This window comes from Rhododendron vialii, chromosome 11a (genome assembly GCF_030253575.1).
Source record: "Rhododendron vialii isolate Sample 1 chromosome 11a, ASM3025357v1".
Taxonomy (NCBI): Eukaryota; Viridiplantae; Streptophyta; class Magnoliopsida; order Ericales; family Ericaceae; genus Rhododendron; species Rhododendron vialii.
In genome coordinates this window covers 36003759-36109005 of record NC_080567.1, presented here as the reverse complement: position 1 = coordinate 36109005, position 105247 = coordinate 36003759, and the positions used below count along the sequence as shown (strand labels likewise).

The 105247-nt window shown below is 37.8% G+C and overlaps 9 protein-coding genes, 2 long non-coding RNA genes, 1 other non-coding gene and 1 pseudogene across 18 annotated transcripts; 8 read left to right on the top strand and 5 right to left on the bottom strand.

The window, feature by feature from the left end:
- Positions 1-4337: 4337 nt before the first annotated feature.
- LOC131308373 (probable carboxylesterase 12) lies at positions 4338-5655 on the top strand. Its single transcript, XM_058335286.1, has one exon. The coding sequence runs from the start codon at positions 4421-4423 to the stop codon at positions 5369-5371; it is 951 nt and encodes a 316-aa protein (XP_058191269.1). The 5' UTR covers positions 4338-4420; the 3' UTR covers positions 5372-5655.
- A 4671-nt stretch (positions 5656-10326) lies between these two features.
- LOC131308372 (uncharacterized) lies at positions 10327-12870 on the top strand. The gene is made up of 3 exons (XR_009194417.1): positions 10327-10478; positions 10978-11015; positions 12496-12870. It is a non-coding gene; the product is annotated as an uncharacterized LOC131308372 (long non-coding RNA).
- Positions 12871-13486: 616 nt separating this feature from the next.
- On the bottom strand, positions 13487-17478 carry LOC131308371 (uncharacterized). Of its 2 annotated transcripts, none has more exons than XR_009194416.1 (3): positions 16306-17478; positions 15842-15886; positions 13487-13944 (listed from the first exon to the last, which is right to left on the bottom strand). It is a non-coding gene; the product is annotated as an uncharacterized LOC131308371 (long non-coding RNA). The 2 variants fall into 2 exon arrangements; XR_009194415.1 differs by having other exon boundaries at positions 13487-13942; positions 15846-15886.
- Positions 17479-22673: 5195 nt separating this feature from the next.
- On the top strand, positions 22674-24037 carry LOC131308369 (probable carboxylesterase 13; annotated as a pseudogene).
- A 2346-nt stretch (positions 24038-26383) lies between these two features.
- LOC131308366 (probable carboxylesterase 2) lies at positions 26384-27821 on the bottom strand. Its single transcript, XM_058335283.1, has one exon. It carries the CDS (start codon positions 27595-27597, stop codon positions 26641-26643), a length of 957 nt encoding a protein of 318 aa, XP_058191266.1. The 5' UTR covers positions 27598-27821; the 3' UTR covers positions 26384-26640.
- A 918-nt stretch (positions 27822-28739) lies between these two features.
- Positions 28740-30995, bottom strand: LOC131308367 (probable carboxylesterase 5). The gene is made up of 2 exons (XM_058335284.1): positions 30370-30995; positions 28740-29368 (listed from the first exon to the last, which is right to left on the bottom strand). Exons 1-2 carry the CDS (start codon positions 30814-30816, stop codon positions 28880-28882), a joined length of 936 nt encoding a protein of 311 aa, XP_058191267.1. The 5' UTR covers positions 30817-30995; the 3' UTR covers positions 28740-28879.
- A 2460-nt stretch (positions 30996-33455) lies between these two features.
- LOC131308364 (presequence protease 1, chloroplastic/mitochondrial-like) lies at positions 33456-45429 on the top strand. Its single transcript, XM_058335280.1, has 19 exons — positions 33456-33974; positions 34152-34335; positions 34984-35158; positions 35263-35395; positions 35519-35589; positions 36697-36780; positions 37209-37299; positions 38271-38791; positions 38899-39063; positions 39155-39373; positions 39476-39603; positions 40814-41003; positions 42114-42197; positions 42284-42381; positions 42769-43033; positions 43130-43292; positions 43373-43553; positions 44197-44268; positions 44954-45429. Exons 1-19 carry the CDS (start codon positions 33692-33694, stop codon positions 45096-45098), a joined length of 3252 nt encoding a protein of 1083 aa, XP_058191263.1. The 5' UTR covers positions 33456-33691; the 3' UTR covers positions 45099-45429.
- Positions 45430-49499: 4070 nt separating this feature from the next.
- On the top strand, positions 49500-51519 carry LOC131308368 (cyclin-dependent kinase inhibitor 7-like). The gene is made up of 4 exons (XM_058335285.1): positions 49500-49997; positions 50314-50375; positions 50639-50809; positions 50981-51519. Exons 1-4 carry the CDS (start codon positions 49686-49688, stop codon positions 51048-51050), a joined length of 615 nt encoding a protein of 204 aa, XP_058191268.1. The 5' UTR covers positions 49500-49685; the 3' UTR covers positions 51051-51519.
- Positions 51520-66650: 15131 nt separating this feature from the next.
- LOC131308365 (B3 domain-containing protein Os03g0184500-like) lies at positions 66651-71627 on the top strand. 2 transcript variants are annotated; one of them, XM_058335281.1, is made up of 7 exons: positions 66651-66774; positions 68374-68405; positions 68506-68659; positions 68740-68949; positions 69676-69769; positions 70470-70583; positions 71024-71627. In XM_058335281.1, the coding sequence occupies exons 1-7, from the start codon at positions 66706-66708 to the stop codon at positions 71401-71403; spliced, it is 1053 nt and encodes a 350-aa protein (XP_058191264.1). In that variant the 5' UTR covers positions 66651-66705; the 3' UTR covers positions 71404-71627. The 2 variants fall into 2 exon arrangements, with proteins under 2 accessions (XP_058191264.1, XP_058191265.1); XM_058335282.1 differs by having other exon boundaries at positions 70975-71110.
- A 4485-nt stretch (positions 71628-76112) lies between these two features.
- On the top strand, positions 76113-79969 carry LOC131308494 (B3 domain-containing protein Os01g0234100-like). 4 transcript variants are annotated; one of them, XM_058335435.1, is made up of 6 exons: positions 76113-76433; positions 77651-77682; positions 77800-77965; positions 78046-78258; positions 78811-78898; positions 79015-79969. In XM_058335435.1, exons 1-6 carry the CDS (start codon positions 76281-76283, stop codon positions 79662-79664), a joined length of 1302 nt encoding a protein of 433 aa, XP_058191418.1. In that variant the 5' UTR covers positions 76113-76280; the 3' UTR covers positions 79665-79969. The 4 variants fall into 4 exon arrangements, with proteins under 4 accessions (XP_058191418.1, XP_058191417.1, XP_058191420.1 ...); XM_058335434.1 differs by having other exon boundaries at positions 76164-76433; positions 79003-79969; XM_058335437.1 differs by lacking the exon at positions 76113-76433 and adding an exon at positions 76595-76881 and having other exon boundaries at positions 79003-79969.
- A 2888-nt stretch (positions 79970-82857) lies between these two features.
- Positions 82858-86696, top strand: LOC131308497 (B3 domain-containing protein Os01g0234100-like). Of its 2 annotated transcripts, none has more exons than XM_058335440.1 (6): positions 82858-83193; positions 84434-84465; positions 84580-84754; positions 84839-85054; positions 85590-85677; positions 85783-86696. In XM_058335440.1, exons 1-6 carry the CDS (start codon positions 83032-83034, stop codon positions 86448-86450), a joined length of 1341 nt encoding a protein of 446 aa, XP_058191423.1. In that variant the 5' UTR covers positions 82858-83031; the 3' UTR covers positions 86451-86696. The 2 variants fall into 2 exon arrangements, with proteins under 2 accessions (XP_058191423.1, XP_058191424.1); XM_058335441.1 differs by having other exon boundaries at positions 82872-83193; positions 85786-86696.
- Positions 86697-87504: 808 nt separating this feature from the next.
- LOC131307651 (uncharacterized) lies at positions 87505-104920 on the bottom strand. The gene is made up of 18 exons (XM_058334275.1): positions 104757-104920; positions 103734-103907; positions 102845-103026; positions 100810-100915; positions 100557-100633; positions 99922-100009; positions 98654-98843; positions 98191-98317; positions 97941-98021; positions 96057-96158; positions 95068-95163; positions 94800-94874; positions 93774-93893; positions 91887-92015; positions 90385-90462; positions 88409-88495; positions 87897-87983; positions 87505-87787 (listed from the first exon to the last, which is right to left on the bottom strand). The coding sequence occupies exons 1-18, from the start codon at positions 104809-104811 to the stop codon at positions 87737-87739; spliced, it is 1905 nt and encodes a 634-aa protein (XP_058190258.1). The 5' UTR covers positions 104812-104920; the 3' UTR covers positions 87505-87736.
- LOC131309067 (small nucleolar RNA snoR100) lies at positions 95844-95950 on the bottom strand. Its single transcript, XR_009194740.1, has one exon. It is a non-coding gene; the product is annotated as a small nucleolar RNA snoR100 (small nucleolar RNA).
- Positions 104921-105247: the final 327 nt, after the last annotated feature.

The window sequence follows — 105247 nt, the reverse complement described above, 5'->3', positions numbered from 1 at the left end:
CCCTCTCGCCTTGTGGATCATCCAAACGGAGGAGAGATTGAGTTCTTCCTCCTTCCCCTTTCTTTTCTCCTGAAATCGCTCGATCCAAACAAACCGTTAGGGAATGGACCCAATAATTATGCCTTGCGAAACTCATCACACGTTCAATTTCAAGTAGACCACTGTGTTTCAATTGTTATTGTGTTCGGAAATCGTTGCCTCCCTAATTTAGATCCAGTAGCTATGTACATAATATGTGAGACAAGAAGATTATATATCTACATCTATCTACAAATTTCGTCGAGGCAAAACGTAGATGCCCTCGCCGCCAAAGAGGGAGATAGATAGTCACTCTATTGATTAGAGTTATTTATTTTGCAAACTGAAAACATCTACTGGATTCACAAACCATAAAAATGGTAGACTGGAATTTGAAGAAAAAAATAGCAAGTCCGTGATAGTTAATCCTTAGAACAAGAGATACTGGTAAAGATAGTCTCTCGTTTTGGATCTGATTTTGGAGAAGGGGATGGGTACGTGTTTTGGGAGAAGGGGGAAAACGTGGAACCATAGGGGGTGCTGTGGGAAACAAAAATGATTTACAGCAAAAAATAGATGAAAACATTTCACTTCTTTGGTGCAAAATATTTTATCTTAAAAATATTTTCCTTCTCCATTTTTTAGCTAAATGGCGGAAAATAGATAAAATATTTTATCGGTCATGAGTGATCGCAAGACTTTTTGAACGAGGCAAGGCAAGCACAATGAAAGCATACATTGGTAAACGAAACCAACACGGAAAGATGGGGCCAGAAAGATAATAACCTATATTGGCTTTTCCAAGTCTGTCAATTGCTTTATGGAGTCCAAGGAATACGGCCATGAGTGATCGCAAGACTTTTTGAACAAGGCAAGGCAAGCACAATGAAAGCACACATTGGTAAACGGAACCAACACAGAAAGATGGGGCCAGAAAGATAATGACCTATATTGGCTTTTCCAAGTCTTCGTCAATTGCTTTATGGAGTCCAAGGAATACGGCCATGAGTGATCGTGATCGCAAGACTTTTTGAACGAGGCAAGGCAAGCACACATTGGTAAATGGAACCAACACGGAAAGATAGGGTCAGAAAGATAATGACCTATATTGGCTTTTCCAAGTCTTTGTCAATTGCTTTATGGAGTCCAAAGAATACGGTCATGAGTGATCGCAAGACTTTTTGAACGAGGCAAGGCAAGCACAAATTGGTAAACGGAACCAACACGAAAAGATGGGGCCAGAAAGATAATGACCTATATTGGCGTTTCCAAGTCTTCGTTTAAGAGTTTTGGATTTTAGATTCTAATCATTAGCTTATTTCTTTCCAATCATTACTCTTATTTTTCGCTTTATTTTTCTCCAATCATTAATCCTATTTTTAATTAATACTATATTTCTCTCTACACTTATTATCTATAAATCTAAATCTAAAATCCTAAAACGAACGGGCTCAGATTTTTCACTTAGCTCATCAAATTAGTTGGGAAAAGGTACGTTTTGACCATCAATCATGGAAAAATTCAACCTAGTACAGCACTAACAGCACCATATGCAACGGGAAATTGCTTCCCCTACCACCCTCTACTGAAAATACCCCACGCAGTCTGTGCCCCATAAATACTTCAACCCCATTTTCTCATATTTCTCATTTATTTACTAAATAATTTTTATATATTTTTTCTCTTTTATTTATTTAATATTATTTAAGTGTTCCGATTTTCAATCCGGTTGAATCGGTGCAAATATCTTCTTTTTTTTATCATTTTATCTTCAATGGTCATAGTGAATTTTTGGCTCTAAGGCCTTTCAACGAGCACCCTAAGGCTCCTTATTTAGTTCCAGATTTCTCTTAGAGTGCTCATTGAAAGGCCTTAGAGCAAAAAATTCATTACAACCATTTATGATGAAATGATAAGAAAAATAAGATTTTCGCACCGGCTCAAATGAATTGAAAATTGGAACACTTATTTTTTTACATAGTTTATATATTAAAAAATATAGTTAAGAAATTATTAAGTGTTTCAATTTTCAATCCGTTTGAACCGGTGCAAAATTTTTATTTTTTTGGTCATTTTATCTTAAATGGTCATAATGGATTTTTCGCTCTAAGGCCTTTTAATAGGGCACCCTTAGAGAGCCCTGAAACTAAATAAGGAACTTTAGCATGCTCGTTGAAAGATCTTAGAGCAAAAAATTCATTACGACCATTTAAGATTAAATGATAAAAAAAAAAAAGTAAGATCTTCGCACCGATTCAACTGAATTGAAAATTGGAGCCATACATAAAAAATGTATTTATTCCATTTTCATATATAAATGGTGTATATTTTTTTATTTATTATTCATTGTTAAGGCAAATTAAAATAATATAAAGTTCCTAGGCCCCATTCTCTTAAACTTAACTTAAATATGAAAATTATATTGATTTAATTTTTTTTTATTTGTTAGTTTTGCGCCAAACTTTTGTGGGTTATTGATTCGTCTTGACGAGAAGAATCGGAAAAATTATTTTTTTTTTTACTTTTATCCAAGTATTTTGCTAAAAAATGATTATTTCTCAAAATACTTGGGTGGTAAAAAAAATTATTTCTTCAATTCTTCTCGTCAAGACGAATCAATAATGTAAAACTAACAAATTCAAATAAGAACAAAGTTTTCAGATTTAAGTTAAGTTCAAGAGAACGAAGCCTTAAATATTAAGTCAAATTTAAATATAAAAAATATATTTTAGTTGAAAATATTATTTGAGTTAACCAAATTAAAATTAAATAAATAAATAAGATAATAGAATTAAAGAATTAAAAAAATTAGTTAAAAGGGTGGGAGTTGGGGGCATTTTGGTCTTCTTGGCAAGAGAGAGAGATGGGAGCGGTGTCAGGGATGAGAAAAGCAGTTTTATATTAAAAGTTATAGTTTTTTTTTTGAACAGATATTAAAAAATTTTGAGTCTTCTTTTTTTTTATATTAAAAATTATATTTAAAGAAATTAAGTAAACGTGTACGGCAGCTCTATATTAAAAAATATAGTTAAGAAATTAAGAAAACATGTACTAATCATACCAGGTGGCCCCAAAAGTCCTCCCATACATTTTCTTGGCGAGTTGAAGTTAGGTCAGTCCGGTGACTCTGTAGGCTTGTTAAATTCTTGTAAATTTGTATCATTGGATTTTTATTAGGTGATCCACAGTTCATAAGTATGATAGCGTTAATTTGTAGGAGTAATTTTTTTGACAATCAATATCATTCCATTTATATTAAAACAAAAAGATTACAACTACAATCACCGAAGAAAAGACAACAAAACAAAATAAAGAAAAGCCACAAGAAATCAATACCAAGATCGGACCCATAAGACACACTCGTGAAGGATGGAGTGACCAGATCTGAACCGAATTGAAGCTCGTTCCCACCACAGGTTGAAGGATCACCACCAGGTCCGTTGCCAACACTGTCATGTTGTAATTGACAAAAGGAAACTTACACATTCTTTCTTAGTTTTTTAGGTGTTTTATTTTCATTGTAAAAAAATTTGCATTTGTTATTTTTATGTCAAAATTTTTGTGAATTACGAAAAAGTAATTTTTTTTATTTTTATCCAAATGTTTTTTAAAATATTCAATGAAAACACAAAAAAGGCACAAGCCTTTTGGGAGTGTCTCAACTAGTTTGGGGAGGCTCACTCTCTTCTAGAGACCAATTTCATGGTTGAACGCAGCCTCGGTTTCATGGTTGAAAATTATACCGTCAAGTCGTCTACGCACGGGGCACGGGGAAATTCCGAATATAGCCCTACCCATTGCAGTCCGGTGCAAGTAACAAGGATGGGGCAGCAGCCGCAGCACTGCGTCAAGTGAGGCCCACTTTGGTGTCAATCTCAAAATTGATAAAAAAAACATTTACTTTGTAGAACTTGTCATGTAAAGAAAGTACGCAAAAAAATAGCTCGATCGGATGCCATGAAATACTTGATAGAAACTCTTTTATCTTGAAAAGACTGGATCCGAAATACTAGATTAAAGTCATTGGGTACCATTATTTCCATCTTACATGTATTCAGATCAGGCTGTAATAATATGTGATCGAGCCAATTTTTTGCATACTTCTCCTGCAAAACAAGCTCTATGAAGTGAATATTTTTGATCAAATGGAGTAGAGAAAATGACGGTCCAGGACATATTTTGATAATTAATATCCTCCAAGAACATGTTAAGAACAATGGTTAAGACTAGAGCGGGCCCGACTCGGCGGGGGCCACGCGGTCCATTCATGGGGTCCACTATCTAGAACAGTCTCATCTTTCCAGATGGCCTAAACTCATCCACCCCATTGAGAATACCAAATAAAACCAACTCCCACTTCCTCATTGGCTCATTCTCTCTTCAGTTTTCTCCCCCCACAACAATGGCTTCACCCACACCCGAATTACTCTTCGATGTCCCCAACTTCATGCGGGTCTACAAAGACGGCACCGTGGAGAGATTTATCGGCACCGAAACCGTCCCCGCTTCCACCGATCCAACCACCGGCGTCCGATCGAAAGACGCCGTGATCGATCAAGAAACAGGGGTCTCTGCTCGAATCTACATCCCCAAAACAACCGCAAACCCGAATAACAAGAAGCTTCCCCTTTTCGTGTACTTCCACGGAGGCGGTTTCTGCATGGAAACCGCCGTCTCTCCCACGTACCACCACTATCTCAATTCACTTGCCGCGGAAGCTAATGTCGTTGTTGTCTCCGTCGACTACAGGAGGGCCCCCGAGCACCCTCTTCCCGCTGCCTACGACGATTCGTGGGCCTCGATCAAGTGGGCCGCTTCTCACTCCAAAGGAGGTGGTCCCGAGGGATGGCTAAATGAATGCGTTGATTTCGATCGTGTGTTTTTTGCAGGGGACAGCGCGGGGGCTAATATAGCTCATCACATGGGCATCCGGGTCGGGTCGGAAAACCCGGATGGTTTCAAGCTTGCTGGGATTGCTTTAATCCATCCGTATTTCGGAGGGGAGGAACCGATTGGTGGCGAACGCGATAACGCCGCTGGCAAAGCGATGGGTGACAAACTATGGCTCTTTGCTTGCCCGACATCAAGCGGGCTGGATGACCCGTTGTTCAACCCGGGAAAGGATCCGAATATTTCGAAGATGGGCTGTGGCAAGGTGTTGGTTTGTGTTGGTGAGAAAGATATGCTGAGGGATAGGGGATGGTATTACAAGGAGGAATTGGTGAAGAGTGGGTGGGGTGGGGTGGTGGAGGTTATGGAGGCTGAAGGGGAGAACCATGTGTTCCATTTGATTAATCCAACTTGTGACAACGCTGTGGCTATGCTCAAGAGATTGGCTGCTTTCTTGAACTGAGAGTACCAACTTAAGCCAAGTTCACGCGGCGATAATAACGGTAGGTGTTTGGGTAGTGTACCTCGACCAATCTCTGGAGACTAATCTTACCGTCTGGTAGCGGGAGACCTCCGGATCAGTCTGGAGGGTGTTTGTTTGTGTGTTTTAAGTATTTGGCCAATAATCCTTTGTCTAGGGTACCTTCGTTGCTGCTTTATCACCTGGTTTATGCAATATCTTGTTTACGTATTCAAATTAAGTTATTTACATGACATAGCAATTCAAAGCGAACGTGAGGTTTTATATGTTGGCACTTTGTCCGGTTGCAAAAGCTCATGGTATGGTTTGGTGATGCACAAATTTTTTATTTCATTTGTATATTTGGTTTTATGTTTGTTGGGAAAACAAAAATGTATGTTTCACCTACCCGTGGGTTGCCCCAGTGCTAAGTGCGAATCTGCGCCTGCAACATGGCAGCAAGAATGGAGCCAATATAGACACGGGGTCACATGCCCCCTGAATTTTGATCCATTTGAAAGGAGAGTATTATTATTATAACAAAAACAAAACAAACTCAGGGATCCCAGTTGATCAGATTACAAAGAGGGGGATGTAAGTACAAACTCAGGCCCCGTTTCAGGAAGATCCTTTAAAAAATAAGTACTTATTTGTAATTTTCAAGTTTAAAAATAATAGATTTACTAAAATAAAAAAAATATGCAATATAGATCTTGTTTGATATACTAATCGAGATCTATCAAACCCTGCAAAAAAAATTTTAAAATTATTTTCGTAAGCCCATTATTTTTAAGTTTGAAAATAGATATTTATTTTTTAAGTACTTATTTGAGTTTCTGGAACAGGGCTTGTAGGGGGAAAGAATGGGGAGACAACATTGAAGTACTAACCAAAATGGGCAAAGCCATTTAGCGCATTCAACTAGGTGAGGGGCGCGTGCTAGCATTCGAAGTCTCGTACCTGTGAATTTTGTGAGGATGATGTATTGATGTGGTAGTACGTTTCATGAAAGAAGTTTTAGGTGCATTGGCTCGTGCTAGTACGAGATTTTTGCGCCTGTTTTGCATTTTTCAGTAAACGAATTCGTAGAGATAATCAGTTTATAGTTTAATATGGTTTGGTAGTATTTACCTTTTTCCAGAACTGACCAAATATGATTGGAAACAAATGGTTCCTTAGAACAGCAATCTTGTGCGAGGAATTTTTCCAATGCCAGTATGCCACTACTCACTGGTACATACATATGAGTATTTCACAACCAGTTGAATAATCAAGTGAGAATAAATTCAGAAATCCCAGAAGAGCTACCACGCAGAAGGATTCTCTATATCTGTCAACTGGCACAATTAACAACAGATGAGTATAGCTGAAAACTATAGGTAATTTAGAACAGACACAAATCACTCTAAACAACAATATACTAATTTGAAAGCTCGCTTTCTAGCCATGTGCTATCTTGTTCACCTGGGATGCAACCCGAAGCGTTGACACCAAACACAATCAATAACTAATAAATTAGTGATTCCAAGTCTAGGCCTCATGAGTTTGCAGCTACAAGAAAATAAACATTCAAGTCAAGCAATTGGTCATCAATTTCTCAACTTATAGGTTAACAACGTCAATGCTACCAACAAATAACAAGTTCAAAGGTTCAAGTCAACCAACACATATATGGAAAAAAAATTGCTAAGACAGTACAGATTACGCGACAAAAATATCGAGAGCGGATTGAGATAGCTCATGAATTTAAAAGTGGACACCATACATGCTAGTATGCTACTGAGTGCTAAGGTTAACAACGTCAATGCTACGATAGATCAGGAAAACTAATAAGCACAATGACACAATCTGTTTAGCACAATCACGGATACAATATATATTTACATCATCTGAGTTATACAGCAACCAAAATCAAGACGGCATGAGTCCACAAAGACACAAACAAAAGAGATGTCATAATACTTTCATTGGATAGTAATTACTAGCTACTTAGTACTTGTTATCACAACATGAACCAAGACATAAACAGAAACTCATCATTTGTTGCACCTCCTACCCATCTTCTTTTCCCCACTACAAGAAATTACACAATTGCCGACTAAATTTCCCGACTAAATAAAATTTAGTTGCCAATTGTCAAACCATTACCGACTAAATAAATTTTAGTCGGGAAATGTAAATTCTAACTCCGACTAAAAAATTTTAGTCGGTAAATATTAATCAATTCCGACAAAAACTATATTTAGTCGGGGAATATCGATTTTTTTCAAAATTAAAAAATCAATAAATGAACTAAATACGCCGACTAAAAAATTTAGTCGGTAAATATGAATAAATTCCGACTAAAACTATATTTAGTCGGGGAATATTGATTTTTTTTGAAATTAAAAATCCAATAAATGAACTAAATACGCCAACTAAAAAGTTTAGTCGGTAAATATGAATAAATTCCGACTAAAACTATATTTAGTCGGGGAATATTGATTTTTTCTGAAATTAAAAATCCAATAAATGAACTAAATACGCCGACTAAAAAGTTTAGTCGGTAAATATGAATAAATTCCGACTAAAACTATATTTAGTCGGGGAATATCGATTTTTTCTGAAATTAAAAATCCAATAAATTAAATAAATACGCCGACTTAATATTTTAGTCGGTGATGCTATTAAATGCCGACTAAAATTATATTTAGTCGGGGAATAACTATTCTTTCCCTAAATTAAAAAATCAATAACTGAAATATCCCAACTAAATCATAATTTAGTCGGGGAATGTATATATTTTTCCTTTTTTAAAAATTTCAAGAAAGAAGTATTTGTTCGACTACATTGATCACAATGCAACCTTCCCGATCGAAACCATTCATTTTTTTTTCCTTCTTAATCATAACATTCTCGTAAAATTTTGGCTCGATCGGGAAAACAAGTTCCCCCTTTATCGAAGACAAATTCTTACATAAAAAGAATTTTACTGTCCAATCAAGTGTCTATCCATATGTGGGTAACTTCATTCTTAATACGAATGATCTAATTTGTATTACGTCCAATGTAGATGATTTCGATTGCCAAAATAGACCTCAAGCGAGGCTCGGTTAGTTCACTATAACACTTAAACGTCTCTAAATGCATTAAATGTCGTTCAATCATGTGGTCGCCGATATCGAATGAGCTTTGATTTTTGTGTGACAATGCTATAATCGGTAAGATGTGAAATCCTAACGGTTCAGATTGAGCATTATAGAAAGTGACTAAGCAGTTACCTTTACAATATCTACTTTTGATCTACTTAGTAGTCAACTAAGTCTTATGTTGCACTTGTTGTTGCAGTAGCCACACGATCACAAGACCATCATGACAATCGAGATCATTGATTTTGTTGCACTTGTTGATTTATTCACTCTCGTAAATTTGTGGTTCGATCAGGTTTAGAAACCCCTTTTATCGAGACATTTTCTAATTAGAAAAATAGTATTTTTCATTCAATCAATTGTCTAACGAAAAGCAATCAATTATAATCTCGGTAAGAATGATCTAATCCTTAGGCCTCGTTTGATTCGTGGACTGAAAATGATGGGATTAACAGTACTGGGATTAATAGTCCCTGGATTATTTGTCCTGGATTAATTTCATCCCTTATTTCACCCAATCCCATGTTTGATTCGTGTGGGATTAAATATGGGATAAGGAATAGGATTTTTTCTTAAAAACATTTCAAAAACATTTTTCGAAAAAATAAATTTTTGAAAAAGAAACGTTTTAAAACAAATTTTTTTGTGAAACATTTTTATTACAAAACAATTTGGGAAAAGTTTTTTCTTTTTTGAACTAATTTTTGAAAAAAAAAATTTCTTTAAAAAGTTGAAAATCAATTTTCTGAAAGAAAAAAAAAACTAGTTTTTGAAACTTTTTTTTGAAGAAAAAGGTTTTTTGAAAACATTTTTCAAACAAAATAGTTTTTGAAATCATTTTTTGAGAAAAGAAAGTTTTAAAAAACATTTTTCGTATTTTTTTAACAAATATAATTTCTGAAAACATTCTTGAAAAACATGAAAGTTTTGAAAAAAAAAATTTTAAATTCTTTTGTAAAACATTTTTGAAAAATAAGAAAGTTTTGAAAATATACATTTTAAAAAAAAAGTTTTTTCAAAACAATTTCTGAAATTAATATTTTTTTTAAAAAAAATTTAAAAACATTTTCTGAAATTAAAATTAAAGAAAATAATTCTGAAAATACTTTTTGAAATCAATCTCAATATCATCGAAATATTTTTGAAAACAAATCCTCATTTGTTAATCCTACGTAATCCCACCTCCCCCCCTAGGATTATTTAGTACCCCCCATATAGGGATAAAATTAATCCTGGGATTAATAATCCCGACAGTCATTTCGGGAACCAAACGTGGGATAACTCAGGATTAAGTACATTTAGTCCTATCCCAGGCAATTAATCCGCGAATCAAACGAGGCCTTAATAAATTAAAGATAGATAGTTCTGATCGCACAAAAAGACCTCAAGTGAGGCTCGGATAGTATGCTATAAGACTTTAATGCTTCCAAACGCAATAAAAGTCTTTCGATCACGTGGTCTCTGATATTGAATGATCTTCGATTTTGGCGACACCACTTTGTAATCGTTAAGACGTACAATTCTAACGGTTCAGATTGAACATTATAAAATATCCATGTCGATAAAGTTTAGAATTTGTATGCAATAGTGGCGCAATTAGTGCCCACTAAATATTTTTCCCTAAATCCTAAATGGAACAGTTGCCGACTAACTATATTTTGGTTGGGGAAGATCAAATTTTAAGCGCCAATTCAATATTTCACGAAATGTTGGCGGCTTTTGTGGTATTATTTCCGACTATTGGGTTAGTCGGCAATATGTATATTTCATTAAACGACATCGTGTGTGCTGTAACACCTGATATAAACCCAGCCCCAAATCAGGGTCTACATCGATATCTTTTCTGTCTTCGTTCATCCATACCTCTCTCTCTGTCTCTCTTCGTTCGTCCCTCTCCCTCTCTCTCTCTCTCTCTCTCGAGTACCCCTCTCTCTCTCCTGCCATTGTTGATCTCTCCTACAACGCGAAAAGCTCTGTCTACGGTATTCCACTCTCTCTCTCTCTCTTCGATTGGTTTTTTTCCCCCAAAAAATCACGTGCCTACCTCTGTAAACCCCCAAATGTCTGTAATCGTTTTCATATTTGTTGGTCGTTTTGCGTGTATTTATGTGTCTATAATTGTTTTCATCTCTGTTGATCGTTTTAATCGGTGATATTGATTCTGCAATTTTTACTGTTGTAATATGTTGTGTATTTTAGGTTTTCGTCTTTTTCTTTTGATTTTCTATTTATGAATCCCCAATGTGCAGATTCATAAATTGTTGAGGTTTTGAACTATAAGTGTCCCTGTTGATTTTTTTGTTGTTGTTGCTGAATCTCTTTCTTTGGGGGTTTACCTCTTAATTTCTACTTATTCCTCTTTATTTGATCACATTCATAAGCTAGGTTCTTCTTTGTTTTTGTGTAGATAGATCTTTCTGCAACTTCAATGCACAGCCCTAGATTCTGTTAAGATTCTGATATTTTTATTTTTTCTTGCAGCTATGTCATCATTTTTTGGGTGCTTGGTATAACTGAAGGTATCCATTTTTCCTTTCATTGTGTACACGATTGAGCATGTCTGTATGAATGTGTATAAACAGGAATAGACATATCGGTTTTTGCTTCTTTGTATACCTATACATTACATAATTCTTTGTACATAGGTAGGTATACATTACCTGATCACCACATGAGTGTGGGTGCTCTTTTTTGCATAGCTATTGGGTTTCACCTCTTCTAGCTAGGTATTGAAGATTCATAATATGAGTAGCTTGCGGGGATCTTCAATATACCATTATTTGCCATCTTTTTAACTTATATACAATTGAAACTCTTGGACTCCTGGGGCATAAATTTTTACTTTCAAAGGAAAATAAGAACAGAGAAGAGAGTTCTCTACTTGTTTTTCCTTCCGAAGGTTTTAATAATAGTGAATTAGTTTACATATTTTTAGTTTGTTGAACCATTTTCTGTGTTTGTTCACCACCCCCACCCTAGCCGATAACACATATATGCCCAACCTGATAGTTTCTTCCATCTGTGCACAACCCGTGCTTTTGGTTTTTATGCATAGAAAATGGGTGATAGACTGATGAACTGGTGAACATGTGTTATTGCCTATATGCTTCATTACTTTTCCTTTTTTAATCTATAGCTTTGATCTGGTTGATCAACTAGATGTTGTGGTCTAACTTGTAACTTTAAGATCTTCACAGTGGTTACCGAATAATTATATGATAGGGAAGAAAGAATGGGCATGGCCCATGCCATTAGGCGCTGGTTGCACTAAATAATATGTTTTGCAGTTAGTAAACCACTCCCTCCCTCCCACCTTTATTCCCACCTTTATTCCTTTTACTTATTAAGTACTATATTCTTTTAATAATCTGTTAGGATAAAGTATTGCATGCTTCTATTTTTTTTCTCCGTGTCATCTGAACATAAGAGAAAGGACCTAAACTGGTCTGGGTCACCGACAATGTTTACTTTTTAGAATGGGAAATTTAATCGTGAAAAATTTGGTATGTGTCATCAATTGAAGTTGCCATAAAACTATGTTTTGATAAGTGCATTTTGGCGGACCGTCATCAGTGAAAGTGGTAGTCAAAATTTCCAAAAGATTGAACTGTTGGCTTTTCTTCCGTTATCAGCCAAAACAGATAAAGTCAATCTCACCACTCGTATAAGAACTATTGGCTTTGCTTCCTCCCTTCCTCCTTACCCACCCAAAAGGTCAAGCCCTATCTCGATTTTCTAGGTTTGTGTGTAGTGGTTCATCATTGGTTGTTTTTTTGGTGTCTTGGTGCTTAAAGGGTGGTTCCTTTGGTATTTTAGTCCTATTTTGTTTCCTGCAATTTCTGGGGTGGTGTCTTGGAATCTATATTACTGTTTTTTTTTTGGGATTTGCTAATGTGTGAATCTATGTTATCTCTATGGATACCTCAGTTAATTGTGATGATGCCAATCTTTACTGTGCTTGATGTTGGTTTTGGATTGCTGTTGTTTTGTGCTTTTCAGATGCTTATGGAGCTTTTATTCAAGCCTTTGGATGCTATTTTGAAAGGCCTAACTTTGCCTCTATGGTTACACTTTGGAGTTTTTTTGCTGCAACTGAGTTGCTAATGTGAAGTACCTTCAATTTCTACTTCAACAGGGAGCAACACTCTAGTGCTAAGTTTTAAATCATTCTGTTTCTTGCTATTTGTAAAGAACTTGATGCTTATTTGTCTTGTTCTCTCTCTCTCTCTCTTTTTAGATGCTTGGATTTTTTATTTCATACTTTTTGTGGTACGATTTTTCTTTATTTGTACTTTACGAATTCGAATAAAGTTTGTCAAGTATTTGGTGAACACTTTTATTTATGGAAGTTATGAATGGATTATTATTGAATTTATGGTCTTAATTACAATAAGTTGGTGAATAGTTGGAAAGAACAATTGGTTGCTTGATTTAATTTACCAAGAATTAGGGGGAAAAAAAAAATTAGAAGCAGGTTTTGAAATCATTGTAATATTACATTTGCCAATCAAACATTTAGTTGGAAAAATTAATAAAATGCCGACTAAATCATTAATCGGGAAATAAGACATTTGCCGACTAAAAACTATTAGTCGGGAAAATAAGCCTTTTACCGACTAAATAATTAGTCGGTAATTAATTAATCATTTACCGACTAAATTTTTGGTCGACAATAATTTAAATATGCCGACTAAATCATTAATCGGGAAATAAGACATTTGCCGACTAAAAACTGTTCGTCGGGAAAATAAGCTTTTTACCGACTAAATTTTTGGTCGACAATAATTTAAATATGACGACTAAATAATTAGTCGGGAAAAGTGAACATTTGCCGACTAATTGTATTTTAGTCGGCGGTAACATTTGCCGACTGCATTTCATCGACTAATTTGCCGACTAAAATTTTTAGTCGGGAAAACCTTTTGCCGACTAAAATGCCTACTTTTCCCGACTAAACCGTTAGTCGGGAATGGTGTTTTTTCTTGTAGTGCCCCTATCGCTGTAATAGTACAATGTCCCACCCAATTGTGTTCTTTGATAATTATGGAGATCACGAAGTACAACAAAAACCAATAAAATTTGGTTGCATATATGTATATAGCTTAAACACAAAAACCAATCAAACTTCCCTGCATATATCTAGATAGCTTTGACCGTCTACATTCTATACAACTTTGGGACCCTCACATTGATTAAGTATAAAGAGAGGCCCAAATTGTGTAGGTGATTAGTGACACATGGACCTGCATTATACCAAAATAAATCTAGTGCTGTCTCAAACTATAAATACAACATATCCAAAAGTGAAATTTAACTGTACGTCATCCCAATTTTATGGCTAAGGAAGGATAGTAGGCAAAATAAAGTATAATTGCTCTTACCCATCAATTTACCTTGTATGTGCAAACAACTTGTCCCCAAGTTCTTATTTTATTTGTCTTGTCCTCTCTCATTGTAGACACCCCAATTTGGGCTTCCAAATTAGCTTACTTACGGTATTTGATTCCCCGACGATGAAACAGATCAAGAACACCCAGGGAATGTCAAGTGTTTGAGCTTTGAATGTTTGCAAAACCCTTAAACCTAACCTAATCCTAAGCCACTTCAAAAAGCCAAAAAACCTACTGGCACGCGTTGGTTAAGAACCAGCGTGCGCGGATCAAATTGAAAATTGTTGGTCAACAGTCAAAACTTGGCCTTCGACCAACACGTGTGTTGGTTTAACTCGCGCGCGCGAATTTAGGACATGCGCGCGCAGGTCAAACTGACAGATGTGGTCGACAATCAAAGCTTGACTGTTGACCCACGCGCGGGTTGGTTTGCCTAGCGCGCACCTGTCCGAGAGCTGCGCGTGCCTATCCCCATCACCTTTATGGGTTGGTAAGCTTAACCACCAAGCACCCTCAGCCAGACCTCGTGGACTGGCTGAGCTCCTCTTTTTGTAGCTTCATACTTACTACATCTCTCCCTATAAATACCCCCATGGTTCTTCTTCCAAAAGGGTTACAAAAATTCATACTCAAAAGGTTACCATTTTGTACTCTTTTAAGCTAAAAGAGATACAAAGACATCCAAGAACATAGCTTGTTCTTCCTGCAATCATCAAACACCTCAAATAATCTCAAACCTTAAAGCTTAAATTCGTTTCAAACTCAAACCAAAGGTATAGCATACTTACTGTTTTCCTGTTCTGATCCCTGAGGGGGACTGGTAGGGTCAAGGCTGGTAATAAATACCAGTTCTGACCCTAAAGCTGCAAGGTTTCAAAAATCGTAGTGGTAAGAACCAGCGCGCGTTGGTCCATAGCACGCGCGCACCACTCTATAGCTACGCAAGCAGGTCCGCGTGAGGATTGGTGTCCTACTGTTTTATGTTTCACTTTGTATAGATCACTGTTAAAGCATGCTAATAACTAGTTTACTACTTTCTTTAGTTAAAACTGCTAGTTTTAGTTCAATATGTGTTCCTGCTGTTATGGAGTACACTTGGAATCATTCTGGATATGTCTCAGAACCCAGAAACATGTAAACCAAGCACTGGTTAAGTGGATCAAAACTGTGCGCCGGTCTGACCAGTGGCTGGCCTTGCATGGGTAACTTGGCATTAGGCCACTGTTTTGTCCTCACACGGTTTATGGGGTATTTTGTTAATTAGTAGGGTTTTTTCAGCCGTTAAACTGCTTAGAACTGTATATTATTCTGTCTGAAAACTGTTTGGTTTGTCCTGGGTGTGCACTGATCCTTTCCAGAGCTCAGAGGGTTTGAGAATAAGAGCTATGGGTTTGAGCTCACTGGCGCGCGCATGTCTTGTAGTGGCGCGCGCAGGTGTGAACAGCATGCAGTGACTTTATCAGTGCATACTGGTTTCTTCCTGCGCACGTCACTCCAAAATAGGGGCCAACTCCCACAGGAGTCTGTTCTCATCCTATACTAACTGCTTTTGCATCCATGCTATCAATTACATTCTGCAAATATGTTACAGTTTTAATCCCCGATTAAACTGTTCCCCCGTCCTAATTGGCTAAAGAATTGATTAATTAAACGGAATCGCAAATGTTTTCGCAAATGCCTAAGTAAAGACCGATCTCCGGATTGGGTGAGAAAGGTGCCTTAAAATCTTCCCCTTTCGTAACCTGGCTCTCGAACCCAGATATGGTTATGGCGGACTGGTGCCCTCACCTTTTTCAAATCAAACAACGCAATGAGCGTTTCGAATTCGGTTCCTTGGGTGTCAAACCTTCAAAACTCAAGTGGCGACTCTCTGAATTATGAGCGCTCGTCCCACTTAGCGCTCCCTCGATCCGGCATTTAGAAAGGATCAGAATCCTTTTTGAAGGGCACGCTACCCACACTCATTCAATCTTTTCCAAGCTTTGCTCTTCATTTATTTTCTGTTGATTCTCACAACAAAAGGCACAAAAAATAATAGTAGCATAGCAACAAAGGAATAAGAGCAAACAGAGAGAAATGAGGTGATATCTCTATCAAAATGCACCTGTCAGATGCTAATGGAGTAATAAGAGCTATAACACAACGGCTAAGTAGAACAAAAGAGACATTTACAAAAAGAGGTACTGGATTTGCCGGAAAAATAGCTGCCCTTGAGACCTCAAGAACTTAATTATCTTATTAACAAACATGGGAATGATTTGGATGTCCAGTGTGCCCATTTAGCTGTAGTTCCTAGATTTTATTAGACTTAGTTGATCATATTAAGTCCAGTACCAACAACGTATTATTGCAAAATGCTACTATCAAGATCTAATGCGGTGTGTCCCCATAATTAGTAGCCATAGTCATTTTCCCATACCTAACAAAGGTGTTAGCTTTTCGCGATCCACATCCATTCAATGGCTCAATCTGTCTCCTTGAATGATTCTCAATTTCTCGTCTGTATCTTCATGATCATGATGATAATCCTGCCCCTAATCATGATCAAGCAAAGATAACAAATGACAAAATTCCACTTGAGAGGTCCAAAAGAAGGAAAAAGTAAAACAAACAAATATGGAAGAAAACCATTGGGAAACTGCACTAATAAATTTGCAAATGTTAAGAAAGAAATAAGTCGGTGAAGATAATGTGGCCTGTTAATTTTTCTTTTCAGTTGTTGTAGGGACTACTACCAATTATTTAACCAAATCTTGACTCTGTCAATGGCATCTTTCGTGTACTATATATATGAATGAAAAATTGAATTTGCTAGTCTAGAAATATAATGATGGCAAAAGCTAAACGATTTCTAAACTCTTTCATCATTGTTGTAGCTGTGTCTTCCAAGATCATGTTGAATGTATTTTATTTTTAGTGTTCAATACTACTACAGAGAAACATCAGAAGAAACTACATTTTCCATTTAGTAGTTCAAATCAATCTAAAGTAGTTAAGAACGAGGGTAGCACTTTGCAGAATTAAAAGTGTTTCACCTGTCTAAAGTGGTTTTTATCAAAGTTGTTCTTATATGCAATCATTATAAAATTAGCTAATTTAATAACACGATAAATAGTGGCGTGAAGAAGGAATTGGCCAAGACTTCGGTTTCCATTTCCGGTAACCATAGCTCAGGTTTGTCCCTTAGAAGATTTATTGAGGGTGCAAACTAATGCATACCCAAAAAAGAAACGAAGAACATTCCTTCAACATATAAACAGACCAGACAAAATAAAACTTCCTTTCTGTTCTTCCGTGATTTAAAGTTGAAAGTGAGAGAGAACCTGAAAACTTTAAAAGAAGAGTCAAACAGAAGCCAAATTGTTAGCAAGAGGATTTGTAGTATTTTTTTAGTTTAAAGCCCTAATAGAACAACATTGCATAACAGAGATTATTGTGTTCTTTAGGGTCTACTTCAACACAATTGTACAAAGAATCAACAATCTAAAGATGATTCTCGAACCATAGAACTCGATTCAACTTATCGTATGCCCAGTTAGGGGTTTTGACGAAAATCTGAGACCAACTCTCACAACCCCACCTACACCTACAGGAAAAATTAGACAGATGTATCACTGCTCTGTTTCCAGAAACAGAAAGACACGAAGAGAGAGAGAGAGAGAGCAAAATTGAAAAATCGCAGTTGTTTCGCTAATCAATCTCATATTCGAATTGGGGTAGTCCTATGGTACACACCCCTTATTAGGGGGTGTACCGTACGCATCATGATTTTAAACCATTGGATTTCAAAGTAAATAATCCGGACCACCCATTTATTAAATCAATTTATAAAATAAAAAAATAGCTTAGCAGGTAACAGGTTGTTTTCTCCTCCTTGACTTTCTCTCCCTCTCCCTCATGTGTAAAATACAACAAATTATATAACATAACCACAATTGTTATGAAAACACAAAAAATTAACACTTTCTTACCACAATGTGTCGTACCAAAAGAAATCGATCAAAAGATACTAGATACAAGACCAAAATATATCGTAGCACAATCAATATAATTATTATACCCAAGCAAGATACATGTCTAAAATATCACAAATTAAATATTGTATAACTTAACATCCTAACAGTCCTGATCAATCATTTTAAAAATATACTCACTAACGACATTTAGACTGTACAGTCAATTTATAGTATTTGGTATGAAACCTAGTCCTCTGTTGTAGTTGAATGTAACGTAGCCATGCGACTGTGACACAATAATGACGATCAAATCCGTTGAATTTTTTATGTTTGTTGATTAAGTCACCTACGTAAATTTTTGTCTCAATCAGGTTTAGAAAGCTCTATTATCGGCACGCAAATTGAATAATAGAATGATATTTTTCATCCAATTAAGTGTTTAGTTATAAGCCATCAACTTCATTCTTGGTACGAATGACCTAATATTATAATTAATCTCCGTCCCTAAATAAGTGTCCGGCACGCAAAACTATTCTTTACAAAACATACATATTTTTTATTACAAAATTTAATTTTTTTTCACAATCTAATAGAACTCATTGCTATCTATTGATTTGTGAAAAAAAATTAATTTTTTCAACCAAACAAATGCATCTTTTTGAAGGCCTAGTTTTGCGCGCCGGACACTTATTTAGGGACGGAGGGAGTATGTAAAAGATAGACGATTTTGATAAAATAAAAAAAAACACCTTACGTAGGGCTCAGATGGTGCATTATTATATTTTAATGTTGTATTGAAATTGAACGATGAGATTTGTTGAAGTATGAGACTTTAAGGACTAACTATGTAATTTATCCTAAAAAATAACAACATTCTTTTAAAAAAAATAGGAACGAATGGTGTAAGACATGAACCCCAGATCTTTTAGATAAATGTCCAAACTCCAACACTTTATCACTATGGTACACAATTAAGAATTTGTAGTTCTAAAGGCTATTAATTATATAATATTTTCTTGTACGTAGGGGCTTTATTTTCAGGCTAAAAATTTGAGAAGACAGAGACCTCAAATGCCTCCATCCTAGTGCTGGGCCTACACTTGTAGATCATATTATAGCCTATGTCATTGGTGTAAATCAATATGTCGACTATAATAATTTTTTTTGAAAGACAGTACAATGAAAATAAATTTACAAAATTATTTAGATTTTACTTCCACGACCTAGTTCCAAGGACCACCATTAAATTTTGATTGGTATGCATAGGGTGAAGGTTTGACACCGATCCATGTGTCAAATATATAGTGCCAATTGTTAAGTGCATCGCCCTGAATATTAATAAGATTGGGTATTAATATAATTAATTTCACCAATTACAAAAAGGGGAGTAATTTTCACACTCTATTTTTTAATATTCACACTTATTTTTTTGTACTCCATTTTAGTGTCGAAAGTGTATGCATTTGAGATAGTATGATAATTATTTTTTTAGTGACCTCTCATTTTTCCACGAAGGAATTTTTATTTTTTGAATTAAATTTCGTAGAGAAAGAATTTGATTTAGACAATATTTTGAGAGAAAATTGTGGTTGTATTCAAAAATTTGGGTATAGTACTTACTTTTTGGTGAATTTCTTGGATGAAAATTTTGTGCGAGAACTTTATTTTTAGTTTAAATTATTGAGGTATTGTGTAGGGACAAATAAGAATTTGAAAAAATAGTATGGAGGGAATCGAAAATTAAGATAATATGGTGAAAATTTTAAAATTTTAAAAAATAATGTGGCGGGAATTGAAAATAATTAGTGGTATTGTATTTTGCCAATTATAACTATCGTTTACTGAATATTCCGATTGAATTTTTTTATACGACACGTTGTGGATATGAAAACGCCAATTTATGGTGTTGTCATAATAAATTTGGTTATATTTTTGAATTTGCAGTATGGTATTTTGCTAATAATAACTATGGTTAACTGAGCATTTCAATTGAATTTTTTTTATACGACACGTTGTGGGTATGAAAACGCCAATTTATGGTGTTGTCATAACAAATTTGGTTATATTACTGAATTTGTGGTATGATATTTTGTTGATTATAACTATCGTTAATTGAATATTCTGATTGAATTTTTTTATACGACACGTTGTGGGTATAAAAACGTCAATTTATGGTGTTGTCATAACAAATTTGGTAAATTATTACTGAATTTGTGGTAGTTTAGACATGTGTTATTATGAAATATTTTAATTAATTTCCTTTGGTACGACACATTGTGGTAAGAAAACGTCAATTTGTGGTATTTAAATATGTTTTCTTTTGATATGACACCTTGTGTTAAGAAAATGACAATTTTAGGTGTTGTAATAATAATTGTGGTTATTTTATAAAATTTGTGGCATTTTACAAATATTTTTGGCTTGAGTATAACAATTGTTGATTCTGGTACGACATATTTTGATTTTGTAAGGGAATATCATACAAGTAAAAAAAAATTGTACGATTCATTGTGGTAAGATAATGCCAATTTATGATATTGTTATAACATTTGTGGATAACATTATTTAATTTTTGATATTGTACACATATATTTGGTTAGGGTACAAGTATTATGAATTTCGGTATGAATAATTATGGTTACATAATAACAATATTTTTTAATTATGGGTAACCTGCTAATGACCTGTTCAACAGGTAAATTTTAATGTACAAGTCGTAACTAGAATCATAAATATGCATTATAAAACCAAAAATCGGCATAATGAAAATCACAAATTGTCATAATTTAAACATACGGTATACCCTGTGTACCATAGCTTCCTCCTCCGAATTGGTTTAATGCTTTATATACATCCGTCAATTGTAGTTGGGCCAACAAAAAATCGTTAAGACACGCACAGGGAAAAAAAACCCCAAAATGATTGTTTTGAAAAGAAACCTTGTCACTTCGGAGATCAGTAAAAATTTGGAGAAGTCAACTAAAAACTAACCCAAAAAGAGAAAAATCAAAACCCATTATATATCATCAAACTATCCCTAGATTAGAAGAAAAAAACTACACAAAATATCTTGAAAAACCTAACGTCTTTCCTCTGCTGAGTAGAGGATGTGCGTGTGCGATAAAGAGAAAAAGAGAGAGAGACATGAACAATTTTGGGGGAATTATCGAACAATGGAAGGTGGCGCAAACATTTTCGCAACTCAAGGACAAGTTTTTATAAAATTGCTCTAGAAATGAAAGGGAGAAAAGTAATTGAGAATACATGGAAAGGGCCAAGCAAAATGTCTAATATACCCCCGCATGTCCCAAACCCTAACCCAAATCAATTCCTCCTATTTTCTCCTTGTTCCCTCCCTGCCGCTAGGGCTAAGGCTGTAAACGAACCGAATCGAGCCGAACTGGTTCGTTAAGGTATGAGTTCGGCTCAGGTTCGGCTCGAGTTCGATTCGAGCCTGAACAACTTGGCTCGAATTCGGCTCGTTAAAATTTTTCAAGGCTCGGGTTCGGCTCGGTTGGGTTCGTTAAGATACTAGTCTGGCTCGAGTTCGATTCGACCTTGAACATCTTGGCTCGAGTTTGGCTTGTTAAACTCAAATGAATCGAGCCGAGCCGAATCTAAGCTCGAATTGAGCTTGTCAAGACTCAAGTTTGATTCGGCTCAGCTCATTAAACTCAAGCGAACCCAAACTCTCTCATTGATCGTATAGAATTTGGAAGAAAAATAAGTATTGAATTATATATACAACCTTAAAATTTTTTACATTTACAAATATACCCCTATTGAATTATTAATTAAATTTAAGTATAGGTTCGCGAACCGAACCGAGCCGAATACCGTTAGGCTCAGGTTCGGCTCATTTACGGAACGAGCCTAGAATTGAGGTTCAGGTTTAGTTCGTTTAGCAGACGAATCGAACTCGAACGAGCTCTTACCGAACCGAACCTCGAACAGTTCGCGAATGGCTCGGTTCATTTACAGCCCTACCTGCCGCCAAACCAGAGAGAGCAGTGGCTGCTTTGGCTAGGCCGTGAGAGCAGCCGGAACGGTGATGGAGAAGATGACGGGGACAGCGGCGTTGACGGAGTGTTTGAGGCCAAACCCAAATCTTTTCTCCCCTTGAACGCCACCGAGTGGACTAGCGACTCAGGGCCAAAGGCTAAGCGAATCATCTCTTTCTCCCCGTGGTCTTGGATTAGGAGGAGGCCCATGATTTTCGAGGCATTTTCTAGGTCTAGGTTCTAGATCCTCGAGAGCACAATTCTTGTTGCTTCATATGTATCCATGTCTTTGGTTTTTGGGCGCTAGAGAAGCGGAAGAAAGCCCCCGGTTTCTTCACCACAGACCATACCTAACAGCTAGAGAGGGAGTTTGAGTGAGTATTTTCTCTCTCTTGTTCCTGCAAAATAAAAAAATACACGAAAAAGAAAGTAAGGGAGAAGGGGGAAAAGGGAGTTGGAAAAAGAAGCAGACCCCTTTCTTTTTTCTAGTTGGGTTTCTCTGTAAAGGGAAGCCATGAGAAGTAGAAAGCTGAGGTAGAGGTAGCGACTTTTGTTTGTTTGGTAGTTTTCAAAAATGTTACACTTATAATATTTTTTTAATATGTTTACAACACAGTGATTCGGGGATTCACTATGTAAAGTGAGTGGGTCCCGTAGGTGATGTTCCCTGGCCACGTGGCCAGGGGATCTGGTTGCAAGGCTCTTAGTTTGGCTGCAAGGCTCTAAGTTTTAATGGTTTAGAGATACACTTCCGAGAGCAGAGCACCAAGAAAACTTGACCCACATTACATGCTCCAACCTTATCAACTATACCTTGTAACTAATCCCTCTCTCTCTCTCTATGTGTGTGTGTTAAATGTAAACAGACCACAGCACTCTCTTTTTTCTTTGTTCTTCTCTCTTTACAATGCATTCAAGCAATCTCGAAATCCAACATGATTTATCTCCCTGGTGTCGGGTATACAAGGATGGCAAAGTCAAGAGATTAATCGGCACCGAAACCGTACCCCCTTCGCCTGCAGATCCGGAAACCGGCGTCACCTCAAAAGATGTTGTGATTGAACCCGAGGCCGGACTCTCTGCCCGACTCTACATGCCCAAACCCACAAACCCGAATCAAAAACTTCCTCTCCTTGTTTACTTCCACGGTGGGGCATTTTTCGTCCAAACGGCTTTCTCTCCACTCTACCAGAAATTTCTCAACTCAATTGCATCCCAAGCTAGTGCCATTATAGTGTCTGTTGACTACAGAAGAGCTCCGGAGCACCCGCTCCCAATTGGATACGATGATTCGTGGGCCGCAGTGAAATGGGTCGTATCTCACTCGGGTGGAAATGGTGAGAGGAATGGCTGAGAGATTTTATTGATTTTGGGCGGGTTTTTTGCGGTGGAGATAGTGCTGGTGCTAATATAGCTCATAACATGGCTATCCGGGTCGGGTTGTTTGGTTTGGATGGCAGTCAGCTTAAGGGGATTTTTTTGATTCAGCCGGCTTTCTCGGGAAAAGAGCCAATTGGCACTGAGGTCGCTAAAGTGGATGGAAGAGCACGTGTCGAGAAGTTATGGCGTTTTGCGTGTCCGAATAGCGCCGGGTTGGATGACCCGTTGATGAACCCGGCGATGGATCCGAATTTTTCTAGCCTAGGGTGTGAGAAGGTCTTGGTTTTCGTAGCGGAGAGAGATTTCTTCAAAGATAGAGGTTGGTTGTATTATGAGGAATTGGGAAACAATAGATGGGGAGGAGAGGCGGAGATCATAGAGACTCAAGGGGAAGATCATATTTTTCATTTGAAAAAGCCCGATTCCGAAAAGGCCAAGAATATAGTAACGAGAGTCGTATCTTTCATGAACCCGTGCCAAAGCACATTGAACGGATTAATGCTGCAAAAGTGAGAAGGTATCGTTCGATTCTTCGTTCTTAAAGTATTTTTCATCCCTCAATCAATGAACACGAAGCACGCGATTCGACTATCGACACGGAGATCGAACGGTTGGAAGGTGTTGGTGTGTTGTTAATGCAACAACAGTAGTACTATTTTGATACTATTAAAAATTAGATTTTCCTAGACATTTATTAGAGGCAGCGCATGTAGTTGGCATTTGGGAAAAATGATCAATTGGGTGTATACGTACATCAGAACATGTGGCTATTATATTTGCAACGTATGTATGGATACGAGTCCTTTTTACTGCATGTCTTTTGTAATACCACATTAATGAGTGAGCAGGTGTTGGGTTACGAAATGGCTCAAAGACTAAGAACGGGCGTATTAAGACTTGTCGCGTCCAACGTAAAGGACTGGATGCCCTTTTTCTGACTTCTTGACCGTAAGCGAGAGTGTTGCGACCCTAAGGGCTGGATCACAGTGATGGTTCATGGTTTTATCTCAACGAGCGAGGATTTAGCAATTTCCTAACCTTGTAGGAAAAAAAGTAACAACGTAAAATAACTTTATTATGTCGGAATAATAAAATTGAGTACAATGAAAAGTAAAAAACTCAAACTACTTAATGAAGTAATTGAGTTTAATGCAGGAAAAGTATAAAGATAGGTGTTTTGCTGAAAAGACTTTGGTTTAAGCGTTGTGCTTGATTGGTGTGTGAATTTTTTTTCCGTTTTGAGTTCTACTATTTATAGGCCAAGGGATCTCACAGTTCTGCATGCACGGGTATTTGTTATCTTTATCTTGTGGCGCCATGTGTCCATAGAACCTCCACTTCATGGGATCATGGGCGGTTGAGAAGAGTTATACATATTGCTAGAGGTGGCAAATAGGCATATTTGGTCGGGTTGAAACGGGTTATGGATCAAATACGAGTGGGTCAAATAGTAAACGGATTGAAACGGGTCAGGTTGAATATGAGTCAAGTCAAACTCAAACTCGTCTGACCCGACCTGTTTCCCTCCCTCTTTTTCTTCTTCTTCTTCTTTTTTTTAAAAATTATTTCCTTCTCTTCTCCCCCGTCCCCGTTTCCCCCTTCCTTATTTTCCTTCTCTGCTGTCTTCCCCCGATATGGGTTGAAACACGTTCACAAATGGACAAAACCCGCCCCACCTGAAGTCTTCTTCTCTATCCTTTAACAGAAAATCTTATTTGCAGATTGTTTTGTAAAGAAGATTTTACAGAAGCCAATCGCACACGTTCAAAGTATTTTTGGACGGTCCATATTGAAAATCAATTATGACCGATAACAATTAATTGTGATCGATTATAATTGAAAACGAATCTCAGCAAATCTAAGAGAAGCTACCGTGTAAATAACGATGTGGAAATCCCCGAAAAGTTTCTTTTGACAACTGTTCTTTAGAAAAGAGCAACAAATATTCTACAATCACATCCAAAATCACACACTCAAATACACACCATCTCACAAAACACAAGGGTCCCACACACACTGTGTGTGCAGTATGTGTGGGACCCTTGTATTTTGTGAGATAGGGTGTATTTAGATGTGTAATTTTGAGTGTGGTTGTAGCATCTCTCAGAGAGCAATTCATGAACCGGAACTCTCTCTCTCTCTCTCCCTCCCTCCCTCCCTCTTATCCCACTCTCTCTCTCTCTCTCTCGTCCCTCTCACTCTCTCTCTTCCACCCCTTTTTCCTCTTCCAGTTCCCCTTGGGTTTGGTTGTTAGGGTTTTGCGAGAGGAGAGAGAGGACAAGAACAAGGTTGTGAGCCGGGAGGGATGGGATGACTGCTGGAGCCTTCATAAGCGCGTTTAATTTACGGTAGTTGCCATTGCTCGCTTGTCTATGTTTTGTTGAATTGTAGGGGCAGAATTTCCAATTACGTAGGCTAGGATTTATAATTTGTCTGTCTAGGTAAGACTAAGCTTTCTAGGGGAAATCCACCATTGTAAATATGGGTTGAGATTGATTCAACCCATATCAATCCATAATATAATATGGACGGATTGAATTGAATTATAAGTGGGCGAATTTAAACGGGTTGAAAAATATGAATTAAGATTGTCATCTCTACATATTGCCCATTTGCTCTTCTGGATCGTAGGAGGTTATCAGCAGTTAACAAAGGTAATGGGCCACGTTGTCTTTCTTTTTTCATGGGCACGAGGGAATTAAGGACCATTTGACGTCAAAATGGCCAGTAAACCTATCAACTTCATGGGCCCACCTCCCATTTGTTTTTCCCATAACATCTCAAATAATCATTTCCAACCATGGGCCTTTATATTTTACTTAAACAATTATGCCCAAAACACTCTTAGCACGTGATCAGATTAAGTTAAAACTAATTGGGCCTAATTTAATTAAGCTAAGCCCATTGTCTTTAACCCAATATAACTTCATTTTGCAGCCCAATTTAATTAAATAATAATTAAATAGCCCTCCAATATTTGTCCATGGGATCAAATTTTGACTCATTTCTAAATATATGCACTATACACAAAACGTGCAGTTATAAAAGGTGTTGGAGCATACAGCCATTGATATATAATTTCTCCAACAAAAACACGGTTCAAAAGACGTTTGGAAACAAAATGATTGAAATAGTATAGGAAACGACAGGGAACAAATGAAAAAAGAAAAAAAAAGAGTTCAATTCATCTCTCCACTATTGATAATAGCCACGTTAGGTCAACTTGGCATTCTATTATTCAATCAAAAGAAGCAAGAAAAAACATCATGCTGACATGAGCAATAGAGAAATCTATGAAAAACACAATCGCCTGTCGGTGGAAGGGTTATTAGGAACCACAATTGAAGTGAAACCGATGAGAGATTACTCAGTGCCGTTGGGACAAAACGAAAGGCTAGCTAATTTTATGCTTTGTCCTCAATTCATGAAAGCAGCCACCCTTTTGAGCATGGCCGCGGCATTTTCACAAGTAGGATTAAACAAATGGAACACATGGTCTTCCCCTTCAGCCTCCATAACCTCCACCGCTCCTCCCCACCACCCACTCTTCTCCAATTCCTCTTTGTAATACCACCCCCTGTCCCTCAACATATCTTTCTCGGCCACACAAACCAGCACCTTTTCGCAACCCAGCTTCGAGAAATTCGGATCCTTCACCGGGTTCAACAACGGGTCGTCTGACCCGCTGGACGAAGGGCAGACGAAAAGCCACAGATTCTCAGCAAAGGCCTTTCTCATGATGTTGTCACCTTCTTTTCCAATTGGTTCCTTCCCCCAAAAATAAGCATGCACCAAAGCAATCCCAACAAGCCTTGCCCCGTCCAGTCCTTCCAACCCGACCCGAACCGCCATGTTGTGAGCTATATTAGCACCTGCGCTGTCTCCTGCAAAGAATACCTCATCCCAATCGACGTAGTCGTTTAGCCATACCTCATCCCCGCCTCGTTGACTGTGAGAAGCCGCCCACTTGATCGCGGTCCAGGAATCATCGTAGGCGATCGGGAGAGGGTATTCAGGGGCTCTTCTGTAATCAACAGAGATAATCACGGCGTTGGCTTCGGCGGCGAGTGAATTGAGGTAGTTGTGGTACATCGGCGAGAAGGCGGTTTCGATGCAGAAACCGCCGCCGTGGAAGTATATGAGGAGGGGAAGCTTTTTGTGAGTTGGGTTTGCGGTTTTGGGGCTGTAGATTCGAGCAGATAGCCCCGTTTGCGGGTCGATGACGACGTCTTTTGATCGGACGCCGGTGATTGGGTCGGTCGAAGGGGGGACGATTTCGGCGCCTTTGAGTCTCTCTACGGTGCCGTCTTTGAATGTCCGGATTCCGAGGGGTGGGAAATCATGGGTTACTTCGTTGTTTGTGGTTGAAGACATTGTGGAGGAAGGAAATTACAGTGGCCGGCTTTTGGAGAGAGAGAGAGAGAGATGCATTTGATGGATGGTTTTCATGCGATTTTAATAGAGTCATCGGCAAAGTGGTGTATTGGTTAGGTGAGTCATGACGTAAGAGCTCGTTCTTCTTCACGATGACAATTCCAAATCGAGGTTTGGGAGAATCAATTTTTAAATGGTGAAGTACTGAAGTTGTACAGGAGTACCGTAAAAAACCTATTCAGAGCTTTGCAAAATCTCAGCCATCCAATTAAAAGTATTTTGGACGATTCGAATTATTTATTATCGTAATTAGATTGTTTTTAATCAGAATTATCCAAAAAAAATTTGAACTGACGGAGATTGAGCACCGTAAATCTTATTCACGAATCTTCCGTGAATAAATTTTCCTCTACCTTAAATAAAGGAAACATTATTGTGGTTAAAGAAAGAGAAACATTAAAATAAAGAAATCTGATACATCCAAAAGTATCACATTATTATCGCCTTATAGAGACGAATGCAACTACTACATTCATGCACCACCGAAACATGAATCAAGACATCATCAACAGTCACAATTGAACTTTCACATTCCTCTTTGGTTTTAATCCCTTCGGCATCATCCTCTAGACAAAATAGGAGTAGTAGTTACTTCTACAGACATTGTTTTGATGAAAAGTTGGATTTCACTTGTGCATCATGGTTGCATTTAGAACATTTTCATGGAATCTTTTTTCAGTCATTTCTCTTAAATGGCTGCTAACTTGCTTTATATATACTACTAAAAAATAGCACAACTCCAAGTTCTATTTTTAATAGAAATTATGAGAGTATATGGTATTCTATACACAAGTGGTGAAAGAGATTTAACGTTATCTCACTGTAGATAAAGGTTCACACTTTGTAAAAAATAGTAGAGAGGAAGATGTCATTAGCAGGACTGAGAGGAGATTTTGGTCGGGTTCTCTATTTTATTTTTTTCTGCCCTTCTTATTTGTGTAATTCAAACTATATGTCAATTTGGATTTTGTGCGCGCAAATATTCATATAGGTAATATCGTGTTGAATTTGTTTAGAGAAATCTATTTAAATGACGGTTTCACGCAAAACGATAAAGACTATGAAAATGCAAAGGACCCTAGTAATGAAAACTCAATCAGTGGTGAGGAAAAGCATTTGGTACAAATTTTGGAAGGCTCACACAAAAACCATAAGAGTAGTAACATAAATGACAACATACCAATCTACACACAACACATTATTCATATCATCATCTAAACCTTTACTCTTGATTGATGAAATATGCCAACCTCTTCACCAAATTCACAGCATTCTCGCAATTCAGGTTAAACAAGTGAAACACATGCCCTTCTCCTTCCGTCTCCACGATCTCTGCCGTTCCGGTCCACTCGCTCTTTCTCAGCGCCTCGTAGTAAAACAATCCCCTCTCTTTTGCCCAATCCTTCTCCGCAACGCAAACCAAGACCCTCTTGCACCTCATTTTGCCCAATCTCGAATCCACAGCCGGGTTAATCCTCGGGTCACTCGATCCGGATGTACCAGGACAAGCAAAAAACCACGCCTTCGGCACATCCCCTTCTTTACTGGCAAAATCCGGGTGGACCAAACAAGCCCCAATCAATTCCAGCCCCGCCAATTCTTCCTCCCCTGCTTTCATCGCTGTGTTATGAGCGATGTTTGCTCCCGCGCTGTCTCCGGCGACAAAAACTCTTTGTAAATCCGCATTGTCGTTGATCCAATTTTCAGGGCCCTTATAACCAAAAGAGACGCATGATATATTGAGGGACAACACAAAGTTCTAAGAGGCAAACAAAATGATTGTAGAGAAGAGCACCAAAATAAAAACTATGTCATCAGGAATCGAGTCAGGGCGTCGTGACTAGAAGATCGTTATTGTATCACAAAATTTGCTAAAATCCATGATGGCCAAAACTCAAAAACTTTCAAATTTGGGATGCAACATCTTATAATTAGGGGCCTAGAGCTTTGTAATTTCTCGAATATATTAAAACCCCTTTGGAAGGTGAGAAATTACGAGAAAAGGGGCGAAAATTGCGAATCCTATTAGAGCATCTCCATCAGGGTCGCCTCACCTTCGGCGAGGCCAAACTAGCGACTGAAAGTGGTATGGCAGAGTTTCGAGCAGCATCGCTTGGAACTCGCCTTTTTCCCCCCTTGCTTCCTCCCCTCGCCCCGCCCAGCGAGGTATGGCTGCCTCGCTTGGCTTCTCTCTGCTGCTCCTTTCTCTCTCCCACAAAACAAATCACCGACAGGATTTCCGACTCCGACGAGTATAGATAGGCGAACGGATTTCAGATCGATTTTCACCGGCGAGTTCGTCTTCGACTTTCTCCCGATGGGTTTTTGATTTTTCCAGCAAGTTTGATCGGTTGGTTTTTTTTATGTATATATGCGTACGTATGTGGCCGGATTTGTTTTGGCCGGCGACTTTCTCCGGACCTGGTTTGGTCGTTCCCATTCTTGTAATAAATTATACATGTGTGTGTGTATGTGTTTTCTTTCTTTTTTTTGGTTGAGGCAAATGGCAAGATTGTTGGGTATTGCTTTGGTTTGGTGGCTAGCCAAGACAAAAATCCTAAGCAAACTGGCTAAATTTTTAGGTAAGCTGATGGAGATGCTCTTATAGAAATATTATGCAAGAAATGGTGGGAAAATAATAAAATTCATTATTTCCAACCAATTTTCTTATCAGTTCTTACTATGTCTCGCCAATAGAAAAGAAAAGATTACCTGTCCATTACAATGCGACGCGACCCATTTGAGAGCAGCCCACGAATCTTCATATGCAATCGGAATTGGGTATTCTGGGGCCAATCTATAATCCACAGAAATCGCGATAACATTAGCTTCGGCCACGAGAGAGGTGAGGTGGTTGTGGTACTCGGCGCAGAAGGGTGATCCAAAGCAATAGGCTCCGCCGTGAAAATAGACCAAGACAGGGAGTCTTCGGTTTGGTCCGACGGTGGTGGGTTTGAAGAGGCGTGCCGATATAGCAGATTCCGGCGAGATGACCACGTCTTTGGAGGAAACAATGGAGTTGGGATTTGTAGATGTGGGAACTCTGTCGATGCCGAAGAATCTTTCCACTCGTCCATCTTTATAGGCTCTGAAGTAGGGGAGGAACTCGTATGCGATCTCGTTGTTGTTATCATTGTCGTTGTTGTTGTTTGATTCCATCGTTTGGAAGGAGGTGAGACAGGAAAGGGAAATGGAGAGACAGTGGTTTAAGAGTGAAACAGGTTAGTGGGTGTGATTAGAATTCTGAGGTTGGTTGGTTGGTTGTTTGTTTGTTGCTTGATTGATTCCCGTAGTTGGCTTTACTTTTGCTTTTTTCACGTTTGAAAGCATTACTAGGAAAAGCAATCATTGGCGTAGTTGAACCAAGTTTTCTCTCCATAAAAAAATGCTACGTACGTACGGGCATGCATGTAACGTATGTGCACAATGTTACGGATACCATCCAAATCGTCCGTTGTGTATGGAGTCTATATTTAATTATCGTGTGAGATTCGCATATATTAGATGATTTTGAGCACATATGTATTCGAATGTGTTCATCCTTTGGTTTGTTCTTTCTCCGTAGGTACTTGAAGTACTGAAAGTGTAAATTGTGAAGTTGAATGCACGTTGATTTTTGCGTATTTTTATCTCCATTCCTTCTACATTATCCAAGTCATTTGGGTTGCAATAAAAAAACGAAATAAGTTTAATCCAACTATCATGATTCGAAATTGTGTCATTTTTAGTTTTTTTGACACTGTAACAAGACAAAAACTAAAATTGATAAGACTATTTTGAGACCGACGAATGAACTTTTTCCTCCAAATAGACCAGTACAGATATCATAAAGTACTTTGTGAACTAAAATAATTGATACGAGTCTAAAAGCAATCATGTGTATAGTTGAAGCACTCCTGTTAATGAGTTGTTTTTATTAACAAAAAATATTAAAAACTTAACGTATTTTACCATCTCGTTTTCACTTTAAAAAAAATTTCAGCATTTTTACCATCTCTTTTTCACTAACCAAAAAGTTGTCAACAAAAACATTTTTTGCTACAGTAACTCTACTCACAAACACATCAGCAACTTATTCACTACCGGAAACAATTTAACATTTCTTAACAACTTATTCACTATCAGAAATACCTAACAACTTCTCAACCATAAATAAATATCTAAAAAAATTTCTCCCCTAAAAATCTGGACGAATTTCCATTATCTTAAAAGAAACAAAACCATCATAAAAAACAAGTGGTCTGCATTATGTTCTAGGAAGCTTACATATTATAGTTTTGTTTGTAACTCAGGTGTTCGGGTCAAGTTTACTTGCACATATAAAAAACTTTGGTGGTTCAATAGATGAATTCATGTGGTAAACACATGAATTTTTGCAGTTCAAAAAGTCAATAAAAAATTTAAAAGTCGACACGAGAATATAGACTTTTGTGGTCTAGCATTTAGTGGTTGATTATAATCGTCTTAGAAGGATGTGTACGATAACCAGGGGCGGAGCCACCTTGAGACAAGGGGTGGCATCCGACCCCTCCTGCCTTCCAAATTACAATGGAGATAATTATAGATTTTATCCCAAAATTGCTTACTTGACCCCATTTTTACATTACAATTTGCCCCAGTCCATTTAAAAGTTTAGAACTTGAGGAAAAAAAGAGGGCAAAGTAAAATATCCCCACTTCTCCTCCCTAAAAAAATCCCAAAAATATCTACTTAACTCCTTTTTGTTTACCATTTCAATGTTTTTTTTTACTATCAAGTAGTATGAAACAAATTTTTTTTGTGCTATAGGAAATTGACCTCATTGCCAATAATTTCTGGCTCCGTCCCTGACGATAACGGGTAACCGGTTTGAAAAATGCTATAATACACATTCTTATAAATTAAGTTTTGAAGATCACATAAAATACTATAATACACATTCTTATAAATTAAGTTTTGAACATCACTTAAAATACTATAAATTGAAAGATATAAGTAATTTAAAATAGGATGTGTACGAGAATATAAACTTTTGTGGTCTAGCATTTAGTGGTTGATTATAATCGTCTTAGAAGGATGTGTACGATAACGGGTAACCGGTTTGAAAAATGCTATAATACACATTCTTATAAATTAAGTTTTGAAGATCACATAAAATACTATAAATTGAAAGATATAAGTAATTTAAAATTGACACGTAATTCCATAAATATCTAACATTACGGGACAAAATGGAGTAATATTTATGTTCCATTTTGGTCAACGGAATACTGCCAAGCACGGTGGTGCCAAGAGGCCCATCTGGCCGTTCATCTCGATACGGACGACTTGAATCTAATCTAAGTACATAAAAATCTGGATTGTCTATTGCTCGAATTAAAATTTGAGCCGCCGATTGTTGTGATAAGAGCATCTCCAGCCTTCACCCATATTTTTTCTCAAATTTGAGTCAAATTTTGGGTAAAAACCCATTTTGGGTAGACACATCTCCAACCATCAAACTCAAATTTTACACATCTCCCTCTTTCTCTCTCTCTCTAACTAGCCGTTGGAGAAATTGGTCAAGGCAAAAGTTATCTCAGATTTGGGCAAAAAAATGGGTAAAACTCAAAATGGGGAAGGGTTTGGATCAAAGATTAGAGAGAGAATTTTGTGATTTTTGTCCCATTTTTAAATTTAAATCTTAAAATAAGTCAAGGCTGAAGATGTTCTAACTGGCCAGATGAGCCGCCTGGCACCGTTGCCGAGCGGAGTGCTTGGCAGCATGCGCGGGGTTCCCCATACAATTTTGTCTCTTGTTTTCCTTATTTTTCTGGACCAGAAATTGGCAGCACCCACAAACCTCTTCCCCAAGCCACTCCCCCTCCTTTGCGCCATTTTTAACCTCGTTAACTAGATTTTCCTCCTTGATATTTCCCTCCCAATCCAATCAAAAACCCAAAACCTAAACACACGTCTCTCTCTCTCTCTCTCATCATCTTCTTCCTCTGCCCACACCGCCACTCTCTCTCTCTCTCTCTCTCTCTCTTCCACTTCATCGTCGTCTCCCCATCGAATGAGCACACCGATGGAGAGAGCCGTCGTTCTCCGCTCCCTCTCATGCACTCCACTTGTCTGCACCAGATTCTTCTCTCGCTCCTCCCGCAACCTCCTCGCTCGCCTCTCTCCCCTCCCTAAACGACACCGCGCAATCGCAAACCTCCACACCCGCTCTCTCCTACGTCACCACCTCAGAGCAATCTCCACGTCATCAACGCGGCCTTCGATTCAACTCAGAAAGCACTTCTCCACTCTCTCCCCAAGAGCTATTGCCACTCCCCCGACTCAGCCTTCTCCAGGTAGTTGTACTCCACGTCTCAATTTCAAAACCCTAGCTTTATTGGATGGATAATTTCGTTTTTGTTGCTAAATTAGTTTTTTTGTGTGGATATTTTCGTTGTTTTGTTGCTAAATTAGGTTTTTTTTTGGATGTTTCGTTGTTGCTAAATTAGGTTTTTCTTTTTTGGTGGTTGTAGAAGTAGTTGGTGCGGATGATGAGGTGGCAAAGAAGCTCGGGTTCGAGAAAGTATCGGAAGAGTTCATTGAAGAATGTAAATCGAGAGCCGTTCTCTATAAGCATAAGAAGACTGGTGCCGAAATCATGTCGGTGTCTAACAACGACGAGAATAAGGTCTTTGGCATTGTTTTTCGCACTCCTCCGTAAGTATGCAATCTATTTACTTGTCATTTGTGTGGACGATTTGGTGCGGTGTAAATTGGGCTGGTATATTGGTTTTATAATTGTGTTGAGGTTTAGCCTTAGCTTTTGAGGAATTCGGAGGATAGGATAGTAGAATTGCGAATTGGGTCATGGTGTTTAGAAACCTGAAAAGGTTGAGGCCATTCCTTGCATGGAGGAAGTGCAATGGAGTGAAAAGTGTTTAACTAGCATACCTATTTGGGTAATTTTGCCAATTGCTGAATGCTCAGCTGCTGTGGTGTTATTGTAAAAAGGGCCGCTTTAAGTTTTTAGTTCTTGAAAAAGAAGAAAAGTTTACTTTTTTAAACTTGTAGGACCCCTTTCGGCCTACCATCATTGGATACCCATGTTTGGTATAGATAATGGTCTGAGACCAATAAATCTACTTACGAATCCTATAAATGGCCAATGCAAAAATGACGTGTTGCTGATGCAGTGTACTGGGAATCCTTAAGTGAGTAGCAAAGTTGAGCAAAACGTGGTTTGTTAATTGAACCTTACTTGTTCAATATAGAAGATCTATATTCAGTTGGAGTGGGTTCTGTACATAACTGCCGTTGGTGTATTTCGTATCCCTTTATTACACTGTCTCTAAATTGTAAATGCAGGAAAGACTCCACAGGAATTCCTCACATATTGGAACACAGTGTATTGTGTGGTTCAAGAAAGTACCCCTTGAAAGAACCATTTGTTGAACTGTTGAAAGGGAGCTTGCACACGTTTCTGAATGCATTCACATACCCTGACAGGACTTGCTATCCAGTTGCTTCTACTAATACAAAGGTAGAACTATCCGTAAAGTTTTTTGTGTAATAATGTGGACGTTCTTGTCTTTGAAACTGGTTTCATGTTAATGTGTTGCCAACTTGCCATTTTTTTCTGAGCAGGATTTCTATAACTTGATAGATGTATATTTGGATGCCGTCTTCTTTCCAAAATGCGTTGAGGACTTCCAGACTTTTCAACAAGAGGGTTGGCATTATGAGCTTGACAACCCCGCAGAGGACATAACTTATAAAGGTTGTTTATTTCTATCTTCCACCCTTTCTTTGTGCTGCGTTCTTCTGAATTTTTTCTGGTCTTATTGTGCAATTACTTAACTAATATTTTTTTTCTCTATATGAAATTTGAGTTCTATTGCAGGTGTTGTTTTTAATGAGATGAAAGGTGTATACTCTCAACCTGATAACATAATGGGCCGGATAACTCAACAGGCAAGTATTTTGCTCGTGATATCATTCCATGATGAAGATGAATTATAAACAGTCTTATTTCTTTACGATATTTACTTCGAATATATCAGAATTGTTTTTCCTTTCAATGATTATTTGTTGGGTTGATATGTTATCTTTCTATAAATTTTGAGCCATGTTATGGGGACTCAGCTTCCCCTGTCCAAGTACACATAAATGGCAAAATATTCCTCTGTTAGGTTTTTTGGGAGTAATTTTCAGTGTTAAATCGTGCTTACGGGGAAAACGATTGTTTTGTTTTAATGCGTTGTCATAAGATATAGTGAATTACAAGACATGCGTTGTCATAAGATATAGTGAATTACAAGACATGCTTGCTGGCTAAATCTGAAGTCACATGTACAAATATCCCTTATCCTTATCCAAGCGTCAACTGTCTAGCTTCATAGACGGATACTCATCAGAGTTAGAAGAGTTCATGTTATACAACCCTTGTGTGTGACACGGCTCCAGGGGTATAGTAACCAGTGGCTTTCTGCTTGTGCACTAAAATTATTTATTATTCCATAGACACTTATGCTGGATTTAAAATTATTAAGCTATGGAGATTAGTTTTCCAGATGCAATATTTTTTGAGATTTCAATGCATAGGGTTGGAGTTTAGATCTCACTTAATATAAAAAAGGTGCATAGATGAAGATATTGCAGCCAATATGCGGGCTTTCCAGCTGTATTCTCTATTATACTTTGCATGCGTGAGTCTGAATGATACTCTTATGCTGTGTTTGGATGAGTTTTTGAGAATTTTTTTGTGAGAGTAATGATTGGAAGTAGGGGTAATGAGTGGAGAGAGAAATAAGAATAATGATTGGAGATACGGGTAATGAGCGGAGAGTAATGATTGGAAGTAGGGGTAATGAGTGTTTTTTGAGTTGGAATTTTTTTTCCAATCCAAACAAAGCATTAGTAATTCTAAAACAAGTTTTAAGTATCATCTAAGGCTTCGTAATCTACTTCAGTTATGTTTTAATGCTGTTATGTAAAAATTGGATTGTGTGGTTTTATTGATATCTTAGAAGATTGGATAGTAGGGTTTTATTAACAGGGATTGAATTCTATTCTTTTCAGGCTCTTTTTCCAGACAATACATATGGTGTAGATAGTGGGGGTGATCCACAAGTTATTCCCAACCTTTCCTTTGAGGAATTCAAGGTTTGTGGCTTTATGTTATGTTGATTTGACTTTCCCACAATTTTCTAGTTTTCTCTCAGTTTAGACGTCAAATCTTCATCTTGTTTCTTTCTGTTTGTTTACACATTTTGGTTTGGTGACGGTCAAATTTTTTGGGATAGATAGCAACTGTTGTTGCTAACATATGTAACGATCAATATTTCGAGATCAAGGTAATCCAAAGCAGGGTGGTTTGTGAATTTTTCTTTGGCTTGTGCTTTCATGATCAAGTTGTTATGATCAGTTGGAAGCGTACTCATGGATAATATGCAAATTTAAGTTGGAAGAGTTAATTTGTAAACACATTAGTCGTGTATGTTTAATCCAGCAATACTTGTCCACTGAGCTATCGATCTCGTATTGTTTTGTCATTTGGGCTTTATGCATTTTATTTCTGTAAAAATATGCAGGAGTTTCATCGTAACTATTATCATCCCAGCAACTCGAGGATATGGTTTTATGGTGATGACGACCCCACTGAACGCCTTCGCATTTTGAGTGGTATTTTTATTCTTGATCTAGTTATGATTGCGGCCTATCTCTTTTGATATAACTTGATACAAAATTTTACTATTTGTTTGGTTGCCTTGGGGGATAAGTGAAATGAATTAAGCTGTGCAAGTATTAGCAGCATTGAGGAAACTTGACTGGTCTTGCCAATTGAGACAGTAGACTATCACCTTAGTAGGATTAATGTAGGTTATTCAACTTATTCTGGGTTGCTTCATTAACACCCAACTAAAATTGATCTAGTCGTTGGTATGCCAAGGTACAATACGCGTTATCTATTCGAAATCTAAGTTACTGTACTTGTCTATGTATCTTGTTAATTTCTGTAGAATGTTATTTCTGGGGTTTTGTTTATTGTCTTCTTGTAATTCAGTTTGCTTTATTCTGTGCATTAGTTGCACTACAAACCACAGGTTAACCAATCGGACCATGAATCAAATGCTTTTCCTCTATTTCTGCTTTAAGTAGAAATTGCTATTTTTCAAATCCTTTGGGTCAATCCTTTGTCACACGGACTTGGTTTCAACTTGGGTGTCTGGTACGAGTTTTTGTGTGACCGTCAAATTTATTTAATTCCCATGTCTAAGGGGACATGCCGGTATGTTTCTTAAGATTCTATTATTTATCTGTTAGCTCTGGGGTGAAATCGTGTTAGAAGGTGACATGGTGCATTTCATGCATTGCATGGAAATTGCATGATGATAACCTTGAATTTTCAGACACGCTTCTTGGTGTTGAACCATACGTGTTGGACACGTAGACCGTACCCAACCAAAGTGTCTATTGCCTAACACAGATCAAATCATTAGTGTTTAATACTCATGATCATTTAATGGTGTATTGTAATCTAGTACTGTAATTCTATTCATGCAGCATCTGTCTTTTGCTTAAGAATAGTTAAGTCTATTTTATGTTTAAACTTCATTTCAAAATGCTACTCATGCTCCCCTTTCCTTGTACAGAGTATCTAGATATGTTTGATGCAAGTTCAGCTCCTAGTGAATCTATAATCCAACCTCAAAAACTATTTTCAAAGCCAGTCAGGATTGTTGAGAAATATCCTGCTCCTGAAGGTGGCAACTTGAAGAAAAAGCACATGGTTTGCCTTAATTGGTTGCTAGATGAAAAGCCCCTGGACTTGGAAACTGAGCTAGCACTGGAGTTTCTGGATCATCTAATGTTGGGTACTCCTGCTTCTCCTTTAAGAAAAACCCTGCTGGAAAGTGGTCTGGGAGATGCCATTGTTGGGGGTGGGATGGATTCTGACCTTCTTCAGCCCCAGTTCTGTTTAGGATTAAAGGGTGTGTCCGAAGATGACATTCAAAAGGTAGAAGAATTGATAATGAATTCGTTAAAAAACTTGGCAGAGGAAGGATTTGATTCCGATGCTGTGGAGGCATCCATGAATACTATCGAGTTTGCTCTTAGAGAAAATAATACCGGGTCATTCCCTCGTGGCTTGGCCTTGATGCTTCGCTCCGTTGTAAGTATGCTTTGTTTTTTGGTAATTGCTGTTTGCCGGAATGGACTTCCTTTGTTATTCCTCAAAGCACATTTAATTGTTTTCAATTTGTTCTTTTTGTTTTGTAGGGAAAATGGATATATGATAGGGATCCATTCGAACCATTAAAATATCAGAAACCCCTGGTGGACCTGAAAGCCAGAATTGCCAAGGAAGGCTCCAAAGCTGTTTTTGCTCCTTTAATAGAAAAGTACATCTTAAATAACTCTCACCTTGTAACAGTGGAAATGCAGGTGAGCATTTGTGCCAGAAACTTCAAGGTTATTGTAATGTACTATTTCGTTTGTGATGGTATTAGATGAAATCTGGTATTATTTTTGTCAGCCTGATCCAGAGAAGGCTTCTCAAGATGAAGCAGCTGAAAGAGAAGCTTTAAACAAAGTTAAAGCAAGTATGACTGAAGAGGATCTTGCTGAGCTTGCACGGGCTACGCATGAGCTACGATTAAAGCAGGAAACTCCTGACCCCCCAGAAGCTCTAAAAGCTGTACCAAGCCTCTCTTTGAGTGATATTCCAAGAAAGCCTATATTTGTTCCCACTGAGGTAATTATAGTGCTATTTCCTTGCAGTTGAAGTTCCAATGTGTTCTGTATAAGGGTTAGAAAAACATTACTGAGCTAATATGCTAGCACTCATTGATTGTAGGTTGGGGATATAAATGGGGTGAAGATTTTGCAGCATGACCTCTTCACCAACGATGTGCTGTACGCTGAAGTCGTCTTCAATATGAGTTCACTGAAGCAAGAGCTTCTTCCTCTTGTACCACTTTTTTGGTGAGATTCCTTCGAATCCATTTGGTCATTAAATTGTTGTTTCGTTTTCTTGTCAAGTGTGTTGTTCCATGCTACTGTTAGGATGTTGTAACCTAATGGTAATGTGAAAAAGATAAAAATAAAGAAAAACATACTGAGGTAGACTGATGCATGACACAGTATTGGTTGACACAAGTTGCCAGAATTCCTTTCTTTTCTTACAGCTGGGACTCAAAATAAAGAAACTTTTTGCCGTTCAGTTGATTTGAGGGCTCTATGATGTCTATTCAAGTATTCTTTCAGACATTGCGGTCATGATAACATCCCCTCCTGGGTCCCCGATCACAGTTTTCAGTGGGAGATCTTGATATCCCTGGGATAGCTTTTTGGGTCGTTCATGGGACTTGTAGGTTGTGGGCCAACATCAGAAGTTTTCATGGGGAATCTTGATTTCTTAAGTACGAGCAATGTACCAAATGACATCCCTTGGCTCGCTTTTGGGTGAATTCCCATTGTTGTTAGTTATTACTGCAACCATACTCCCTCTGCAGTCAGTGATTTTGACTTTCCAGTTGCTCTGGGGCCGGTCTCTTGTCCAATCTTTCCTTGTCATTATTGCTTTTATACTGGCTGTAGCTCCTTTTGTCTTTCTGGCCAGTGATCTCAAGTTCTCAGAAATCAGAATTGGTTCTACCATGTTCTCTTTGCACATTTAGAATTATCACTCAAGATTTCCTCCTATGTGGGTTAGAAATAATTACTATTATTCAAGGGCATTATTCTTTAAACCAGGCATCGTCATCATCCCCCGGTACTGGTTGACGTCAGAACCAAGAGAACAAGTTGTGTATGAGGGAACCTCTTTAGTTCAGTAGGAGGGTCCTTTTGTTTTGCGAGGATTTTATAAGTCACCCTAGAAACATAACGTTGATGCCAATAATCCTTGCATGAAAGTCAAACTGGTTCTCATAAGCTCTTGTTTCATGCCTTATTGTTGCTCAATACGTTTGTCATAGATGATAATAAGAGTTGCCTTCGGTAGAGTTAAGTTTAAAGCATTTAGTCAACCTTATGGAGACTGGAAACAAACATGCTAAAATGATACAAATGAAACAATTACCAAGAGTTGAGGAAAAGGTAGACCTTGACCTGTTCACGTATTTGGCTAACATAAGTACCTAAGATATTTTGCTTCAAAATTTAAGCAGCATCTACTCATATTCCTTGACAGTCAATCGTTGCTGGAGATGGGTACAAAAGACATGGATTTTGTGCAACTGAATCAGTTAATTGGAAGGAAAACGGGAGGAATATCCGTCTCTCCTCTTACATCATCAACACGGGGAAAGGAAGATCCCTGTAGCCATATAATTGTTCGTGGGAAAGCAATGTCAGGACGCACGGAAGATTTGTTTAACCTGGTATATCATCATTTTTGTGATTTGCAAGTGAATTTATAATTCCATATTACGCAGTTCATATTATCTGTACTAAAGGAGGATTGCTGCAAACTGATTCGCCACCAACTTTCTACGACTTTGGTCATTACTGTTCAGTTTTTCACTTCTTCCCACTATTTATTAGGAACAGAACTTTAACTTGCTCTAGCTCTCTGTGAGAGTGTCTGGAGCTCAGCCGGAGAGACGAGAGATAGTGGGATGATGGGATACTTCTCTATGTGATAGTGGGGTAAGTTCCTTTTTTCAGAGTGTGACAGAACTAGGGGAGCCAGATCAGCCATGGACATTTGGTCCATTTGCAATAGGTGGAACCATCTGTGCTTGGGTCAGACCTCGTGGGTCATATCACAAGGTTGCAAAAAGGGTAGGTACACTATCCTCGGGCTTTATTATGCGGGATGCAAAATGGATCCAGAGACAGGGATGATATGGAAGGTGTCAGCTCTGTTCAACTTTCCTCTTGTTGTCTTGTGTTTACCTTTCTCATTGAGGTGGTTCTCTCCTTGGTTGGGGGAGGCTCTGAGGCAAACCAAGCATCTTATAGTCGAGGAGATGGTGTTTCGATCAGCGAGGAGGTAAGCTGGAGTTCAATGAGGTGGGCCAATGACCTCGCTCGCTCAAGTAATGTTTTGTAATGCACCAGGTTGGTGTGGTTTCACATGGGTTGGCCTCTTCATAGCAGGAGGGCTGTACACAAAGCATTGTGCCATGGATTGGTCACCTTCTGTGTGATCACCTTCTTCATATCCATCTGATTCTCATGGATGTTAAAACCTTGATAAGGTATTGATGGAATAATCAATGCAACAAAATGCAGACTATGTATCCTATTTTGCATTGGATTTACCATGGGTGCATTCAATTATGTTGAGCCAATTTGTCAATACTGAGTGGCGTACTGCCTGTCTTCATATTTGTTCGCATTTGCTTGTATGCGAATGCTTCCCATGGTGTATAGTCAGGCTTACTAACTCTCACTAGTGATGGACTTTATTGGTTGTAATTCAGTTTACCATGATAAGAGACTTGTTATTAAGTTGACTGAGGAGCTCAAGCATTGATTGGTTGTAGGTCAATCGCATTCTTCAAGATGTTCAATTTACTGACCAGAAGCGGTTTAAACAGTTTGTTTCCCAAAGCAAGGCACGATTGGAGGTATCTATGCACTCCTTGATTAAATCGTCATCTAAGGTAACGTTATTCATGTTGATTATTTGATTAATCGGTTGTTTCATTTTCAGGCCCGAATAAGAGGCAGTGGTCATGGTATTGCGGCTGCGAGGATGGATGCGAAGTTAAATGTTGCAGGGTGGGTTGGTGAACAAATGGGTGGCGCCAGGTTGGTATATCTGGACTGTTTTCTCGATTGATTTGAATTCCATGCTTGAATAGTGTGTGGTGTCATTTATCCGCCTTTTGCCCTGCAAAGGTATATCTTGTGCTATATGTGACATTCATTACTTCCTGAGCAAGTGACTAGTTAATTCAGGTCCATGGAATCGTAGGTCTTTTGAAAATTTAGAGTTAATTCCTTGGACCCTCCTGTCGTTCCGTCGATGTTAAAATTGAAGACTCGAAGGAAATTTTTTCCCTGGGCTTCATTTTCACGATTCAGTTCTAGTGCCGATGACATCAGACTGGTTCTAGGTTTACGTGTTTTGAAACACATCAAGGTTCTAGCTTTCAAGCTGAACTCATTCCCTTTTTACTTTTGGTGCGTTGACAGTTTCTTGGAGTTTCTAAAGGATCTTGGAAAGAAAGTTGATGAGGACTGGGATGGAGTCTCTTCATCTCTTGAGGAGATCCGCAGGACCTTAATTTCAAGGAATGGTTGCTTAATAAATTTGACTGCTGATGGGAAAAACCTTACAAACTCGGTGAAATTTGTTAGCAAGTTTCTTGACTTGCTTCCAAGCACTTCTCCTGTTAAATCAGCTTCTTGGAATGCTCTGCTTCCTTTAACCAATGAAGCCATCATCATACCTACTCAGGTAATATATATATATCCACTGTTGACTGTCCAACTTGAATATATTTTTGCGTTTTTCTCCTCTTGGTGTTCCAGAAACCACTTCCTACGTTTGCAGGTCAATTATGTTGGAAAAGCGGCTAACATTTACGACACTGGTTATGAGCTTAATGGGAGTGCATATGTAATCTCAAAACACATCAGTAACACATGGCTGTGGGACCGTGTACGTGTTAGTGGTGGAGCTTACGGAGGCTTCTGTGATTTTGACACTCACTCAGGTACTTTTTTGGGTAGATGTGTTCAGCCGTTGTAACTGTTGAATCCAAGTTTCTCACTTATTTTGAACTTCTGTTTATAGGGGTCTTCTCCTTCTTATCTTATCGGGACCCCAACCTGTTGAAGACACTTGATGTATATAATGCAACCGGTGATTTTCTGCGAGATTTGGAAATGGACAATGATACTCTCACAAAAGCAATTATTGGGACCATTGGAGATGTGGATTCATACCAGCTACCAGATGCTAAAGGATATAGTAGGTAAGCCAGCAGACTGCTATTATTCGTTCTGGAAGTCATCACACCTTGCTGTTTGTGATAAATCGTTTGCGTCATACAAAATATTCTATACAAGAACATGTTATTCAGTGTGGCAATAGCATTTGGAGTGAAATGTAATCGGTTTCTGTTTTCTGTTGTTCTTTATATCACCTGTTTCTGGAAGAAAGATAAAATCTCAATGGTAGGAGGTTTGGGAGAATATTGATCTGACTGTATTATGACACATGGAGGTATGATTGAATTAAAGGTGAGAACGCTTTTCAAACATCTGAGAAGTTTTGGGTAGGGTGTAGATTATGTGTGATAAACTCTCAAGGTGCTGACCTCATGTGGTTCCTGAAATGTAAATGGCTTCCCTTCATTTTGTTAAGTATCATCCCTTACTTTTACCATGTGATGATGCTAATGTACTGTGAAGAACAAACTTTTGCTTTGTCATAATTTGATGCCGAAAAATGTCAAATGTAGGATGGTGAAAGTGAATTAGTAATTGACTTGGTAGTTTATCACTGATGGCAAGGGAGAGACATTCTTCCAAACTCAGTTTGTGATATTTATGTTTCCTTCTTTGGAAATTTTTTGGGTGTGATATGGAATTAACCATGTTTACTCTTCCTTTCAGTTTGTTGCGATACTTGCTTGGAATCACGGAAGAAGAGAGGCAAAAGAGGCGTGAAGAGATATTATCAACCAAGTAAATATTCTTTGATTCTCATAGATGCATCAATTCCGTCTGGGAGAAATCAAATACATAATGTATTGAATGACTTTTAGTCCTGAACTGCACCAGAGAACCTTGGACTGTCTAGTAGCCATCAATGCTGGCACAACTTGTCTTGTCACCGTTTATCTCGTTTGAGCTTGATGATATTCCTGTGGTGGGATCCACGCATTGCATGGCATTCTCATGAAATTATAATGGAAAATGTATTTTCTTGGGTTCTGATAGGGAAATATTTTCTTGGGGGGCTTTACATGGAGTAATTATTTAGGATATACCATATCATTTTTGTCATCATTGTGTGTTTTGTCTTCCGACTACTAAAATATTCATTAGCATTGGAGTTGTTTTGAGGTCCACATGAAGGTTTCTGCCAAGAGGATTATAACTATCAAAATTAGTGAGTTAAGAGTGAGATAGTGAGAGTGGTATCTGGATGTGTAAGAACGACTTACGTTTTAGGCACTTGAAATCATTTACATTTCTCTATATTCCAAAAATCAGAATCTTTGTCCACAAGTTTTCCTCATATTTCCCCATCATCTCTTTTTCATTTTGTCCTTACTCTTGTAGAACCAATTGCTCGTGATTTCATATGCTCAAAATTGTTTGGACCTGACTTGAGTTTTTTTGTTTTTGTTTTCCCCTCTCCAAAAAGCTTGAATGACTTCAAGGAATTTGCGGACGCAATTGATGCAGTAAAAAATAAAGGGGTTGTGGTTGCTGTGGCATCTCCAGAAGATGTTGAAGCTGCAAACAAGGAGCGCTCCAACTTCCTCGAAGTGAAAAATGTCCTTGATTAAGACCCCCCAAAGAAGACTATAAAGACAACCGATTCTCTTATTTCTATCCTCACAGCAGGAAAGCATTTTTGCAGCTTCAATCTATACTTTGAATCAGGTATTACTGAACTAAATTCATCTTCTTTTAAGGTATAGGGTACCCATTTCATTTACAACTAAATGGGAAATTGAGGAAATGTTTTAGCTTTCCTTTCCTCATGTACAATATTACCAATTGGTGCTGAACCTCACAATTTGCTAATGCAGTTCCTTTCCAGTTCTATTGCATTGTAACCTCAGCACTCTTTAGACCATTCACGTATTGTTTATTAATGGATGATATTCGTAGATATTTTGATTTGTTGCTTAAATTGCATGAATGATTGGGTTTCGTAGACAGGATAGTTTCGAAGTAGCAGAACTATGAAAGCAACTGAACGGGGCTCTAACTCTGAGTAATTTTGGAAGCATAGAATCACATTGATGGGTAGCCATCAGTGTTGGAATTTTGGATAGTTTTGGGTCCGACCGTTTTCCTACAGGCAAGAGCCGGCAGTGGCCTTGTCTTTAGGGGGATGCTGGATTGGTCACTATTGTGTCTCTGTTTTTTGCATGGGACTTATCATTCGGGGAGAGGGAATCCAATGTTTAAATCTCTCTCTCTCTCTCTCTCTCTCTCTCTCTCCACACACACATTTTTACATGTTAGCATACATGTATTGTGGGTTTCGATTGGGTCATGTTTGGACATCAAATGAAAGAAACAATGGGGATTTAACTATTTTATTGGTATAGTCGGACATATTTGGACATCGTTACCGATACAGTGGGTCATGACTTGAATTGAATGAATCCTATGTAAATAGTACTCCCTCCGTTTCTTTTTAAGTGTCCTGTTTCGTAATTCTAACTTATTAAAAAGATATCATCATTATACTTTTCACATCAATTTTTTCCACTACTTTCTCTACTTACCCATCATCATTACACTTTTACTTACTTTTTAAAATGGAATATACTATTAGGAATAAAATAGACAATTCACCAACTTTTAGCCACTAACTTTACAAAATGGATACTTATTAAGGGATAGTTCAAAATGTAATACCGGACTATAAATAAGGGACGGAGGGAGTACATAGTTTTGGAAAAATATACAATTTCGTAAATACTCTTACTCGTATCTTGGGGAAATGCTTCATAAGGAAACTGCCTCATTGGAAGAGGCTTTGAAACCAATTTTTTTATTTTTTCTGGTTATGTGAATTGTTTTTATGAGGACCTTAACGTGTGCAAAATTCAGTCATTAATGCTTGAATTTCGGGGCAAGGATCACCCAAATTCAGATGCTTTTAACTCTCGGGTTATTCTTCCTTCCGGAGTTTGCTCCCAGAAATAGTCATCTATGCCTCAGCCCGTCAAAGTATGGGTATTTTACTTGCCCAAAGTTTGTATTCATTTTTACTTAACGTGGTTCTTGAGTTGCCGACTCGTTCTTCAACTGACACGCAGTTACTTAGAATTGATAACCAAAAGCGCAAAATGTAAAAGAGTTGTATTGGTCTTGAAACAAAAACATGCCAGTTTTTGAGGGGACTATTTCATCACTATAGAAACTTTTCTTATCTTTTCTTTTTTTAGGACGGTGTCTTTAAGTTTCGTGATAACTACTCAATACACACGATTTCTTTTGTGGTAATATATTTTGTTCCCATTGAACATAATTCATTCATATGCCTCTGCGTATGACGAATCGGAGACGTAAACTGAGACCCACTTTGAGATCATGGAAATAACTCAAATGCCGCATCTAAAAATAGTGGGAAAATGGTTTTCAAAATTGGCTATTTCAAAGTTTGCGCATTCATTCACCCGTAATAACCCCAACTGTACGTTACTGTTGGTGGCTTGGCTTGCTGCATTACCGTCCCAAATTTAATGGCCATGATTCAATGGGATTGCCTAATTGCAATGCGACCATACAATCATAAAAGTGTTTAAAACACATCTGGTTTTGAGTGTAAATAGGGTTTGTTGTATGCATCTAAATTTCATCTACCTCTCATCCTCCCACACAGATTAATTCCTTAGTCCTAAAACCCACATATACCTAATTTAATCAAGCAGATGATCATGGCAGTACATCATTCATTTGATGTGTGTGTTTCCTTTCTAATTTTGTAACAAAGGAGATATTCGTTTCGTGGTATACGGCTATTAAAAAAAAAATTGCGTCTTCAAGAGAGGAATGAGTTATTCGTGCTTGAAAAGCAATGTCGGTCTGCTCAAAATACGTAATGACGTGACAATTATATTGTCGCCGGGCATTGAAATGGAGATCTCAATTTCGTAAGTAGCAAAATTGAAGGATCAAGATACCCGTTATGTATTAAAAACTCCATCTAATGATTTTAATGGATAGCAATGTTGTCCCTACCATCCTTGACCAGTGACTTCATAGCCTCATTGGTATTCCAGGCCAGCAGCAAGCTGCATATATAGTCAAGCACGTATACAAATTTATACTGATCAACCGTCCTTTATTCCCAACACAAAGAGGTCCAAATTAGAGTTTTAAATGCCAAATCAACTACCTCTCCGGCTTAGCCTCGTTGATTCGCTCAAAACCATTGTCTCCTTTCCTTTCTGTAGTAACTAGCGTTAATTCTGTTTGATACACGGGGAAAAGGGAGTAAACAACACAATTTGCAGGGAATCAAGATTAATACTCCTATTTATTAAAATTAATAAATCGAAACAAAGTAAATATAAAAAGTAATAAGAATTGCACACACACACACACATAGTACTAATCAATACAGTCAATTGAATATGGAGATGGTGAAACAAGATTGACATGCACGAAGGAAGAAATGAAGAAACCATATTCTCAAAATTCTCCCAGTTTTGTGCGAACAACTCCCAACTTACAGGGGAATTGAAATTCTTACTGCAGGAGGGGACATGAGACCTTTTTTTCATCCTTTTTCTAATGTAATTTTGTGAGTTAAATTATTAAATTTACATTTTCCACGTGGGATTTTGGAAAGGATAAATAATTGAAAATTCTAAAAAAATAAGGGATGGGTTTTTGGATGATTCTAAACTTGTTCAAAAGTTTTTTCTTGAATGATTTCTTACAATACTCTCAAAATATGTTTTAAACAAACCGAACAACCCCGATCATTTGTACGAATCTGAAGTAATCCTACTTATTCGGTGTGCATCAAATAGTGTACCCATAATTTTTTTTTCTTGCATTTGAATCCTCACCTTACATCAATCACCCTCATAAATTCTATCCACCGCCGGTGTAAAACTTCATTTTTCTACCACCACCTATTATGGGCCCCACTGAGTGTCTATTGTTGTGATATGAACCGTTCATATTTTAAGACCTTCAATATAGTATCGCCATGTAAAAAATCGGCTTGATCGAAAGTCAATAGATATATTAAAATTTGAATTTGAATTTATAAAATAAACGATCTGATTTCTGTCAATAATAATAAATATAAACTATCTATTTTACAAAGCAAAATTTAATTTTTGATACTCCTATTGATGTCAAATCAAGTTTATTTTTTGCATGGATATACTACTACATGAGGTGTACAAGATGAACGGTGAAATCAACAATAAACAAAAGATAGAACCGAAAAATGTGGTCGATGAAAAAGTGTGATTTTCCATTGCCGATGGGAAGAATTTAATCCTTATTTAAATGTCATCAACATCAAAATAAATAAAAGGTATATGGGCCCATTACATGGCCCAATCAAATGCACACACAAGAAGCACATGTAATGTCCCAGATTCACCCAATTTCGACTCATAGCTTTGTTAACGTGCAGGCGATGACGTGGCATCCATTCATTACTTACCCGATTAACCTGATCAGTAATTATTCTGTGATCCTCACCGGCCTGATATTCGCAACGGCACGCCCACGTGACTAGACGGAGCCTAACGGAGCACGCACTGCCAACTTCCTAGTACATTCTAGGGGCGATAAACGAGTTAAGCGGGTGATTGATTGGACTTTGTTTGAAAACTTTAAAAGAATTAAAAAATATATATTTATGAGATCGATCTTGAACGAACTTTATGAAACTAAATATTATTAGCCGAACGAACTAAATAATAATTTGTTCGAGAACCTTAGCAGGTTTCAAAAAAATTAATCAAGCTTGATTTATCTGTGTAACAACACAATTCTAAATAAGTTTTTGACGAACAAACACGAGATTAAACTCGAATATTGCTCGATGTTATTTAGCAGCTAGCCCAACTTCCAACGTGAAGACTGAAGAGTAACGGAGTCAGGACAACACACAGGATCCCAATCCAACAGAAACCGCTGAAAAACATCTCAGCCGTCCGATTTATCATATCTACAACTAATCCCCACTCTCCTGAATATCTTCACTCTTCTAACCAATTTTTACAGGAGAGAGAGAGAGAGAGAGAGAGAGAGAGCTGTAGCGAATGTCGTTAGAGAGGTTCAGATAATAAGTACAAACACATATGTGTGCATTTATATATACAACTGTGTGTAGACTGTAGAGAGAGAGAGAGAGAGAGAGAGAGAGAGAGATCACAGGAGAGATGGCGCAGACGGGGGACTGCGCGAGGAAATGCAAGGAAGTAGGAGAAGTTACACTAGCAACGAAGACGAGATCAGCTATGGAGGTTACGAGCTCAACAGGCTCGTTTAAGAGAAGAAAATTGGCGTCCGATGTTCGTGACCACCACCAGTTCGTGAGCAACCGCTGCGACGTCGTGAGTTCGCCGGATAATCACTCGGTGTCGGCGCCCGCGATTTCAGAGGATTCAGGTCGCGCTTCGGTGCCTCGTTGCTCTAGCAATGACTCCAGCGATTTCGTGACGAAACCAGAATTGAGATCCGTAGATCTGAAGGTGATCATCAGTTCAAAATTTCAAATGATTTTTCTGGCTTAATTATCCGTATGATTTTCGTTTCTCGAGCTTTAATTAATTACACATTTGAACATCTGAAGGTGATCAGTTCACTGAAATTCCAGTTCAAGTGCTGTTAAATTTTCTAACTTAATTAGTGCTCTTTAGATTTGCGTTTCTCAAGCTTTAATTACGTAAGTTCACTCAAATTCTTGTTCAAATGCGGTTACATAATTTTCTAGCTTCATTATTTCTTAGATTTAGTACGTTTCTCTAGCTTTAATTACTGATTTGAATCTTAAATCTGATTTCGAAGGTTGAATCATGCGCTGAGGGTTATGAAACTGAGATCTCCAAGCTCGTCAAATGCAGATTCAGGTTCTCATTTAATTCACTAACTCTCGCATCATCCGAGCAATTAATTCTTTCCAATTCCACAAAACCGAAACGTTTCCTGATATCGGACGGTTTATCTGCTTAATTAAGCATTAATTTAATTATTCCTAATGTTCTCTCTGTAAATTTCTCTGTGATTATTATAAGCGTTTGTCGGATCAAAAGAAAAAAAATTATAAGCGTTTGTAGCTACACCTGGTTCTTCACTGTGTAATTTACGGTCTCTATTCGTTCTTAATTTGCAGTAGAGAAACGACGCCATCAAGCGAGATTTCCGCAGACATGGAAGAGCTGAAGTCATCGACGGCAGCGAGTCTCCGGCAAAGACACCCGGAGGCGAAGATACCGGCTGCGGCGGAGGTCGAGGAGTTCTTTGCTGCGGCGGAGAAGGAGGAGCAAAAGAGATTCGCAGACAAGTAAGTGTGCGCATGATAAGCTTTTTTTTTTTTGGCTCGGCGCATGATAAGCTCCATCAGTACCACCACCACCACCGGCTCATTTTAGAAAATCTCGATTCATCATTTCGCATTCAGTGTTTCGCATTCAGTGTATAATCAGGAAGCAATTATTGTTTTTCTTTCATTCAGGTACAACTACGATGTAAAGAAGGACGTGCCATTGGAAGGCCGGTACCAGTGGGTTCGGTTAAAGCTATGAAGAGAGAGAGAGAGAGGACATTGTTAAAGTGACACGAGAGGCATGTTTCATCTTTGAGGAAAGCTACCTTTGTAGTGGTGTACAGCTTTATGTCTCTATATTTATGTTAAAAGAAGCTCTTCAAATTCGGGTACAATTCGTTCAGAGAAGCTTCTTCTGGTTAGTATGAGAGAACAATGGGAAACAATCTCTACGGAAAAAATTCACACATTTTGGTGTCTCTTTACTGTGGCATTCATTCATCCTGGTGGGGGTCCCAGTAGAGGCCAGTAATTTGTTGCGGAGCTAGTTCTAGAAGTTTGTTTCGTGAAAACGAAAAGTGCATTTTGTTTGAGCTTCATTTGGCTCTTTTTCCAGGGTTTGTCACTTTGTATGCATAGTCAAGCCCATTTCTTGCATTATTGATTCTACTAGTATATATGTTCTTTGAAATACAGTATTATTAAAGGGCGTGGAATTTCATTTGGAAGTCTCGGTTTGTCATTGTGCATGGGTGGGTCGTTTGTGGACCATATATGATGTGTGGATCATGTCTCAGCTTGTACAATAGCGTAAGCTCGGATTTGATTAGACGAAGCCCATATTTGAGTTCTCATAGGCATTGATTGGGGCTAAACATATTCTAAACACCACCCAGATGTGATGTGATTTTAATTTCGGCCACGACTTAGATGCGATGGAATCTCGTAATGAGACAATACTCTATGATAGAGATGACGATTGACGAGTACCGTACATGCACTTTCATTCTGTACCAAAAAAAAGTGGGCTTACAAGTTGTGAGGTCATGTCTTTAAGTTAGTTTATTAGAACATCTACAATGTAATAATCAAAATCAAAATATTGCTAAAGTTAGCAACATGTGCTAAAAACGTGTTCACATTGTAATAATCAAAATTAGCAATCTCCTAACTAATAATCAAATTTGGGCATTTAAATAATCAAAAGTAATAATGTGGGATTTCACCTTGTTAACTTTAGCAACACTCTAAATGAATAATAAAAAACTGACGTGACAAGTTTTGATTATTCACTTTTGATTATTACACTGCGGATGCTCTTACTTCTCCAAAAGGAACAATAAGAAAGAAAAAAATCTCAGAAATAATGGGGTGGAGAAAAGGTTTAAATTAATTACCCCAAAACTATCTTGATTTAGGTTCTTGTATTTCCCTTTTAACAAAAAGAAAAATGGGGTGGACAAAAAGAGTAAAATCACAATGGGTGATGTTATCTAAAAAATGGTAATATTAAAGGAGGGTTGTATACTTTAAAAGGTTCTACTGTTTCGGTGTCACTCGGTAGGGGCAATGGTAAGAAATTACGATAGTTATATCAAATGGGGCACATTTTTTTTAACTTCAATTGGCCATTCGACTCTGTTGAAAATAGTACACAACCCATGTTATACAAGCCTAAAACAACAATTACAGTAGTAAAAACTAAATACAACTAAAAAGTTGGGAATAAACCGATCACTAAACTGAAAAGTTTACCCAAATGACGCTTTTTTTTTTTGGAACCATCGTTGGTCTCACTCACCTCTAGATGGGCTGGACCCATTTGATAGTGAAAGTTAAGAGACACAAACTAAAGTTTGTCTAGATTAATTTATGCATAGTAACTTGAATCATGAATTAACGATAATACAAAACTTTAAACCGAAGCTCGTAAGTGGGACTATGGAGGGCGTTTTTTGAAGGCATCTTTGTGAGGAAAAAGAATTTCAAAAAAAGGGTTATCTCGTAAGTGCACAAACTCCCAGTACTGCAAGGTTTGCAAAAGAGTCATGCCTCTATAAGTGGAGAGACTGTTTTTCGTGACTCGATTCGTTACAACCAAGTTGCACACACAACTTAACAGTAATCCCCAATTCTTGACAATCACATAGCAAATTAAGCTCATAGACCCGTGTGGTATAATTAGAGAGAATTTGTAAAACTACGCACACACATTCATAAATATGTTTGTGAAAGTATTTGTGTATGCGTGTGAGGTGCCGGTGCTGACAATTGAGAGTGCCAAGTGAAGGGAATCAGACACAGAGTGGACAGGAGATGAAGAAGATGGGGGCTTGGAGTGGAGTCGGAAATTAAACAAACAGATACAACGCACAAATTGTCTTGCCCCCCCCATGTGAAGCCTACAAATAGCTTGTAAATGCAGGAAAATGCAATAAATATATACACATACATGTATCATGGATGCACATGTATGCATGTGTGTGTATACAAACAACAGAAGGAGGAGGGCACGTGGGCTGATGGATATGGTGGTGATCGCCTGACTGGCAATTGCTTTGGATCTGGTGAATCCTCTAGTAGTTTAATAAAGAGGAGAGAGAGAGAGAGATCCATGAGAGAGAGAATGTTACTGTTTAGAAATTGATGAAGAAGAGAAGGTTTGATCTCGATCCAAACGTTACTTCTCTGTTTACGAGACGGATTATGATCGTTAAATTTAATTTACTTTACTGTTTGTACTCTGTTACTTTCAATTTCAATGCCAATTTGGGTCAATAACCCAAGTGGCTTGGCAGACCCAAAAATGTGTATAAAGTTGGTGCACATGTTATAATTTTATACTAGTGCAAAAATTACCTACAAAGAAAATTAATGATACAAAATTTTCTGTATTTATTTATTTTTTATTCTTCTTAGGTGATATTAGAAGAAAACTCGTTTTTATAACTTTCTAAGTTGGTATTTATACGTGTGCGTATATATATACATAAACATATATATAGCTTACTCATACGATAGTATCGACACGTTAGTTAGTTAGTGAGCGTGTCCAATCTCAAGGGATTGACTTGATTGTCAAGGTCTGAAATTAAGGAGTAGCTTCCTTCCAAAACCTTAAGTTTGAAATCTCTCAAGTACAATTAACTCTTGTGGCATGAGGTTGGTCCAATAAGGAGAATGTTAATGCAAGAACAGAGAATGACTTTGGTGGATCGAGACGAATAAGGAGTTTTGCTTCAACTTCAAACAGGCCCCCGCTAGTGGATAATAGGATTGGTCTCTCAGATATTAGTCGACATGCGCGTAAGCTAGCCCGGACACTGTTAACTATCGAAAGAAAAAAAAAACAAAAGGGAGGTTAAAAATGGAACCGATCATTCAACAAAAATCTTACTTCTCAAAATACTCATAGAGGGGATTTTTTTTTTTTTTAATTTATTTGGACACTGTCATAAATTTCCAAGATAAAATAAAATGATATAACAGTACTGCCTGAAATGCCCATTGGCCCTACATCAGGGGACGGCTCTTGTCAATGACAAAATCACCTTAAATAGGAGAAATGTGACTTGTCCATCAAAATTTTTTTTTCATTTTTGTTATTTTGGTTTTCTGTAATGGAGTAAACTCACATGACAAAGAATTAAATTTGAGCATCCAAGGTGTACGGCATGTTGTGTCAATAAATAAATAAAATATAGGGAAGTGGTGATCCCAATCTATGGAAGCGATAAGTTCCATTGTCCCTATAAACAAAGAGGTAGGCATATAGCTAGGTTCGGTGTTTTTCAAGTAGTATATATTTGTGTGATTTTGTTCCTCATAATTAATTAAATTATTATGTATAAAGCAAGAACAACTATTTGTTTAATTTGGTAATTCACAGGCTTCGTCTTGCTTTAAACTTTTTTTTTCTTCTTAAAAAAATTACTTTTTAACTTATTTAAAGCTGTCATACCCACTTGCCTTTTTTCAAGTCACACTTGAAGGTCGCGGTCGTTTCTTATTGCGATAGTTATAGAAGAACAACAGAGAAGTAGAATGATATGACAACTTCGACCCAATTAATAGATCGAGCTGCTAAACTTTATTAGGCACGTCGAAAATTTTGTGCAATTGATCATCTGCATTCACAAAACACTTTACTTACACACACGATCACATTCGTATGGGGACCCACACGCTACGCTTTAATTCCATTTGTGCGGGACCCACAAAATTAAGAAAGTGGGTGTGTGTAAAGTGTTTGTGTGAATGTGTGTGTGGCTATTAGGGGTGTGCACGGGTCGGGGTTTGACCCTGAAATCGACCTAACCATGTCGGGCAGAACATTTTAGGACCCGCAAACCGAACCGAACATGGGTAAGAACCGTCCGCGAGCTTGATTTTTTTACGTCGGGTTGGTCGGGTCGGATCTTGTCCAACTCCACGGGTAAGGAACGCACCAAACCGAAACTCATTTTTTTAACAGAACCCAACCCGTACCTGACCGAAGCACCTGTTCGAAGTCACCCGAGACCCTTCGGTCAGGTCGGGTAGTCGGGGATTTTGCACAGGCCTAGTGGCTATAAAAATAAAAAAAAATCAATTTTGTCATTATCAATCTTAATTGGGGGTAATACAATGCATGGCTAAACTAAATAGCTAGAACTTGACAATGGCTAAAAGAGGACGTAGTTGGTATTTGATTTCTCTTGATTCGGTCCTACAAATGCAAATTAATTGATTATTAAATTTTTAGCAAAATGAACACTACAACATGCTACAAATTAGCATTTAAATCCGCTAAAATTACATCTTGCATCTCCATTGGGCCATTTAATTCTAAAAAAAATAAAAAATCCCCTCCAGTAATTCTTAGTTTTATTTATTTATGTAGAATATATATGTACTTCCATGAAAACATTTTTTCCCATGCGAAAATCACCCCAATCATATTAATAAAAACAAAGTATTACTAAAACAATCAAACAAATTACCAAAAAAAAAAAAACTTGGGACCTAATTTGTCCTGCCAAGTTTTGTAAGATATCAGTGAGTCCCACAACACACAGAGGCCCAACATGGGACCTATTTTGTGTACATTCTAAGTGAGAGAAGCCCATCCTTTGAATAAACACTGGGCTTAGCAATGGCCCAATGGATCTGGTTGGGGCTTTATCTTGGGTAAGGCAATACAGAGGTAGTAATTCTCATGGCCCATTAAGTGTGTACACTCTTTTGCTGCAACTATTTACTGGCTGTGAAACAGTGGAAGGAGAGAAACAAAGAGGGTTTTTCAGCAAGTTTTTGTAACAATTGTATTAGTTGAACACGGTAGGTTGTAATCATCGTATTCAGTCATCAACAAATTTCTAACCGATTTCTCCGGAAAAAAGAAGAGGATTTTTTCAGCGTCAAGATTTGGATTGTTCAGCTTCTACTCAGAACATGTCCATTGCTGCTTCTTGGCGTATCCATAGGAGAGTATTTTCTCCTTAATGTTTTGGGGTGGAGGTAGTTTTGTTGTTGTTTTCCTGTTTTTGGTAGGAGGACTAAGTCCCATTTGGTTTTTTGGTTTGTTTGAGCTAATAAAGCTTCAAAATTTACCCAAAAAATAAATAATAATAATAGCCAGGCCACGTTGTCTTAAAGTCAGGTCACTATCTTTAGGGTTGTCTCATTCGAATTTTCATTAAATTTGTTTATTGGATTAATTATTCGTCTAGGCGAGCTAAATTTAAAAAGTAGTAGTAAACGAATATGACCAAAGGCAAAAGAATTAAAAAAAAAAAAGAAGAAGAAGAAGAAAGTGCGAAGGACTTTTTTTCAAGTCGTCATATTTGAATTTTTTTAACTTCGATCAATCCAATTTCTCTCATCGAGACGAAAGATTGATGTAAAAAAATTTGATGAAACCAAAAGAAATCACGAAGTACCAATAACATTGACTGTTCTTGACAATAACTGGTCTTTGTCCAAGTCCACCATTAGCATTTTCAATCTTCAAATATACTCGCTTTAGCCCCTTTCAGAGTTGAAATTACAGCTAATTTTTCAGTGAAGCTAATTTTTGACATAGAAGATGATATTGTATGTAAATATTATTGCGAGCGAATGATTGTAATTAACTAATATCGAAGTGTGCATTTGTAGATATTAAAAAATTGGCATTTGGGGACTAAATTAGAACTTAGAGGTAATTATTTCATGCCTCTAGAGCGTTCTGGGACATTGAATAATTTTTCCTAAGCTAGATGGTCGGTTAACCTTCCTCGAATTTGTGCAATCATATTCATGTTTCCGGTAGCAATTTGCGAAAAAAATATAAGTGTTTTTAGCATGTTGTTCACAGGAATCAACAAGTTTTGGCATTTTACCATCTCATTTACGGTAACTACCTACTGACCAACAAATTTTTTTTGGTTATAGTAATTCTACTCATAAACCTATCTACAACTTATTCACTATCAGAAATAATTTGACATTTCTCAATAGTCATTACAAAAAATACCTAACAATTTGATTCCTACAAATTTTTTCTCACAACTTATTCACTATTGAAAACACGTACCCCATCGTTTGGACTCCTAAAACCTTGGGGCTTCCTATTTAAATTGGATCCAAAGGCCCAAAACCCTTGAAATTATTTAGTTGTTCGGGTCCAGGATTACCTTCACGTGGTACTCCGAATTACTTTACAGCCACACATTTTCGTGAAGTCATCGATCAAGTATATAGACTCTACGTAAATGTGTAAACACCTCGTAATTAACGGTGTTCCTGGACAATTGAATAATTACTCCCAAAACACGCTTTCGTACGGTCAACAAGGAGAATGGCAAAGCATTGTATTTGTCCACCCACATAACTTGTTTGTTAATGGAGTTGGTACAAACCGTACCAAAATCTGTGTTTTTCCTTTTTCTGAATGATTCTCAGAATATCAAAAGTTTTCCTCAACAAGCAAAAACTGCAGGTGGATCATCATTACCGCATATATATTAGTCTCTCTCTTTCAACTTTTCATTCACATTGTAAGCCCGTTCCGAAAGGGAAATAATATTTATTTTTAAAAAAAGTAATTTTAAGTTTAAAATTTATGTGCTTACGTAAATAATTTTTTATTAATATAGATTTTATTTGATAGATCTCATTGAGATTTTTAATATAGTGAAAAAAAAATTGAAAATTTATTTTCATTTACATTATTTTTGAATTTGAAAATGTGAAACAGTATTTATTTTTTAAGAAGGTATTTTGGAACGGGGCCTAAGTAAATTCCGAAATTGTTATCCGCAGCCCTCTTTTTCATGTGTCCACCCTACTTTTTGTGTTCCTCTTTAGTCATAATCTTTCCTTCTTTGTTTTTATCATGAGCACAAATTGAACTCAATAAAAGCTATCCAACACTTACATTGATTTTCATCCAAATACAGAGATATCGAACTACAACCAAATTTGAAACACTAATGATATACAATAAATACGAAGGGACGAACTTGTTTCTAAATCTTAAACGCGAGCCTCAAACTCTCTACACAACCGACAATAAAAATTCTGCAAAAGCAGAGTTAGAAATCAAGAAATCTAAGTTGCCTCAGGGTGGCTCATAAACCGTATCAAAGCTAACAACAAACGCCGATGGAAAACCCACCCAAGGAACTACAACTGGACGCCACTCCGATGCGAGCCCCCGCTGTCACGGCTAGCACTTAGTCACAATCTAAAGTCACATAATCCGCGTACAAAAGCGCGAGCGTGGAAGCGTTTTTGAAATACATCCAAACCTACAAAAAGTCACGAGCACGAGGATTGAGAATCCAAGCACGGTGCAAAAATTAAGAGCGAAAGTGTAGAGAATTTCGAAGAATTACGTGACTAAGGTCACAATGTGAAAGGTGCATAACGAAGTGGAGTGGTAATAAAGCCTACCTTACCTTATAAGTATTTTTTTTTGTTTGATAGTAACAGCTGTAAATAGCCAGGCCTCTCTCCGTTGTAAACCAAGTTAGTCACATGATAGTGCAAGTTAATAATATCCTCTCTCTTTTGTGATCCTATCCTACTTCGTGTTTGTACCCACTGTGTGTCTGAAAACTTGGTATCAAAGCCATGTCTTTCATTCTAGCTTAAACCCCCTCCTCTGGGAACTTCTTTTCCAATACTACGGTAAATTTTTCCTAAAAAAGAAATTGAAGCGTATGCTCTGTGGTTGCCTTCTAAGGATCTTCCACACCAGAAACTTCACTAACTGTTTTGATTGAAAAAATTCTTGTATCAGTGGGTTAAAGTACCTTGAGACGTTTGGCTTCAGAGAAAGCAGTTTGTCTCGGTTTATCTACCCTAGTATACAGAAATTTTGTTAATCAAAATTAGTTGAAGATTTTACAGTTAAAAGAAAAAATTTATTGTATGCGGAAGTGAAGGACCCAGAGCCTTTATCTTAAATGAATCGTTGGCTTTCACCCAATTCCCCTACCACATCTTCTCTAGTCTCTTCAAGTTCATCTACCAGTAGAAATTCTACTTCTTCTTCTAATCTTGAGTACCTCTATGAGTTTGAGTATCCTCCTGACGACAGTAAGGTTCCTCTTACTGATCTTCCTTTCCTCAACCCATATAATGCTTTTGTCCGTCCACAAACCTCTGTAAAAAAGACAGTCACCCAACTCTTCTCTACAAAGCGTCCAACCTCAGTAAAAGAGTATGTCCAAGCCTCTAAGTTTGATCAGTGCTTCATAGCAGCTACAGAAGCTGAACAGCTTCTACCTCTAGAAATCCCAGTTGATTTGCCTCGCATTTGGCAACAACAAGGATTTACCCATCTTCACTTTGGAGCAATCAGATTGGCCGTTACTTTCCATGGCAGAAAAGGTTTACCTATTACTTCCAGAATTGCTCTGGTTGATACTAGGTTTATGAAGTATCAGCATGCGTGTATTGCCACGGTCCAAACCACTTTAAATGCTGGAACTGTCATCTTTACCTTTTACCCCAACTTCAACATGCCACTAGCAGATCCTCATCTGCTCTCAGCTCTAAAAGTTCAAGTCCAAATTGGTGGTGCCTCCCAAATCTCCACTACATATGCTGCAACCCTTCACTACCAAATGGCCTACCGACTTCAAAACCATGCCTTTGACATGTCCTTACCCTCCTCTACAGATGAAGCCCTTTTCCTAACTGTCAACGCACCTCACCAAGCTTCGTGTGTTCATGTACCCCGACAAATTTCCAGATCTGAACTTCTTAAGCTTCTCCCAGAAAAATGGGTTACAGCTTTTGAGAATAACCAACACCAGCCCATACCTGTCCAATCTTCAAACCCACTTTTTGAAACCAAACCCGATGGCACGGTAGAAATTTCTTTCCCAAGAGAAACGTCTGCCTCACCTGCAACCCATCCAGTCATCTTTCCCTCAAGGATTGACATGTTTGTTGATGGTTCTAAACCAGAACCTCCAATTAAATATTTTCAATCTAGTGGTCTTCCAGTCTTCTATTTCAAGCACCCAGAAACAGGTCATTGTTACTTTGATGCCTGTAACTGTGATGAATGTTCCGAAGAAAGTTTTCTAGATGACGATGATGAGTCTGACAATCCTTGTCCCATTTGTCCTCAGTCACCCCAGTCAACTCCTATACCTTGTAAATCTCCACCTTCTCCAAAGTTACCATCCAAAAATGACCCTTCAGCTCAACCCAGTGGTTGTTTCATGTTCACCCCATCCCCATCTTTCACTGATGCAGATTTTCCTCCATTGGAATATCATAACCCTCAAGAAAGAACCACTCACCGTCATAAGATTCTTGATTCAACTACCATTCACCCTGATGGTAGTACCAAAGCAGTATCAGCAGCAGAAGCAGCCATAAATTGGCAATCAGCAAATTCTCTAGCACAAAATCAAATTCTCCAAAGAATTGCTAACTCTCAGCAAAATTTGAAAAATGTTGTCCATAAGAAGTTGTCAACATTAGAACTTCTTATCAGAGATTTGCAGCAGAAAATCCAACATGTTCACCAGGAACTCCTTCAGATGGCTTATGCCAACCAAGCATTTTCAGCAGCTTTTTCCCAAAAGGATGCTGAAATGAAGCATCTCAAGAACCAGCTTCACTCACTCCAGGCTCAGCAGTATTCCCAACAGAAAAATCCATTTGATATGTTCTCAACTTATCCCCAACAAAGTTTCTCTGGGTATCCTCAAATGTCTCAACCCTTACCTTTAAACCCTACCTCAATATTTGGTGATTCAAGCTCCAGTCTCTTTGGAAGCCCGTCGGCTTTCCTTCCTCCACCAAAAAGACCATCTCCACCAAAAAGACCATCTCCACCAAAACTTCCTTTCCCAAAACCCCAGATAAAACCTACCCAACCTCCAGTTGTCATATCTCCACCATCCACCTCTACTACAGCACCGGTTACCTCCACTTCTTCTAGACCAACAGATCCACCATCTAACCCAAATTCCAAAGCACCTCAATTAATGGTCCAGCCGGTTGTTAGTCCTTCTAACAATCCAATCTCCACCTTGCTACATACCTTAGCCACCATGCCTGAAACCCCATCTCCCGAACCAACCATCGAATCTGATTCAGATATTGAATCTACTGATTCTATACCGACTCCTCATGTTTTCATGATGAACCCTGAAAACCCAGAAGAGGATGTTGAGGACCCTCCTATCATTGAAGAGGATCCTGAGTTTGAAACACCTCCAGAAATTCCAACCTTTGATTCCTTCTCCCATGCCAATATCCATACCCAAGGTTTCTCTTTTGATACCATTCCCCCCTCAAAATGGTTGGATAAACTCTATGAGATTCATGCCTGGTGTACTGCAGCTATGCTTTCTCCAAATGCTACACTAAGTAATGTCATTACTAAGTGTACAGCAAAATTTCTTGGCCGTCTCCGTCAATGGTTCTTAGCTCTCGGTGAATACCGACAACTACAACTCAAGCAGCTGCCAACACTTGACCAATTCATTTCAGTCCTCCATACTGAGTTTCTTGGAGACCACAACAACACCAAGGAATTCGTTCGAGAAGAATACCTCAGCATGAGATGCTGTTCATTCAAACGGAAAGATCTTGAGACTCACTATGACCGTATGTCTCAGAGATTTTATCTTCTCAACGGAATGGATGATGTTAATCTCAAGCAAGCTTTTCTCAATTCCCTTCCTGAACCATTGGGAAATGAGACAACAAGGCTCCTCCAGACAAAAGGATTAACGCTGAACTCAATTTCTCTTGGCGGAATTTATCAACACTCTTTGATTGCTTTAGAGAAACTGTGCAATCATCAGAAATTCCTCAGAACTCTTGAAGAACAAGGAAAACTTCTTGGCAAAGCTTGTGATCGGCCAGACTTATCCATAAAGTGTAAAGACAAGAAGTGCACTTGCCGTCCTTCACACCGGAAGTCTAAACACTTTCAGAAATGGAAGTTTCAATCTCTTGGCAGGTTCCCCAAGTCTTTCAAGTCCCGCAAGTTCTCACGAAAGAAGAAATGGAAATTCTTTAAGAAGAAAAAGTTCAGAGGACAGCGAAAGTCTGATCGCTGCTACATATGTGGAAAGAAAGGGCACTATGCGAAACAGTGTCCCAACAAAGCAGCTAGAGACAAGATGATGAACTCTTTGGCTCTCATTAATGGTGATCTCGAAGATGCTGATGTCGAGTCCCTATTTTCCATCGAAGATGAAGCAACAGATGATGCCGTCCTGGCATTCACTTTTGATGATTCCTCTTCAGAATCAGATGATCTCCCTGATGAGTCTGATTCCTTCCCCTATAAAATCCAAACACTCTGTTTTCCAAATATCATGCTAGCTCAACCTTTAGCCAAGGTCCAGATCTTATTTGGAAAATATGAAAAACCCATACCAGTTATCGCTTTCTTTGATACTGGTGCAGCAGCCTCCATCCTCAACCCAGCAATTCTTCCCAGGTCCTACTGGCAGTCATGTTTCCGACCCTTTACAGCAGCCAATGGAGAAACTTTTGTCATCTCTCTAATCAGTAAGCCTATTATCATTCAACTTTTCCCTGGATACACCATAAAACACCAAGTCTATGGTTCTGATCTCCCAGGAAAAGATTTACTGTTAGGCTTTGATATCCTCCAAAATCTCAGCAAAGTTTCATGGCTCAAAAAAGGATTGAAATACAAAAACTACTTGTTACCTTGGACCACTCAACCAAACCTTTTCAGCATAAAAACCTTTTCCTCCATAAAAGAAGCCATAATCCAAACCTCTTGTGCTGAAACCCATTCCCAGTTCCTCACCAAATGTTCCAACCCGCTTTGGAAAAACCCAGATTTCTTCATTTCCCTTCCTTTCAAGAAAAATGAAGATATTAACCCCACCAAAGCCACACATCATGGAATGAACCCAGAACATTACCAACTTGCTCTTCAGGAGCTCCAGCAACTTCAGTCAGAAAGTTTGATTGAACCCACAACCTCTCAGTGGGCATGTGAAGCATTCTATGTAAACAAAAGGACAGAGCAGATAAGAGGAAAACTCCGACTGGTTATCAATTACCAGCCTCTTAATCATTTTTTGCAAGATAATAAGTTCCCTCTTCCTCGAAGAAGTGTTCTTTTTGCAAACTTGCCTAAAGCTCAGATTTTCTCAAAATTTGATTTGAAAGCAGGTTTTTGGCAACTTGGCATTCATCCCGATGATCGTCCCAAAACTGGATTTTGCATTCCAGATCACCACTTTCAGTGGGCAGTCATGCCCTTTGGTCTTAAAACAGCTCCATCTTTATTTCAAAAGGCCATGATTCGGGTATTTGCTCCTATATTATCCACAGCTCTTGTCTACATTGATGATATCTTACTCTTCTCCCCAGATATTGAATCCCATGCTGTTCTACTACAAACTTTCCATTCCCTTGTCCAAACCCATGGCATTATGCTCTCAGAAAAGAAGATGCTTTTGGCCCAACCAGAAATTGATTTTTTAGGGATGCATATCTCTAAAGGTCAATATACTCTCCAACCTCATATAGCCTCCCAGCTTGACCACTTTTCAGATGAAAACCTCACAGTCAAACAGGTTCAGCAATTTCTAGGAATTGTTAACTATATGGCTGATTTCATCCCCAACCTTGCTCAATACCGTACCCCTCTCTCAGCTCTACTAAAGAAAATTCCTCCTCCCTGGTCAACCCACTGCACTAAAGCCATCAAAGACCTCAAAACCTTAGCCAAAACCCTTCCACCTTTAACCATACCTTCAAATGGGAAGAGAGTACTTCAGACAGATGCCTCTGATCTGTATTGGGGAGCAGTTCTTTTGGAAGAAGATACAGAACAAAAGCGCAGAATTTGTGGTTACAAGAGTGGTGCTTTCTCCACAGCAGAACTTCATTACCACTCCACTTACAAAGAAATTCTGGCAATCAAGAAGAGTATTGAAAAGTTTGAGTTTCATCTAATCGGTCATCATTTCCTCATTGAGACTGATATGATGAGCTTTCCCAACATGCTCAAGTTCAAACAGAAACACCTTCCAAAGGCACAGTTACTCAGATGGGCAAATTGGTTTTCCAATTGGAGTTTTGATGCTGTTCACATAAAAGGAAAAACAAATGTCCTCCCAGACTTTTTGTCTAGACTCAAAAAAGAAATCAACCAGTTTTCAAAATCAAAATCACATTTCTTTGTTCCTGGTTGTTTTCCCATGATTTCCTGTTTCCATCCAGTGAATTTTCCTGTCCACCTCCAGTGTTATCTTTTAGAGTTAACCCTTCTTTCTCGTTGTGTCCAAATGTGTCAAAACCTTCAACATCTATGTATATTTAAATATGGTCTTGATGAGTGTCCCATAAAAGGTCTACCTTTTCATCCCGTCTATCCTTTCCTTACCCCGTTTGAGATCTCTTACCATAATGTCTTTCATTTTAAGAAAGAAGCGTATCTTCTCTTATGGTACTTAGTTGATGTCTATACTATAAGCGTCTGTTTTAATAAGTCAGCCGTCTTGGTATACTTGGCACATGCAGCGTTCAGTCAGATCCGTCCTCCTGAAGATTACTTCCTGAAATTTCTCCTGCTCTTTGGAAGCATATCATTCTGGCAACAGAAATTCAGAAGCACCCCCTGCAATCCAGATGAAGATCTCCAGTTTGCTTTCTGGACAAGTCGTAACAACAGGAGTCATCCTAATCCAGATGGTTCTATCACTTGGCGAAAGGAGTATCACACTATATTTCTTTCAACATATCCAGTGACTCAAGGATTGTGGATCAACAGTGGAAATTATCTTGTCATGACCCAAACAATGTGTTCTCTTAATGGATTGGCACTAATAGAGGTCCCCTCATCTCTCCTCCATTATGAGTCTGCAAATTGGAAATTCAATGACACTTATCCGGAAGAATGGCGCCAAAATATCCGCTATCTTTTAGATCAGTATCACCTCACAGACAGGACTGAAGACTCTTCTGGAAAGAGTGAATCAGAATAACACCAATGTGTTCAAGCCAGCTGTCCCTTTGCGTACAATAAAGTTTCAGCCTTTTTCGGCAAGGGTGAAATTATTAGTGTTTACTATGCAGATGTTTGTATTTATGTTTACTTGTCAATGGTGTAATAGTGTAATCTTACTTTATTCTTACTTTATTGTCCGTATGTCCTCAGCAGGTTGTATTTTTGCTGTAGGCTTTTTAGGCTTAGCTTTATAGGTTTTTACTTTCCTGGCTTAAATAGTATTTGCCAATACTGTATGCTGATGCACGTAGTGATGTAAGTAGATGTCTTGGCTGCCTATAAATAGCCAGGCCTCTCTCCGTTGTAAACCAAGTTAGTCACATGATAGTGCAAGTTAATAATATCCTCTCTCTTTTGTGATCCTATCCTACTTCGTGTTTGTACCCACTGTGTGTCTGACATCAGTTGAGGCAACAATATGGGCTTCGTGGAAACAGAGGTTTTGCAATTAGGTCACATTGGGTAGTTTTCATGAGCCCTAAAGAAGCAAATTTGAACAAAGCGGTCAAATCCCAATTATCCCTTTTCCCATTCCCATTTTGGACCAAAGCTACCATCCAGTTTTGAACCGGTCCGGTCCGGTCCACTTTGAGCTCCTGTGGGGCCCATTAATGGTTTTAAAAAACTATCGGAACCGTTCGCTTTGTAGAGCTCATCGAGTAGGGTATTGAAGTCAAAAATTAGCTTTATCAAACATTGATGTCTGTGTCAAGTAAATAGATTTGTGCAAGGAAAAAGAGGCCAACAAAATATGTTGAGACTTATAACCTCCCATTTTTCTTGCACAAATTTGTTTTATTTATATATATATAGATAATGATGTTCGATCGAGCTAATTTTTGACGTCGATATTATATGAGCTTTAAAAAGTGAACAATTTCGATTATTTTTTTTGGGACAAGAAAGAGCCCATAAATAAAGGCCCAAACTAGGCTGTTTCAAATCTAGATGGGAGCTTGTCCGTCCCATTTTCTCCACCCCTCTGTGAGGCTAGTATCCAGTATCCACACTCCACAGTGCTCTCTCTCTCTCTCTCTCTCTCTCTCTCTCTCTCTCTCTCACACACACACACACATAGAATACGTCTAAAAGAGTGTTAAAGTACACACCTACCAATCACACTTCTCTCACATTTAATTATGGATCTCATCCTGTATGAGTCCGATAACTATTTATGAAAGAGGTGTGGTTGATAGGTGCGTACCTGACATTTCTCATAAAAGCATGGGCAAGAGTAGGTCTGTAGGTGCAATTACAGGAGATTATTACATGAAGGACTAGAATCAAGGAGAGGGTACAATGGGAAATCACCATATCTGTAGCTGAAGCAAGATTGATATATATACACACACACAACGGATATAAACTTCTTAGAGATATCCTGAAGACAAATATAGACACATAATTTTTATAAGAAATGAAGCAAGAGAAGGGGGTGAAGAACAAGAAAAGGCTCCTTGATCTCTATCATCACAAGACTAAGAAAGTGAGTTTTAATCTTTATTAGCAAAACCCAACTCATAATCTTCCTTGTTAGCTGATGTTAATCAGCTGTTTCGGTGGTTTCATATTTGAGCAGAGGAAAACCAATTTGCTCTGTTTTTTTTTTTTTTTTTGATCGCCAATTTGCTCTGCTATTACCTTGTTCTATGATTGCTATGCGTGATTATTTGGTTTTGATTGAGTTGAAAAATTTAGATACTAGTGGTGGGTAATTTAGGGCTAGGGAGGGTTAATTAAGTCAAAACTTGCTCTGTTTACCTTGTTCTGTGATTGCTATGTGTGATTATAGGAGTCCGATTTTGTTGTTGCGTGTTGTTCGCGAAAGTGTGAAAAGGAATGTTACGTATATACTTATATAATTAGATTTTTGTTGAGTTTTTTAATTGAAAAGAAAAAAAAGTCTGAACCAACTCTCTCTTATGGTCTTCGAATGAAAACTATTGAGATTTGAGATATTATTGTCGTGATCCGAACTGTTCATTCCCTAAAAATATATATCTTTACAATGTGTATAAAATATGAAATTGTCCAAATACCGGTAGATATCTAACCGAGGTACCCTAGTGAAAAAAAAAAAATTTGTCTTGAAATTGGGATTGGGGGTGGTAGCTACCCCTGTTGGACCATGACCAATTATTGTGTCAAAGTTCTTATTGTTGTTATATTTGGATCATGGATTTACGAAGGTTTCACTTAGGCAAGTGTTACATATAGATTAAAGTTCTTCAATGAATGTTCGATTCATTATTTGCATGTCTCTTTTATCTCCTTTTTCCAAAAGTAAATGTAATTCTTCACTTAGTTTATTTCTCTTATCTTTCCGTTCAAGTGTTTGGTTAATCCTTCCACAAAAAACCAAACCCATAGTTTTGGTCTTGGGAGGATTTTGGTTCTTGGGAGGATTTGGGCCTTCTGGGTCCTTTATCTGATTTTAGCTTTTGGGCTTTTGGCCCTTTGATGTTGCCGACCTTTGGTTGGTTTTCCCCTCCCCTATCCCCGGGTCCTTAGAGGCTTATGAATGTCGAGAGCTGGACTTTTAACTTTGTTGGTTTCCAATTTTTCCTCATTGTGAAGCCAGTACTCTTTGGTTCCGTTTAATCGTTGTAACTTGTTTTAATGATTAATAAAATCTTTCTTTTGCCCAGCAAAAAAGACCAAACCCATAGGTTTCTTTTGTGTCTCTTTTTCGTTTATTTTAGTGCTAAATGTGCTGAATCAATGTCATATTCAGTCCCACTATTCTTTTGTGTCTCTTTTTGTTTCGATTTTGCTCGGTGGTTCTAAATTCTGACTTGTTTTACCTTCCAAAAAAAGCTTGTTACGATTCTAATGTCCTACATCGACTAAGTATGAGTTGGATCTTGTGTGTAATTTCGGGCACCCTGTTCTTGTAAGTCGGTTTTCAACGGTGAGTTCTATCCAAGAGTTAGTACCAGAGTTGTAGTATAAGCATATAATGACAGGGACAAAATCTGACCTGTTGGCAAATTTAGCTCTACCAATTACCTCCCAAATTTCTCTAGTTATTTGATGGTTATTGTTGTTTTGACTGATTTAGCAGTGGTGTGAATCCTTTGAGCAGGTTGCTTTTTATGGTTATGGGCAACCTAGAAGGTCAGTGACTAGAATTCAAATGGCTTTTTCGAAACTACTACTTTTCTTAAGCTTAGCAAAGATTAATTGCTCCAATGATTGTTTTGTGGTACATCTAAAGCCGTCCACGGACAGTCGATGGCTTGTACGACAGTGTGCAAGCCAATCCTTTGCTGATGAATCGGGTTAAAGAGGTTGAAGAAAATCTAGATCCGAAATTCCCAATTTTTGTCAAGTCCATGAACCGATCAGCTGTTACCGTAGGGTTTATGCTGGTAAGGCCAAAACAGCTTCCATCTCTCAATCAGGCGTTCGAACATTTTTTTTTTTTATGTTCTGCTTTCTCTGATTGCAGAAGCTTTCGAGGCCATTTGCTGATTTGCATATGCCCGGGTGTGATGCTTCGGTTGTTTTGGTGGATGCTTTTGATGAAGAAGAATACCGAACAAAGTATTTGGTCGCGAAGAGCGTGTTCAGTGGTGGATGGAAAGCGTTCTCAATTGCTCACAGATTACTCGAGGGAGATGTTTTAATTTTTCAGTTGATCAAACCTTGCGAATTTAAGGTAACCCATCAACCTTTTCTAGCTGTATGTGCGTTGTGCTTCCTGTATGCAAGTATTTGAGAAGAAAAAACTCTGGTTTTGTATTAATCAACAAAATACAAATATACCATGTAAACCTCCCTCCCTCCCTCTCTCTCTCTCTCTCTCTCTCTCTCTCTCTCTCTCTCTCTCTCTTGTGTAAGTAATACATACACATATACTGTAAATATACAGAGAGGAAACCAACAAGAATTGAGGCATGGAACTCCTTAGCTTCTTGGGCGTTTACTCCTTGTTGAAAAAAATTCATGTTTGTTAGTTTTGCACCAACTTTTTGGAGATTATTGATTCGTCTCGATGAGAAAAAAAAGAAAAGTAAAGAATTTTTACTTTCGCCCAAATATTTTTCGAAATATCCAAGATAAATCTGATTCCTCTCGTCGAGATGAATCAATAATCTACAAAAGTTTGGTATAAAACTAACAAATGCGAAATTTTTTTTTGAACAAGGACAAAACGCCCGAAAAACTAATGAGGAAAACGTGCAAAGGTGGTTGAACGTCTCTCTCTCGGTCACCCACTTGGGAGGACCTAACAATGTGCATGTCAATTTATGTATACCTATTCAAGAAACTTATAAAAGCTTGCTCATGAGATTACTTTTGGATCGTTGGGCTTATTTCTTGAATTAATTTGTCAGTATAACAAGCTTTACGTTTTGATTCTTATCCCTCTTCGTATGCATAGGTATACGTAGTTAGAGAAAGTGAATTGGGTGAAGTGGATGGGGCCGTTGCCCTTGTGCATTTATTAAAAGGAGATGGAAGACAACTCAAATCTGGTAACTTGTGCTTGTCGTTCAATTGTGATAGCTCAATTTTGTTTTGTCATTTTGTGTTCCATTTGTTGCTTCTTTTGAATGTTGATGATGATCTCGATGATTGGTGGAGGTGTCAGATAGGCCGTGCCGTGCCGGCCCAATCCGTTCAGTTGTGTGCTAAACGTGCTTTGTGTCATGCGTAGTCCGGCCCATTTATTGGTTGTGTTGTGTCAACCCATTTATTGGTTGTGTAGTGTCAACCCATCTTAGAATTATGCTCGACCCGGGCCATTGGCTCGCCAGACCGTGCCCGTGCCCCGAATTGGACTTCTTTTTATAGGGAATTGTAAAGGTGACATTTTTTATACTTAACAGAAAACATTGTCAAAATAATTATAACTTAAATAAAACAATAATATTAAAAATACGAACATTGTATTGATAATTGTTGGAGTATATTCCAACTGGGTTGACGGCTACTCAATTTTCGATCATTTGCAATTCTTAAACCTTATAAGCTAAATTTAAATTACCACACATTTATAATACTTCTCTATTTGTAATTAATCTTCAAATTTTACTCAGTGTTGTGTCAGTGGCCATGCCACTTGCCCCAACATAACGACCTAGCCTAGCCCACTTATAGAGATTGTGTTGTGTTGTGCCGTGTCGTGCCTCTCGATCCGTTTGACACCTATATTGATAGGAAATTATTATGCAGAGAACTCTACAAACACTACTATGAACCATCAGGACAACGGAAGGCATTTGAAATATCTTCCACCAGACAATATTCAAGAAAATAGCAAGAAGGAGGTTGGCTTACTTTTGGAAGGTACAAGAGGACTTGGTTGAGTTTTCAGAAAACAGTTACTCCCTTCGTTCCATTTTCATTGTCCATTTTTTAATTGTGTGCTATTTTTTAATTGTTTATATCTTTTAATCTATAATGTTTTTTTATAATTTTGAAAACTTTGTATTATAGAACTAATCGAGATCTATCAAACAAGATTCATATTGCATATTTTTCAAGATCCATACTAAAAGATATAAGCGAAAGACATAAAAGAGACAAATAGAATAATAGACAATGAAAATGGGATAAAGGGAGTGGAGTATTTGACAATGTTATAATTTTCACAAAATAAGATTCGAAAATCTCCAATCGAACTAATTCACGAATGCTTTTAAAAACTTAATGTATTTTTTCGGATTTTATTTGCAAGAAATTAACAGCGTTATCATTTTGTCATACTAATTGTCCTTTTGAAGCAGAAATCATCACGGAGACTATGAACATTGCCAACGCGGCCAAAGCTAGCAACCTGTTAGCCTCTCGCATAGATTTTGCTAGTCACATTGAGATTTCGAAAGCATTCAAGCAGTTGCAAGCACGTGTTGGATCGTTACACGCTCAAATGGACTGTCTTGATGCCCTCGCTCTAAAAGCAAAAGGTGAAGTAGAATCGGCGAAGGAAAGGGAAAGAAACTCGGGCCAAGTTCATATTGGAGAGCAGAAGAAAGCTCTTGTTGTGAAGCTGTTGAAATTAATAGAGGCAAAGGTAAGGCTTGGTGGTGAAATTGAGAGTCTGAAAGCAAATACCAGCAGGCTTGAGCTCATGTGCCAAAAAGAGGCTGATAATACTCCAAACTAGTCCAAAGGCTTAAATCTCTAATAGGCAGTTAAATTTTGATGGGTATTTTTAGCAGATTGAGAACTGTGGGGGTAGTTTCTCTTAGAAAGCTAACTTGGCGGCTTCTTTTTTTGCTCTTTACTCTATTTCTTTTTTCGCATTTGCTAGTTTTGTGTCAAACTTTTGCAGATGATTGATTCATCTTGACGAGAGGAATCGAAAAAGTAAAATATTGTGCAAAGAAACTATTTTTTTAAAAAAATAATTTAAGTTTTGATCATATTTTTTCTACAGTAAACAGCTTGCAAGTAAAGTTATATTTTGATGATGTTTGCTTTAAATTTGTTGATTCAGAGTAAAACAATAGAGGTCATGGATTTTACATGCAATGGTCCAGATTTCAACTTGAAAGGAGAAATACACTTTAATTTTTGATAATTGGATGTCTAGGTCAACTTGCATGCATCGCAATTAATTTTGGGCTCTAAAGTTAAACAACCAGCTAAACCCTCCAGTGGTTCCAAGTTTTGGAATGTTTGGCCTCCGTAGGATTCAATTGTGCGACATCATGTAAGACAAGCTTTTATTAGCTTTCTTGTACTCACTTGGCCAAACCGCTTGGAGTATTTTTTTTTTTTTTAGGTTGTCCATTGATGGAGAGATCATTATATCATGTATGAATTACAAAGTACAAAAATCATGGGACAATACGTCAATTGTGTGAGACTCAACGAGTCAGCTAAGCCCAACAATTCAACTAATATGATAAATAAATCCATCAAATAGAACATAATCACTATAAATCCAACCTAATTAGAGCATCCACAGTGGAATAAGCAAAATAAAAAATTGTTAAAGTTAACAATGTTAGAACAAAAAAATGCTCACATTGGAATAATCAAACCTAGCAACCTCTTAATAACTCATCAAATTTTGGCTCTTCAATAATCAAAGCTAGCAATATTTTGTCAATAACCAAATTTTATCTCTCAATCAAGTACACCAACATTATACAAAAACCTTCTCTCTTCCATTCTCTCTCTCTCTCAACAATGTTATCAAAAAATAATTTTAAAAAACTGTAACTTTCAGATTTTTTTTTTGTTTTTTTCAAAAACTTTATTTTTAACAAAAAATATTTTTTTCAAAAATTTTAAAAACTATAAGTAAATAAAGTGTGTTTTTCAAAAATCTGTTTTTGAAATTTCAAAACTCTTTTATAGAAAACTGTTTTTTACACAAAATATGTTTTTAAAAAACTGTATTTATAGTTTTTAAAATTTTAAAACTATTTGTGTAAATATAATTCTTTCAAAATTTCTCAAAATTGTATTTACAGTTTTTAAGTAAACAAAGTGTGTTGTTTGAAAAACTATTTTTTATTTCGAAAAACTAATTTTTTTTAACTGTTTCTAACATATAAAGAGTTTTTTTTCTTTTCAAAAATCGCTTTTTCAAAAACTATGCGTGAAATGAAGGAAAAAAGTTTGGAGGACCCATTGGTTTTGATTATGGGCAGAAAATAACCAATGTGGGATTTGACGTGGCTAACTTTAACAACATCTAAATAGATAATCAAAAGTTGATGTGACATGTTTTGATTATTCATATTTGCTTATTCCACTGCTGATGCTCTTACAAACCCCATTAGGGAGAAAATAATCCCAACAAATACAAAGGGAAGAACACATACACGTATGTGGGAAGATTCAAACTCCTGACCTCACAGTGAAAATGCAAGAGTCATCGCAAGCCGAGCTAACTTCAGTTGGTTAAACCCCTTGTTAGCCTCTCTTTTTTCAATTTGTTATCACAAAAGGAGCCTAAAAAGCAATGCTTCATACACCACCACAACCACACGCCTCTCACATACGTATGAGGCTCACACATATATGAGAATAATGTATTTTTTTTAACAACATAAAAGGTATTCCCACGCCCAAACAGCAAAACGGGACTAATTCATCCAACTCCGGCTGTAGTGAACCAATTACCCACAGAAAGCATTAAGAGGGGTGTGATTGGAAGCGGGGCCTCTGCTGTGCCTCATGGCACAGCACCCCCACCCACACCCCAAACACCCAGTTTGGGGACTCGTTTGGGATTAAAAAAAATCTTAAGTTTTCAATTTGCAATCCTAAAGAGCAGAAACGTAATTATGAGAGCTTTAGAGATAAAATTTAATTATGCCTCTTTAGAATAATATAATTAGAATAATAAGATCTTCACACTGGTTCAAACTGATTGAAAATTGGAGCAGTAAATTTTTTAACCATTTTTTTAATATATAAACGGTCTAAAAAATTAAAAAATTAATTGCTCCAATTTTTAATCTGTTTGAACAAGTGCGAAGATCTTATTATTCTGAACATATAATTTTAAAGGATCGTAATTAACTTTTGTCTCTAGAACTCTCATAATTAAGCATCTGCTCTTTATTTAGGATGTTGTAGAGCAAAAACGTGATTATTAGAGCCTTAAAGACAAAAGTTAATTATGTCTTTTTAGAATAATATAATCAGAATAATAAGATTTTCGCACTTGTTCAATAAATTAAAAATTAAAGCACTTAATTTTTTAGACCGTTTATATATTAAAAAATATGGTTAAAAAATTTACTGATCCAATTTTCAATCAGTTTAAACCAGTGTGAAAATCTTATTATTCTGATCATATTATTCTAAAGAGGCATAATTAAATTTTATATTTAAGACTCTCATAATCACGTTTCTGCTCTTTAAGATTGCAAATTGAAAACTTAAGATTTTTTTTATTCCCAAACGGTACCGTTTGGGGGTGTGGGTAGGGGTTTGGGGGTGTGGGTAGGGGGTGCTGTGCCATGAGGCACAGCAGAGCCCCCGCTTCCGGTGTGATTGGTGGATGTATACCCATCATTTTCCTTGTGCAAAATCAAAAGAAAATGTGTTATATTAATGTCGTGTAGTAAATAGAATCGACTTTATGGCTTGTGGTGGGCCTGGTGGCTCCCATCCCATCCTCTTCAATGAGGTTATGTTTCTTGTGAGCCTCACAGCCTCCTTTTGCACCCCCAAGTCCCTCTTCAGTTGGGAAAATTTCTACCCCGTGGGTGCATCCAAGAGCTATTCATTGTGTTTTTTTGACAGTTCGAATTGGGAGAAAAAATAAAAAGAGAGAGTGTTTGGATGAGAGGAAAAAGAGAATTGCAATTCGAGTCGTCCAAAATGTACTGGACGATCTGGATGTATCGAGCAGATACCACTTGGATATATCCACTGGTACTGAAAAAATTCTCAGTTGGTTGATCCCTGCACGGCATAACTTTACCAATGAACAGTCAACAGTGCTCTCAGTTCATCATTTCATCTAGGGGTGTGTGGGAATTTTTAGATTCTTGATTGTGCATGGTGGATTACAAATTTTCCGATTATAATGAGTTTGTAAAAGTGTTTGAATGATATCTCACCGATAACGATATTTATCATACTAATAGAAAAAGCGACGCTCTAGCCCATGCGGTACTCAGGGATGCTGTCAAACACCTTATTTCCAAACCGTTCGTACAGAGATGAGCGGCCGGATAAACCGCTCGACCTCATTGCCATTCCGCGGTATGAGGTGACCCAACACAAAATACATGCGCACTGATAAGACCCAACCCCAACACAATGTAATACTTTAATCTTTCTGCATGGAAGTCACGATCAAATAGTCACCTTATTTGGTTCCTATCTCATCTCATCTCATTTTTCTTTCTACAGGTTTTTCCATACTTTTTTATCTCTATCTCTCTCCACTCATTACATCAAAAATAACTTTCAAAAATGAGAACCAAACAAGATGACTATTGCCTGGCAATCTTTATGTGTTCACTTCTAGTGGGGCTTGGATCCCAATCAGTTGGGCTTTCAACCAGTTTGGTCCAGTTATGGATCGTTTGCGCTCCCTTCTTGGGCCCACAATAATGATCAGAATCGTTCATTTTTAAAACTCATCGAGAACATTGACTACGCCAGAAATCACGTTGATCGGATACCGTTTGATATGATATCGAAAGGCATTGATCTTCATATAATTATGTCAAATGGGTTGCAATACAGTGTTGCACACTTTTTTTCTTACAAAAGTAATGCATTTCAACGTCTTATCAAATGGTATCCGATCAATGTGATTTTTTGCGTAGTCAATGTTCTTGACAAGCTCTAAAAAGGGAACGGTTCCGATCATTATTGTGGGCCCGGAAAGGGCCCACAAATGGTTCATAAGTTGACCAAACTGGTTGGAAGCCAACTGGTTGAGATCCAAGCCCAGTGAAGTTGCTCATCTCCCTCTTCCCAGTGGTGATCAGGGTTCGAGTCCCACTGGGGCAAGGCTTTGGGGGCCAGAGCTATGTATAGCTTCTGGATCCTCCTGTACTAACTCTAATATCCTCCACTAACTCCTCCCGCTAATATATACAATGCTGACAAAAAAAGAAAAAAAAAATATTAACACTCCAAATAACAAAGCAAATTGGTTTTGGAATTACATTGATTTTAGAGTACCTAGATCAATTTTTGGAATGTCAATAGCATTTTTTATTAAAAAAAACTTTTTGTGTTATTTTTTTTCTTCGGTAAGTAACCAAACAAACTTTTTTTTGTGGAGTAGTATTAAAGTTATGCAAACAGTGATACCAACTTTCCCAAACAGGCGCGGATAAAAAAAAAAAAAAACTTTCCCAAACAGGCCGAAGCTTTTGCCAAAAGTTTCCCAAGAATGGAAGTACAAAAATGGTCCCCGGAGTCCTACCTGATTGCCCAAATATTCTCATTCCAAGCTAAACGACGTACTCTTAATTAATCACCGCATTCAGTCTTTGCATACTTCTCTCTCTCTCTCTCTCTCTCTCTCTCTCAAGCTCTCTTTTTTGTGCATCAATGGAAGCTCAAGACCAGACCCAGATGTTCACACCCCTAGCACAGAAAGTTAAGCTTGAAGCAGCAGAAGAACACAGTTTGGATGTTGAAGACCAACTCACAGTCTCCCAGATTTTGCTCTTTAGAAAAAAACCAATCGATTTTCCCCCCAAGGTATATATATATCTCCCTTTTGTGCATGTACATGCAGACATTCGTATGTCATATTTGTCAGTTTTTGCATGTATTGAAGAAGTTAAAACCCTTGAAATGGAGAAATTGAGGGTTTTTTAAGAGGAGGTAAATGGGGTCCCAGATCCGAGACAAAACGGGGTGGAGCTAGGGACAAAGGGAAGTTTCCAGTTTTACAACCTCACCCCCTTAATGTTGTGAATTTTTTTATTTCTACCCCTGATTTTGAGAGAATTGGTCAGCAACACCCTCTTTCGGAAGAGCTAATGAGGGTTTTCTCAGAAAAATAACAGGGGGGTGTTGGTTTGGAAAGCACCAGTTTGCTTGTTTTTGGCCCAAAGTGGACCACCATACAAGTTCACCATGATTCCTGCGTTAATCTTGATAAAATGAAGAACACATCTTTTTCCCTCTGTGTTTTGCTTCCCAGGTTTACTTTCCAATTGGTCTTTCTTTTGTTGTTTCAAAACAGATTTCAGTAGCTGCAATTATGTCTTGACTGGTCTTGTGGCTAGTTATCAATAGCCTCATGGATTCTCTTTGGACCTAAGCAATCTTTTATTTTAGTGCTTTGCATGACACAATTATGACTGAAAATATAGAGGATGTAAAATAAGAAGTGGACCTGAATGCTGCTGCCCTCTTATCAATCTTACAAATGAACGAATTGCACATCATCTGGTTATGGTACCCATGGCATCCCAATCAACAGGATATGGGCAGGGAGGACTAGAGACGGACGTACCTTTGGCAATATATGCACAAAGTGTCTGCTCTTTGAAAAAGTTGAACTACTGAAATAGTGGCACCCAATACCTCCAACAAATTGAGGAATTCAAGGGAAGATTTTACCTTAGAACCATGGCCCCAAGTCAAAGCCGAAAGGCATTTGAGAGGGTAGGTCTAAAGAACCATGCTCATTAACTTGCTTCCTTTATGGTTGCTCTATGCAAATTGGATGGATCTCCACAAAGCAACTTCAATTACAGTAGCTAACAAATTTCGTTTAGAACTTAATTTGTGCAAGGATGATTGCCTATATCTATCTCTATGTAGGTGTGTGTAAGCCCAACTTAGAAAATCTTTTTCCTTGGGATGTTTAAGCATATTCTTTAGACTCTTGACTGAATTTGATTGTACTTTTTCAGTCCTATTGATGAAATAATGTCTGATCAGAAATATTGTGATTCCCTATGCAGATAGTTTCTGATAATCCTAGCAAAAGTGAAAGGTGAGTGAATCTAAATTATGTGGCTCAGGTTTTTTGATATTCCTTCCTTTGGAAGTAAGGAACAGTTGCTAGAGATTGACTTACCATGTGGCTTCTGCATCATTGACTAAAAAAAAGTTCCAAAAGGGGGAGAGATATAGTGGACAACTCCTTTGATAATTTCGATGATCAGACTCGAGTCATGGCGATAGCAGCAGCAGAGATTCAAGCTAGTTTGGCTCCAGAATTTCCTAGCTTCTGGAAGTTAATGAAGCCCTCTCATGTTACCAAAGGATTTTGGCTGGTTAGTCCCGCTGAATTTCTGATTACGTTAGTGAATTATGGAGTCCCGAATTTGTTTGTGCTAATCTAACTGAATAACAGGGTCTTCCTTCGGAATTTTGTCAATTATACTTGCCAAGGTGTGATGCAGCAGCGGTTTTAGAGGATGAAAGTGGGTATGAATACAATACAAATTACCGCAAGGAGAAAGCGCTTAGTGGTGGATGGAGAGGGTTCTCCATTGCCAAAAAATTGGTTGACGGTGATGCTGTAGTTTTCCATCTTGTTAGCCAACACAACCCTATCAAATTCAAGGTAATCCTATTACACTACTATTATTTCAGTGTGTTCTAATTTTCGTTTTAGTTTCCATCCATTTCAAATCCACCCACCGCAATTACAATGAATCCATTTTGGGATTGTTGACAAACCAAAAATCAGCAAGCTTGGTAAATCTAATTGTAATTTAACTCTGGGATAGATGACTACTGCATACTGGGGATATTTCAGATAAGTGTCCTTCACCTACGAAATATAGGAAAAAGAGAAAGAAGTAGGAGTATTCTAAATTTGATGGATTTAGTAGGACACCAGTAAGTAATATGAAGAAACTTGTATGGTTCAGGAGTCCTTCCTTTTGCACCCTTTTTCCTCATTTTAATCCATTAACATAGAAGAAAATGAAAACAAAAGGAGACTGATAAATTCTGGTCCAAACACTTTCCAGATCAAGTTCTTCTTACTAGGTTTTTTCTTTTCAGCAATATTTATATACGTGCCCTGCCTATTTAAGGTGGCGGAGTTGTATCTTGTTTTTAGCTTGAATCTCTGCTTGATTTGTGATCTATCCCCACCCCACTTTCATAGGTGTACATACTGAGAGCAAAGGATTTTGAGGTAGCCGATGCCCTAAGCCTTCCAAATTCTGGTTCTCGTGCAAAAGAAACAGGTTTTGGTAAGTAGTGATCCTCCATTTTGCTCCAGTATTTTTCTTAATGACCCTCTTAAGCTACATTTTTAAATTTTCTTTAATGCGCTTCAATAATGATTTCTAAAAAGGAGCTTATGCAGAGAAGAACAATGAAACATGTGAGAAGGAAGAAAAAAAGCGCCCAAGGCTTGAACTAGATGATGAATCACATTCTGATTGGAGCAATATTCACTCCTCAGACACAACAGAAGGTTCCAAATTTTTCAGATCTGTTCCAAGTATCGAGGACTTCAACATTGTTGTGAATGGTATAACAATTGACTCGCTTGCAACACATGTGCGGACTAAGTACTACGATCTCTGCTGCAACCAGAAATCAATCATCCATCAGGGCCTTTTATATAGTAATATGGCAGCCGAAATCATATCAGAGACCGTTAATATTGTTGATGCAATTAGAGCTTCCCTGATTTCCACCTCGCCAACTGACTTCGCGTTGTGGGACAAGACTTTGGAAGCCTTTGGACTGTTGGGAATGAATGTACGATTTTTACGTGATCGGTTGAGTAGACTCATGATTGTCTCGTCAGAATCAACAGAGGTCTTAAAGAGGTATGAAGAAACAAGTATTGAGCGAGATTTTGTGCAACGGGAGATGAAAAGTCTCGAACTAAAGCTTTTGGAAATGAAACAAGATAGGAGAAGGCTTGATGATGAGATGGAGGATTTGAAGGCGAAAGCCCAGAAGAATGAGTGTTTGTACCAGAAAGAGGCAATTGCCCCATGGTGATATCTTATTCTGAATTGAGCCAAAAAGACCTTCCATCTAAGATCTTGAGCACGATGTTCTGACTGATGGGAAATGAGTATATTACCAGGGTAAGATTTTTGTACTTGGGCTAGCCACTATCCTTCTGTCAAATTACATGACCTTAGAGTAGTTTAAGGAGGAAGTTGTAGAGTTTCTCAAGTCATTTAGTATAGCAAGATATCTAAGAAGAAAGTGAGAGAATGATGCGAAATTTTGGATCACCATCATCGTATAGAAACTAACTAGTTTATGTAAATATTGGCTCTGTAATAACGCTCTCTCTCTCTCTCTCTCTCTCTCTCTCTCTCTCTCTCTCTCTCTCTCTCTCTCTCTCTCTCTCTCATGGAATATTGGCTCGTCAGGATAACAAGGCATTTGCATTTCTCTTTCCGACATTCCACGCCCTTAGTTTCAACTGCTGCATCTACTTGAAAAACAGAAGTGGAAAACCTGAAGACAATCTATACACTTGCTTAGAAAAATGTGTAGTTAAAATAGGAAGGCCATGAAGAGAAGCCAAATTTGTTTCTTCACTTCGGTTAGAGGCAGCCATCCAATAATCTTTAATCTTTCTTTGTGTTTGCTTCGGTTTTCAGTCGAAGATCGAAATGCAACATTAGAGAACATCCAAGTGCATTTTACACTAGACCATTGGATTCAGAAGACATTTTTATGAAATCGTGCTGCGTTATAACAAAATACTGGAGCAGTATAATTTTGCTTAGGTGAATGAGCAATATAGAAAACTGTACTTTTTGTGGAAAAGTGTACTTTAGATACTAGCATTGCTAATTACAATCATATTCGCTAGTTCTGGTGGCATTACTTGCATTGAACCCAGATACATGAAGGGTAAAAACACAAAACGTTCTTTGGTAACAACTTTGTTCAAATCAGATAGAAATTAGAATCATGCGGGAAAAAACGCACAAAAAGCGCTCACAACTTTGCCACTTGCTGACTGAAAGTCAGGTCAATGCAAACCACCGCCTGTACAATTTTTGTTATTTGGGGAGGAAGAGAAGCAGTTTCAACACGATTATGCGAAAAAAAAATGTGTTACATATCGTACTATTAGAAAAAGCGGCACTCTAGCTGATACGGTATTATTACCTAACACAAATTGTATGAATCATTCCCCACCTCACCCTATTATGACCCAACGCAAATGTATGAATTGCATATTGCTACAGAAGCACGAGCAAATAATTGCCTGGGAAGCTTTGTTTTGTAGTAGAGTTGTATTTAATGCTAAATGTGTAAAAAAATTATACTAAAAGTCATGTTTTTGTGTAATAAATTAATATTTTATTGTTTTTTGTAATAAATTAATATTTTATTGTTATTTATTAATCAATTTTATCCCTTTTTGATGAGAATCTTTTATGGGCAATGTTTGCATAATATTATTGTATGTTGTGCATGTGTGTCTTTTGTTTTACAAAATAGATGATCCGGTGTGTAGAATTCGACTTACACACAGAAGATTGGATTATCGGTTCTTGTGAAATTTAAGATATACGTAGTTCACAGTCTTAAATGAAACTGGACACATCATTGGTAGTACAATGTTTTAGTAGGGTCTGTCTTGACTATAAGAAATGGTCTAGTTCCAACTCATTGTGCTAGTATACTTTGTGTGTATTGAACATAACCGTATTGAGGTAATTGTCTTTGTACTGACTCTATAGGACAATTAGAACCTCATGATTATTATGAATACTTATGCTCTTAATCCAAAGATAATTAATAGATGTATATATCTAATATTGTTGACTTTGATTTATTAGAGAGTGAAATCCTCTTTAAGGTCAATAATTTTGGTAAGTTGGGTCTGAACGTTATAGGAGTATGTATGGTAACTATTAATATTAATGAAATCCACGTCTCGATAGGGATTGATGATACCCTCTTGAATAAGCTTATAAGTTTCTTATAAGTTTCGGTTATGTTAACTGGTCAGTCTTAAGAAATTATAGATATTGATTAAATATAATTGTCGATAATTTGATTTAATCAATGGGTATCTGTAATCATGGAGCTCGTAATATAATTGAGATAAGAACTGAAGTGCAATTATAATTCTGTAGTAATGTGAATTATAATTAGTAAAATAAGAAAAAGAATCGTGTGGAATTAAGATTTCTTATTTGCATTGGGAGCCTGAACTTATTACTCCTTAGGTCCCTGACGTAGCTCTATATATATGTCTTTACGTAGATTTATTCATAATATACGAAATTGAGTTGTGAGAGAGAGAACACAGAGGTTGCGTCTAGAAGATCCTAAAATTTGTAGCATACAACAAGAGCAAGGTTAGTGTTCCTGTCACGGGAATTGAGGTAAAACCCTAATTCCGCCTTGTAGGGCTCTGCGATTTTTTGTTGTTGTCTAATCTGTACGCGTTATTATTGGATTCTGGAAATCGTTTTTCAACAAAAGGTACCAACTAGTTTTGAACCGATGGGTGCCGACGAGCACGCGGAGCCTCCCGCATGGATTGTCCGAGTCATTCAGTAATTTTGAAAAGAAAAACCGATTGGGATTTTAGGATCCTATAATCTGAATGAAAATAGAAAGATTGGATCGAACACTTACCTATATCGAATTGAACTGATTTTTCACAATTCTATTTTAATTTTTTTAATTATTAAACTGCTCATATCATCCGCACATGACCAAAGTGTGGGCCTCATGCCCGTCGGTATGCGTCCGGAGCCCGGCTCCTCCCTAATCCCTTCAATTGGACTGGAGAGAACACTCTATCCAATCCCGGCTAGGAAAAACTTTTTAATCACACTTCAATGATCAGAACTGTTCATAATTTTTAATGCACTGAAAGCATCAACCATGCCAAAAATCATTTTGATCAATTATCGTTTGATATGATTTTGAAATAGATTTATATTGAAAAAAAATCAGAAAGGGGTTTTGTTCTAGTATTGCAATCTTATATTTTGCAAGATAACGTGTTCCTAATGTGTTTCAAAATCGTATCTAATAATGTCCAATAAACTTGATTTTTAGCATTCTTCATGTTGTCAACAATCAAAATAAAATGAATTATTTCGATCATTGACATGAAATCATAAGAAATTTTTATGGGCCGAGATAGGAGAGAGTGTTCTCTCTGGTAACTGGAGAGGAGCCGGACTCATGGATCGGTACCAATATGTGTTCTTCAAAAAGTAACTTTTCTTCATCGAGTACAATGGTCCAATGGAATCCTGATCCTACCTGATTGCCCAAAGACTCTCATAAACTAAACGAAACGATAATTAATCACCTCATTGTACACCACTTCCACTCTCTCTCTCTCTCTCTCTAGCTCCTGTTCTGTGCATCAATGGACGCCCAAGACCAGAGTCACCAGACCCAGATGTTTACACCCCTACTGCATAATGTGAAGCATGAACCAGTAGAAGAACACAGTATGGATGTTGAAGACCAACTCACACTCTCCCAGCTTTTGCTCTTTGGAAAAAACCTAACCGATTTTCCCCCCAAGGTATATGTATATCCCTTTTGTGCATGTAGACGCACGCTTTTGTATGTTATATATGTTGAGTTTTTGCATGTGTAGAAGAAGTTATAAAACCCTAGAAATAGGTTTTTTAAGAGAAGGTAATGGGGTCCCGGATCCGAGACAGAATCAGAATGGAGTGGAGCTAGGGACCAATATATGGTTGTTTCCTCTTTACACCCTCACCCCCTTAATGTTGTGAAAGTTTTCATTTGCTCCACTGATTTTGACAGTATTGATCAGTAAAACCCTCTTTCTGATTTTATGCTGTTGCCCTTCGAGAGCAGATAGAGGAAATGTTTGGGGTCTTTGGGCAACTCAGAAAAAGTATGGGTTGTTGAGAAAAACCAGGGGGGTGTTGGTTTGGAAATCTCCAAATGTTGCTTGTTTTTCGCCCAAAGTGGACCACCATTCAAGTTTACCAGCAGCACCCCTGCCTTGAAAGAAAGAGAAAACACAACTTTTTTCCTCTGTATTTTGGCTTCCCTGGTTACCGTGTAAGTGTTCTTTCTTTTGTTGTTCGGAAGCAGGATTTCAGTTGCCACAATCATATCTTGACTGGTCTTTTGGGTTTATTATAAATAGCCTCAGGGAATTTCTTTGGACCTATGCAGTCTTTTCTTTTAGTGCTTTGTGTGCCATAAAATGATGATTCCAAAAATGTAGAGGGTGTATCAATCTTACTAATGAACATATCGCATGTCATCTTGTTACTCCATGCGACAACAACCACCACCATAACAGTACCCATGTCCCAATCGATGAGGGTATGGGTGGGGAGGACTGGAGACGGAACTAACCTTGGCAATATATGCATAAAATCTCTGCTTTGAGAAAATTATTCTACTGAAATAGAGCCCCCTATGCCTCCAACAAATCAGGGAACTCAAGGGACGTTAAACGGTAGAATCGTGCCCCAAGTCAAAGCTGAAAGGCATCAGAGAGGATAGGCCTAGAGAACCGTGCTCATTACCTTGCTTCCTATATGGTTGCTCTATGCAAATTGGATGAATTAGAATCCTCAAAGCAACTTCAATTTTAGAACTCAATTTGTGCAAGAATGATTGCATATATCTATATGTATGTAGGTGTGATGTCTGAGTCCAACTGAGAAAATATTTTTCCTTGGGATGCTTAAGCGTGGTCTTGACTGAATTTGATTGTACTTTTTCAGTCCTATTGAAGAAATAATGTCTAATCAGAAATATTGTGATTCTTAATGCAGATAGTTTCTGATAATCCTTGCAGTGGGGAAAGGTGAGTGAATCTAATTATGTGGCTCAGGTTTTTTTTTTTGTTGTTGTTGATGTAAGGAACAATTTCTAGAGATTGACTTATATGTGGTTTCTGCATCCTTGACTCAAAAAAAAGTCATAAAAGCGGGAGAGAAATGGTCGACAACGTCTCTGATCATTTCGATGATCATTTCGAAGCTGAGTCTCAAGTTATGGCGAGAGCAGCTGAGGTTCAAGATAGTTTGGCTCCAGAATTTCCTAGCTTCACGAAGTTCATGACGCGCTCCCATGTTACCAAAGGATTTTGGCTGGTTATTCCTGATATATATTCCTATTGAGTTACTACCAAAATATGGATTGTTGAATCTGTTTGTGCTGATCTAACTGAATGACAGGGTCTTCCTTCGGAATTTTGTAAGTCACACTTGCCGAGGCTTGACGCAATAGTGATTTTGGAGGATGAAAGTGGGGAAGAATACAATACCAAGTACCTTGTGGATAAAAAAGGACTTAGTGCTGGATGGAAATGGTTCTCCATTTCCCATAAATTGCTAGAAGGTGATGCCGTAGTTTTCCATCTTGTCAGCAGACTCGGTCTTGTCAAATTCAAGGTGATCCTATGACACTACTGTAAATTTGGCGTGTTCTAAACTTCCTTTATGTCACCATCCATTTCAAAGCCACACACCACGGTTACAATGGATCCGTGTTGGGATTGTTGACAAACAAAAAAATCATAGGGTGAATTTATTAAGCAAGCAGAATTATAACTTAACTCTGGGTTAGATTGCTACTGGGGATATTTCTGACAAGTGTCCAATGATTTATAGGAAAAGTAGGAGTATTCTTAAATTGGTGTTTTTGGTAGGACACTAGTAAGTTATATGAAAAAACTTGTGCGGTTCTGGAGTCCTTCCTTTTGCACCTTTTTTCCTCATTTTAATCCATTAACAAAGAAGAAAATGAAAATGAAAGGAGAGTCATAAATTCTGGTCCAAACACTTTTCAGATCAAGTTCTTCTTACTAGGTTTTTTTTGTTCCAGCAATATTTACATGTGTGCTCATCTTCCCTGCCTATTTATTGTATCTTGTTTTTAGCTTGAATCTCTGCTTGATTGTGATCTGTCCCCACCCCACTTTTATAGGTGTACATAGTGAGAGCAAAGGATCTTGAGGTAGCCGATGCCCTCAGCCTTCCTAATTCTGTTGCTTGTGCAAAAGAAACAGGTTTTGGTAAGTTGTGATCCTCCATTTTGCTCCACTATTTTTTTTCTTAATGATCTTAAGCGACCTTTTTGTAATTTTCTTTAATACGCTTTAATATTGATTTCCGAAAAGGAGCTTATGTGGAGAAGAACAGCGAAATATGTGACAAGGAAGAGAAAAAGCGTCCGAGGCTTGAACTAGATGATGAATCCCATCCTGATTGGAATATTCACTCCTCAGACACATCAAACACAACAGAAGGTTCCAAGTTTTCCGGAGCTAATTCAGATATCAAGGACTTCAACATTGAGGTGAATGGCATAACTATCGACTCGCTCTCCACACATGTTCGGACTAAGTACTATGATCTCTGCTGCAACCAGAAATCAATCATCCATGAGGGCCTTTTCAATGCTAATGTGGCAGCTGGAATCATTTCGGAGACCGTTAATATTGCTGATGCAATTAGAGCTTCCCAGATTTATTACTCCCTGGATGACTTTGCGATTTGGGACAAGACTTTGGAAGCCTTTGGGCTGTTGGGAATGGATGTTGGGTTTTTACGCGATCGGTTGAGCCGACTCATGAGTCTCTCGTCAAAATCAAGAGAGGGATTAAAGAGGTATGCAGAAACAAGAATTGAGCGGGAGGGTGTGCAAAAGGAGATGACAAGTCTTGAACTAAAGCTTTTGGGAATGAAACAAGATAGGAGAAGGCTGGATGATGAGATGGAGGATTTGGAGGAGGAAGCCCAGAAGTACGAGTGTTTGTTCCAGAAAGAGGCAACTGCCCCATGGTGATGACTGATGGGAAACGAGTATATTGTACAAGGGTAAGCTTTTTTTACATGGGCTAGCTACTACCCTTCTATTAAATTATATGACCTTGGAGTAGTTTTACTGTTTAAGGAGGAAGTTGTAGAGTTTTTTAAGTTATTTAGTATAGCAACATATCTAAGAAGAAGGTGAGAGAATGATGCGAAATTGTATATCACCATCATCAGATACAGACTAAACTCGTTTATGGAATATTGGCTCTGTAAATAACTCTCTCTCTCTCTCTCTCTCTCTCTCTCTCTCTCGTTTATGGCATATTGACTTGTCAGTATAACTATGCATTTTCCAAAAAGGATAACAAGGCATTTGCGTTTCTCGTTCCGACATTCCACGCTCTTCGTTGCAACTACTGAAACTACTTGAAAAGCAGAAGTGGAAAACCTAAGACAATCTATACACTTGCTTAGAAAAATGGGAAGTTTACATAGGAAGGCAGTGAAACAAGAGAAGCCAAATTTGTTTCTTCACTCTGGTTAGAGAACAGTCTTTATTCTTTCTTTATGTTTACTTCGGTTTTCAGACGAAGATCCAAATGCAACATTAGAGAACATCCAAAAGCATTTTACACAAGACATTTTATGAAACCGTCCTGCGTTATAGTAACAAAAAATACTGGAGTACTATAATTTTGCTAAGGCGAATGAGCAATATAGAGAACAGTGCTTTATGTGGAAAGTGTACTTATAGACGAGCATTGCTAATTACAATCATATTCGCTAGTTAAAATCATAAACGAAGAGATTCAAAATTGAATAGAAAACGGTTTGTTTTTTTTGATATCTCGTGTCTAGGCCAACTTACGTATACCTCGACTAATCTTGGAAGACTACTATCACCGCACACTTGCGAAGGTCCTAATTAAAGTCAAAACAAAAACTCTATATGGATTTACCCTAAAAGAGTTGATAGCACCTGAGATGACCCTATTTTGTTGGTAAAGATAAGATGTTTTACAGTCTCTTGGTTTTAAGGTTTTGAACCGAAAAAGGCAGCAGCCATGAAAAGAAAACCCAAGACAAGTATAATGCTAATTTATATTTTAAAAAGCATCAATTAACATTAGTATAGGACGAAGAAGGGGCAAATCACGGGATTTCCCCTCTTTCCTTAGTTCTGATGGCATTACTTGCATTCAACCCAGATTCACAAAGGGCAAAAACCAAAAACATCTTTATTCTATGGTAACAACTTTGTTCAAAGTTTGATGGAAATGAGAATCATGCTGGAAAAAACGCACAAAAAGCACGAGCTCACAACTTTGCCACTTGCTGACTGAAAGTCGGGTCAACGCAAACCACCACCTGTAAAATTTTGTTATTCAGGGGAAACGATCAACCATCAAGAAGCAGTTCAACACGATTAAGAGAAAGATGCCTAGAAAAGCAACCATGGCCTCAAAAATTTCCGTACCTTGCCCACACTTTTTCCAGAATGAAGATACTCGACTGCATCTGCTACGGAATGAAGGCCCAAAAATTTTCTTGGGTCCAAGGCAACCTGTTGCAATAATTATGAAAAAGCGGTTTCTGATTACTTATGCGCCCAAAATACAAAAGATGAGAGATTTAGCATTTGTGCCCGGTTGAAATTGAAAAGTGTGATGACTTATCCCATTTCTGCAGAATAATTTGTTGTGAACTCCCTATGGGGCCATTTCTGCAGGCTAATTTGTTGTTTACACTCATTTTCTCCTTATTACCTAATTTGACCATGTCCAGAACTTAACAGACCTATGATCTCCTTTACTTAGTTCTCCTATGAAGTGCGCAGTTTATAACAGGAAAGATAGCACATAAAAGAAAGCAACCAGAACTTATTCTCTCTCTTAAAACTAGTTACCAAACCAATCTTGAGCTATCTAGCAAAATGTCAGTTTGTTGGGCTGGTAAATATTATCATGCTGTGTTGAGAATATGTATTACCTTGAGCTTTCCTAAGGAGTAAAGATGGAAAAGCTTGTCTAGATGTTCTTGCCACAGGGAACTGTACTGTACCAAGAAGAAACCAGCCTGAAAATATTGGCATTGTTAAGCCTAAAGAATCCAATGTCATGCTAAAACAACTATCATCACAGCAAGAATCCATTGACGCAGATCTCAAATCTGTTTAGAGTCTTTAGAGTTTAGACCACAAACAAAATAGCTATGTGGACAAGGAGAATCTATTAATCCACAACTAAATTTAGTTAGCCATAGGCCCATAGCCCATGTCTCTGGGAGATTTCCACAAAGAATTAGCATTTGTTGTCATTTTATTTTCTGTTTTGCCTTCTCATTTTCTGGAAAATCACAGAAAACTTGTTCACGCTGCACAAGTTTTCGAAACCTGTTTTCAAAAGAACTATTTGAAAACAATGCATTTTCAGAATTTTCTGTCCCTTAAAATATTTCGGCTTAAAATGAATATGGCGTGAAAACAATGGGTCTTTGTTTTTCAAGAAAGTTTCTGAATAGTGTTCTCCAGTAACAAAAAAGGCATAAACTAGAAGTATAACTCACTCGAGGATCACAACACATGGCAGCAAAAAAGTGAAGATGCTCTTGACTATGTCATCCCATGGCTTAGATGCAACCATGGCTACCAGGTATAATTTTGCCATCAGTTATGTCACCAAGTTGGTACATTTAGTGGTACAGAAGATTGTGCTAGTATGAATTATTAGGGGAACGAAGGCACACAAGGACAAATTCCCGTGAAAAAATACTTAAAATCTGGAGAAGAAAAAAGACACAAAAGTTCCTTCGCAAAAACAATAAAGTTAAAATCATCTCCATAATGGGTTGTGAAGACAAGCCAAACAAGAGAATTTTGGCTCTCTAGAATCCCGTTTAACCATAAGAGAGGTGAAACCAAAGAATGCTGTTTCCAGGATGGACTATAGTTACTGGCAAAACCCACTTCCTCTATCAGGCAAGCCGTATATGTAGTTATAATCTCCACAATTCAGTTTTGCGAGCATGCCCAAATAAATAAATCAAATTTGCCCCCTCGGTACATGTTAAACTGAAAACCTATAGGAAACTGGGATTGTGCATGTGTTCTGTATTGATATCAGAGAACCTAGCCCAAACTGCAACAAATTACAATGACCAAACCATCATCAATGTAGATCACCATCATCCATGAAGCATGAAGAGGGAAAGGTTAAGACAGCATAAAGACAAGATGCTATGACAAACTCTAGAAAGACAGTACAGATGTCATACCAATAGAAATACTCTGTATGATAAGGATAGACAAGACATGTTTGTATGCATTTTAAACACATACATGAACATTTTACCAAAACTACAGAAAACATAATTAAAAATTACGAAGCCAGCAAAGGGTAAATTTATGTTACTTCTTGTTTGTATCAACTTGTCCAAGTATTGGGAACCCAAAATATGCTTCTCCTAGAAGCTACACCACCTCACAAAGTTAGAAATGCCACATATCAATGCTCAGGGCATGTTGGACATGATTCCTGGAGTATTATGAATTAGAAACGTGTCCAAAATATGAGTTCCACTGCGAACGAGGGTACTTTGAAAAGGTATACATACACATGCACCAATACACTTACCATTCTGAACACATCATCAGCATCGTGGACGTAATGATAACTACAACAATGGTAAATGCGAAACTATCAGCAAAAGAAAATTTTAATACTCCAGCCTAAGATGATTTTTTATTTTTTTTTATCTCCAAAGCCTAACATGATTGACAATCAGTTGTATTAGTCATTTCCTGGAAATCTCTACCCACAGTCACATAACATCTACCTAAAGCTGAAATCATATTGTCAACCCATTTGTCCTTTCTGATATGAGAAACAGATATAATCAACAATGATGACAATAGTAGTAAGACCCTTCATAAAGTAACTATATTCATGAAAATAAGTCCAACTTACCACAGTTTGGCTTTTAGCTAGAATCTTTTCACATAGTCCAGTGTAATTTAAAGGCTTCCATCCATGCTCTCCTTGATACTGAAACACAAATTATCAACTCATCAAAGCTGGTCATAACTTCAGAAAGAAACCGAGAAAAGTCGTTCTAAAGCTGTACATATAAGTTTCCATGCAGCTATTCTTTGATCAACGGAATTTAATTTGTAGATTCGAAATGGTTACCAGACTCAATTTCAGAGGACTATTGGAAGGCCGACGTTGGGCAGTGCAATACTGACCTCAAATTTTTTGACTGCAGCTCCAATGTAGGTATGATCCTACACTCTGGAATGACGTTTTAAAGGAAGCTTCTAACGTGTAAGCTACTTATTTGATCAAACAAGTGATAAAACCTGAAGTATAAGGACCCTTGTCCAAAAAGAAAGAGCATAAAGTAGACAATCATAAGCTTTTCCCGATACATACAAAACTTATAGAAGTCTTGGCCTTCTCTGTACACCTTCAAGTTTTCAACAGTCTCCTCCTTGCGAGGTAAACACTCAAGTTCCACGTTCTCTGACAACTAAAATTCTCGTAATAATTGATGGTCTGCTCTATCCATCAGAATAAGCATGTCCCAGGTTCGAATCTATTGGCCACACAGATGAACTTGTTTCGGCTAGGCCTAAAAGGTTACAGATGATGGGATGTTGATTGATATATATATATATATATATATATATATATATATATATATATATATATATATATATATATATATATTAACTACAGCTGTTAACAGCTTTAGCTTCCAGAGGGGGGTAATAGTTTGAAGTCTTGGTCAATGTGGGATTACCCACAGTAGGATGCATCTGAACACAACACAATACAATTCTAAAAATCTCCTTTACCTTCACATTAAGGTTATTAAAAGCTCTTTTACCACTCAGATAATTTCTAAAATGTAACCATCTTTAAACAATTTGTAAAGAATATGATTATCTAACACAGGATTAGGATGGTCATCGTCTACCTAACATGACCCTCTCCACTTGTCTAGGGTTCGGTTTAGCTATGTAAGGTCAAAACAACTGAGCCAACAAAGCTAATCTGAAGGGCATTATGTCGTCTTGGTCTTGCCCATGCAGTGAAGAAGCAGACTGGGTATAGATCTTCCCTTTAGCATACTTTCGATTCGACACACGAGTTTTTTCAAGCTCATGCTTGAAAGCCAAAGCTTCAGCTGTTATTTGCCCAAAATGGTTGAAACTTGAAAGCAAAGATGATGGAAAATTATGATTGTAGGTCCTATCTAACCTCACAGATTCCTATCAAATATGAGCTACCAAATGTAAATTTGTTGCAATTATCTTCCACAAAAACAAGGTAATGAATTTTTCTTGTCTTCTAAGATATAAATTTCAAGATTCAAAAAACCATACTTAACAAAAGAAATAAAACAATTAAGTAGACCATTGAAGAAGTAACCATGGAATATCAAATTCATGATTCAAGCCATCTACCTGAGAAATCATTCCAATCACAACCAGTCGTCCATAGACGGCCAGCGCATTCAAGCACAGATCAAACATTGCACCACCTACAGACTCGTAGACAATATCAACACCTTTTGAGAACTCCTCCTTTAGAACCTGAGCAGTCAAAATTATATGAACAGTTTAAAATAGAAATTGCCCATAATCATCATTAAAGTGTATTGTAGGGTAGGCTGAAACAAAAAGATAGATGGTAAAAGTAGACATTTCAGGGTATTTTGAGGTGTATTCCACACATGTGGAAACATGATCAGAAAAGAAATGCAATTCATGTTGAATCGATCAATTAAACACATTGGAAGATGACAGAGAACAAGTCACAATAGGTCACAGAGTCATGCTGAATAACCTCCTCCAATACCTTGGGAACTTCTAATCTAAATCTCAATCACTTTAAAATGAAAATACATTTAATTAGAACAAACTGCACTTTCCTCCCCCTCGGATTTCTTGCACAATTCCCTTTCTCCTATATTGTTTCCCTCTCAATATAAGTTTCTAAAGAAAAAGAAAACAAGATCCTACAGCTCTCCAACATACAGAGCCTTTTGTCTTCTATATTTGCCTGTCTCCCTTTCCATTTCAAAGAGATGATTTTCCCCAAAAGCAATAACACATAAGGTGATATCACTCAACAGTGACCCTTTTGAAGGGGAAGAAGAAAAGATGGAGGAGAGGAAGCTTTTTGGGCATCAATGGTAAAGTTCGTTTGAAAACATAGATGAAGGAGACAATATATTCAGGAGAAGCAGGATTTTAGTTATGGAAAGGGGGAGAGGATCTCGATGTTGATAGAATTCGGGTCCAATACTTGGTTTGCTAGCTGAGAGAAATTTCGAGGGGGGAGGTTTTGACTGAAGAGGGAGGTGCAAATACTTTGGAATTTGGATATTGTGGGGAGAGGTTCCCGGATATTTACAGCATGTTTGGTGGGACATTTTGGGGCGGCTAATGGAGGATCTCCATCACCGGCGAAGATTGACAGTGGCCATGAAGCTCAGAGGTTTCTATTTGGGAAGATTCAACACCGAAACATGCAGGTGGAATCAGAGCCAAAAACTAGCTGTATGATCATAGGCAGGCTTCATTCAGTGGTTGGGGTTGGCAAAGAAGGAAAGAAGATTGGCAGCAAGTGACGTCTAGGTGGATCAGCTGCATGGAGGAAGACATTGCGTCAACAAAAAAATTTGTTGTTCGGCCCATTTCCTAAAAGTTTAAGCTTTTGGGACTACTAGTAACTTGACACGGTATCAGAGCTCAGGTTGCAAGAGGTCTTGGGTTTCAAGTCTCTCTATTTGCACATGTTCCCCATTTGCATTATGTTTCTCCCTTTTGTATTCTGTTTCGCTCTATCTATGAAAATTTGCATCTCCACGTGCAAGACAGGGTTGCATGTTACGGAGGGTGTAGATAGCTTGATATTGTTGGGCCCATTTCCTTAAAGTTTAAGCTTTTGGGACTACTAGTAACTTCACAGACGGATCAAGGCAAATTTAGACCAGGATAAACACAGGTGGTGGATTGAAGCTGATGGCTATGAGATTATTAAACTGCGCTAAATGGATCTTTGGTTGGGCCTGGTACTTAGACAGACGGTTCCCAAGCACGGCGACAAACCACGTACACGGCACAAACACGACATTGACAACATACCACGACGAGTTTTAGAAAATGCAGGAAACCACACTCCTAGGGTGGGCGGGAGGGGGGGGGGGGGGCGGGGGGGGGGGGGGAACAAATGTTGTGTTTCCTATGCCATATTCATAACTATTTTCATCCGTAGCTAAAAAATTGCTAATTAAAACAACAAAACTGCTTATTGCGTTAAATTCGCTAATGGATTAGAGAACATACAGTTTTAATATCTTCTGCTTTATAGTCAATGACACGATCAACACCCAAATCTCTCAAAAGCATAGCCTTTTCTTTGCCTCCACAAGTTGCAATCACTGTATTTCCAGCTAATTTTGCAAGCTGCACCAACCACGGCTCATAATCAGCAAACTTCTAATCGTAGTATGATTTTCAAGCAAAAACAACAAAAAACAAAAACATTGCTTCATCAACTTCTCAAATTCAGCATAAATTTATACCTAGAACTTAACAGTGGATGAAAAGATTAACAAAGACCCCCTCCCCTAGTAGAACAAATAGAGAGGAAAAAAGAAAAAAATTCTTTGATTCTTAGTTTCTAATGTGCTGGATGACTTTCTTGTAAACAACCAGCTATCATGTTACAGATCTGAGCAATGATTCTGGCTCTCAGGATGTGGGGATGACTGGCTGTGTTATCAGAACCTACCCAGGCCGAATACTTAACCACAACCATACATGGTAGAAGAACCCAGCTCACCAGTCTTCCTGTCAATCACGTCAACTTCTCGATACAGAGCACTGCATTAGTTCTGGTCTAACTCATTCGTTTAACAAGATCTAGACTCTAAGAAAAGACCAGACAGTGGAGAAAATCATTAGTTATATTAAGAAATGGACCAGTAATTTCAGAAAATCAAATTGGTTACACCTGGGAGATCTAATACGGGAGTTATTTTTCTACTTCAGAGAATAGTTGGAAAACTAATGAGATAAGGAAAAAAGAAATCAGCGAGTGATTATTGACTTAAAAATAACATCTTGCAGTGTCTTTAGACAAATAATCAGGAGAGCTTTTTGAAATGGAAAGAAGGACGACTATGATGAGAAAGATGGAGGGAGAAACTAGTGAATTTCCATTTAAAAAAAGGTTCTAATCATGGTCGGCACTGAGTCCATACTTCTTAGCCCTAATTATGTACGTAATAGAGACATACATGAGGATACCCCTGGTGTATGTTATTTGCAGTCATAGTGTAATTCAAAAGTATACAGTCAGAAATAAACCTGGACTGCAAACTGTCCGGTCCCACCTGCAGCAGCAGTTACAAGGACGACTTTTCCAGAATCCATCTGTGCAGCCTACAAGTTTGTAACAGAATATGTTAGCCACATGTGACAGTCAATCAAAGCAGAACATCTGAAGAACATAGGACTCAAATCTCAATGGTTTCAATGCCGAAAAGCTGAACCTTTTTATGCTAATGACAGTAGCTTTCAGCTCAGAGGAAAAAATGTAGACAATACTTTCAAGACAAAGTTTATTAGAGATAACCTTTTCTAGAGCTATTGATGCTGTTAGGCCAGAAGTAAGCATGGCAACAACTTCTGGGTCAGGTCTTGGCACAGGAAGGATGTGCTTTGAGGGAACCTGTTAAAAGAAGAAAAGCTAATGCAGTTAAGATTGTAATTTTTTTCTGATTTGGGGAGAGGGGGTGGGGGGATTAGATTTATTACTACCACAACCAAACATACAACAAGATCAACAGGGCACCCCCTGAAACCAAAACGAAACTATTCCTCTAACTAGTGAAAACAATCAAAGAAACAGAAGTCCAAAGACCAACCACATAACTAACATTCAGAACTAGACTCGCCAACTGTAACCTAAACTCATCACAAGGAATATGCCACTCATTACTGAGAAATTATTAAGATCATTTTTAGGCATTCCTCTCCATGAACAAATGGATGCTCTAGTATCATCTTCCACCTTAGCAACCACAGCACTAAAGACCATGCTGTTCCTTTCCATCCAAATGTGAGAGATAGTAGCAGCCATGGACAGTTTCAACATAGCTAATATAGATAAGTGGGTAGTCAAGTTGATTGTGATTGACAGTCAATTGGATACTCCAAGTGAGGAACTGGAAAACAACAACAACAACAATAATAAAAGAACCCATCTAGTCCCCAATCATTGGGGGTATGGGTGGGGGAGGATTGGAGACAAACCCAACCTTTGGCAATATATGCACAAAGTGGCTACTCTCAGAATACAACCGGATCAGTGGCCTCCTATACCTCCAAGAACCAAGAAGCTAAAAGGGACATTTTGTTGCGAAACCATGCCCCAAATCAAAGCCAAAAGGCATCAAAGAGGACAGGCCTAGAGGCCAAAATCAATTTCTGTGCACATTACCTTGCTTGCTTCATTCATAGTCCAGAGCATCGGAAAGGCAGGAACAGGAACAGGAAACCGAAAAAGAAAAAAATACAAGACCTCTTATCATTATAGAAATGATATACTTCAAGATAGTGTACCATCGTGAATTCTGCATAACTCCCAAAAGTCATGAGTGCAGCAGGAGTGCCCACTTTTAAGTTTTTAACAGAATCACCTACTGCAGCAATTATTCCAACAGCCTGCAATATAAGGAGATAAGAAGTTCAAGGCTAAATCGTGGAGTTGAAATTTGAGTAGCATCGATCATGTAATACCATCCACCAAAAACTGGCAACAAAAAAAAGAAAAAGAAAACAGCTCTCCATCCAGCTCTGGTGGAATACATGTCAGTTATATACAAGTATTGTTGAGTTACCAATTGGAAGTACACATGCACTTGCACGAACATGCAGCTTTGACCTCAGGCATACTATCATAATAAGTTAAACGGTGAGCACCTTCCGGTCAGCAGAGAAACTAGGACATGTGAGCAAATAAATAATATTGGAGCACAAATTATGACCTTTTTCAAACAGGAAGAAGTTCCATTGGAGTGGGGCTTCTCAACGGAAAAGAAGTTCTACTGAAAGAAATATAAGTCAAGAAGATCTAATGTTCTGCCTTAATTAGTTGATGGCCCTATATTATGCAAGTATTGTTATTCAAATTTCAACCTAAAAGATATAAGCATAAAGACTTCATTGATGCTTCTGATAGTCATGGGATCCAGGCCAGCCCCACAGACAGCACCGAACAGGTATCTGTCTTAAGGTAAAAGTGTCACTGTCAAGTAATATGCCCTGATGTATTTTTTATTCCCCTCCAAGTAATTTTGATTGCGCTTAGTGGTGGTTATTTATCTTATGAGTTATGACTTGATGAAGCATCACTAGTTCCAACATCAAAAGATAGAGGTGACTTCCATTCAATGGACAAGCATTCCAAAATCGTTACTCGACTACAGAGAGTGAAAATTTCATTCACAAACACGCTCTTGATGGTTGAAGGAGACAGTCAGAATTGCCTAGAACATCACTAAGGGACATGGATTGAAGCAACATGGGAAACAGATCTGCTGACTGCTTGCAGTAAAGCCTTCACAAAGAACGAGAATTTAACTTGAAGATGTGACACGTTACGTCACAATCTCCACAATTTGAGCTACTCAGGCATTAATGTTCACCCCTTCCCCACCCAATTTCCATATTACATACACCGTGCACATAAATTTGTGGATCCATAGAAATATCCACACATTGCAGGATGACCATTTTGAAATTCCAAAACGTGAAGATGGAGTGTTGATAAAGCTTCTCTCAGATATGTATATCCTTACTTTATTTTCAAAGTAAAGTAAGCGCACATGAACACCAAACACATAGGTGGTACAAGTCGGAGGCAGTATCAAGTCGGAAGCAAGCACACAAGACTGAAATACGCTGTGAAAAGAAAGTACATGAAGAGAATGACTGCAAAAAGTATTATCACGGGAGACACAAAGTACTTAAATAGAACACCTATTTAACAGATTGAAACATAAACATGAAGGAAACGATAATGATAATGCAGCAACAACAAATGATCATGAGTAATTGCTCCTTTAGAAAGACGGAAACATTGTGTAGGACACTATTTGCAGATAAAAGTAGACACGTGTGTATTAAAATATAGGGGATATGGATAAGCAAAGAAAAGAAAACTTCCGAGATTAAATGAGACAGTAAGCTCAGACGACATTCTTTCGCAAGAACAAAAACAAAACTCTCACAGCTGCCGCTTTTAAGTATCAAATTTGCAAATATTCAGACTACTGGCTTGGACCTTAAGAAATTAATTGGTCATAATACACAACAATAAGTTCACAAACCATTACTATCAAAAGTTGGCAGATACACTGCTAGTGGACTTATAATTAACCAACAAATTTCAGTTAAAATGAGAGAACCAACATTTAAATGAAAGCAGTCGACTTAGTATTTTACCTCAAAGCCTGCATCAAAAGGAAGACGGGAGTCAAGGTCATTGTTGTTGCCACTAAAATAGCGTCCCGAGCTAAAATTAACCTGTCCACAGAATAGATCAAAGACTGAAGAAAATGGACCACTTTACACCGAAAGGGGGAAGAAAGGGGAAATTAATGAGGAGCGAAAGATACTCAAGGAAATTCCCAAAATCTACCATCAACCCAACAAAAAAGAGGTGAACAAAAGATAAGAAGAACCACAAACTTACATCACTGGCATTAACACCAGCATAAATGATCTTCACAAGTACATGATCTGGTTTGATTGGTAACTTCAATGGTGTACGCACTATGTTGATAGCGCTACGGAAATTGTGACTCAGGGTGTGAACAACTCTGGACCACAAAAAAAAAGTAGTCAATGTCAAAAACTCAATCAAACCATCTGCTAGCAATTCAGTAACTGAAGAACTGAATAAATAATCCACTAGTTGGAAGAAATAGCTACCATAACTCAATGCCTTGAACTGAGACATTTTCGAATGAGAATGATACATGCCATGAAATGCATGAAGTAGAGAATAGTAGTAGCTGAGGCATACGCTGAAGCTAATTTACAACCATGAGGGAGGTACAACAAAAAGGAGGAAGGATCATATACAAGAAATTGCATAGCTACCTCAGCTCTTCTCTTAATGATGAACTCAGAAAGATTGGATTGTATTTACTAACATTTTCTCAAAGCTCTGAGGTACTTGGAAATTCGATATGGCCTTAAACGATGAACTTCTTCTCAATTTTGAAGATGCTACCAAGTATTTTGCTTCTTCCATAGGAGTAGGCCAATACTCCATGCCCCTTCGTTTAGTAATCCACAAGCAAGACCCAGCTTTACTCTCATCCCTGATAAGCTCAAAAGCACCTGAAAGAATCAATGTAATCTCAAATTGAGAACATACATTCTGAGATTAAAATCATGTAGATGTTCAATGCTTTGAGTCTATACTACAGTATCACGAAGAAAAAGGTATCCAAGTTGATGCAGCATGATTAACGAAAATGGATAAACCCTAGAAATCGCCATCTATGGAAAAGAAAGGGCATCCACGTCAATTTATGTGCCGTAAATCCAAAAAGTGAACTCCAAGCTCTCCAATCTCGGTTTATGACTTGGGCTTCATGTCAAGTTCTGTTCCTCTCAGTCAAGGCATACATGGTTTGCCTATGTTATTCAAATCCTCAGAGTGGAGAGAGGACTTGCTAAGCTTGTACTGTCATAGCATGCAGGCTTTTCTCTGAATTTGAAAGTTCAAAACTTTCTCAAATCATGCTGTCTGGTCATTTGGTATGCCCTTTATATATATATATATATCGAGGGTATTTTTGGTATGCTTGAGTATGATAAGCCACAATTTTATTATTTACTTATGCTTCTAGAACCATGAGTCAGAAGCAAAAAATTTATGAAGGCCTTAAAGATGCTTCTGAGGGTGCTCTACAGAATCTGAATTATTCACTGCTCTACATTGCCCCCATGAGCAAATAAAAGATGCAAAATGCAATTCAGATCATTTTCAACAGTGTATAAGTCATAAAAAGAATGTGAAACACATAAAGAAAACATAACCCGTACAAAGGAAGGTGAACCTGTCCAGATATGCCAAGTCAGAGGATGTGGAAACAGAGAAAAAGTAATATGATGGAGGCCTAAAGTGGGTTCAATTTAATGGAAGCTCCAGCATTGAATGCACATTCTTCCATTAACAAAATCGTATTAATGTACTCAGCAACCAGTCTATCACGGTCCTAACACAGATTTTCAAACATTACTATTTCATACATAATGCCCGTAAAATCTACAAACAAGGGAAAAACATTGAAAGCCACTGAAATTCCACTTTTCACCTTAATTTTCTAGTCTCTGCAGTGAATTCAAGAAATCATCCTTTGCGTATCATAGCAACAACAGTCTTGAGCGAAAGAACCACAACATAACATACCTTTTACCACCATTTCCATGGACATGAAGCCCCCCATTAACCCAATATGTCGAGGAGTCACTTTTGAACTCAACTCTGTTTGAACAAACTGCAGGCGGAATGGAAAGTATGTCTAAGCAATGACAAAATACTTAGCCTATCCTTGTGTTTATAGATGCAGTTATGCAGAAGCCAACCACAAGAGCTGTTTTCTCCGAAAAAAACATGCGTTCCCATCATACAAGACCTTAAATTAATGCCACAACAATTACAAACTAAGGGAAGGTAGTTTGAAATGAGAGAAAAACTCCATGATAACCACATCCTATTACTCATTTCAGCAGAGGGCACAACATTAAATGACAATAACAACTCTCATGGTTGGTTAGTAATAATCATGGTTCATCAAGACGGTTCGATTGATTCATGACATTCTGAGTCAACGAAAATGAAAGAGTAAGTAATTGAGAGTTTCCTGCCTTCTGTAAGTCAAATTTCTCTCTGCAAGTCCAATACAAACTTTTTTCATGCACAAGGCGGCGGGAGTATTATAGATGTGAATCTTATCTAAACCATTAAAGGAAAATTACACTACTATAATACTGAGAGCCAATAGTGTCCTATTAAGCAGATGCACTACAAAGGTCAGGACTCACCTCAGGACAAAGCACATTTACGCGAATTCCTTGTTTCTTGTACGGAACAAGTGATCTGGTAAATAAAACAACTCCCCCTGTGAAGAATAACCTTTTTAGGCCCCAAAAGGTAGTGAAGAGGCAAAAATTGAAATTATGCATGTTGCTAGGTGTCCATGGCGTGCATTGAGACATTAGAAGTTAAAAACAAAATTAAACTAGCAAAAAGTTTTCGGACATAAACCAATAGCATTGAGTAGCACATAACACAAACCTTTGGAGGCAGAGTAGATAGGATCTCCAGGCATTGGATAAAGTCCCGCAGCAGAACCCATGTTTATGATTACGCCAGGCTTTTGTGCAGCTTGCATAGATTGAACCTGCTCACCAGTTCTACATCAAATTGACTGAACGAAAAAGGATGACCTCGACCATATAAAATGTGCAATATCGAAATACTCTGTGGAAGAGTCGCAAAAATATAAACGCACATTGCAATTGATGTGAATCAGTTGTGATAGCTCGAAATGGAAAATGAAGCCCAACAAAAGAATCTTAAAAAAGGAAAAGAACAATTCAATCACCTTTCCTGCGTAATAGCATGATGACAATGTTATCAAAGCCTCAACATGAAAATGAAAACATCTAGTCTAGTTTTCTACCCAAAGATAGTTGGAGACTTGGAGATGGTCTGCAGGACCAACCTCAAAAGATGTGTTCCACAACTATGCACCGGTATGTGGTCTATTTATGTTACCTTTAGTCCTTTAGTACTTAGGTACTTTTGTACTTTGAACTGCATTAAAAAGATATGGGACAAACGGACAGAAACCTAACCTTTTTATGGTTGGGATTGGTTCAAATTCCAGTATGTTCACAATTTTTTTGGGACACATGAAGGACTTGCATTGGAATTACTCGGTGTTAGCTTGAAAGAGGTGCTGGACTATTGAAGTCTTTGGTGACTTCAATGTTGCACGAGCTGCACTTGGGGAACTCCAAGGGTCACACTGATGTAATTTGGTAGTGCTCATTGTGTGTGTATTGAAGACCATGCTTTATGGGTCTTCAGAGTGAGAGAGGGAGAGTCTCTTGGGTGAGAGGGGGAAAAATGTAGGGAGAAGGTTTCATGTGGGTTTCACATGGTTCTAGGGATGTAAGGGTGGTCAGGTTCTTGACACGGAGGAGCGATGAAAAGGGTTTTGTTTTGGGGGTTGGGTTTGTGTCTTGTTTTGTTCATCCTTTGTGATTTCTCTATGGGTTCCCTCATTTCTTCAATGAGTGAGAGTGGGTGTACTAGGGGTTGGGTTTTGTGATTTAGCCTGGGTGTTTCCTTGCACTGTTTCTCTCAAATAATGAAGAACGAATCTCTCTCCCGTAGAGTAGGCATTAAAGCCGAACCATGTAAATATCCGTGCTTACTGGGTGTGTGTAGTGTTAAAACATCCAACTCCAAACCAATTGGTAAGGAGTGGAGAGGCTGCCCAGGCTCATATACTAGTTTGTAAGGAGATAATTAACCAATGTGCGACAAACTCCAACACTCCCCTGCACGTGCGACCCCCGACTCGCACGTGGAGAGGTAAACAAACGATCCATAACACTTGGATCACAAGAAACAACGGTGCACTTATGAAATAAAAAAAGGGGGAACAAATTCTCCGAAACCCTAGCTTTGATACCATGTTAAAACATCCAACTTCAAACCAATTGGTAAGGAGTAGAGAGACTGCCCAGGCTCATATACTAGTTTGTAAGGAGATAATTAACCAATGTGAGACAAACTCCAACATGTAGGACCTGTAAGTACTAGGGGTAGGGTTCTTCCAATATCCGAACAAGAAGAGGAGGCACCAGTCTTCCAAAAATCGTATCACGAAGCTCATGTATCAACGCAATTAATTCAACCTCTAACAAAATTACAAGAACACAAGCTTAAATCGACCCACGACCCCACATGTTTCACAACCACAATTCTCAACTTATTTCCTAAACTTTTAGCAAGTAGTTGTTGCTCCATTTCCTTATTCCCGAAAATTCGCTGTCCCCAAAGCATGCAGATTACTCATGTTTTCCTTAGACATTTTATCCCCTATACTCATTACTAAAACAAGAAAAGGATTAAAGTGCTGATGTAGCAAGGATTAAGATCTTAGTAGTCGTCATATTGTAGATGTTCTAATGCGGGTGTGAGACAGCTTTATATACAAGGAAACTAAAGGTTAAATAGAATGTATAAAAAGAACTGGCCAAGTACAAGTTGAGAAAGTCTCGTGACAATGAAACCAATGTAAAAAATTTAAGCATACCGCAAGTCGTGTGCATTCAATAACTGCAATGAGGTTCACATCCATAGTGTATCTCCATGAACGAGAACCATCACTTTGATCATTGTAGAACGGCACGGGATTTGCAATACCAGCACTGTTAATACAGATATCCAGCCCCCCATATGTTGCCAAATGTGTTTCAAAAGCAGCAGACAGTTCTCCTGCTCATTCATAAGATTATAACAAACATCAAAACACCTTCTCTCAACTTACAAGGACATTTTGTACACAAAAGAAAAGAAATCATCATCTACATATTGTGGTGCATGTAGGATGATGTGTACATAGTCTTTTATTTCCAGGACATAGAAAATAAATTGGAAGCAAGTTCATTGATCGACTACCTCGTGTGAAAGTGATGAGCAACAAAGCAAGATTAGAATTCCTACATCTTTGTTATTTACAAGTGAAAAGTTTTGAATTGACAGAATTTGTCATCCTGATGATGTTGGATTGAACAAGGTTTTAGTAAATGTCAAATGGACAGCAGAATCAGTACGATACTATGAGAATTAAACAAGAACCTCATCCTATTACCTTATGCCAAATTTCCCTTTTACTTATGTGTCGATTTCACTCCCTTGAATGCCTAAATGCAGTCAGCTCTTATCTGTACATACGAACAAAGAGCTCTCTCTAACTGAAGCAGCTGTAACAGGTGAGTCATAGAGAGATGCTAGCGTTGACAACTATTAGGAAGACAGAAAGTCGTCAATTATACCTATGGAGCATTTTCCTATAATGAATCTAGTTTGGCTTCTATACATCCTTCAATACTTAGAGATATGCTGATACCCTCTATATCGCCAAATTCTCAAACAAAATAATGAAATTATTTTCAGAGTCATCAACATCACAATTTACATACTTTTGTTGGTCACATCACATCTTACAAACATAGCAGATGGAAATTCCAACTTTGGATGGACCTTGGCAATCTCCTTTTCAACAAGGGCTAACACTTCCTTTCCCCTCTCTTCAGAGAAATCAACAATTGTAACAAAAACTCCCTTCTCCGCAAGCGCCAAACTAAGAGCTTTACCTACACATAAACCACAACAATAACAACAAAACATAAGAAAACAAATACAGTCATCACATCCGGAGGACTAAACAAAAAAGGACAATCTTTTGTGGGATGAAGACAGTGCAAGGTTTATCTACTGATGTCAAACAAGTGTTTGTCGGTTCCGGTCCGACCAAAAAGAGAGAAAGTTTTGCCAGAGCAGAGAGGTCAGGATACTCATGATAATTGGATGGATGTCAAGGCTCCCCTCTCGTTAGCCAAACTGGCATCTAACTGTCCCTATAAAATGGCTACGGAACTAAACAAACAAGCAAAGGAGACTCCGATGAAGCAAACAACCGCTACCAGAAGAGCGGCATCCGTTTTCCACAGGGCCCCTCTTTTTCTGTTCCCTACATATGTGATTGAAAGAGACAGAGAGGTAGGACGATGACAAAGTACGGACCAATGCTCAAAATGCTTTAACACTACTACTATATGGAACCTACAAGGTAACTGAATGCAATATATTTTTAAAAAATATAAAAAATACTTAGAATTAAAATACACTTTTAATTTTAACTCGCTTATAACATTTTCTTTTCATCTTCGAACCACTTCAGGTTAGTAATCCGCGAGAAGCTTTTTTTATAGAAGTAAGTGAGGCATTGATTAGCCAAGTATTTCCGTGATATTTCGGTGATGTTGGGTACCTGGTTCCGAATTAACTAAAACGCGAACGTCGGTTCAGTTCCACAAGTTCCGCACAAACCAACACAACTCACAAAAATTAAACCGATCGGGAACATACTACATCGAATAACAAATATGTAATCGGCACCAACAACAAGACGTCAAATTCCATGTACAGAGAAAAGGAATTACCAATTCCAGAGGCGCCGCCTGTGACGAGAGCAGATAGGCCCGGTCTGAGTTCCATTGGTTCCCGAGTCTAGGGCTCGATGATTGATCGCAGCGGAGGACTTGGAGCTGAGGAGCTGAAGTGGGGGCAGAGAAGATCTCCGATGGGTCCATTTGAGACGACTATTTATTATAGGTTTGTCGCAAGTAATAGTTTTATATTTTCAAGAAAGACACATGGAACGTTCTTCTAGAGATTTTGTCTTTATCCATGGGAATAAAGACTGGGGCGCTATTTACAACATTTTCTCTTTTAATCCGTTAAAAAATTTTAATTTTCGAATTATGCTCGACAGTTAGTTATCGAAATTGAAATACATTTTCAGTATACAATTACCGAAATATAATATTTTTTTCAACAGCTATTTACCGAAAATGTATGTTCGGCAGTTGTTTACCGAAGGCTAAACATATTTTCGACATGTAGTTACCGAAATATAATCTTATTTTCAAAA

Bases quoted from the DNA above. Each gene is read 5' to 3' on its own strand.
- LOC131308364 (XM_058335280.1), top strand. From the start codon at position 33,692: ATGAGCACACCGATGGAGAGAGCCGTCGTTCTCCGCTCCCTCTCATGC. The intron at 33,975-34,151 runs GTAGTTGTACTC...TGGTGGTTGTAG, and splicing joins CCCGACTCAGCCTTCTCCAG to AAGTAGTTGGTGCGGATGAT. The intron at 35,396-35,518 runs GTTGTTTATTTC...GTTCTATTGCAG, and splicing joins AGAGGACATAACTTATAAAG to GTGTTGTTTTTAATGAGATG.
- LOC131307651 (XM_058334275.1), bottom strand. From the start codon at position 104,811: ATGGAACTCAGACCGGGCCTATCTGCTCTCGTCACAGGCGGCGCCTCT. The intron at 103,908-104,756 runs GTAATTCCTTTT...GTTTATGTGTAG, and splicing joins AGGCGGCGCCTCTGGAATTG to GTAAAGCTCTTAGTTTGGCG. The intron at 92,016-93,773 runs GTATGTTCTCTA...TTGACTGCTCAG, and splicing joins AAGCAGAAGATATTAAAACT to GTTCTAAAGGAGGAGTTCTC.
- LOC131308366 (XM_058335283.1), bottom strand. From the start codon at position 27,597: ATGTCTTCAACCACAAACAACGAAGTAACCCATGATTTCCCACCCCTC.
- LOC131308367 (XM_058335284.1), bottom strand. From the start codon at position 30,816: ATGGAATCAAACAACAACAACGACAATGATAACAACAACGAGATCGCA. The intron at 29,369-30,369 runs GTAATCTTTTCT...TTTGGTTATAAG, and splicing joins CGTCGCATTGTAATGGACAG to GGCCCTGAAAATTGGATCAA.
- LOC131308494 (XM_058335434.1), top strand. From the start codon at position 76,281: ATGGAAGCTCAAGACCAGACCCAGATGTTCACACCCCTAGCACAGAAA. The intron at 77,683-77,799 runs GTGAGTGAATCT...ACTAAAAAAAAG, and splicing joins AATCCTAGCAAAAGTGAAAG to TTCCAAAAGGGGGAGAGATA. The intron at 78,259-78,810 runs GTAATCCTATTA...CCACTTTCATAG, and splicing joins ACAACCCTATCAAATTCAAG to GTGTACATACTGAGAGCAAA.
- LOC131308365 (XM_058335281.1), top strand. From the start codon at position 66,706: ATGAAGCAAGAGAAGGGGGTGAAGAACAAGAAAAGGCTCCTTGATCTC. The intron at 68,950-69,675 runs GTAACCCATCAA...TCGTATGCATAG, and splicing joins TCAAACCTTGCGAATTTAAG to GTATACGTAGTTAGAGAAAG. The intron at 70,584-71,023 runs GTACAAGAGGAC...CTTTTGAAGCAG, and splicing joins GGTTGGCTTACTTTTGGAAG to AAATCATCACGGAGACTATG.
- LOC131308373 (XM_058335286.1), top strand. From the start codon at position 4,421: ATGGCTTCACCCACACCCGAATTACTCTTCGATGTCCCCAACTTCATG.
- LOC131308497 (XM_058335440.1), top strand. From the start codon at position 83,032: ATGGACGCCCAAGACCAGAGTCACCAGACCCAGATGTTTACACCCCTA. The intron at 84,466-84,579 runs GTGAGTGAATCT...CTCAAAAAAAAG, and splicing joins AATCCTTGCAGTGGGGAAAG to TCATAAAAGCGGGAGAGAAA. The intron at 85,678-85,782 runs GTAAGTTGTGAT...ATTTCCGAAAAG, and splicing joins TGCAAAAGAAACAGGTTTTG to GAGCTTATGTGGAGAAGAAC.
- LOC131308368 (XM_058335285.1), top strand. From the start codon at position 49,686: ATGGCGCAGACGGGGGACTGCGCGAGGAAATGCAAGGAAGTAGGAGAA. The intron at 49,998-50,313 runs GTGATCATCAGT...CTGATTTCGAAG, and splicing joins TGAGATCCGTAGATCTGAAG to GTTGAATCATGCGCTGAGGG. The intron at 50,376-50,638 runs GTTCTCATTTAA...CTTAATTTGCAG, and splicing joins CTCGTCAAATGCAGATTCAG to TAGAGAAACGACGCCATCAA.